We start from the raw sequence: 118,056 nt of genomic DNA on the forward strand, positions 1-118,056 counted from the left end.
ATAAGAATTATATTCAGAGAATAGAGGTTATACAAAGATGGATGTATCTTTTTTTAAATCTTAAGTAAAAAAGTAATTTCAGTGCTTGCATTATTGTTGGAAGTTCTAAAACATTTCTTGAATGAAGAGCATGTATACTTCTCATTGTTATTTTGCCTCTTTGCTTGGTATTCCTGCTTGTGTTAAAGTTGGACAGTGTACTGTGATGTAATTACAAAATTTTTATTCCAACAATTAGACTTTTCTTATCCCTATAGATAAAACTGTATTACAATAGATTGAGTGTGGCTGCCAAAAAGAATGAGTACAGAGGTGGGCATTTCGCTGCTCCATCTTGTGTAGTTAAGTGTTATAATTTAGGGGATTTATGATGTACATTAAAGTGGAAAATGCTTTTGAACTTAGACTTCAGTCTCAAATCATAAGTTTTGTTTTTAATCATTAAAGGACACTTAAAAGCAATTACAAAGAAAAATCTAAAATATCAAAATTCATTATTTTGTCAACTGTGTGTGAAGTATCTTGTGAGTTACATAGATATTTTAGCCGTCTCATGTTTCATAAGTACAAATGTCTTTATAGAAAAATTCAGTTCTCTGTGAAGACTAGGAAGTGTATTGTATATTGAACTAGTTCTTTGTGTTATTTTGATATTTAAAATAAATATAAAATTCTTTGGTCTTAATAAAGTATTAGGTTTTATTGAACACCTTTTAACTGCATGGGAATGCAGAACATGCTCAGCATGTCTCCTTAAAAATTGAATGCAAAGACCATAAGCAAATGTAAAATCTGGCTTTCCATACAGTTCCATCCATAAACCAGGCTTTTCCTTCCTTTACGAAATGGTCAAAAGGAAATACCAATTTTCCCAAGGTGTAGATTGAAAGAGAGGCTGCAAAATACAGTTGACTCTTGAATAATGTGGGTGTTGGGGAAACTGACCCCTGGTGTAGTTGAAAATCTGTGGATAACTTTTGACTCATCAATAAGTTAACTACTAATAGCTTATTATTGACCCAAAGTCTTAACTCATTTTGCATGCTATATGTGCTATGTACTATATCCCTAACAATATAGTAAGCTAGAGAAAATAAAATGTTATTAAGGAAATCATAAGAAAGAAAAACATTTACAGTACTGTAAAAAGCCATGTAGGTGGGCCAGTGCAGTTCAAAGCCATGTTTTTCTAAGGTTAACTGCATTTGCAAAGATGTGACTGGGATGTAGGGAAACAAGCAATAATGCAATACCCTGGAACTATTAACAACTATGTTATTCCCTCCCCCAGATCCAAAAGGTTGAGGGGAAAGACCCATGTGGAGAGGGCACCTGTTCAGCTGTGTGTTACTTTTAATGTTGAGATGTAGTCAGCCCAAGGTGGTAGAGGGGAGGAAGTAAGTACCTTCACCTCCCTCTTCTCCCTCAGTGACCTCCCTCTTTGAAGCAGAACAGAAGCCACAGAGTAAAACTATTAATGTAACATACACAGAATACAGATCAGAATCCCACAGCAAAGAACAGTCTGGAAAATAACAGGGAGTGGAAGTGGAGGTACAAATAAAATATATCCAGCACAGTTCATTGTGCTTTAAAAAAAAAAAATTGTGTAAATAGCATTTCTTAATGAAAAACTATGAAGGGAAAACAAGCAAAATGTGCTATCACCATGTTAAAAGAGTCGAACTAAACTATTTCAGTGACTTAAGCTTTAAGAGGGTTTATATTTGCAATGTTAATTTGATGAATAACATTAACAATATGAAATAAATTAAATGTACCTAAAAGTCATAGTAATTCATATTAACATTTTTTGCTTTAAAAAATCAGTAGTGTTCTTATTGCACATCAATCCTAAAGGCTTCCCCTGCCCCAGAAAACAAACAAAACCTAAATAAACAGTTTTGTTTAAAAATTGTTAAGAGATTCAACTTCAGGTTATGTTGGGTGTCCGTGATTATAATTTAATATCTCCCCTTTCTCATTCTTCTACTCAGACCTTGCTTTCCATATAGTTGTACCCATACACACATCCATTCATTGTATTTTTAGTTTCTTACTACCTTTAGAGGCAGTATGGTATAGTAAGAGCAAGACTACAAACTGCCTGGGTACCTACCCTGGCTTTGCAGCTTGCTGTCTGGTATGCCCTGTATTGTTCATCTGTAAAATGCAAATAATAGTAGTTATTTTACAGAGTTGAAGTGAAAGTTGAGGTCAATGTGTAAAGGACTTTAAACAATCCCTGGAATATAGGAATATGCAAGCCATAATCGTTATTATTAGACACCTACAGTTAAAAACCAAAAAGTTGTCGAGCGCCCTGGCTGTCAAAACCATTCCTTACGAATTCATGGGAATCTCGGTTTTCTCCATCTACCTTTTCTCCCAGAATCCCAAGGTAAGAACCCACATGTACAATTACTGAGCCCTTGTAGGTCAGTCACTGAAAGAAGCACGTTCACACAACTAGGAATTTAATTTTCTTCATTTTTTTCTCCCAACTCTCCACAGGAAACCGCAAAAGGAGAGCGAATTAATAGCTTTCTGGGTGGGGTATATTGTATTAGTTTTGCCTACCTAACGTTTTTCCCAGGGTTGTCTCGGGCACCCGCAGTGACTGCTACATTTACTGTGGCAATGCTGTTACTCTCTCCCCTTTAAGCCAACCTGTTTACACATAAAAAAGCTAGTTGCGAGTCTAAACCGCGGGTTTCGGGGTGTCGCCAAGATTCCCCCAAGCTTTTCGCCCCCTTCACGCAGCGAGCCGCGGCCCACGGAGTCGTTTAAATAAGGCGCTGTCGTCTCATTGGCCGGAGGCTGCTGCGCGCTGATTGGTCTTCTGAGGAAGCGGCGGCGCCCCGGCGCGCCCATTGGTGGAGGCGAGAAGTTTAAACCGAGGTTCGGGCCACACTTGTTTTGCTCCCTTTTGGAGTCTGCGAATCTGTGGCGTTTGTTTCTTTTTTCCTGGCGTGTCGGCGACTGGGAACGGAAGGGGGGCGAATTCGCTGTCCGACTTCCACAGCCGCCTCCCAGGGGCCGCGGCCGGGGTCCCCGCTCGCCGGCAACCTTGTGGGAGTTGAGCCAGAATCTCCGGGCGGCGTCTCGAAGCTGCCATGGCGACCCGGCGTGTGGGGCGAAGCTGGGAGGTGAGCCCCACCGAGCGGAGGCCGCCGGCCGGGCCCCGGGGCCCCGGGGCCGAGGATGCGGCAGCTTCCCCGCCGGTCCTGTCTCTCAGCCACTTCTGCAGGTCGCCTTTCCTCTGCTTCGGAGATGTGCGCTTGGGAGCCTCGCGGACGCTGCCTCTGGTCCTGGACAACCCTAACGAAGAGGTCGCCGAAGTGAAGATCTCCCACCTCCCGGCCGCCGAGCAGGGCTTCAGCGTCTCTCAGCGCTGGTTCCAGCTGCAGGTAGGTGGTGGGCGGGGCGTGCCCGCGCCCCCGCCCGCCTTCCGGGCTCTCCTGTGCCCCCTGTGGTGGGGGCTTGGGGGTAGGACGACTTGGAAAAGAAACCCACAAACGAAGGACCCCTTAGCTCCTTCTCACTGACTCTGGGCTAGTCCTTATGCCACATGCTCTGTAGATGGGTAGGTAGGCGCTGATTTGGGCGGTGACAGCAATCCCCGCGCGTGCACCGTGCATCTCTAGAAGAATTTCAATATATCGATCTATGTATTTATTTTTCGGATTGCTAGGAGTAACCTAGAGCAGCTTTTAAAGGATTATTGCTTTCTATCAGTCATCTTAATATGCATTTTAGTTTCCATATGTATCAGGGAAACTGACTCCACATAGAGTCAGGTAACTACTTTTGCGGGTGAAATAGTGAGCTTTGTTTTGGCTGAATATGTCTACAGCAAAAAAAACAAAAACAAACAAACAAACAAAAACAAGCATGGGCGGTGCATATGCTTTACTATCTTAATCTCCTCCCCCCTTTGCTACAGTGCAGTTTTAATGGTGAATCAAATTTAATTTTACAACTGTTGCTTCAAGAACAACCTGGCTAGCTTTTCTGCATTGCATTGGCCATAGTAATGTTCCCATCCCTCTTACCAAAAGCTAGAGGATTTCTGTTCGTATTTTGACTGCTGTGGCCTTACCATTGTGAACTCTGACAGTTTGAAAATAATCCATTCACTGAGTCTAATTGTCTGTACAACTTCTTCATAAGGTAGTGAGAAGAGGCTCTAATCTGAGGTCCGCGTAGCTTGTGTGCCAGCTGTGGTCCAGTTACACATAAGAAGCAGGGTCTCTCCTCTTCTTCATGAATGCCTGCTTTTTTTTCTATGAGAAGATAGAAATTTTTCCATCTGTGTAATACTTTTTATTTTTGTTATGTGGCTTAGAGTTGTTTTATGGTTTTTCAATTTATTTTATTAGAATTTACTGTTTTATAGAATAAAAGTTCACTTTTTAAAAAATGTTATCTTTGAAAAGCTAGCCGTTTATGATGTTTTAGGGGTTCTCCTTTAAAACAAAACTTGTCTTTTTCCCCCTGAAAAACAGTGGATACAGAGTTTGTTTTGTCATTGTCAGGGTTTTGCATTTGACAAATTCCTGCCAGGCTGTGGGGTGTAGATGCAACTAAGATTTCATTATAATTTTTATTTTCTTGTTGAACCTTATTATTAGTGGTTTTTTCCCTTATAATGAAATTAGATAGGGTAGGAAAATATATTCGACTTGTTAAATGTTAATTAGGGTGTAGAGCGTTGGTGACTAATAATTAGTAATCATCTACTGTATTCTAAACTGTATATAATGTTTTGATTATTATGCATCACTACTTTTATATTCATTGAAAATGTGTGCTTTGATTATAGCCTAAAGAAAAAATTGTTATTTCTGTTAACTGGACACCATTAAAAGAAGGCCGAGTAAGAGAGATTGTAATATTTCTTGTAAATGATGTTCTGAAACACCAAGCTATATTACTAGGAAATGCGGAAGAGCAGAAAAAGAAAAAGGTAATAAGTTTTAATCATTCTGTGATTTACTCTAAGAAAGTAAGAATGTATAAAAATTTTGAGAAGTCTTTTTTGTTTTTTTTTGTTTCAGATTTTTATTTGAGTTCTAGTTAGTTAACATATAGTGTAATATTGGTTTCAGGAGTAGAATTTAATGATTCATCATTTACATATAATACCCAGTGCTCATCACAAGTATCCTCCGTAATACCCATCACCCATTTAGCCCATCCCTTACCCACCTTCTCTCCAGCAACCTACAATTTGGTCTGTTTAGTTAAGAGCCTCTTAAGGTTTGTCTCCCTCTTTTTTCCCCCTTCCCCTATGTTCATCTGTTTTTTAAATTCCACATATGAGTGATATCATAATTTTTATCTTTTTGTCACTGACTTATTTCCCTTAGCATAATACCCTCTAGCTCCATCCACCTCATTGAAAATGGCAAGATATTCTTTTTGATGATGGAGTAATAGTCCATTGTGCACATATACCCATCTTCTTTATCCCTTCATCGGTCAAAGGACATTTGAGCTCTTCCCATAATTTGGCTATTGTTGATAACATTGCTGTAAGCTTTGAGGTGCATGTACTCCTTTCAGTCAGTATTTTTGTATCCTTTGGGTAAATACCCAGTGGTACAATTGCTGGGTCAGAGAGTAGTTAGGGTTAGGGTTAAATGTGTAGATTGCTTTGGGTAGTATAGCCATTTTAACAAACTTTGTTCTTCTAACCCATGAGCATGGACTATTTTTCCATTTTTTGGTGTCCTCTTCAATTTCTTTCCTAACTGTTCTGTAGTTTTCAGAATACAGATCTTTTACCTCTTTGATTAGGTTTATTTCTAGATATCTTATGGGTTTGGGTGCAACTGTAAATGAGATCAATTCCTTAATATCTCCTTCAGCTCCTTCTTTATCAGTATATAGAAATGTAATCGATTTCTGTACATTGACTTTATATCCTGCACCTTTACTGAATTTGTTTATGGTTCTAGCAACTTTTTGATGAAGTCTTTCAGGTTTTCTACGTAGAGTATCATATCATCTGCACATAGTGAAAGACTTCTTCCTTGCTGACTTGAATGCCTTTTATTTCTCTTTGTCAACTGACTGCTGAGGCTAGGATTTGTAGTACTATGTTAAATAACAATGATAAGAGTGGATATCCCTGTCTTGGGTCTGCAGAGGAAAAGCTCTCAGTTTTTCTCCTTTGAGGATGATATAAGCTGTGGGTCTTTCATATATGGCCTTTATGATATTTAGAGGTGTTCTATCTATACCTACTTTGTTTAGGGTTTTATCAGGAATGGATGCTGTACTTTGTCAGATGCTTTCCCTGAATCTATTGAGAGGATTATATCATTCTGATCCTTCTATTAATGTGGTATATTACATTGATTGATTTGTGAATACTGAACCACCACCCTCTCCCCTCCACAGCACTTGTGATTCTTTTCTCCCCCAAATCACATGTCCGCACCTCCTACCTTCCAATGTGTGAACTCTTTTATCCCTCCAGTTGTGCATTTTGTTTCTCAATTGTCAGATCAGTTTCTTGGGTGTTCAGAATGATTGTTTATCTAGCTGTGCTTGAGGGACAAGGCAAGCATAGGTTCCCCCTATTACTCCATCATCTTAACTCCTCTGCAAGATTCTTTTGGTAAATCTTAAGGTAACATACATAATGTTGCTAATTTAAAGGTAATATTCAGTAGCTGTCAACTTAACCTGTGTGTTTTGCTTATTTTTTGCAGAGGAGTCTTTGGGATACAATTAATAAGAAGAAAATGTCAGCCTCTTCAAGTAATAAGAAGATTTCCTGTATTCAAAATGTTAACAAAACATTTTGTGTTTCACAAAAAGCTGACAGAGTTAGAAACCCACTACAAGCTTGTGAAAATTTGGCTATGAATGAAGGCCATTCCCCAACAGAAAACAATTATTTAATCCTTGAGGAAAATAAAATACCGATATCACCTATTAGTCCCATTTTCAAAGAATGCCATGGTGAGACTTCCTTGCCTCTTTCTGTACGTCGATCTACAACATACACATCTCTTCATGCGTGTGAAAATGGGGAACTGTTGAAAGCAGAAGGTGCCAGCATTTTGGAAGATTTTAATTTTAGTGAGAAAGTTGTAAATGAAACTTCCTTGAACTCCACAAATAATATTAATGGCCAAACTGAAGAGAATAATAAACTTACTCTTACCCCAACTTGTTCCTCCACTTTGAACATTACACAAAGCCAAGGAAATTTTCTAAGTCCAGATTCCTTTGTAAATAACAGCCATGCAGCTAATAATGAACTAGAGGTAATGACATGTCTTTCATCAGATATGTTTATGAAAGATAATTCAAGGCCTGTGCATTTGGAATCAAAAACTGTACATGAAAATTACCGGACGATCTTAAGTCCTGATTCTTTCGTAAATGATAATTATGGACTAAATCAGGATCTAGAATCAGAGTCAATTAATCCAATTCTATCCCCAAATCAATTTGTAAAAGATAATATGGCATATATATGTATATCTCAGCAAACATGTAAATTATCACCATCATCAAATAAAAATTCTCAATTCTCACAGTCTCCTCAAGATCAGAGAACAAATGGAGTTTTACCTCTTATTCCTGAAGGTCAGGGTTCACAATCTCCCAAAGCTATTTTTGAAGAACCCAAAGCTTTAGAAATGAAGTCAAATCATTACAGTTCTACAAAAGATCGACCTAACAAGTCTACAAAAGATCGACCTAAGTTTTCTACAATTCAGGATGTTTCTAGTTACAGCCATGATAAGCTTATAAGACGCCCAATACTTTCTGCTACTGTTACTAAACGGAAACCCACTTATACCAGAGAGAACCAAAAGCAAACTAATAAACCGAAGGCAAAAAGATGTCTCAACAGTGTAGCGGGTGACTTTGAAAAAGTAACAGATCATCAAAAAGAGAAAGATGATTTTCAGTCTTGTCTTCCAGTTATAGATCCAGTATTCAATAAATCTAAGAGTTATAAAAATGGCATAACTCCTCCCTCAAAGACCACTTTAGTTGCCCGTAAAAGAAAGAGTGAGGGAGACAGGGATGATGCAAATGTTAGAATTACAGAACATACAGAGGTACAAGAAATCAAAAGAATTCATATTTCTCCTGTGGAATCTAAAACATCAACTATTAAAAAATCAAAAAAAGTGATAATACCCATCTCAAAACACATGAACAGAGAGAAATTAAACCTGAAGAAGAAGACGGGTGAGTCTTGTTTTTAAAATCTTTAATGAAAGTATATCTACACGGTGTGGATTTGCCATTTCTTTAGGTTTAGTAAATTTCCTATTGATAAGCTTGAATTAAGTTGCACTTTTCATTTGTCAGTTTGCTTAGGAGAATGGGGCCGAATTCTAAACTAGTTTTGATTTGTTCTTATTGCAACTTTGATATTTTGTTCATTATCTTTTTGCATTAATTTCAATTTTAAAAACTGCATTAAAATATTTACCTTGATCAGAGACTTATTTGGCACATCCTCAAGTTTTATACGTAGGGAAAGTACTTTACTTGTCTCATCTTAGTCCAGGCCCTGACTGGAATATCCAGTGATGTGCCTGGCCCCCATCATACCATCTGAGAAAATGCAGAAGAGGCTTTGCATACCCCGTGTACCTCCTGACATTATTCTCCCTCAGCCTTTACTTAGCTCTTAATTAAGACTGAAGATAGGGCCCTAGATTTCGTCATACCTCGGGGAAAAACATCATTGTTCCTGTTACTCCCAGCCTTGCTGTCAAGGCTGCATCAAAACCAGGACTAATTCCATCGTGCTCTTTTCACCCAAATTACCTCATGACAGTCAAGGTCCAGACAGGAAAACAAATCACGCTACTTATTTAGCAGATAATTTAAAAGAATCCTGTAACTCCTAGGAAGTATCACACATCTCATTTCTGTCATTTATTATCTCATTTCTCTTTGAACATCCCCTAATTTGAAACATTTTCTCTATCTCTCCAGCTCTTTAAAGTGTCTATGCCCTCTGAACTCACGGTCCTTCATTAGCATTGTCTTTTATAAACATTCCCTTTCTGCTACCTTGCTGAAACCTGGCTTTCCTCTGAAAACCTCTGTGTTCACTGCAACCCTCTCAAGTTGTATCTGTTTTTCTTTCCGATTCCTTTGACCGTGGGCCTTTTGATAAGATAGTGGTCCACCTTCCTTCTCACATCTACATCTAGACTATTTTTTCTTCTTTTTCCTTGAAAACAAATGAAAAGAATCAAACAGCAACAGAACAGCTGGAAGTTCATTTTTCACTCTCTTTCACCTATATTCCTCCTTGTTATAATGAAAGATTACTCTCAAGATTTTTACATTTGGCTCGTTTGTCTTCTCCAAAACTACCATCATCATTTTTTACCATTTTTTTTAAAGATTTATTTATTTATTTGACAGAGATTACAAGTAGGCAGAGGGGCAGGCAGAGAGAAAGAGGAAGCAGGCTCCCTGCCGAGCAGAGAGCCCGATGCGGGACTCGATCCCAGGACCCTGAGATCATGACCCGAGCCGAAGGCAGCGGCTCAACCCACTGAGCCACCCAGGCGCCCCTATTTTTTACCATTTAAAAATCCTTATAGGATCTTTCCAATATAGAATGTTTCCTTGCCTTTTAGTTCCAACATACTTAGTCCTAAAAATATCTCCATCTCTAATCACCATTTATGATTTTAGCATTTTCTCTACAAACCCAACTCCCAACATTTTTTTTCCCCTTTATGCACATATAATCCTTTAATCCTTCATGGTTTCAGCAGCCTTCACTCTGACATGTCCTTATTTTCCTACTTATATAGCTTGGATTCTGTAACTCACATGATCATTCCATTCATCTCTCTTCCCCTCATTGTATTTGTCTAGCAAATTCCAATCCTAATCCAACTCTACCTGCTCTGTGCCTGAATCTTGCTGGTTGGTTTTTAAACTAATGACCATAAATCTCTAGTACGTCCTTAACTCTTGGCTGTACTTTGGGATTTATCAACTTTTATCACTTTGTCACAGACTGTCTCTTCCCTCCCTTCTTTTCTCCTGAAACCTCTAGCACTTTTCTTTCCTCCTCTCTGATGATTAAGAATGGTAGGTAATATTTATTGAACATGTCTTCTGTCAGATCCAGTTGTAAGTGCTTTACTATTACCCCCTCTAATACTCATGACACAAAATATCACAACAGATAATTGTTATCAATACAACATTTTCAAAATGAGGAAACCAGTGCATCCAGAAATTGAATAATTTGCCCAAGATTGCAGAGGTAATAAATGATAAAGCTAGGATTCCACCCCAGGCAGTTAGGCTCCAGAGATTGTTCTCTGAACCTTGTCTAAGCTGATGATCTGCTTCCTACTTCATTGAGTCAGTAAAGTATCGAAGAAAACCTTAAACACTCAACATTTACCTCCCATACTTGTGTTTAGTCCACTACTTTCTTCCCACCTACTAAAACATGAAGTGTCTATGCACTCGATGTAGCTAGACTCTTCACTGGTATGACAGATCCTATATCCTTCTACCCAGTGTTTGTCTTCTCTCTCCCATATCTTCCTACTGAGTCATTTCTGATACAAATATGCTCTTATTCCATCTTTTAAAAGTACAGAATCGTATTAATACCATTTATACCTCCTTCAGCCCCTGCTCTATTTTTCTTTCTTTTGAGCAAGACTCCTTTGAAGAACCTAAGTCTTCACTTTGTCATTGTTCACTGAGATATATATACTTTTATGTGTAAACATGATACTTGAATTAAACGGTGCTTTTTAATGTAAGAAACTCATTTAGAAAGTTGCTTGAATTAGCTGTTCTACTCCGTCTCTTATTTTTTGAACCCACTTTAATCAGGTTTTGACTACTGAAATTTTCTTGTCAAGGTTAATAATACCTCCACACTATTAAATCTGATAAATATTTGTCAATCTTCATCTTGAACTATTAGCAAACTCTTCGATACTTTGAACCTCTGTCTTCTTGGAATACCTGATTCTGCCACCGCCACTTTCTCCGGGTTCTTTTCCTACTTTACTGGTTCCTTCTCAGTTTTCCTTGTGGAGTGCTCTTTATCACCCAACCTCTAAATCTTGGAGTAAGTGAAAGCTTAGTTACTGATCTTTTTCATACTTTTTCTTATTTGTTTTTTAAGATTTTTATTTATTTGTCAGAGCAAGCAGGAGGAGCAGCAGGCAGAGGGAAAAGCAGGTTGCCTACTGAGCAAGGAGCCCTATGCGGGATTGGGTCCCAGAACCCAGGGTTCATGACCTGAGCTGAAATCAGCCACTTAACTGACTAAGCCACCCAGGCATCCCCCTTTATCATATTCATACTCTTACTCATTCCCTTAGTGATCTCATTCCATTTCCTAGTTTGCAATGCTACCCATACATGGAGGCCTCCCAATGTTATATTTTAGGATGGACCTCTAATTTATAAACTGATTTCTTCACTGTCTAGTGAACATCTTTATTTAATTTGTCCAAAGTCAAACCTTTGCCGTCCCTTCTCCCATGAGACATCTACCTGGTATGTCATTCCCATCACAATCCTTCCTGTTGGGACCTTTCATCTCAGGTCCAAACCTTATAAATGACGTTAAGTATATTTCTCTCCAACCTTTTCTTTGTAAGTTTAGTCTGTCTGATTCCAAATTCAGTCCATCAACAAATCCTATCTTCTCTTTCTTCTAAGTACAGCATCTGATCACTTCTCACCATTTCCAGTGGCACCTGATTTAGTCTGTGTCATTGCAGAGCCTACTAATAGATCTTTCTTTCACCTTTGGCTTCTATATAGTCTATTTTCCATATAGCAACGAGGATAATACTTTAAAAATTAGTTGGATTCTGACATTCTCCAGTTTTGTACACTCTAATGGCTTCCCATTTCACTGAAAGCCAAACTTTTTTACAATGATGTACAAGGCCCTGTAAGATCTATATTACCCCCCACCTGCCCCCACCCCACCCCTAACATTTATCTCTCTGCCCCTTGGTCACTCTGCTTCTACCACCCTGGCTTCCTTGTTATCCTTGAATCCTCAAACATGCTCTGTCCTCAGGGTATTTCAAGTTTATTGTCCCATCTATTTAGAATGACTTCCTTCTCTAACTCCTTCATGTCAGATTCAAAAAGGCCAGTAATTTGCCCAAGATCACAGAAGCCACTAAAATAGAGTTGTAATTTAAACTCAGGTCTCCCCAACTACAAAGTAAATATTCTTTCTACCATATTTTATTATACTGTTATCGTTTAAGAGAAAGAACAGGTAAATATAAGGGTTTTATTTTGGGCATCGACCCATGATAGTGATTGGGATACATCTAGATTTCCCACTCTCTTGCTCAGGAACCTTCACTTGCTCTCTGCTATTATCAGATTATTTACAGTCTTGTTATTCTACCATTTAAGGTTGTCTTCTTGTGACCTCTATGTAGCCAACCTGTTAGCTTATATTCTACAACATTCTTTGCCATGCTAGTCCTGTCATTCCATCCATTTATCTTTTTTTTTTTTTTTTTTGCTGTTATTAACCTTATACATAGTTATGCAATTTTTTTTCTTGTGGTGAGGAATTTTAAGATTTACTTTCTTAGCAGCTTTCAAATAGGCAGTTCAGTAGTATTAACTAATCATCATGCTGTCTATTACATCCCCATAACTTATTTATTTAGTAACTGGAAGTTTATACTTTGACTCCTCTCACCCCCACCACTCCCCACCTTAGGCAATCACAAATCTGTGCTCTGTATGAGCTTAGTTTTTGTTTTTGTTTTAGATTTCACATATAAGTGAGATCATATGGTATTTCTCTTTCTCTGTCTGATTTATTTCACTTAGCATAATCCCCTCAAGGTGTGTGTGTATATATATATATGTATATGCATATATATATACATATATATATATATAATTTTCTTTATCCATTCACCCATTGAAGGGACTCTTAGCTTGTTTCCATATCTTTGTTATTGTAAGTAATACTGCAATGAACATGGGAGTGCATGTGTCTTTTTGAGTTTGTGTTTCTGTTTTCTTCATAAAAATATCCGCAAGTGGAATTGCTGATATGGGAGCTCTAGTTGTAATTTTTTGAGAAACCCCATACTGTTTTCCATTGGCTAAACCAATTTACATTTCTACCAACATTGCACCAGGGTTCCCTTTTCTTCTCATCCTTGCCAACACTATTTGTCTTTTTGATTATAAACATTCTAACAGGTGTGAGATGATAACTTATTGTGGTTTTGATTTACACGTGCCTAGTGATGATGAGTGATGTTGAGCATACTTTCATATGTCTGATGGCCATCTGTATGACTTCTTTGGAGACATGTTTATTCGGATCTTTTGCCCACTTTTTATTTGGATTATTTAGGGAATTTTTTTTGTTATTGAGTTGTTTGAGTACTTTTTCTATATTTTGAATACTAACCCCCATCAGAGTTTTCTCCCATTCGGTATGTTACCTTTGATTTGGTTGATGATTTTCTTTGCTGTGCAGAAGCTTGTAGTTTGATGTAGTCTCACTTGCTGTTTTTGCTTTTGTTGCCTTTCCTTTTGGTGTCAATCCCAAAACTCATCACCTAGTCAAGAAGCTTACTGCCTGTGTTTCTTTCTAGGAGTTTTATGGGTTTTGGTCTCACATTCTTTAGTCCATTTTGTGTTGATTTTTGTGCATAATATAACATAGTAGTAGAGTTTCATTATTTTGCATGTGGCTGTTCAGTTTTCCCAACATCATTTATTGAAGAGACTATATATTGTATATTCTTACCTCCTTTGAATGTAAAACAATTGACCATGTATGTGTAGATTTATTTCTGGGCTCGCTATTCTGGTCCACTGATCTGTGTGCCTGTTTTTATGTCAATACCATACTGTTTTATTTACTATAGCTTTGTAATACAGTTTGAAATCAGGAAGTATGATGCCTCTAGCATTGTTCTTCTTTCTCAAGATTGCTTTGCCTATTTGGGGGCTTTTGTGATTCCACAGAAATCTTAAGACAATTTGTTCTATTCCTTAAAAAAAAAAAAAGCCATTGAAAATTTAATAGGGATTTCATTCATGGACATTTTTAACAACTTAATTCTTTAAATCCATGAGTCTGGAATATCTTTCCAGTTATATGTGTCTTCAATTTCTTTCTTCAATGTCTTATAGTTCTGTGTATTTATTTTATGTCCTACATCTTTACTGAATTAACTTATTCTAATGGTTTTGTGATGGAGTTTTCAGGGGTTTCTATATATAATATTTCATCTATGAATATGACAGTTTTACTTCTTTCTTTCTAATATGGATTCCTTTTATTTCTTCTTCTTGCCCAGTTGCTCTAGTGAGGACTTCCAATACTGTGCTGTATAAAAGTGGCAAGAGTGGGCATCCTTGTCTTATTCCTGATCCTGTATCCTCTTGTTAACTTTCTTACCTATTGTTTTCTCACTAATTCAGATCTTCCGCTTATTTCAGGTACTATAGTCAATTTTTATTAACTCCCTGATGGCTTTCCCTCGAGGTATGTTCCCTAAGCAAATCTGAATTCACTATATATAACATCTCCTAAGTTAACACTATTTCTTTGCTTGTATTTCTTGTTTCCTATAGATATTATCTGACCAGATAACAAATTCTTTGAGTATAAGGAACATACCTATATCTGTTTTGATCTCCTACAAGGTGCACAATAAATGATGAATGATGAGTTTGTTTAAGGTGGCCACCTAGTTGGGAGTCTTTGCAAGGGTTTAGAGAAAATTGGACACATTGAGTATCTCACTGATGAGCTTATATGAGAGCTTGGTAACACTCACTAAGAATAAGTGACTCTTTCTATTCTGGCAAATCCAGGAAAGCAAAGAAAGAAGTCCATTTTCCAAGATATATTTATTCAGTATTGGTAAGGTGCCTACCATGTGTATGCATTGTTTGAGGTTCTGTGAATACAAGGAGAAAAGGTATTGTTCCTATCTTCAGGCTGCTCTCAGTCCTCTGACTGAGCTATGCACAGGGAGTCATGGAAGCACAGAAAGAGACGCACTTTACTTGGACTTTCTGAGTGATGAGGCGCTGCGAGTTGATGGTTCCAGGAAAGGATTCCCATAGAATAAAATGATTCCACACAGAGGTACTCGCTTCTCTGGTGTTTCAGAATGAGGACTTTTTCCTCTTATTTTTATTTTTAAATGTTCAAATACGAAGAAATTATAACCTCATAAATATGTCACAATATGACCGTGTTCCTTATTTTCACAATTGGTGCAGATTTGTAATTCCTCTAAATCAAAACTAAGCCAACTTTTTCTCTAAAGGTTCAGATAATAAATATTTAGGTTTTGTAAGCCAAATGATCTTTATTACAACTACTAACCTCTACCACTGTAGAAGGAAAAAGAGCCACAGACAATGTATAAATCAATAAATGTGACTGTTCCATACAATTTTATTTATGGACACTGAAATTTGAATTTTTATGTAATTTTCATGTATCATAAAATATGATCATTTGAATTCCCCCCCCCCAATTATTTACAAATATAAAAACTAGTCCTAGATTGTAGACCATATAAAAATAGTCAGTGGGCTGGATTTTGCCTGTGGATCATAGTTTGCTCTCTTCTGCCTTTTCTTAGCTCTTTGTTTATATGTAGTAAGTGTATCGTGTGGTACAAAACCTGCATTTGAGGGAGTGAACTGCTGTTCTGATATAACCTATATTAACCTATAAAGTATATCACTTTGCCACTGTCACCTTTATTGCAGTTTCCTTTGTAGTTACCCCCTACTACCTCCTTCAGTCACCTGGGTTGGATACCTGGAAATCCTCCGAAGTTCTCATTCTTTCCCACTTGCCTAGCCAGTGGTTATTAAGGCTTGTAGGTTCTACTATTAGAATAACTCTCCTTTCTAATTTATCTCCACTGCTTCTGTTTTAATTTAAATTCTCATAATAGCTAAGTTGCACCACTGTGATAGCTTCCTCTTAGCTTTCTATCTCTAGTCTTGACCCCTTTTATTCCATTGGCCTCTGTTTTCTAAAATGTAAAATGATAGTGTTATTTCCTGGATTAGATCTTTCACTGGCATACCAGAGACATCAGACTGATTAATAGTGCCGGCTCTAGGAGTATACTGCCTAGCTCTGCCACTTACTGGCTTGTGTGACATTGACCAAGTAGCTCAATTTTTCTAAGCCCCCATAGCCTAATTATATAAAATATGGATAATAATAGTACATTTCTTAGAGGTTTGCTGGGGTGATCACCTGAGGTATTCTACATTAAAAGACTGTGATAGTGCCTGCAACAAAGTATTCAAACATTAGCTGCCGCTACCTTTATTATGATTAAATTCTTTTCTACTTTTTTCAACCTCCTCTATTGTTCTTCTGATAGATATTTTTTATTCCAATCATACTGCAGTTCTGTCAAACAGAACATTCCTCATGCCTAACTTCCACTTTAATAAGAGTCAGCTCAAGTGTATTTACATTTAGGAAGGCTGTCCTATCCTTCTAGATGAAGTTAACTCTCCCTCTTGTTCTCACAGCTGCTTAAATGTACTTCTCCTTTATGCGGTGTATTATAATTTCTTTTAAACTTATGTACTAGACTAAGAACTTCCCAGGGCTGGGACCATATCTGTAATTCCGCATTCTCAGCATGTAACACAGAATCTGCAATATATACATAACAATAAATGGCGGTTTAGCTTCTGCAGACACAAGATAAAGTGTAGCTTTTAGTCCGTAACTTCCAGGTGTAGGTTTTATTGACCCCCAAGTTCATAGCATAGTACCAGGAACTTAGTAGTTATTTGCTAAATGGATGTGATATTGAAGAACTCAAATATAACTATTTATTTATTTATTTATTTATTTTTAAAGGTTTTATTTATTTATTTGACAGAGATCACAGAGAGAGAGAGAGGAGGAAGCAGGCTCCCCGCTGAGCCACCCAGGCACCCCCAAATATAACTTTAAAAGAGTTCATTCATGGAATTTATTTCATTTTTTAATGCTATCATTCTGCTTTCTAATTTATTTTAGATTCATCAGTATACAGAACTCCTAATTCTAAAACAAACAAAAGAACAAGACCCATTGTTGCTGTGGCACAGTCTACTTTGACCTTCATAAAACCGTTAAAAACAGGTAAGTGTTCATTTTTTTTTCAATATTTTATTTATTTGACACAGAGAGAGAGAGATCACAAGCAGTTAGAGGTAGGCAGAGAGAGGGGTGAAGCAGGCTCCTTGCTGAGCAGAGAGCCCAGTGTGGGGCTCAATCCCAGGACCCTGAGATCATGACCGGAGCTGAAGGCAGAAGCTTTAACCCACTGAGCCACCCAGGCACCCCAGTGTTCATTATTTTTTAAAGTCACTGAAAAACTGACATGGAGTGAAGCATTAACTACATTTCAAGTGGAAATGAATTGATACTTTTTGTTGAATTAAAGCCTTGGAGAATTGTAAATATGTGCATTCAAATAACAGGATATTTTCTCAGACTTTTGTGAAATTAACTCATGGTGACTTGGGATTTTTAAATAACCAGGAAGTACAGTGGTGCTTTTTCTCTTCAAACTTTGATTACATTTTATACCTAAAATGTTTCCAGTGGTTATCTGCAAGTAGTGGAAAAGCAAATATTGTTCAGTGTTTTAGGTGGTTTTGCTAATAAAAATGGTCTTCTCCTATATATTGCATAATAATTTAAAAGAGAATTTCTCATTTAATAAACCAACTGTATTTTTAGATGTTCCAAGACACCCAATGCCGTTTGCTGCAAAAAACATGTTTTATGATGAACGTTGGAAGGAGAAGCAGGAGCAGGGCTTCACTTGGTGGCTAAATTTTATATTAACTCCTGATGACTTCACTGTAAAAACAAGTATTTCTGAAGGTAAACATTAATGATTAAATTAAATAAGACTCTTGTTTTTATAGATCTTAACACAAATTGCCATTTTTAAATTATGCATATGTATTATAGTTAATGGCATGGTTCACTAACTCATTGACATCATTGCTAAAGATTGTATAGGTAAGAATTTTTAGGGAATTCTTTACTGAAAGTACTCAACTTTGCTTTTTCCTTTTGCTTTCCATTCTTGTTCATCAGCCAATGCAATTCCAGCCTTTCAGGGGAATGAGTTTTATTTTAATATAGATTCAGTCTGAGTTAACAGTGAAACATGGCTACTAAGAAATCCAATTCAATCTTCATTGCATAAATAAAGTATACTATACTGATGAATAAATCTAACAGTCTTGTATGGCAAACATCTCAGTGCATGTTCTGAGAAAGACTCAGGTGTAGAATAAGATGGAAGCATTCTGTCCTTCAGACATGTGAAGGCTTTTTTCCTGAGAGAGAAGGAAACTTAACTTGTGATGCTCTTGAATAGAAATTATAGGGATCAATTCAACTCAAGATAAGGAAACATCATTGTAAACATTTAAATTGCCAAGCCATTACATAAGCTGTCTTTAAAATGATAGTTTCTCCACTGTTACATGTTCAAAGAGAGGTCTTTCTGTATTTGTTAGAGAATAGTGTATAGCATATTTATATTAAAAGGTCCTTTGGTGAGACAATCTCTAGAGGGAGTTTTCCTTTTTCCCCAGAAGAAAACAAAGCCTGATTTTTAGTTTTCTTCTTGAGAGAAAATGTGTTTTATAAAAATTCAAGTTGCATTTCAAAATTTAATTGATTTTTTTAAAGTCACATTCTTTAGAGACCTTTTTTAAATTTATTAAAAAGAATGGAAGCAGAGAAACTAGTTGGGAGACTATTTCATAAGCATAGGTTAGAGATTATAGTGTATGAGCTTGGGTAATAATGGTGGAGGTTATGAGAAATGGTTAGACTTGAGATCCATTTTGTAGGTAGAGCCCCAAGTTGCAACAACAGAATGGTCTAAGGTACGGAGTGAACCAGATGATCCCCATATTTTGAGAAAAGAAAGGAAAGAACAAGCTTGGAAGGGGCAGAAAAAAAGACCCTATTTTGGCCATCTTATATTTGCACTTACTGCTAGATCTAAGGATATATGTATATATTGTTTAACCAGAAACATTCTTCCTTTTCTTTTTGCCCAGTAAATGCTGCTACTCTTCTTTTGGGATTGGAGAGTCAACATAAAATCAGTGTTCCTAGAGCTCCTACAAAAGATGAAATGTCTCTCAGAGCTTATACTGCTCGGTGCAGGCTGAATAGATTACGTCGTGCAGCATGTCGCTTATTTACTTCTGAAAAAATGGTTAAAGCTATTAAGAAGCTTGAAATTGAAATTGAAGCTAGGCGGTTAGTTGTTAGAAAAGACAGACACCTCTGGAAAGATGTTGGTAAGAAGATTATAGAAATCTTTATAGGGGCGCCTGGGTGGCTCAGTGGGTTAAAGCCTCTGCCTTCAGCTCGGCTCATGATCCCAGGGTCCTGGGATCAAGCCCCACATCGGGCTCTTTGCTCAGCAGGGAGCCTGCTTCCTCCTCTCTCTTCCTCTCTGCCTACTTGTGATCTCTCTTTCTGTGTCAAATAAATAAATAAAATCTTTAAAAAAAAAAAGTAATCTTTATAAAGATTCTTTAAAGATGTGATTATTTATATTTTTTAAAGATTTATTTATTTATTCATTTGAGAGAGAGAGAGAGAGCATGGGTATTCATGAGGGGGAGGAGGACGGGGAAGAGGGAGAGGGTGGAGGAGAGAATCCTCAAACAGACCCCCCACTGAGTGCAGAGCCTGAGACAGGGCTGATCCCAGGACCCTGAGATCATGACCTGCACCAAAATCAAGAGTCAGATGTTTAACTGACTGAGCCACCCAGGCACCACTTGAAATTAATTCCTTAAAAACACTCAACATTTTGTATTTCAGAGTCAAATATATACATGATTTGACTTTGCTGCCTAAAATCTTATGTACTTTAATATAATCATATATATAAGAATGCCATATATTTAAATTAACTGATTTCATATAAGTGATTATCCCTGTTTTTTTATGATTTTCCTCCATAAAATTTTATTTATTGTTTCTATTTGAGTAGTGGTCTGAGCTTACTTGCTTTTCACATGCATTTCAGGAGAACGGCAGAAAGTCCTGAATTGGCTGTTGTCATATAATCCTTTATGGCTACGAATTGGCTTAGAGGTAAGTATATGCTTCAGTTTTTAAAATTTTATCCCTTTCATTATATACTTTTATTGTATACTTCTTTTGTTATATATACCTTTAGTAGGCTTTTTATTATGTATTTTTAATAAAATATGATTTCACTTATAAAGTCATTTAGTTAGCTTAATTGGTTTTTCAGTATAAAATTTAAGGTCCTGGGGTGCCTGGGTGGCCCAGTGTGTTAGCCTCTGCCTTCGGCTCAGGTCATGATCCTCAGGGTCCTGGGATAGAGCCCCGCATCAGGCTCTCTGCTCAGCGGGGAGCCTGCTTCCCTTCCTGTCTCTCTGCCTGCCTCTCTGCCTTTGTGTGATCTCTGTCTGTCAAATAAATAAATAAAATCTTTTATAAATAAATAAATAATAAAATTTAAGGTCCTTTAAAAAATGCTTAGTAGGTAATTAGATCATGCCAGTATATATTATTGCCATATCATCACATAGCAAGTAATTTTCTTGTTTTCTTAAATATGTATAATTTGGTACTGGATATAATAACAAGTAGTATAATCTTCTTCTTGAGCTTTTACAAATGATATACTAGACTGTTTGAAATATATTATCTAATTTAAACCTCTTCAAATCCCAGTGAGGTGTGTCTTGTTTTTTTCACTTCATGACAATACTGAAGCTTAGATTTTAAATGACATGCTATATGCCAATTATTGGTCAGGATGAATCTATACTTGCCTGATACCAGAGCCCGAACTTGTAACCATTTTAATGCAACATTTCTTATAAAAATGTCATCAAATTTCAGTTTTTCACTTGGTGCATGGCTCAATAATGCTTAGAATTTTTTTTTTTTAAGATTTTTAAAATTTTTTTATTTGACAGAGAGAAAACAAGTAGGCAAAGAGGCAAGCAGAGTGAGAGGGAGAAGCAGGCTCCCCGCCGAACAAAGAGCCTTATGTAGGGCTCAATCTCAAGACCCTGAGCCAAGACCTGAGCTGAAGGCAGAGGCTTAACCCACTGAACCACCATGTTCCCCAATACTTAGAATTTTAAAACTAACTTAATGTGGGAGACCTGGGAGGCTCAGTCGTTAAGCGTCTTTCTTAGGCTCAGGTCATGATCCCAGGGTCCTGGGATAGAGCCCTGCATCGGGCTCCCTGCTCTATGGGAAACCTGCTTCTCCCTCTCCCTTTTCCCTGGCTTGTGTTCCCTCTGTAGCTGTCTCTCTCTCTCTCTCTCATAAATAAATAAATAATCTTTAAAAAAAAACAACTAAATGAAAAAGACAGTAATAGTTGACTACTAAAAATATGATTCTATTTTTAAAATGCTCCCTATTTCCAGTTTTCTTTTGTCTTTTACTGGTATACTTTTACATTTTCTTTAGGCTTTTTGCCATTGTCATTTGGGATATTCTATTCTTCAGTTTATTCCAGATGTTAGAGTACAATGGTCTTTGGGACTGAAAGGAATTATTAACAGTATTTGGCTTTTATTTATCAAGAAATTGAGGCCCAAAGAGAACAAATGATAAGCTTTCTGTGGTCACACAGTTTGATAGTATCTTACTGAGTTTTCTTATTTCAATTTAGTATGCTTTTGTTAATCAGAAAATTACATATCAACTAGCTCTGCTTTCACAGTCAAATAATTCTGGAACCTTAATTGAAGTAGAAACCCTCTATTTGGGCCAAGATAAAAAAACAAGAGAATTAGGCAGAAACTTGCAATGCCTTTCACAACTTCTGCTTAGGAGCACCTGGGTGGTTCAGTTGTTTAAGTGTCTGCCTTCAACTCAAGTCATGATCTCAAGACCCTGGGATTGAGTCCCGCATCAAGGTCCCTACTCAGTGGGGAGTCTGCTTCTCCCTCTGCCTCTGCTTCCCTGGCTTGTGCTGTTTCTCTCACTCACTTGCTCTCAAATAAATAAATTAAATCTTTAAAAATAAACAAAAAATAAAACATCTGTTTAGATGTAGTAGGTATCCTTCCATCTGTATTCCACTGGCCAGAGTGCATTATTTGGCCAAACACAAATGAGGTAGGAATATTATCCTCCATGGACAGAGCAAGTCCATGTCAGTTGGTGGGAATGTACACTCTTTTTTAGATAGGAGGTATGAGTACCTGTGAACACCTTAAGGTTCTAGTGGTGGGCATGACCTTCGAGGATTTTAAGAAAACATCAAAGGAAAAAAAGTAGGTAAATATAAAGTTTTTCTATTTTTTTTTATTTTTTTAAAGATTTTATTTATTTATTTGACAGACAGAGATCACAAGTAGATAGAGAGGCAGGCAGAGAGAGAAGGGGAAGCAGGCTCCCTGTGGAGCAGAGAGCCCGATGCGGGGCTCGATCCCAGGACTCTAGGATCATGACCTGAGCCAAAGGCAGAGGCTTTAACCCACTGAGCCACCCAGGCACCCCAAAGTTTTTCCATTTTGACATATATTTACCATGCTTTTATCTCTACAATTGGTCAATGTAAGCTTATAAGATATAACCTGATATGGTTTTAGTTTTTTCTAATTACTTTAAAAATCATTAATAATAAACATGTTGGTGTTAAGTTAATTTCATATTTAAATCAATTATGTTATACACAACTAATGAATCATTGAACACTACATCAAAAACTAATGTACTATACAGTGGCTAACAGGACATAATAAAAAATATTGTTAAAAATCAGTTATAAACAGGGGCGCCTGGGTGGCTCAGTGGGTTAAGCTGCTGCTTTTGGCTCAGGTCATAATCCTAGAGTCCTGGGCTGGAGCCCCACATCAGGCTCTCTGCTCAGCAGGGAGCCTGCTTCCTCCTCTCTCTGCCTGCCTCTCTGCCTGCTTGTGATCTCTCTCTCTTTCAAATAAATAAATAAAATCTTAAAAAAAAAATCAATTATAAACAGATCTGAACTTTCCAAATTATTATGTTAGATTATTTGCAGATGGGTTTCCACTTGTTAACTCTTAAAAATTTTTGAATATTTAAGTTTCTGTTGTACCTTCATGATATACTTAGTAGGATAATTAAAATTGAATTTGAGCAACATGCCTACATTTGATAGTTCTTTAAAGGAAAATTAAATGTAAATATGGTTTGTCAGATGATTTTTAAGAATTTAACTTAGTCCTGAGCTTTTGCCTTTTTTCATCGTACATCATATACACTAAGGAATGCACAAAGCATACACAGTTTTTTGTTTTTTTTAGCAAATATCCATGTTATTTCCATACTACTTAGAAAATAGAACATTGCCAAATCCTTAGACAATTATAGTCTGCTCGCCCCCTATTGTATCCTTTTGCTTCATGAAAGTCACATAGTTTTTAATTTCTTTTCAGACAATTTTTGGAGAACTCCTATCTTTGGAAGACAATAGTGATGTCATGGGGTTGGCTGTGTTCATTCTGAATCGCTTACTTTGGAATCCTGATATAGCCGCTGAGTACAGACACCCCACTGTTCCTCATCTGTATAGAGATGGTGAGTAGTTCTGCCTCCATTGCATTCTTTCCACACTATGCATAAATGGCTTCTTCTTATTATTCTTTCTGGTCTCTGTTTAAATTTTACCTTCTTAGAGATGCCAATATAAATAGTTCCTCTCTCCACTATCCACCCTTTCTTTTCACCCATCATTCCCCATCACTTTCTCCATCACTATAATTATTTTTACCTTTTTGTTCTCTCTACCCACGCTCTCCTCACAAGTAGGCTATAAGCCCTGTGGAGATCATATTTCTTTTAGCTTGTTAACTATATATGTGGCATCTAGGATGCTGCCTGCATAGAGTAGGTACTTATTAAAAATTTGTTGCATGAGATAGACTAAATCACTTTTTTAAGGATTTTATTTGTTTATTTGACAGAGAGGGAGATCACAAGTAGGCAGAGAGGCTGACAGAGAGAGGGGGAAGCAGGCTCCCTGCTTAGCAGAGAGCCCGATGTTGAACTCAAGCCCAAAACCCTGAGATCATGACCTGAGCTGAAAGCAGAGGCTTAACCCACTGAACCACCCAGGCGCCCCAGACTAAATCACTTGATATCTCTGTGCCTCTGCTTCCTCCTCCATGAGCTGGAAATATTGGAAACATAGAGTTTTATGAATATTACATGAATTCATACATTTAAAACACTAAAAAACAAATAATGCTCTATTTGTGCTTACTATTAATTTTATTAGTACATTATCATATTTTAAGGTGAAGCTTTTCTTTCACAGATTAACTTGCTATGTTTTTTGTACTTAAGGTCATGAAGAAGCTTTGTCTAAGTTTACATTGAAAAAGTTATTGCTGTTGGTTTGTTTCCTTGATTATGCTAAAATATCCAAACTTATTGATCATGACCCTTGTCTCTTCTGTAAAGATGCTGAATTCAAGGTATAGTTTTCATTTTCTCTTTTAGAGTTCACATTTAAGACTTTTACTTGTTTTTATTGTGTATTTTCTCTTTTAAAACTTCTAAGTTTCCCAAAGAAGAGTACTCTGGAGTAGAATAGGATAGGAATACTTATCTAGTCTGTCTTATTAATAGTTCTAACCCTGCCTAACTTATTGGTTGACTTTTTACCAACACAATACCCTATGAAGTTTTGTTGATTTGAGAATTCTGAGGAATTAACTGGGTAGAGGGATTGGGATTTCTTTCCTAATGTAGCATACTATCAAATGAAGACTAATTTTTGGAGTCTGTTGTTAATTATGAGCAATTTTTTAAAAGGCCTTAAATTGGAAATAGATGTACATTATAACCATATGATATGAAACTGACTTTTTTATGCCACCATTAATTTGATTTCATTTCTATATGCGCAGAATAACAATTTGTTGTTATTATAAACAAAATTATAATCTTGGGATTTAATACCTGCAACTTGTTTCTCCACAGACTAGTAAAGACATTCTTTTGGCTTTTTCACGAGACTTCCTAAGTGGTGAAGGTGATCTTTCCCGTCACCTTAGCTTATTGGGATTACCTGTTAACCATGTTCAGACACCATTTGATGAATTTGATTTTGCTGTTACAAATCTTGCTGTAGACTTGCAGTGTGGGGTGCGTCTTGTGTAAGTATGAGAAATAAGAATTATTTTACTTAATGGAATAGACTAAAATTTTCTGCTAAACACTTTTTTTTTAAATTTACATAGTCTTTCTTGCTCTTCCTTTTTTAAAAAATTTATTTATTTGAGAGAGAGAGAGAGTTGGGGGAGGAGGTAGGGGAAGAGGGAGAGAATACTCTTGCAGACTCTGCTGAGCACAGAGCCCAACATGGGGCTCAATCTCACAACCCTCAGATCATAACCTGAACCAAAATCGAGAGTCGGACACTTAACCTAACTGAGCCACTCAGGCGCCCCTCTTTCTTGCTCTTTCATATGATGCAGTAAATTTTTTTAGGGTAAAAAGGACTGGGACAAGTATGTGCAGCACCTTTGTAAAATAGTGTCAATTTTAGGTCTAGAAATCTTGTCTCCTGTGCACATTTTTTTTTTCATGCTGACAGTGACAAAGGTCTGTGAGTAGTAACCAGTGATGCCCTAGAACAGAAGCTGAGACAAGCATGGAACCATTTAAAATATCAAACATTTAAGTAACACGTTATGGTGACAGGGTTTCATAAATACTGTTATTACTTGGGACCAATTCTAGTTGCATTATTAACCTTGTTTTACACAGGAGGAAAAGCAGGCTAGAGAAGTAACAGAATGTTTTATATCATGATATTGAGACATAAACTCAGGATGTCTGGCTTCAAACCATACAACACTTCGTAACAAACCAGAATCATCAAAATTGGCTTTTGTAGGAGTCCAGTGAATTAGCAGTTCCTGCTTTGGCAGGAGTGACCATGAGCACTGTAGTACAGTTGGCCTCTTCGGGATATCTGCATTGGAGACATTTGTCTTGTTTCTACGAAAGTCTCTAATTTACATTACATTTGACATATGTGAGGAAGGGATCTCTGGAACTTTATGAATCCCTAGTTCTTCAAAAACAACATACATGTCATTTGCTTCCTTCTAAATTAAATTTCCATATTCTTTTCTGATTATATGTTCTCACGACAAAGTAATGGTCTTTTGAACTTTTCTGTAGTTATTTATCACTTGAGTAATTTCCATACAGTCTAGAGAATTTGCTGAAAATGTTTCACATGTTATTTTTATATTTGTTTAATTTATTCATTTCATGCATCCAAGCCACTACATGTGTTTCCTGGCCAATAGGAATTCACGTTTTTAGACTTTCTCCACTTTCCAGGAGGGGCACTGACTGGTTTTATGTTCACTGCTATTTTCCACAATAAAAGACATTTTTTAGGTTTTTACGAGAATTACTAAGGACTTAGCTGCGTTGGATATTGATGCTTTTTTGTTGGTCAGGGATTCTAACTAGTTAAGAGACTTGATTTTGCATACCAGATTTCTACTTTCTTCAGTGTCAGCAAAATGATCATGAATCTTCAAGGTCATTTGAGAATGCTTGAGAATGGTTAATCTACTGATGCCATAGGTAATGGGTTGGCCTACTGTTGCAGAAATACTTCATATGTTGATTGAGTGGTTAGTCTGGAATGATCTTGAGTAACTTTCTAATAACCTTTAGAAATTATTGTTATATAAATAGTTCTCCAAATTTCAGTTCTATAAGCAATTCTGCCAAATTTTAGCTAAATTTTTAGCTGCCAAATTTTTTTTTTTTAGGTCAAAAGAATACTACTTTGTGATATATAGAAATTTTACAAAATTTAAGTTTCATTGTCCATAAAGTTTTATTTGAACATAGCACATGGTTTATGGCTGCTTTTTCATCACAGAAGTGATTTGAACTGTTGAGATAGAAACAATATAGCCCACAAAGCTTAAAGTATTTACTAGATAAACCTTTACAGAAAAATTTTGCCGGGGCACCTGGGTGGCTTGGTGGGTTAAAGCCTCTGCCTTTGGCTCAGGTCATGATCCCAGGGTCCTGGGATCAAGCCCCACATCAGGCAGAGAGCCTGCTTCCTCCTCTCTCTCTCTGCCTGCCTCTCTGCCTACTTGTGATCTGTCAAATAAATTAATAAATAAATCTTAAAAAAAAAAAAAAAAAAAGAAGAAAAGAAAAATTTTGCCGACTCCTGACCCAGCTAATTACATGTGGTGCTGTCCTTTTCCTTTTTCCTGTGAGAGATCATACTTAGTTAATACTGCATAAATACAGCTTTTGCTGAATTTCAGAATCTTCCTATCTGGTTTCTCATAGAGATGAAAGCCTTCTTCTACTTTGAATCTATCATCAGAGAGACCAAATTGTTTGGATCTCTCAGTTGAATTAGGAATAATCAATAATCTGTTGGGGTTTGCTTTTTCTGTAAAAATACTGATTATTGTCTAGTAGATAAAATACTAGTAATATAGATGATATTAGAGGTTTGAATTTAAGTTGTAGTATATATGTCTTTTTAAGGTAGGCACTCAAATATTTTTATAATAATCTGGCATAGATATAATAGAATGGCTTCTGAATCTGATAAAACTGAGTTTTAGTTCATATTAATAACTAAGTGACTATAGGCAGTTTACTAAATTCCTTTGGGCTTTGGTTTCTTCATCTGAAGAAAAAAAACAACAACAATAATAGTGCCTGATTGTGGAACTTGCTATGAGGACTAAAATAAGAAAAGAAAGCACTTGCTTGATGTGTAGAATATAGTAGTCCCTCCACAAATATACTTTCTCCCTTCCTTTCCCTTTCTTTTCTCCTATAGAACTCTATTATTTTGTTCATGTGTGCATTTGTATATGTCTCATCTTTTTTTCTTACATTCTGTTCATAAACCTCAAACTTCAGGCTTAAAATGAAAAAATGACTCTTATTTGCTAATTGTGGAACAAGAGTTTTCAGTTAGTTTTGGGATCTTTCTCACCTAAAATCCTTCAGATTAGGGGAATTTATGTGGGTGGTAGCTGTAATTAAATAAAGTTCAACTTGTATTTTTTGTTTTTTAGAGGAAAGTTAAGCTTATTTCTTTACATGGTAAGAACAATCATACATTGATTTTTAGTGTCTCAGTGTGGGGGGAGGGTAAAGGCAGGATATTATGATATTTTGGGGTCTGGTTTGAGCCTCACCTTTTGATGCCAGGAGCTTTTCACATATGTTTTTATATGAGAATGTCGTCTGAAAATTTCTTTATTGTTAGGCGAATCATGGAACTTCTCACACGAGACTGGAATCTCTCAAAGAAACTCAGGATTCCTGCAATAAGTCGTCTTCAGAAGATGCACAATGTTGATATTGTTCTTCAAATTCTTAGATCACAAGGAATTCAATTAAATGATGAGCATGGTAAAAATTGAGTAAAAATAGGGAGGGGGTTTGGGAGAAGGGGGTGGGATTATGGACATTGGGGAGGGTATGTGCTTTGGTGAGTGCTGTGAAGTGTGTAAACCTGGTGATTCACAGACCTGTACCCCTGGGGATAAAAATATATGTTTATAAAACATAAAAAATTATAAAAAAAAATTGAGTAAAAATAAAACTTTTTCTTCTCACCAAAAACTGATATGTACATATATTGTGCTAATAGGCTGTCTTTTCATTTATAGGAAATACAATCCTATCTAAGGATATTGTGGATAGGCACAGAGAAAAAACTCTTACATTACTTTGGAAAATAGCATTTGCTTTTCAGGTATTGTACATTTGGTAAATGTTATACTTTTTATCAAATTTTTGTCAAATTTTTATACTTTTTATCAAATTTATCAACCAATAATATTGGTTTATAAAAGCCTTTTCATCAAATAGACTAACAATAACTGTTACTTACTGGGGTTTATTCTGTCCCAGGAACTGGAATAATTGCAATTTAATCTTCACAACACCCCTGTAAGGTAGGTGTTGTCACTGCTTCATAGATAAGGAAAGTGAAGCTAGACGTTAGAACATTGATAGGAAGAAGCAATGATATTAGAATCCAGGCTTGTGTGACCCCAGATCTTACACATGACACACTATACATTAACCACTATGCATTCCATCACTTCTGTATAAATTATGTTTGTGTTTTTAAAAAAATGAAGACAACAATGACTAACTTCTGTGGTTAAAATGGTATATGAAAAACATAGAAGTATTTATCCTTTTTTGTGTGTGTTTCAGGTGGATATTTCCATTAATTTAGATCAGTTAAAAGAAGAAATTGACTTTTTAAAACACACTCAGAGTATGAAGAAAACAATGTCTGCACGATCTTGTCATTCTGATGCTATTATCAATAAGAAAAAAGACAAAAGAAATAGTGGTTCCTTTGAACAATATAGTGAGAGCATAAAGCTGTTGATGGAGTGGGTAAATGCTGTTTGTGCTTTCTATAATAAAAAAGTAAGTTTCTTTATTTCTGTTTAAGCTCACTGACTTAAGTACATTTTGGTTAAAGTCAAACTTTATTTGTAAAATATTTTGTTGCATTTCTTAAATAATGTAGTTTATATATAAGCAAAACTTTTCCTCAAATGAGTGAGGGTGTTTTCACATACTGTATGTTATCTAATCTGTCACCAGTTGTATAATGCACAATTTTTTAATGTATTACTAAGAAAGAAAAAATGCCGTAGTCAGGAGTCTCAGTTGGAGACATTTGTCAGAACAGGGGCACCTAAGTATTACACCCGTATGTTAAAGGTAAAAGCAAATAAACTCACCATGCTTCTAGAAGCGGATGGTAGATAGACCATTGGCTACAAGGGGGAGGAAAAAAATCTAAGTTGAGTGTTTTGTAATCATTTGTTAGATTAATACTGGATTTCTGTACCCTTAATGAAGTGTACCCTTAAATGTAAATATGTGAAAATGAATAAAATATCTGGTAAAGAATATGAAGCCAGAAAAATGATAGAGTTCATGTTACTAAATATAGTAAACTGTTATACCCTGAATAGTATGGTTAGTAGAAAATTTGTCAGGTACATGGATAATCTTCTACGTTTTAACTACATACTAGAGAGCTTTGGAAGGCTCTAGGGGAGCATGTGTTCCATACCTTTGTCTTAACTTCTGGTGTTGCTGGCAATCCTTGGCATTCCTTGGCAATCCTTGGCATTCCTGGGCTTGTGGATCCCTTACTCCAGTCTCTGCCTCTGTCCTCACATAGCATCTTCCTGTATGTCTGTCTCTGTGTGACTCTCCATATAAGGATACAAGACATTGGATTTGGAATCTACCCTACTTCACTGTGAAAATTAAACCTGCGTGGCCCTGTATCCAAATAATGTGATATTTTGAGATTCTAGGAAGGACATGAATTTTTTGAGGGACCCTATTTCTCCTAGCATAATAATCAAATTCTATTTTTGAAAGAGTATTTTATAATTGAGAATTTGGCTATAAATAAAGTATTAATTATTCTAGGCACTATTAGCCACTAATGTGATTTTCCTAGCTATTAAAAGGAAATATGCACTACAAAACCATTAATATCTATATTACTGTCCAATATAGTTCATCATTTTCCTGCTATTTCCAATCAGGTGGAGAATTTTACAGTGTCTTTCTCAGATGGCCGTGTTTTATGTTACCTGATCCATCACTACCATCCTTACTATGTGCCTTTTGATGCTATATGTCAGCGGACTACTCAAACTGTAGAATGCACACAGACTGGCTCAGTGGTGTTAAATTCATCATCTGAATCTGACGGAAGCTCTCTGGATTTGTCTTTTAAAGCATTTGATCATGGTTAGTCCCTTTTGGCTGATTCGCTTTTCAAGTTTTTTCTTTGTCAGATTTTTGACTGGAACTGTCTAATCTCTTTTTCATTTGCATAGTAGAAAACACTTCAGAACTATACAAAGAACTTCTAGAAAATGAAAAGAAAAATTTTCAGTTGGTCAGGTCTGCAGTTAGAGACCTTGGTGGAATACCTGCTATGATTAATCACTCGGATATGTCCAATACAATTCCTGACGAAAAGGTAAGTGTTCTTCATCTTGTAAGAGTCTCAGCAGATGACAGTTAAGATGCGTATTCTCTGGCAAACTTCTGTTTCCATCTCTTCTGTTTTCCTTTAGGTGGTTATCACTTATTTGTCATTTCTTTGTGCAAGGCTTTTGGATCTTTGTAAAGAAGCAAGAGCTGCTAGACTTATACAGACAACTTGGAGAAAATACAAACTAAAAACAGATCTAAAACGCCATCAGGTACTCCCCCAAAATGAAAACATTGCAATGTGAATTGTACTTCACAAAATACCAGTTGATTGAGTTTCGTTATGATTTTTACATTTTACTGATATGTGAAGTTATTGACCTAATTTTAATCATTGTTTGTGTTTTGGGTTAGGGCTGGGTATTTCTCCCTAAGCCTTGGTGTTTCTTTCACTGGATGTGTCTTCCAGACACTGTTCCCTCGCTTGCTCTGGCAGAAGTAGAATAACTTAGACCCTTTGTAAATTTACAAAAATAAACTGAGGATACCTGACTCAGCTCTTTTCTCCTTTATGGAATCTAACCTATCCCTTCCTGGAATCTAAATTCTCTCTGGGAGCAGTTTTCCATGAATTTTTTCATGTGGTGTTCTGGGAGTCTTGATCTTGGTGCTGGAGAGTGCCCCTGGAGTCTGGGTCTCTGTCTGATTTTGTAGTGCAGTTAGCCAGCTCATTTTGTTTGTCTGAAAGTGTTTTCCAGTGTATCCTTTATTAGTTTAAAAGTGGAGGGACGCCTGGGTGGCGCAGTTGGTTAAGCATCTGCCTTTGGCTCAGGTCATGATCCTAGGGTCCTGGGATCAAACCCTACATCGGGCTCCCTGCTCTGTGGGGGAGCCTGCTTCTCCCTCACCCTCTGCCTGCCACTCTCCCTGCTTGTGCTCTCTCTCTCTCTCTCTCAAATAAATAAAATCTTAAAAAAGAAAATTTTTTTAAGTGGAATTTGGTTTCCTTTGTTTTATTTATTGTTTGGGATCTGGGCACAGGGATAGTGATGTTATTTGTCATTTCCTTTTTTGACCCCAACAGTACAAACTTTTATGTTAATGTAAGCTTTTTTTTTTTTATTCTGAGAAAATGTAATTTTTAACCAACTGTGAAATGGTCTCCTTAATCAAGTTAAACAAACTATTTTAATCCTTTTTTCTCCCTACCCCTTCCACTAATGATCTTATATTCACTTATTTGGAAAATCAAATAAAATAAGCAGCTATGTTTGATAAACTTATCATGTATTTCAGAAATACTTTCCACTTTATCCTCAATTTTGAGTTACTGTGCATTTATGGTAGAGTTCTTAATAACTCTATAAAACAGCTACATTTTGGCAACTCTTAAACATACCATGTATTTTGTCATAGTTTGTCAGACTCGGAAATAACATAGTAATTGAAATAATTTGCTGTTACCCCACTCAAACTCCTAGTAGTAACTTTTGGGAAACAGGCAGTGGCTTATACTCACACTGGTCTTTTCTGCTACCATATCTATTCCTTGTGCCTTCTTTTGCCCCTTATCTTCTTATCTCCCTCCTTGCCCACATATGTCTTAGAGGATAACTTTGTACTCTGGAAGCTTTTGGAGAACTGCTTTAGGGGAGTTTTCAGCAAAGACTCCTGGCTAGTCTTCAAATTATTTCACTCATTATGTTTATATGACGTTAAATGAGAGAGTAAAAATCCCATGAAACAGATATTTATCAGAATTGGGGGGACTGGTAAGTGAAATCTGCTTTATTTTCTGCTCAAGATGACCTTATACTAATAAGATATAAACTACAAAGATTTCCTAGCTGTTTGCTGGTGAGATCCCTTTTCCTGATTTAGGAAGAAGAAAGTTTCCTGTTTTTTAAAGACAACTGCTTCTATCCTTTCTCCAGGTGACCATGCTCCCTCTCTTATACAAATACATGAATATCGAATTACATGTTTTTGTTTGCTATTTGGAACATTAAGCAGTAGGTTCCCTATATATTGTCATAGAAATATTATAATCTTATAAACATAAAAATTACCATGAATAGCTAATTTTTCAGGTATTGTATTTTACTTCCATCTCATTGTTAGAATTCACATAAACTATCCATTTAGAAAAGACTGACTCAAGTTTTTGTGGTGATAAGTGAAAATTGACTAATGGCCCAATTCCTAATGAATGAGGTAGGATTATCCAAGGGTACCCTGACACATTAGTTCTTCTGTCAAAGAGTAGGCAAGAACTGTAAAGCAAAGTGGATCCCTGTATGTGGCCCATACGCAAGGTAAAATAAAACAAGCTTGTAATAATAGGTTAGCTTAGCAATAGCATAAGATTAAAAATTATAACATGCAGTCTAATTTAGCAAAGAAGCAGTGACTTAACCAGCATTGGAATTTTTACCATCAGTTTATAAATTTTTCAAACAGTTGCTGTTTTGGATTTATCTATTTTCTATCTGTAGCTTCTCTAATGTCACATAAAATTGTTCCATTTTAGTTTGCTTGAGATTGAGATGATCTACAAACTTACCTTAGTCCACTGTATCTAGGAGTGCCCCTTGCCTTGGAACTTTTGACGCAGATGCAACTTTTGACTTTTTTTTTTTTAAGCTAATAGGAAATGCTTATTTCTAACTGAGTTTTTGTTTAATTGTGGTAAAGAGCACATCATAAAATTTACTATCTTAACTCTTTTTAAAGTGTACAGTTCAGTAGTGTGAAGTATATTTACATCACTATGAAACAAATCTCCAGAAATTTTTTAACTTATAGAACTGAAATTGTGCTCCTTAAATTGTGGCTGGGTGGAGGGATGATTTTAATTTGGATATCTATAGTCTTTTTTTTTTTTAAGATTTTATTTATTCATTTGATAGAGATCACAAGTAGGCAGAGAAGCAGGCAGAGAGAGAGGAAGCAGCAAGCTCCCCGCTGAGCAGAGAGCCCAATGCAGGGCTCGATCCCAGTATCCTGGGATCATGACCTGAGCCGAAGGCAGATGCTTTAACCCACTGAGCTACCAGGTGCCCAAAAGATATCCATAGTCTTAAAGGCCATATGCTCATACAGGGGGACGGACAGAGTTAGATCACTTAATCAATTTGTTGGACGTAATTCTACCCCAATTTTAGAATTGTCCAGTCTTTTTCCACTTAGGAGTGATGTAATATATGACTCTCACCATTTCTTAGTATTTGTTTCAATCCATTAACTACATTTTTCCTTTCTTAGAGTGACTGTTTGATCCCTTCTATAGTTGAATGTGTTCCCATACTGTGCAGTTTCCACCCATAGATCTCAATGCCTGATTATAATTAATTAATAATTAGAATCTAATGTCTATATAGATCCCATCCTTGAATAGTGAGCTGTTCCAGATAGCTACATAAAGTTATAAATAACAATAAATTTATAGCTACATGCTATAAATTGTTCTTTCCACCACAGGGAATAATTTATATTCTAGTTTCCAATTCAGGTAACTGAAATGATAAATCTGGCCTTGAGGGTGTGGCATAGTGATGGCTTCGTTCGAATACTGGTTATTCGCCCAGTAGACTGACAGTCTACTTAACTTCTCTGTCTCAGTTTCCCCATAGTCATAAAAGTGGTACCTGTTCATCTGTTCTTATGGTTGTGTGAGATTTAGAGGAAGCATTCATGAACTGTTTAGAATGGTGCCTTATGCCTAGTAAGTATTTGACCTATGTTGTTTTTGCTAGTACTTCATCATTAGAAGTAACAGAAATAGAGGTATATAGGGTATCAGCCTGTGGTGCTCCCAGGGCAGGTAGCTTTTTTTCAGCCACTTAAGCTATCAAGCAGTCCTGCTACCACTTCCCATAATCTGATATTCTGTCATCTTGATTGTCTATGCCTTAAAGCCATAAAGTATTCTGTGCTAAAAGTAAATATTATGCTGCTTCTCCCTTTTTGTTAATTTCTTTGTTCGAGTTGTTACAAAGCAAGACTACCTTATATTGTAAGGCATTTTGTTTATTTCTGACCTCCTTTTTTTTTTTTTTTAATTTCCTCCTATGGTCCACTGCTTTTTTCAAAATCAGGCATGAATACTCTGGGCTATAATCTGAGAAACATACTTCATTCATTCATTCATTCATTCATTCATTTATTTTAAAAGATTTTATTTCTTTATTTGGCACAGAGAGACAGCGAGAGAGAGAACACAGCCAGGGGGAGTAAGAGAGGGAAAAGTAGGCTTCCTGTTGATCCCTGGACCCCGGGACCATGACCTGAGCCTAAGGCAGGCCCTTAATGACTGAGCCACCCAGGCACCCTGAAACATACCACATTTAAATGGCCTTTATATTGATTATTGAGATGATATTTCAAACATGCCTGTGATCTTTATTTTAGGATTATAGCCTTGGGAATTTTTGTTCCATTATATAAATATATATATGCATTTCCACCTATCAGACCTTTCGACATTCCTGGAAGTATCTATATTCCAAAGATGAGCATATCTTAAGTCGGGGGGATGTTTTATTTTCAGGATCAGTTTGATTAATATTTAATAGATTATTTTCTTACATACTTAAGTAAGCTTTTTTTTTTTTTAAATATTTTTATTTATTTATTTGACAGACAGAAATCACAAGTAGGCAGAGAGGCAGACAGAGAAAGGAGAAGCAGGCTCCCCGCTTGAGTAGAGAGCCCAGTGCAGGGCTCGATTCCGGGACCCTGAGATCATGACCTGAGCCGAAGGCAGAGGCTTTAACCCACTGAGCCACCCAGGCACCCCAGTAATTAAGCTTTTGATTCATCTTTGCTTTTTATGATTCAGCTTTGCTTTTTTTTTTTTTTTTTTTTTTTTTTTTAGGAACAAGACAAAGCTGCAAGAATTATTCAATCAGCTGTAATCAATTTCCTAAGTAAACAACGATTGAAGAAGGAGATTAATGCAGCATTGACCATTCAGAAATACTGGCGAAGACTCTTAGCACAGAGAAAATTATTAATGTTAAAAAAGGAAAAACTAGAAAAAGTTCAAAATGAATCAGCATCAGTTATTCAGGTATAGTATCCTGGTTTTTGGAATTTAAAAAGTTTTAATGACTTTTTTTTTTTAAGATTTCATTTATTTATTTGACACAGAGAGAGAGATTACAAGTAGGCAGAGAGAGAGGGGGAAGCAGGCTCCCCACTGAGCAGAGAGCCTGATGTGGAGCTCGATTCCAGGACCTTGAGACCATGATCTGAGCTGAAGGCAGAGGCTTAACCATTAAGCCACTTAGGCGCCCCTTTTAATGACATTTTTAAGGAAGAAAGTAAAATATGATAAATTTTTCAATTATATTTTAGGCTTTCAAATTTTTCTGATACTTGAACAAATATTTAATATATTCTGACTACCTCTAAAACTCTTTGCTATATTCAGCATAAGTCTTAAACAAATGGAAATACCTCCTTTTCTCTGAAGTCTAATTCTTTACCTCTTCTGTCTTCTTTGTTTTATAGCAGAGATTTACAGTCTTATGCTCCATGGGACATGCTGACATACTGTATCATTTTACTTTGTATATCTACACACTCAACCAAGCTCTTCATTTAATCTCCACTATGGGTTCTGGAACTTATTTTGGGATAAATGTGTGCATGTTTTCCTCTGTATCCCATTTAGTTGGCATATAACAAAATATCACCTATAATCTATAGAATACCCATGTTAGTTTTCTATTTAGTAAAAAAAAATTGAGCATATCTACGGAGCAGACAAATTCTTTATACGTTTTTGATATTAGGTTCCGTTTTAATAACAGCAGAGGTGTACTATTTAAATTTGCGCTATGTAAGTGTCATTGAAGCTTCACCCCATAATTTTATGTGTTTTAAAAATTTAGAAATTTTTGTGTCTGGGTACTACTATTGATAAGTGAAAGATTCTGATTTGATAAATTCTTTTTTTTTTTAACTTTTTTTAATGTGAAATATTACACATGGAAAATGGCATGGAACACAAATATAAAGCCCAATAGTTTTCACAAAGTTAATACAAAATTAACCTCTACTAGGTCAAGAAATAGAATATTATCAGCTTCTCAGAAGCCATTTCACAATCCATTAAGTCCCTTACCCCTGCCCATAATCATTATTCTCATATATGCCATTTTTCTAGACATCTTCTCTAAACACTATAATTTTGTCTTGCCTGTTATTTGAATTTTATGTAGGTGGGTTCAAACCATGTAAATTCTTTTATTCTACATTATTAAATTTGTGAGATTTATTAGCGTTGAGTGTCACTGTGATTTAACTTCCAGTCTATAATAATTCTATAATTTACTTATCTTTTCTATTGTTGATGAACATTTGGCTTTCCAGTTCTAAGTCATTATGAGTAATGAATGCTTCCATGAATGTGCCTTCTTGTGTGAAATGTATTCACTCTGTTTGATATATACATGAGTACAATTGTTTGGTTTTTGAGTGTATAGATTTCAGTTTTCGTAGATAGTGCCAAAAAGCTTATACAGCGACTGTAGCACACACCAGCTGTTTAAAAATGATCATGTAACTCCATGTTCAGGTAAATAAATACTTGGAAATTGTCTTTTTAATTTAGCCATTCTAGTGGTTGTGTAGTAGCATCCTGGAGTAGTTTTAATTTGCATTTTCTTGATAACTAATGATATTGGACACCTTTTTAAACTGGAAATCTTCTCTTGTGAAGTGCTATTTCAAGTCTCTTTTCAGTTTTTCATTTTGATTGTTTGCCTTCTTATGGATTTGTAAGACATGTTGAATATTCTGGTTATTAGAATTTTGTTGGACTTGGATGTTAAAATACCTTCTCCTTGACTGTGATTTACTGTTTTATGAAATGAAAATTCTTTATTTTCTATGATGGTTAGTGTTTTTTTTGTACCATAACCAAGGCCTTTTGAAGATATCTTCTACATTATATTCTAAAAGCTTTAGTGTATTATCTTTCATATTTAGATCTCTCCAGAACTTTTTTTTTTAATGGATATCCAGTTGTTTTAGTCGTTTACTGAAACAACCATCCTTGCCTTATTACTGTGCCACTTTTAGCATACATCAAAAATTCTTATATCTGTGCTTCTGTTTCTATCTGTGTTTTTTTCTGTTCTATTGTTTCTTTTTTTCCTTTCTTTGGGCCTTGTGTTCTGACTTTATGTGAAATCTGGATATCTAGTAGAATCAGAGAAAGCAGGCTCCCTGCTGAGCAGAGAGCCCGATGTAGGGCTTGATCCCAGGACCCTGAGATCATGACCTGAGCCGAAGGCAGAGGCTTTAACCCACTTGAGCCACCCAGTAATTTCATTTCTTTAAGGTAAATATTTTTGAGTGGGATTGCTGGGCATTTGGTAAGTGTATGTTTAACTTTATAAAATACTGGCAAACTGGTTTCTAGAGTGGCTCTACCACTTTTCATTCCAACCCTAGTGCATACGAGTTCTCATTGCTCCACATCTTCCAACACTATGATGTCAGTGTTTTTTAGCCATTGTTTTAGATGTGTAGTGGTATCTAATCTTGGTTTTATTTTTCATTTCCCTAATCACAAATGACGTATATGTTTTCAAGTGCTTGATTGTCTTCAGGATATCTTCAGGATATCTGTGAAGTGTCTGTTGAAATCTTTTGCTTATTATTGTAATTGAGTTATCTTATTGAGGTTTGAGAATTTTGAGAGTTTTGAGAGTTCTTTCCATATTCTGGAGACAAATTCTCTGTCATTGTTTTGCAACTATTTTCTCCTAATCTTTACAGGAAGTTTGCTGATCCCTACTCTTGGTGAATGTTCTGCATACTTAAAAAGAATGTGTATTCTGGGGGCGCCTGCGTGGCTCAGTGGATTAAAGCCTCTGCTTTCAGCTCATATTATGATCCCAGAGACCTGGGATCGAGCCCCGCATTGGGCTCTCTGCTCAGCAGGGAGCCTGCTTCCCCCTCTCTCTCTGCCTGCCTCTCTGCCTACTTGTGATCTCTGTTGATCTTTGTCTGTCAAATAAATAAATAAAATCTTTAAAAAAAAAAGAATGTGTATTCTGTTGGGTAAAGTGTTCTGTAAATGTTAAATCCATTTGTTTGGTGTTATTTAGTTGTTTTATATCCTGACTGATTTTCTGTTTGCTCTCTCAGTAAAAGAATAGTGTGTAAATCTCTCAACTGTAATGGAATATGTGTTTCTTCTTTCAGTTCTTTTCATTTTGTCATTTTGTCATGTATATTGACACTCTGTAGTTAGGCACATGCACATTTGAGATGGTTCTATTTTCTTGGTGAGGTGGGTCTTTTATCATTATGTAATGTTGTTTTTTTTATCTCTCATAGTTTTCTTTGCTCTGAAGTCTACCTTGCTGGCTGTAACTTAATTACTCCACCTTGGCTGTGGACTTCACTACCATCTGTAGGATATTTTTTTTTCTTTCCTTTTACTTGTTAATTACTTACATGATTATGTATGACATGAAGTCTAGACAGCATTTCATTGTTTTTTTTTTTTTCATGTATCTCTGTCTTTTGATTGGTGGTTTAGACTATATTTTAAGCATTCATTGATATTTGTGAATTTAGGTCTATCCTTTTATTGTTTATGAATGTTTCCATTCTTTCATTCTTCCCTTTTCCCTTTCCTGGCTTTTTAATTCTTTGAACGCTTGATAGTGTTACACTTTAGTCTGTTTTCTTTCTGACTGTTTCCCTTTGGACAGGTTTTTATTGTTTGTCTTTTGGTGATTGCTCTAGGGGTTACAGTATATGTAACTTTTAATATACTTAGAATTAATATTTTATTACTTTAAGTTGAATATAGAAAGCCTACCACTATCTAAGTCCCTTTGTGCCCTGTCTCCCACTTTTATGTTTAGTTATCTTGCTTACTACATCTATATGCAATTAAAATCACATCAGGGAATGTTAATTTTTGCTTAATCGTAATAAATATTTTAAACAATACATGAGAATAATATTCTATGCTGTTAATGCAGATGTTTATCATTTCTGTTGCTTTGCTTTATTTTTTTGTAGTACATTTTTTACAACTTATAAACCCATAGTGATACATTATTATTAACTAAGATCCATAGTTCAATTAGGGTTCACTTTTTGTGTGGTGTCGTTATATGTGTTTGATCAAAATCCTGCCCTGAAAATCCTGTGTACTCCACCTAATCGTCCCTACCCCTCCTCACAATTCCTGGCAAACCCTGATTTTTTTTTTTTTACTGTCTCCGTAGTTGTTTTTTGTTTTTTGTTTTTTCCCCAGAATGTCCTGTAGTTTGAATCCCATCAGTATGTAGTCTTTTCAGATTGGTTTCTCTCCCTTGGCAATATACATTTAAGTTGCTTTAATGTGTTTTTTGGGCTTGATAACTTACTTGTTTTTATCATTGAATAACATCCCAATGTAGGATTTACTTCAGGATTTTTTTTTTTTATCCATTTATCTATTGAAGGGTATCTTGGTTGCTTCTGATTTTTGGCAATTACGAATAAAGGTATTATAAACATCTGTGTACAGATGTTTTTTTCTGTGGACCTGTTTTCAGCCTCTTTGGGTAGGTACCTTGGAGTGGAATTGCCTGATCATATGATAAAACTAGGTTTGTCAGAAACTGTCAAACTGTCTTTCACAGTAGCTGTATCATTTTGCATTCCCACCAGCAATGAATGAGACTTTGTGTTGCTCTCCGTCCTGGCCAGCATTTGGTGTGCCGTGTTTTAGATTTTAGCCATTCTAATAGATGTATATTGGCATCACATTGTTCCAGTGTGCAATTCCCTAATGCTGTATGATGTTGAGATCTTTTCATATGCTTATTTACCATCTGTATATCTTCTTTTATGATGTGTTCGGATCTTTTGCCAATTTTTTAATTCTTACTGTCCATTTTTTATTTTCTTGTGGAGTTTTAAATGCTCTTTGTTTAAAGGATTTGCATACAAATCCTTTATCAGATACGTATTTTGCAAATATTTTCTCTTAGTATGTGGCTTATCTTTTTGTTCTGTTAACAGTTTTTCACAGAGCAGAATTTTTTAATTTTAATGAAATTGGAGATCAGTTTTTTTTCTTTCATGGATTATACTTTTGGCATCATATCTAAAAAGCCATTGCCACACCCAAAGTCCCTCAGATATTCTGTTGTTATCTTCTAGACGTTGTTCTATGATTTTACATTTTACATTTAGATCTATGATTTATTTTGGTTAATTTTTGTGAAAGGTAAAGAGTCAGTGTTGAGATTCATTTTTTTCTTATGTTTGTCTGCTTATTCCAGCGTCATTTTTTGAAACCAAACAAAATTATCCTTTGTGTACTCACTTGGGTTGTTCCTTTGCTAAAGATCAATTGACTGTGTTGCATAGGTATACTTCTGGACTCCCTGTTCTGTTCTAGTGACCTCTTTGTCTATTAATTTGCCAATATCACACTGTCTCAAATAGTATAGTTTTTTTTTTAAGATTTTATTTATTTATTTGACAGAGAAAGAGATCACAAGTAGGCAGAGAGGTAGGCAGAGAGAGTAGGAAGCAGGCTCTCTGCTGTGCAGAGAGCCCGTTGTGGGGCTGGACCCCAGGACCCTGAGACCATGACTTGAGCTGAAGGCAGAAACAACCCACTGAGCCACTCAGGTGCCCCTCAATACTATAGTTTTATATTAAGTTTTGAAGTTGGATAATGTTGGTCCTCCAGCTTTCTTTTCCTTTAATATTATGTTTGCCAGTCTGGGTCTTTTGCCTCTCCATTTAACTTTAGAATCAGTTTGCTGGTATCCTCAGACTAACTAGGCAGGATTTTGATTGAGATTGCTCTGAATTTATGGACTAAGTTGGGAATAACTCTCAGCATTGAGTCTTCTACCAATGAACGTGATCTCTCTCTCTCTCCATTTAATTAGATCTTCTTTGATTTCTTTCATTAGTTTTATAGTTTTCCTCAGACAAATCCTGTTGGATGTATTTTGAACTGGGTTTTTTTGTTTGTTTGTTGTTTGTTTGTTTGTTGCTACTAATACTAATACTAATACGCTACAAATTTGTTCTAATTGTTAGTTCCAGGAGTTTTTTGGTCATTTCTTTGGATTGTCTACATAAATGATCAGGTCACCTGTGGACAAAGAAAGACTTATTATTTTTGTCTTTTGTATACCTTTTATATCCTTTTCTTACTACATTAGCCAGGACTTTTAGTAGATGTTGAATAGGAGTGGTGAGAGTACCTCCTTTTGTTATTCCAGATCTTAAGGGAAAAGCATCTAGTTTCTCACCATTAAGTTTGATGTTAGCTGTAGGTTTGAATTGATGTTCTTTATCATATTGAAAAAGTTCCTCTCTATTTTTAGTTTTTTGAGATATTTCTTCCTTAAATCATTTTTCTTTTTCAACCTAGATTCTTTGTATTGATCTTAAAGTATGTTGATTGTTTTATCATCTTTTTTCTGCTATTGAGCCATTCCAGTGAATTTTTTTAATTTCGGTTATTGTGTTTTTCAGTTCTAATGTTTTCATTTGGTTCTTATTTGTATCTTTGATATTTTTACTGAGACTTTCTATTCTTCCATCAGTTTCAACTTTGGGAACATTTTTACATCTGCTGTTTTTAAGTCTTTGTCAGGTAATTCCAATGTCTAGGTCATCTCCATTGGCATCTATTGATCGTCTTTTCCCATGGAAGTTGACATTTTCAATCTGTTTTTATGCCAAGTAATTTTTAATTACATCTTGAATATTTTAAGTTATGTGAATGTTGATATTTTAGTTTAGTTTTATGAGATGATCTGCCATGCTGGGTTCAGGCCACAACTTCTTATCAGCCTTCTATGGGTACGGCTTCAACATCAGTTCCTTTTTTAAAGCGTTTACAGTGATACTTGTATCAGTCCCATGTGTATGTCATCGAATGGCCAGTTTGGGATCTAGATGGTGATGACCATTACTCAAAGGCTAGTCTGCTTAATGGTACACAGCTTAATAGTGAACCCAGGAATTCATAACATTAAGGGATTGCATTTCTGAGCTATCCCTTCTCTTCAGTCTCCCTGGGACTTTCCAGGTGTTTTTAGGGCTACCCTGTTTAGTTCTCTGGCCAGAAACCTCTGTAAACCTCTGGTTACACTGGTATGCTGTGTTCTTTCTATGACTACCCTAGCTAGGATCAAGCAGAGACTCTGTGTCTTTAGTAAGAGGACAAAGGTTGTGGAGATAGGGAGAGAGAAAGAATTGGAGCTTTGACAGCAATGTACTACAGATACCTACGGTGGAGAAGAAAGAGCACCTTCTTATGAAAATCTAGGCCTTAATATCAACTCTTGGTACTTGCTATGTGACTTTGGGAAAAGTTTTGCATTGTAAGTTTTCTTTGTTTTTGTGAGAATTAAATAAGTAAATTATACATAATGCTCTGTAGTTAAGCTACTTAGTTGTTTTGATTTGTTTTGTTTTGTTTTTAGATTTTTATTTATTTGACAGAGAGAGACACAGAGAGAGAGGGAACACAGGCAGGGAGAATGGGAGAGGGAGAAGCAGTCTTCCCTCTGAGCAGGGAGTCCAACTTGGGGCTCGATCTCAGGACCCTGGGATCATGACCTGAGCCAAAGGCAGATGCTTAATGACTGAACCACCGAGGCACCCCAGAGTGCTGCTCAATATCTACTGAGATGAGAGGGGAAGAACTTAGCTTCCATGAGCTATATCAACACTGATTACCATTTCAGTAACAGAGACTGGTAACAGTGTTCAGAAGAAATGATTATCAAAGTATAATAAGCTATCCACACACACTCTTTAATTTTTGAGTTTGAAGGTTTCACAAATGAACATCTAGAGGAAAGAAAAGAAAAAGAATGGCAACTGCAACTCTGAATAATAACTGCTTTACTTTTCTCTACTTTTTTGAGGCGGCTTAATAAAATCCTTCACATTTGCATCAAACTTAGAGTTTTCAATGCCATTTTGAATTAATATGCTTAAATATAGTTGGATAAGTTTTAATTACTTATGCATCTCTTCATAGTAATGTGATGTTTCATTATTTCTTATCAGGCTCAAGAGTAGGAACAAAATCACAATTGACACATAGTAAAGAATAAGGCAATATCTGTTGGGAAAACATAGAGTGGTCCTAACTCTCCTCTCCCATGGATGGGTGTGCTTGGAACAGGCACAGATGCATAACAATGTTAGTACTTGTAGGAGACAGAAGTACTTAGCCCCTATACTGTTTAGCTTATATGTAAGGTAAAGTAGGCTACAATAGGTAATTCTCCCCTCAGTGTTGTCCCAGTGAAGGAGTTAGGGAATGTGGGTGGTATGGGAAGAAAGCAACATTGGCTATTCAAGAAATAAATGGTTTTCACTTCTTGTATCTTTTCAGAATTCTACTTTTTGACTGTCCATAATTCCTAAATTTACGAAGAAGTAGTAATTTAATTCTTAATGAAAAAAAATGACTAAGAATGACCTAACTCACTTGTTTCTAACTGTAGGATCCCTCACATAAATAGTTTCCAATCATTACAAGATAGTTTAGCAGCCTTGAGATTAAAGGGAGAAAACAAAATCCAAAAGTATATTCATAGGAAATTACCTAGAATCAATAGATAGCAGAATATTACTATGGTTTATTTAGACTTTTTTTGTATGTTATTCTTTTAGAATATGAACTTGCTTTATATTTCTTTTGTCTTTGGAATACAAATGCAATATAAATACCATTAGGATTGAGACAAGGGTTTCTGAATTGGCTACAGCTCTATCAATATAGAAATTAAACTACAAACAAAAGAGACAAGTATTTTCCAAAAATAATATTGTTTTTTAATTTGTTTATTTTTAAGCCAAGTGTTAGAAAAATTAATACTTGCAGAGGTTCTAAGTATAGAAAGTTATGTGTTTTAATTTGTTTCCCTTCTTACCTTTTTCAGAGATACTGGAGAAGATATTCCACTAGAAAACAATTTCTGAAATTGAAATATTATTCGGTCATCCTGCAATCTAGGATAAGAATGATAATTGCTGTTACATCTTACAAACAATATCTTTGGGCTGCAGTTACAATTCAGAGACAGTGGCGTGCTTATTTAAGAAGAAAACATGATCAACAGAGATATAAGATGCTAAAGTCATCGTGTCTCATAATCCAGTGTATGTTCAGAAGATGGAAGCAACGTAAAATGCAATTACAGATAAAAGCTGCAATAACACTGCAAAGAGCTTTTAGAGAGTGGCATGTCAGGAAACGAGCTAAAGAAGAAAAATCTGCTGTTGTCATACAATCATGGTATAGAATGCACAAAGAATTACAGAAATACATTCACATTAGATCTTGTGTCGTTATCATTCAGACAAGATTCCGATGCCTTCAAGCCCAAAAGTTATATAAAAGAAAAAAAGAGGCTATACTAACCATTCAGAAGTACTACAAAGCATATTTGAAAGCAAAGACTGAGCGCACCAACTATTTGCAGAAACGGGCTGCGGCTATTCGACTGCAGGCTGCTTTTAGGAGGATGAGAGCTCGCAATCTACACAGACAAACCAGAGCTGCTTGTGTTTTTCAGTCCTACTGGAGGATGAGACAAGACAGATTTCGATTTCTAAACCTTAAGAAAATTACTACCAAGTTGCAGGCACATGTAAGAAAAAATCAACAATTACAGAAATATAGGAAGATGAAAAAAGCTGCCATTGTAATTCAGACTCATTTTCGAGCTTATGTTTTAGCAAAGCAAGTTCAAGCATCTTACGAGAAAACATGCTTTGCTGTCATCGTTCTCCAGTCGGCATATAGAGGGCTGCAAGCCAGGAGAAAGTTTATTCACATCCTCACAGCCATTATAAAAATTCAGTCATGTTACAGAGCTTATATTTCCAGAAAAAAGTTCCTGAGACTAAAAAGTGCTGCAGTAAAGTTACAGTCAATTGTCAAGATGAAGCAAAGCCGTAAACAGTATTTATGTTTGAGAGCAGCGACACTGTTTATCCAGCAGCGGTACCGCTCCATGAAAATGGCCGCACTACAGAGGCAAGAATACGTGCAGATGCGGGTGTCCTGTGTCAAACTGCAAGCTTCTGTTAGAGGTCACCTGGTTCGAAAGCAGATGCGGTTGCGAAGACAAGCTGCTGTCTCACTACAGTCTTATTTCAGGATGAGAAAGACGCGGCAGTACTACCTGGAAATTTATAAAGCAACTGTTGTCATTCAGAGTTACTATCGTGCATATAAAGCACAGGTCAATCAGAGGAAGAACTTCCTGCGAGTCAAAAGAGCAGTCACTTGTTTGCAGGCAGCTTATAGAGGTTATAAAGTACGCCAGCTAATCAAACAACAATCCATAGCTGCTCTTAAAATTCAGACTGCTTTTAGAGGCCATAGTAAAAGGAAGAAATATCAATATGTGCTTCAGTGTACTATTAAGATTCAGAGATGGTACAGAACATACAGGACTGCCCATGGTGTTAGAATGCAGTTTTTGAAGACCAAGGCAGCTGTGATTTCTCTCCAATCTGCTTATCGTGGCTGGAAAGTGAGAAAGCAGATCAAAAGGAAACATCAAGCTGCAGTGCGCATTCAGTCTGTTTTTAGAATGGTCAAAGCCAGGAAACAGTTTAGATTGTTCAAAGCAGCAGCATTAGTTATCCAGCGACATTGGAGAGCATGGACTGCAGGAAAGAAGCAACGCATGGAGTACATTGAACTCCGTAAGGCAGCACTGATTCTTCAGTCTACATGGAAGGGCAAAACAGTGAGAAGGCGGATTCAAAAGCAGTGCGAATGTGCTGTCATCATACAGTCATACTATAGAACGTATGTGCAACAAAAGAAGTGGGAAATCATGAAAAAGGCTGCTTGTCTGATTCAAATGTATTATAGGGCTTACAGTGTTGGAAGGAAACAGCGTCAGTTGTACTTGAAAACCAAAGCAGCTACAGTCATTTTACAGTCAGCTTACCGAAGTACGAGAGTAAGAAAAAAAATAAAGGAGTGCCACAAAGCAGCAGTCACTATACAGTCCACATACAGAGCTTACAAAACCAGAAAAAATTATGCAACCTGCAGAGCTTCGGCTGTTAAAATTCAGAGATGGTATCGAGATATTAAAATTGCAAGCCATCAACGTAAGGAATATCTTAATTTGAGGAAGACAGCAGTTAAAATGCAAGCAGTTTATAGAGGTATTCGAGCAAGAAGACAAATCCAACACATGCACATGGCAGCCACTCTTATTCAAGCCATGTTTAAGATGCATCAGGCAACAGTGAGATACCATAAAATGAGAACAGCAGCTGTCATAATTCAGGTAAGATACAGAGCATATTGTCAAGGTAAAATTCAGCGTGCAAAGTACTTGACAATTCTGAAAGCCATTACTGTTCTTCAGGCAAGTTTTAGAGGAATGAGAGTTAGACAGACTCTCAGAAAGATGCAAAGTGCAGCCACACTCATTCAGTCATATTATAGAAGACACAGAGAACAAACCTATTTTAGTAAGTTAAAGAAGGTAACAAAAACAGTACAGCAAAGGTACCGCTCAGTGAAGGAAGGACACATACAATTTCAAAGGTATAACAAATTAAGGCATTCGGTGATATGCATTCAGGCTGGTTTTAGGGGGATGAAAGCTAGACAGCATTTAAAAATTATGCATTTAGCTGCAACTCTCATTCAGAGGAGATTTAGAACTCTTAGGATGAGAAGAAGATTCCTGTCTCTCAGGAAAACTGTTCTTTGGGTTCAGAGAAAATACCGTGCAACTGTTTGTGCAAAGCATTGCTTCCAACAATTCCTGCAGTTAAAAAAGGCAGTCATTAAAATCCAGTCATTCTACAGAGGACAGGTGGTCAGGAAAAGGATGCAAGAGATGCACAGGGCTGCTACGGTCATCCAGGCAGCTTTCAGAATGCATAGAGCAAATGTGAGGTATCAGGCCTTGAAACATGCCTCAGTTGTAATCCAGCAGCAATACCGAGCAAACAGGGCTGCACAGCTCCAGAGACAATGGTATCTCCAACAAAGACATTCTGCTCTGATCCTTCAGGCTGCGTTTAGGGGGATGAAAGCTAGAGGATGTTTGAAAAATATGCATTCCTCTGCAACCCTTATTCAAAGCAGGTTTAGATCTTCAGTGATGAGGAAAAGATTCATTTCCCTCAAAAAAGCTGCTGTTTTTGTTCAGAGGAAATATCGGGCCACTGTTTGTGCCAAGCATCACTTGCACCAATTCTTGAAATTAAAAAAGGCGGTCGTTACAATCCAGTCATCTTACCGAAGGCTAGCGGCAAAGAAGAAGATACAGGAGATGCACGGGGCTGCAGTTCTCATCCAGGCCACTTACAGAATGCACAGAACTTACATTGCATTTCAGGCTTGGAAACATGCCACAATTCTAATTCAGCAACATTACCGAACATACAGGGCTGCGAAACTGCAAAGAGAAAATTATGTCCAACGAAGACATGCTGCTTTGGTCATTCAGGCCACATATAAAGGAATGAAAGCAAGACAGCTTTTAAGGGAAAAACACAGAGCTGCTATCATAATACAAAGCTCATATAGAATGTATAGGCAGTATCTTTTTTACCAAAAGATTCAGTGGGCTGCAAAAGTAATACAGGAAAGATATCGAGCAAATAAAAAGAAAGTCCTTCAACACGATGCCCTCAGGAAAGCAGCAACCTGTACTCAGGCAGATTTCCAGGACACGATCATAAGGAAAGAGATTCAGAAACAGCACGAGGCTGCCACTATTATTCAGAAGCATTTTAAAGCCTCCAAAATAAGGAAGCGTTTTCTCCACTTGAGAGCAAAAGTAGTTTTTGTTCAAAGACGATACAGAGCACTAACCGCAGCGCGCACCCAAGCAGGCATTTGTGTCCAGTCTTCACACAGAGGTTTTACAGTGCAAACGGATATCCCGCAGATGCACCTGGCTGCCACACTAATCCAGTCGGTCTACCGAATGCACAGGGCCAGACTTGATTATCAAGCAAAGAAAACTGCCGTTGTTGTTATACAAAATTACTATAGGTCATATGTCAGAGTAAAAACGGAAAGAAAACGATTTTTAGCAGTTCAGAAATCTCTACTAATTATCCTGGCTATTTTCAGAGGCGTAAAAGTTAGACGGAAGCTGAGAAACCTGTCGCAGGCGAACACGGCCGCTGTGGCCCAGCAGTCCGCATCCCGCCCGCACGGAACGGAAACTCAGTGTGGGGCTGGGAGCAGCTCGGCCTGTGGGATTCCGAAGTGGCGCAGAGCTTCCCTAGTGGGGTGTTCACAAGAGGCAGAGTACCCTCAAAGAGAGGCTGCAGGAACAACTCAGAAAGCTTTTTGTGAAATGGTCACAAGGGAATTGGAAACGCAGATGCGTGCGGCCCTCCGCATTCAGTCCTTCCTCCAGATGGCGGTGCAGCAGAGAAGATTCATTCAGCAGAAAACAGCCGCTCTGACCCTCCAGCGGTATTTCAGGACTTGGCAAACACGAAGGCAGTTCTTATCTTACAGGAAGGCAGCAGTGGTTTTACAGAATCACTACAGAGCCCTTTTGTCTGCACAGCGTCAAAGACAAGTGTATTTGCAAATTAGAAGCAGCGTCATCATTATTCAAGCTAGAACGAGAGGATTTATACAGAAACGCAAGTTTCAGAAAATTAAAGATAGCACCATAAAAATCCAGGTAGTTATATATTTAAATATAAAGCTTGCATTCTTTCTTTAACCAATATTTGTTAGAATTTGTAAAATTAACTTAAGCAGGTTATAAAGAATAATACTTCATTTATGTGACCTTTTCATTTATCTTCTAAAACGGAACTTTTGAGCGCAGATAAAGGGCACTAATGATAATTCAGCCAATACAACACAGAACTGGGATTCTTCTGAACATGGTCACTCTCTACATGATGCATTTCAATAGGTGTTAATTTTGAGAATATAGTTTGATAAATGGGAGTTCTCTGCTGAATAAAAAAATTTTTAAGTGAGAAATTTAAGCTAAGGTAAAATGAGATTTGGCAAAATTTAGACCAAATTATATAACTTTATTCCTCTACCAATCTGTTAATAAGACCACTTAAGCTAGATAGACATGTACTTTATTCAGAGCATTTAGCACTTTTGGTTTCCAAAACAATTTTATGTAATTTTTTCATTATATTATTATTGTTACACATAAATATGTATTCAATATAACGTATAAAATTACATCTCACACACATACATATATCCTGGGAGAGAAGTGTAGAGTATTATTTTTCTTGAAATATGATGGAACTGCAAAAGGTTAAATAACTTGCTTATGTCGCATAGGGAGAGGCAGATTCAGGAATTGAATCAGGTACTTCAGCAACGTATTTTCTACCTGTTCATACCCTGGGCTTTGCACCTTGGTGTGGTATGTTGGTATCTTGTTGGTTTGCCATTAAACTTAGATACATTGTTTTCATTCAGCAAATAGATTTCCAGTGGTGACAATGGGCTTAAAAAGCTATTGTGTTTGATTGGCATAGACAGATATAATTAGTTGCTGTCCTTAAAGCACTTAATTGAGCAAGGAAGCTTAATTATAAAACAAAATGGGAGGTATATGTTGCTGGGAACATAAAGAAGGGAAACCTAAATTAGTCCCCCTGCTCAGAAAAAGCTTCCCAGAACAAGTGGCATTTAAGTTGAGATGTTAAGCCAAAGGATAAGTTAAAAATAGCCCAATAAAATGTATCCAATGTATGCAACTGTAGGAGATAACACAGAGTTCAAAAATGAGAAAGTGTGTGTGGTGCAGTATAGAGAATGATAGGAGACCCTGGCAGTACAGGGAGTGAGGTTGTGCATAGCTTTGTAAGACACAGACACAAGTTTCGTCTTTTCTACTAGATTAAAAGAAGTTCTAGAAGAATTTAAAAAGGAGAAAAGCAGAATCATTATTTTTAAAATATTTACTCTGGCAGGAATGTGGAAGAGGGACTTGAAAGGGAGAAGGGGGACCAGCCGAGAGACTATTGGCATTAAGTCAGGTAAAAGATAGTTCAGTAAGGTGTAGTGACAATGGGGTTGTGAAGATTAGTTTGAATGGAAGTGGTACGGTTTGCATTATATAGAGCGTAAGCAAGCATCCAAGCCATGTGTGTGACTTAAGTAACTCAGATGTTACCGTTCACTGACCCAGGGAACCAGGAGAGGAGCAGATTGGAAGATTAGTGATGAGTTTAGTTTGGGGTACTTGATGAAGTTGAAGTACCTAACAGATGTCTCAGTTGAGATGTTTAGCAAGGCAGTTGGCTTGAAGTTTGAAGTTTGAAGAGTAGCATGGATTTCAGAATTATACTTCTACATTATTGGTATCCATGTAATAATTGAAGTTGTGGGAGTGATGGAATCATCCAGGAATAATGTAGAAAATGGGTAAAAGAAGAGATTCAGCCTGGGACTTCAACCTTGAAGAACATCAACATTTGAGAATACTGAAAGGAGGGGCACCTGTGTGGCTCAGTGGGTTGAAGTCTCTGCCTTCTGCTCGGGTCATGATCCCAGGGTCCTGGGATCAAGTCCCACAGCAGGCTTTCTGCTCAGCGAGGAGCCTGCTTCCTCCTCTCTCTGCCTACTTCTCTGCCTACTTGTGATCCCTGTCAAACAAAATTTTTTAAATTAATTAATTAAAAAATTTTAAAAAGAGAATACTGAAAGGAAAAGCCAAAAAACATGGTAGTAAGAGAGTACAAGGAAAACTGAAAGATTCATGGTATTAAGGAGCCAAGGATTGAGGGAGGAAAAAAAGAATGCTCAAATTCCAAGCATGAATGCTGCCAAAAAGTTAATGGTTGAAATATGTTAATTGGATGTATTACTTAGGGTTATATTCAACTGAAATGACAGAAAAGCCAAAATAACAATCTTAGGAAATTTTGGCTGTTTTTCTCATGGATAATTAAATTTAAAAATTGTATTTTGCCCATCTTGTTTTAAACATGTAATCAGTGATCTCAAACTTTAGTGCACATTGGAATCACTTGGAATTTTTAGAAATACTGATGCCTGGCTCCCAGTATAAATACCAGTATGTTGGTATTCAAGTTTGTTTACATAAAGACCTCATATAATAATATACTTCGAGTAAATTAAGGACATCACAAGAGTAATTTTGACATTCATATACTTCTTGCTTGTGAGCTAACTTTGAATCATCCCCATGCAAGGTATGGCTGCAGTATTTGTTTTAGGTGTTTTGGAGTCCAACAGACTAGGGTTCAGATCTTGACTCTGTTGTCTTTCTGGTATAACAGGTCTCTTCTTCCTCAGCATCAATTTCTGTTTTGTAAAATAGAGATCTTAATCATCTCATGAGATATTTGTAAAGAATAAATAAGACACCTTTTCCACTTATTACTGTTGTATCAACAAGTTACTCAGTTTCTCCTGATTTACTCATCTCTAAATTAGATAATGATATTATCCATGCTTATTGTAAGGACCTACAGTGCTTAGTACAGTGCTAAGGGCTTAGTAAGTCGTATTGTCACTTAAACATTTAGTCAGCCTCAAGGTCACAGAAATTGGAAATGCTGATAGTCCTCTGACAGAGAGTTGCTCTCAGAAGTTTGCTGCAGCCTGGACACCAAACCCAGGATATAAGCAAGTTGGGAGGCGTTAGGATTCCTTTCCTTCCCAGGAAGTAGAGTCATCAGTGTTCCTTCTCCTTCTGTTCTTCCAAATGGATTGAGATAGGACAACTGGCTTTTCAGACACTGTACATATATTACAATTTAGAAGGATTTGTTAGGGTTATATGAGTCTTAGCTCCCAACTGGCCACGGGTTATGTGTGATAAAGTGTATAGGAGGTGTCCATCATGGTTAGCCCCACGGGTTTCAGAGGACTCATAGCTGTCAGGAGTGAATGAGCCTAAATGAAAAGAGAGTGATTATATGACTATATATCTGCAGTTCATTTTTGGCTAACCATTCTTATACTAGCTGTTTGTAATCCTGATTTTTTTTTTGATTTATAAGAAAATAGATCTCATCGCATATTTGCTCTATTTACGTGTTTCATAGGCTGTGTGGAGGAGCTATAAAGCGAGGAATTATTTACATAAAGTGAAAGCTGCCTGCAAGATTCAAGCCTGGTATAGGTATTGGAAAGCACGTAAAGAGTATCTAGCTGTACTAAAAGCTGTGAAAATCATTCAAGGTTGCTTCCATACCAAACGGGAGAGAACACGGTAATATATGATATTTGTGTCGGGGGAGTATGTGTGTGTGGTAGCCAAGTCTGAATATAAAATAATATTGCTTACTGATTTTTCTTTTAAATATTTGCTATGCCTAACTTGTATGGTTTGTTTTGTTGGTGGTATTTCCATTAAGGAAACAAAGTATACCTCTAAGACTGTCTTATTTTTTGAGATAGAGCCTTCCTATAATTCAGTAAAAAGTACTTAAAGTTGATTTGTTTTCATGGAGATGAAAGTAAGGGGAAGTGAATGAAATAATCTAGTAAAATCTTGGTTTCCTTATTAGTGTATTCATTTTGTTTGTCAATTTAGCTACTAGCAAATTTGTTTTCTCATTCATTTTTCTTTTCTTTTAGCTCCCACACTCTTTTACCTTGATGATGAAGAATACCTAATTATCAAATTATTTATGTTCATTGTATTTTCGTATTCCTTGTTCATTTCTTTGAAATACCTTTTCTAAAGCTCTTGTCAGGTTATTGGTGCTATTTTTTATTGTTAGAAGAGTTTCTTGATAAATTCCATGGGTAGAAGCCCAGGGCTTACCACATAAAGATCTGTTGCTGCTATCAGCTGTTAAGGACCATTATCTAAGTTTCTTGATCCAAAAAGCTGAATTTTTCTCATTAACAGCTTTGTTTTCTAAGAAATGTGACAACATGATGTAAGTTAAATCCATTCTTAATTTTTATGAATTACACCATGTTGATGCCTAAAGTTTAAAATCTGACCCTCACTTTCTAAGATTTTCTCCAGTTTTATTTATAAAATATTTCTTTTTAGATCTTTGTATGATGCCTAGCTTTCCTTTCAAATAAGTGTCCATGCCTCATTTGCCTGATGTTATTCTAATCTCCCAAGTTCTCTTTGTGACCTCGTCCTATCTGCTTAATGAATCAATTGCTATATGGACTCGGACTTTATACTCTGCCATTATTTCTACCAGCACCTGCTTTATCTACGCTTTGTCTAGGTCTGGGTAATTGTACTTTCTTTTGATCCTGTTCAGAATTCTTTCTCATTCTAGAAATTCCTATTTCTTATCCCTGGAATATTGCTAATTGCAGAACTTTTTTTTCATTGTGTCAGTTCAGGGTGTGTTTATGTATATGATAGAATTCTGATTGCTACAATTTAAATATAAATTATACTTTTCCAATTTCTTTTATTGTCATTATCTTTCTTATATTTTCTTTCTCTAGTATCTGAGGGGGGATATACATAAATTCTTATTGAGTAGATTAAAGACATTTGTAATTGCTTTCCACTAACTACTTCTTAGGTTTCTGAATGTGAGAGCATCAACAATTATCATTCAGAGAAAATGGAGAGCTACGCTTGCTGGAAGAATGGCTCGTGAACACTTCTTAATGATGAAAGTAGGTGCAGAAAGAAAAAAAGAGCTCATTTGCAAAGAACTATTTTATGAAACAAAACAAAAATTATTTTTTGTTAACTATACATTTTAAACATATCACTGCAGTTAATTAAAAATTGTATTTACTCATAAAATATTTTTTATGAATAGTTGTGTTTGTATATTTATATTTATATTTACAAAATACTCTCAAATCCAAGTTTGAAGTAACTAATTTTAGAGTAAATAATTTATTTAGAGGAAGTCCTGATAGATGTAGCAAATTTTATCTATTATATTCTTTAATAATATATTCTTTAAGCTATAATTGGTGATCTGTTAAAAATATTTAACATCAAAGTCTAGAATAGCCGCAGTACCTATAGCCTTTTTATTAAAGAAATCAAAACTAAAATTCTGCTTATAAATTTTAATATTCATATAATACTCACTATTATCGTATAGCCATTATTATTATTATACCTACTAGTGTATATTTGCTGAATGGATCCTCATAATCACCCTGTGAAGTAGTTATTATTAGCATACCTATTTTACAAACAGGTCTAGAGAGGTAAAGGGACTTGCCCAAGGTCATTCAGCCAGGTGATGAGGGAATCTATGTTTTAAAGCAAACCTCGTTCCCATTTTAATTTATATACTTCTTCAGGGTCTTAGAATTTGGTTGTCAAGATGTTATTTATTGAAAAAACTAAGATATGCTGGTTCTAAGATGTACTTTATGGTTCTTGGAGGAACAAATAGCTCCCTGATAGCTGTTTACAATGCCCATTCTCTTCTTTACATTGCTAGCATCTTTATTAAGTGTATTTGTCCTGTGGTGATATTATTCCTTTTCTCCCTCACAATGAGAGGTATCAAGAAGATAAGAGGGAAACAGAACCAGATAACTATTGACCTTGGCTTGCACATTCATAAAAATTTAACGTTTAGCTGTAGACCTATATAGGATTAGAAATTATACACCAAACAAACAAAAAAAGGAAATTATACAGCATCTACACCATCACCTTACCTGTATATGAAATATGACATTCGTAAGCTAAAAATGTGAAGAAAAATCACAATTATACCATCTTATTTTACACTGAGAAATTAAAAAACCTCCAGTGGGTTGAAATTATTAAACCTTTCTATTAATGCCACTTGCACATTTTTCCTTATAGAGACATCGAGCTGCTTGTTTGATCCAAGCAAATTTTAGAAGATATAAAAGAAGGCAGGTCTTCCTTCGGCAAAAGTCTGCCGCTTTGACCATCCAGAGATATATACGAGCCAGGAAGGCTGGGGCGTATGAAAGGATAAAATACCTAGAATTAAAAAAATCTACAGTTGTTCTGCAAGCACTAGTGCGTGGTTGGTTAGTAAGAAAAAGAGTAAGTATTTTCAAGTGGAATATCTCAGTCATGTGAAATGAAAGTATTTAATGTTAAACTGTGTCCAGAAATTTTAGATTTTTGGACAATAATTTCAGAGCTAGTATAACCAATAACTTGACTTTATTCAGCTTCTGCAGAGCCATGTAACAAGATCACTGGTTGCTATCAATTTTTGTTCTATCAGCCTGTTGCTCATAGATGCTCACCAAAAAGGCACACTAACTTTTCTCTTATAACGAATCTTAGCAAAGGAACTGAAAGAGTGAGGGAAGAGCTCCACACATGAAGGAGGTTGTAATTCAGGTAGCCCTTTGCTACCACCAAGCAACTCTGAGGTGCTGTGAGCTACCATTCTGTCATAAATGCCACGTCATCAGCAAGAGAGAAAATCCCTCTGAGAGAGTTCATGACATTTTTGGCATCCAATATATGAAGCACTGGCAAAGACAAAAATAACTAAATTTGAAATGAAAAAGAAAATCTTTCATGTTGTGTTCATTAAATATAAGTTGGAACCCTAAAGGCCACTATGGAGAGGTTCTACTACAGGAGTCTTGTGCTAGATTTGTGCAAGACTGCCTAATAACTGGAGAAATCAGTTCAGATAATTTTGTCCGACTTACTGTGACCATCTCCAGAAGTTCTGCTTAGAACACTGTAATTTGAAAAAAAAAGAATAATTTGTTTTGAGTTTAGTATTCATATATTTCTCTCATTATAGTTAGTACATTCAAAGCTTTAATTAGCTGTTTTTGTGTAGTCAGGTTAAACACTGTTCTTTAGTAAAGTGCCCAAAATAGAGTTTTGCTTCTTATAGCCCAAGTTAGGAGTTACACATGTGGAAATAATGTATAGTAAAGGATTATAATCACTTTGAGTTACAATGTAAATAATATTAACAATTCAAAGTTAACTTATGGCTAATTTATACAATTTCATATTGCGGATATACAAAAATAAACATTGATCAAGTTGTCTTAAGAGTCAAATATTTGTTTTTTTATTTCCCTGTTAGATTTTAGAACAGAAAACGAAAACTAGGCTTCTTCACTTCACAGCGGCCGCATATTATCACCTGTCTGCTCTTAGAATTCAAAGAGCATATAAATTTCACGTGGCTTTGAAGAATGCTAACAAGCAGGTTAATTCAGTCATCTGTATTCAGGTTAGCTTTTCCTTTGCAATAAAACTATGTGGTATAATTTTTGTTAGAAATTTTCTCTTTTAATAATTTTCAAATACCTTATGCTAAAGTCATATAACATTAGCCTTTTACTTATAAGATGATATATTTAGGATGGCTTGATGGGTTAGAAATAGGTTGGTATTTTAAGGCACAGGAATAAAGCTATAAATTATTATCTGAAATAACTATTCATTTATACTCTTCTCAAAGACTGAGGGTACCTGTTTCTCCACACTCTTGCCAACACATAGCATTAAAGACTGATTTTTGCTATTTTGATGAATGGCAAATAGCATCTCATTTTTGCTTTGAATTTCCTTTGATTGCTAGCAGTTATAAAAAGTGTTTCTGTTGGCTATTCAAATTATTATCTGTATATTGTGTGCTTTTTCTTAATGTATGCATGTGTGGGGTTTTTTTTTTTCCCCGTATACGCTGCCCTTTTCTCTTTTGGATGTTCTTTTTTTCTTATGATTTATAGGCATTCTTTATGTATTTTGGATAAGAACTTTGCTGTATATCCATTAACATATACTTATATGTAAAATATTGAGTGAGAAAACAAATTGCAGAATGACACAGGAGACTTGGTAGAATTTGTATAAATTGTGAAACGAAGGCTATGTTGTATAGGGTTAAATTTACATACACACACACCCAGTGAGGACTAGAAGATTTGCACCAAGTGGAATAGCTGGGGAAGGTTGAAAGATATTCCATATATGTTGTCTATTTCATTTATGTATGTATGTGTATATATGTATTTATTTGTTTTTAAAACCTGAAGTAAAGAAAATCTCTATGTTTTAAACAGAGATGGTTTCGAACAAAATTACAGCAAAAGAGGTTTGCTCAGAAATATCATAGCATCATCAACAGTCAGCATCAAGTTCAAGAACGTATGAGCCAGGAAAATAGGGCTGCATCAGTAATACAGAAGGCAGTACGCCATTTTCTCCTCCATAAAAAACAGGAAAAATTTAATAATGGAATCAGTAAAATTCAGGTAACTGGAAATATTGTGAAGTTACTTCCAGATTTTGGTTTATAACTCACTTACATGCTATCTAACATTTTAAAAAGACAGTAATATACATTTTAAAATGCTGAGGTTCACCAGTTGAATAACTCATAAATACTGTATCATTATTAAGCCCTTCATTTTCAAATTTCCCTAGAGATATTTAGGATGGAGATGAAAAAGTATTTTAGCATTTTGTATAGATTTAGACATCTTTGGTCAATGAATTCAGGTTATATATAGGAATATTATATATATTTCTTTTCAGAAAAATTGCTTTAGCTATTTATTAGAACATGAATTGAGGTTTTATTTGCAAAGTGCTTATATCCTATAAATTTAGTGAAAATACTTCTTTTGTAGAACTAGATGTAGATATAAGTTCAAAACATCATGGCTTGTAAACTTAAAATTACTGTGTTGTATCTCTTTAAGGCATTATGGAGAGGATACTCTTGGAGGAAGAAAAATGATTGTACAAAGATTAAAGCTATACGATTAAGTCTTCAACTTGTTAACAGGGAGATTCGAGAAGAAAACAAACTCTACAAAAGAACTGCACTTGCACTTCATTATCTTTTGACCTACAAGCACCTTTCTGCTATTCTTGAGGCTTTAAAGCACCTAGGTTAGTTTGTCTTAATGCTATCTTATATAAGGTTAGAAATGCATGTTTACCTTTGAATGTGCAAAGAATGTTATAATACAGTATTAGCTAAAACTTCGTTTTGTTGCTGTGAATTTATCTGTCTCTTTTCCCTCTTTTCAGAGGTGGTTACTAGATTGTCTCCACTTTGTTGTGAGAACATGGCCCAGAGTGGAGCAGTTTCTAAAATATTTGTTTTGATCCGAAGTTGTAACCGCAGCGTTCCTTGTATGGAAGTCATCAGATATGCAGTACAAGTCTTGCTTAATGTGGCTAAGGTAGTTTTCCCTTTTAATAAGGAATTGTTTCTTGGTCAGGAAATCTGACCCGACATATTGAGTTCATGCTTGCTCACCACTAGAACTTACTAGATCACCCAGTTAGAATTCATTTATATGCAAGAGTCTTAGGGGGAAAAACGTTTACTCTGATAACATAATTGTACATAGAAACACTAATTGTTTATGATTTTATTTTTTCTGTCTTTGTGATATTAATAATAATTGCTAACATTGAGTATCTCCTATATGCTAGTGTTTTTCATGCATCATTTAAATTTTCTTAAAATAATAGTCTCAAGCAGTCCATGTTATTATTCCAATTTTATAGAGAAGAAATAATAATTCTTATAGAAATTAAGTCTCCTGGCCTAAACCCTTGAGTGTGTAAGTGGTAGGGCTGAATTCAGATCCTTTGTCCACCTCTAGAGGTGTTGTTCTAATCCACTGCATTGTATCAAAACAATAGAACCTCTTATAATCATGTCTAGCAAAACATGATTAAGATATTGCTATCACTTGGTTACCCTGTATTTAAGACTCTATATAAGGATTAGCATTTAAGTTTTTGGACTTTGGACTGGTAGCAGATATCTACTAAACCATAATGCATGCAGCCAAAAGTATTGAGATGACAAATTTATATTCCCCACCCAACCCCTCAGCCACAGCTCTTTACCTGATCTTTTCTTACTGAGAAGTGGTGGTTAAGAACACAGAGAGATGCCATACTGCCTGGGTTTGAATCACCGCTCTGTGGCTTATTACAGGTTACTTAGCCTCTCTGTGCTTTAACTGTAAATGGGTGTAATAGTAGTATCCACCTCACATTGTTATTGTGAGAATGAAGTGAGTGAACGTATGTATCATGTGCTTCATACATAAAAGTGCCAAATAAATGTTAACTGTTAATATTATTTTGTTATTTTTATCTTAGTATCATTAGCATTATTTGTTTCCACACAAATTTCCATATGAATCTAGTTGATACAATGAGATATACAGTTAGGTATATGAGGCAGGAAAAATGTATCCTAATCTTTAGTCTTTATCACTATTTTACCTGTGGTTAACTACCACAGATAAGTTATCTTTTTCCTGCAAGGTTCTCAGTAAAATTGCCTTGTCTTTAAGCTTTTTATTTACTCCAGGGTGTTCATGTTCAAAGATTTTAGATTTGATTCCTATTTTGTGGAACTTTCAATTAAAATGCAGATATGCATATAAAATGGATCAAAAAATGTTAGTAATATCAAGAAATCATTTCACGAAGTCCTTTGCACTTGCTATAGATAATCCAAAAAGTTGGTCCTCAGCTTTCTTTTCGCTTGGGCTATTTCTAAGGCTACATGTGTGTGTTGTAACAGTTGCTCTCCTTCTGTCCTCTTCAAGTATGAGAAAACTACTGCAGCAGTTTATGATGCAGAAAATTGCATAGATACTCTGCTGGACCTTTTGCAAATGTACCGAGAAAAGCCTGGTGACAAAGTCGCAGACAAGGGTGGAAGCATTTTTACAAAAACCTGTTGTTTGTTGGCGGTTTTATTAAAAACAACAAATCGGGCCTCTGTAAGTATTCGTTATCGTCCTTTGAGGTTCTCTGTCCAGGTTTTTAGATTTAAGACTTACACTTTTCCTTCAGTAGTTATCACAATTTAAATTTTGTGTATATTTAGACCTGCCTTTTGTGTTGATAAAGGAGGTGTTTGTGTATTATGTTGTGTGCTGGGTGTATTGTGTTGTGTGCTGGGTGTGTTGTGTTGATAGTGGTTTCCTAATGTAGTAAACTGAATTTTAAAAAGAAAGCTTAGGGGCGCCTGGGTGGCTCAGTTGGTTAGACGACTGCCTTCAGTTCAGGTCATGATCCTGGAGTCCTGGGATCAAGTCCTACATCGGGCTCCCAGCTCCATGGGGAGTCTGCTTCTCCCTCTGACCTTCTCCTCGCTCATGCTCTGTCTCACTGTCTCTCTCTCAAATAAATAAATAAAATCTTAAAAAAAAAAAAAAGAAAAGAAAAATAAATAAATAAATAAAAAGAAAGAAAGCTTGTTACAGCTTTGTAAGTAGCCATTTCCCATTTACTTGAGGAAAGTAACAAATTATTGAACAAGGTAGACTGCAACATATATGTGACTCCTCATTTTCCTGTTGTAACCATAAATACATTTCAAGCTTTTCCATGGTGAGAACTCTGTAGGTGTTACTTACAGTCGACATGGGGGGACCACAGGCTATAGTGGGATTCTGGCCCTCATCCTGAGAACAAAACCACTAAATGATTATATACAAGGGAGTGTGTTCTAGTTTAAGTTCTAACATGAATTTGGCTCCTGAATGAAGAATGGTTTTGGGAAAGCATGTGTGGATATAGTAAGACCATTCAGGAAGGAGGGAAGCATAGATGCGGTGGTGGTCTATGCAAAAGACTATACTTGACCTAGGGTTGTGAGAGATACGTAGGTAACTTTGGAAATTTCGAGAAAATTCATAGCACTTGGAAACTGGATATAATAGGCATATTGACTATAACATTTACCTGTATTCAGTATGGAGTAAGGTGTACAGTTTTTGTAATTGTCTTACAAATTAGTTTATAGCTAAAACCTATCTAACTACTCAACTTGGAAAGCATTTTAGATTTTATTTTATTTTTTTTAAGATTTTATTTATTTATTTGACAGAGAGAGATCACAAGTAGGCATAGAGACAGGCAGAGAGAGAGAGGAGGAAGCAGGCTCCCTGCTGAGCAAAGAGCCTGTTGCGGGACTCGATCCCAGGACCCTGAGATCATGGCCTGAGCCGAAGGCAGCGGCTTAACCCACTGAGCCACCCAGGTGCCCCGCATTTTAGATTTTAGATTTTGTTAAAGACTCATAAGTTTACTGTATGGTGTTATTATGGTTGATTTTACTACCATATAAGGGACACAAAATTTGTTTTAGTCTTAATAATAATTTGTACATTTTCTTTTTTAGGATGTTCGAAGTAGATCCAAAGTTGTTGACCGTATTTATAGTCTCTACAAGCTTACAGCTCGTAAACATAAAATGAATACTGAAAGACTGCTTTATAAACAAAAGATGAATTCTTCTATAAGTATTCCCTTTATTCCAGAAACACCTGTAAGAACCAGAATAGTTTCAAGGTAAGCAGTAAATATACTCTGTAGTTTTAAGTCACCGTTCATTCATTCATTTAGCAAACATTTATGGAGTACCTACTATAAGCAAGATACTGTGCTTGACAATGGAGAAACAACATATGAGTAAAAATAGGATCTTTGGCAAATCTAAAGTAGACAGTCTCAGTACAGAATAAAGTAATAACACTGTGGCTTTGGGTATTAATAGTTATTCGATAAATTCCTTGTATTAAATAGTTAAGTGCTAAGTCTAACAGTTAACTTTTTATAAGCTTTGCTGTATAAACTTTCTTTTCTCGCATGAAGAACAAGCTACCTTGTTTAAAAGCTGCCAAAAATCCCCTCCTGGCTACAGTATCAACTTCCAACTCTTCTCCTAATCATCCTGACACTTGAAATTTCTCCTTCTAAAGAAGTCCTTTATGAGATCTTGTACTACTTTCCCTAGAGCTGCTATAACAAATTACCACAAACTTGGTGGCCTTAAATAACAGTAACATTCTCTGAGAGTTCTTAAAGTTCAAAATCAGGGTGTCAGCAAGACCTCACTTTCCCTGAGAGCTCTAAAGCAGAATCCCTCCTTGACTCTTCCAGTTTCTGGTGACTGTAGTGCTCCTTTGCTTGTGGCTGTCTAACTCCATTCACTGCCTCTGTCTTCACGGGTGTCTTCTCCTCCTCCCTCTTCCTCAAAAGGACGTGTGTTGGATTTAGGGCCAGTTCAGATAATATGGGATGATCTGATCTCAAGATACTTTGGTTAAGTAGATCAATGGAGACCACTTTTTCAAAATAAGGTAATATTACAGGTTCAAAGGATTAGGATGTGAATATATCCTAATATATCCTAACATATCCCCACCATATCCTTTTGATGGGGGGTGGCAGACATTTACTCAACAGCAAACCTATAGTGATAATAGTAGTTTAACTAGTTTAAGACATGTAACTTTAGAAATTTTTTAAAAATGAGTATTCTGGTTAAGCAAGTAGACACCTTCATCAGTGTGAGAACAAGCATAGTATGCAGCTGTGCCCTATGCCTTACAGTGCTGAGCTTGTGGTTATGGCGCAGAATGGAGCCACTTAGTTTGGGAGAATGACCGTAAGTAAGCAAGTAAGTGAAGAGAGCAATAAAGATTTTGGTAATTGCTAGGATAGAGAATAACTTAGAGGACGTGCTCAAATAATGTGACTGGGAAACTGTCTCTGGGATGTAGTTACAAGAAGTAAAAGTCAGAAAGGATAGGAGATGATACAGTGGGAGGGGACATTGACATGGGTTTTGTTTTGGGAAACTTGAGGTTTCTGTGACAAATTAGAGGAAGAGTCAAACAAGCTATTAATCCGGGCTGTGTTTCTAGGCAGAAGTATCAGTCTAGAGATTTAAATTCAATAATCCTTAGATTAAGGAATCATTAGATCCCATTTACGGCTATGGTAATAGATACAGTCCCCCCAGGGCAAGAGAATACCTAGAAAAGAAATTCTCAAACCAGACCTCAAGGTAGCCCCAATTTCTCCAGAAAGAACCGGCCAACAGCTCTGAAAAGGAATTTGAATTGGTTAGAAGATATTCCACAGTGATGTCCCATCAGCTGTGTGGAATGCTGCTGGGAGGTTGTGAGAGGGGTAAGAAAAAGGCCCACTGGACTTCGCAAGACAGAGGTTAGTGGTTAAAGTAGTGACAGGGATAGATTATGGAGGATTGAAAAACAGATGGACCAGATCACATGAAAAATTCATCAGCTTTTGATGATACTAAGGGAAAAAATCATTGGTTACCCTTAAAGGATGCTAGAAAAACAACTCATGGGTAGAAAAACAACTATGGGTAGAAGGAAAAAAAATCAAGCATGTCCCATTTTTCTGATATATAGTGTATCTTAGGGTAACTCAATGGTTGATGTAGGAGTTTTCTATTAAAAAAATTGTTTAATAAATGCAGAAAGAATATGAAACTCTCATTATTTGTAGTCCCTAATAAAATAATGGGTCTATTCTAAGCCATGATCAGTGCAAGCCTGCTTCTCCCTCTCTCTCTGCCCCTCACCTTGCTCATGTTCTCCCTCTCTCTTTCTCTCTCAATTAAATAAAATAAAATCTTTAAAACTATGATTAACACGAATTAATAGCTTCCCTTTTTTTCAACTGATAAAAATATTTCTGTCACACCAAAGTTCCCTGGTGCCCCTTTGCAATTAGTTATCTTCTTTTAACCCCTGGATTCTGGCAACTACTGGTCTTATTTCAATACTTTTGCTTTGTCTTTTTTTACATTATTATACAAATGGAATCATACATTATATAGCTTTTGTGACTGGATTCTTTTTTTTAGCTTGATTTTTGAGATTTATTTGCATTGATGTATGAATTAGAAATTCATTCCCTTTTATCACAGAGTACTAGTCCATTTTATGGCTATACCACTCTTTGACAATTTACCAACCAATAGATATTTGGGTTTTTAACCAAATGGAGAGAATAAGGAGATGGAAATGCAACATAGTAGGGAGTTATATGAGAAAGATGTATGAGCTCCCCTCTGATGGATGTTATTTTCTTAATGAAGATGAGATTATAAGCATCAGCTCGGAAGCAGACCAGGGAGGGTATGGTGAGGACATTTGAAAAGAAAAAGGAATAAAATGGTCATCTTGGGGAAAGAGGAAGGGAGCATACAATGCAATTTCAAGCACCCATTTAGTTTTGTAATTATTGACACAAAATCAGTCAGTCTGGTTCTGCAGTCTTTCTTTTCTTCCTGTTCAGCTGTACAGGAATGGAGAAGGCAGATATTTGGATTCAGTTTGGAATCCAAAGAGAAATTTACATTTGAATTTAATAGGAGAGAGAAACAATAGCATTAATGAAATTGCCAAGGAGATTTTATTGATGGAGCTAAGCTGAACAAGGAGGAGAGTGAGGTCAGCATTCTGATGGATGATGGGTCGGTGTTGAGGTCAGTGAATTAGAGAGCTCAGTGCGGTGGAAGACGATGTGCAGTAGATGTATGAAATCGAAAGACATGGGTGAATCAGGACTGGGGGTGGGGAATGGCAGTCTCGAATTGAGATGTCAGTGGTGGGGTACTTTCTAATAATGATGAAGGCTATTATGTGATCAAGTAAGGAGTTGGTTGAAGTATAACAGAAGGAAGGGAGGGCAGAACTGACAGATAAGATTGTAGGATTTTTTGCTAGCTACATGGCTGTTGAAGTTACTGAGAATGGTGGCAGGAGTTGAGCGAAGACCAAGAACCAAGTTTACAAAGAACAAAATATCAGGAGTTTGAAAGATGACTGGAAGGCATTGGTGAGCTAAATAGCATAAGCCTCAAAGGAGGAAGGATGGTGAGGAAGAGCCCGACAGTAGTAAATGGCAGTCCTGTGAAACCCTCACCTGTTTGAGAGGGCTGTAAGGGAAGTGATGTGTTCAGGAGGAGCCACATTTTTGTTAAGACAAAGCAGAGAAGGTAGCTCTTTTAAGAGAAGAGCTTCATTAATCCAAGATTTTTATTCTTTTCACAGACTTAAACCAGACTGGGTTTTGAGAAGAGATAAAATGGAAGAAATCACAAATCCCCTACAAGCAATTCAGATGGTGATGGACACACTTGGCATTCCTTACTAGTAAACATTTTCAGTATGTACAGGAAAAAGGAATATTAAAGTTAATCATGAATGTGTAAAGTGGTTTTGGCTTTCTTTTGTATAACTTCTAAAATCTGATTTTGTATTAAAATTTTAAAAATGTGTTATAACAACTGAACTGTTTTCATATTCTTTATTGTTTCTTTTATTATTTTATGGGTTTATGCATGTAAGAAAATACTATGTCATAAAACGATTCTATTCTTCATGTCTTTATCTTAAAATATTAGTCTAAATAAAATCATATTCCTAAAGGAAAAGAATAGCTTATCACTCTCATTTTATAGATAAATCGAAGCATTTTTCTAAAACAAATTTGGAAATGTAAGTTCTGCCAACACACTTAGAAGTGACAAAAGGATAAAGTAATCTCACAAATGCTATAAACTCTCTGACTGGACCATTCAGATAGGCAAGTGAACTCCTCTAGGGAAATTAGATTCAGCCAGCCCATTATATTCTAAGAACCCTTAACTTTGAACTGATTAGAGTTATAATTTGACCTGAAAAGAGCATGCTGTTACTTAAAGAGAAACTTGTCACTTAGTCACATACATAGACCTGATAATGATTAGGTGTTGAAATCTTTCAACAGCTTTGGGTCACTATTACCAGTACTAAACCGGTGTGGTTTCAGGACTATAGAAGTGTGATTCCAGTGACTGTTTGAAATTGGATAGCATCCCAAAGTCTGTTCACTTATGGGAGCCATAAAAGTTTTTAACTGTTTTAAATGATTTAATAGTAGCTAAAAATGCAGAGATCATTTAACTACTTAGTTTACTAATTTGTCAGAATAAGGATTAAACCAAATTAGTCTGAAATGGGCTGAGATTTGGTTAGGATAGCTCTAAAGACCATTTTTGATGTATTAGAATATAGTGAAATTAATTAGAATTCTTAGTATTTCTTTGCCATTTTTTTCTTCCAAAAAAGTGTTTTATGAATTCTCAGCATGCAGTATTTTTCAAACATGATTTTTGTTGACTTTCCCAAGTGTTTTGCTTTTCTCTTTCATTTAAGAAAATCTTAGTGTAAGCAATCTATAATTTAACTTAATTTAATTAATTATAATTTAATTATAATATATAATTTAACTGGTAAATTATACCACTAGGATATAATGTTTACTGGTATTAATTTCCTTTAAGATGGTTCTAACCAAAAAGTATTTCTATATAGTGTACTGTATATATGATAGCACTATACTATATACTATATGGTATATGCTGTATATACTATAGTATACTATATGACTTCCAGTTGTTAAAAAAAATTTCCTATTGTTGAAACTCAGACTAAATTTTTTAAAGATTTATTTATTTGAGAGAGAAAGACATGCTCGTGCACTGCAGGAGGGGAGGGGTGGGGCAGAAGGAAGGGAAGAGAGAAAATCTCAAGTAGACTCCCCACTGAGTGTGAACCTATTTCCCAGGCCCTGAGATCGTGACCTGAGCTTAAACCAAGTCCGATACTCAGCCAACTGAGCCACCAAGGTGCCTCAGACTAAATTTTTATAAATTTTATGTAATATCCTGTATTTATATGAAGAACAGTCCTCTGAATTTATCTGATAAATCCATATCAGGATTCTAAGACCCAAAAGCTAAAAGGCTTGTCTGTGTCTGTGATTGTGATAGGGAGGACTGGTTGAGAAGTAATTAAACCTTTTTTACTTTAGAAGTAACATTTTCTGCAGAGATACTACATTATATTAAAGAAGGAAAATAAATGTATTAACTGCAGTCTAATTTTATTTTACATGATTTTATTGGTCATGAAGTTAGGTGAGTTTCAAATTAACCTTCTTGTTAACTGTTATTAACCGAAATGTCCAGTAGATGTCATTATGCCCATACAGTGTCATTTTAAATTTAGTTTTAAATGTATAAATAAATAATATTGTTATATAGCTATGATTTTTGTAACTAAAATACATATTTTTAGACCCTTGGAAATTGTTATCTGTATGACCCAAAATATAGCTTGTTATTCCTACTGTATTTTGGCTTCATGCTTGAGAGAAATAAATTCATATTCGGCATTCTATATTCAAAATTGTTGAATTTTTCTTGATATGTGATTTTTTTCCAGGTTTATTATCTTTGTAACTTACAAAATTTTTGCCTGTAGCAATGAAAACCTGGTATATTTACATTTTCTGAATAAGAACATACTATCTTTTGGATTGCTTTTTGTTAGTAGCTAAATTTGCTATAGGCTTGCTTGCTTTTTTTTTTTTTTTTTAAGTAAACCCTACCCTCAACATATGGCTTGAAATCCTAACACAAGATCAAGAGTAGTATGCCCTAGGGCACCTGGGTGGCTCAGTTGGTTAAGCCACTGCCTTCAGCTCAGTTCATGACTCTGGAGTTCCCTGATGAAGTCCCACATGGGACTCCCAACTCTGCAGGGAGTCTGCTTCTCCCTCTGACCTTCTCCCCTCTCATGCTCTCTCTCTCACTCTCTTTCTCTCAAATAAATAAAATCTTAAAAAAGAAGAAGAAGAAGAAGAAAAATAGTATGCTCTACTGACTGAGCCATCCAGTTGTCCCATCTAATAGACTTGCTTTTAACTTCTTGTTAATTTTAGCCATTCTGACTGGTGTGAGGTGATAGCTCATTGTGGTTTTGATTTGTATTTCCCTGATGCTGAGTAATGTGGAGCACTTTTTCATGTGTCTGTTGGCCATCTGGATGTCTTCTTTGCAGAAATGTCTGTTCATGTCCTCTGCCCATTTCTTGATTGGATTATTTGTTCTTTGCGTGTTGAGTTTGCTAAGTTCTTTATAGATTTTGGACACTAGCCCTTTATCTGATATGTCGTTTGCAAATATCTTCTCCCATTCTGCTGAGGACAGACTCTTAACCGACTGAGCGGGGCATCCCCATAGATTGGAAATTTTAACACACACTCAAATATAAATTGAAATATTTCTCTGCATATTTGAGAAATAAGAATTTATAACTAAAGTATTTTCACTGGAATTCTCCCTCTCTGTTGAGGGAGAATTATAGAACTAGAACTATAGAAGATTATTATCTCTTTCTTTATAATAAGAATAAACAACTGAACCATATAGAATCAGGAAATGACAGATGCTGGCGAGGATGCAGAGAAAGGGGAACCCTCCTACACTGTTGGTGGGAATGCAAGTTGGTGCAACCACTCTGGAAAACAGCATGGAGGTTCCTAAAAAGTTGAAAATAGAACTACCCCATGACCCAGCAATTGCACTATTGGGTATTTACCCTAAAGATACAAACGTAGTGATCCACAGGGGCACATGCACCCGAATGTTTATAGCAGCAATGTCCACAATAGCCAAACTATGGAAAGAACCTAGATGTCCATCAACAGATGAATGGATAAAGAAGATGTGGTATATATACACAATGGAATACTATGCAGCCATCAAAAGAAATGAAATCTTGCCATATGCAAAGACATGGATGGAACTAGAGGGTATCATGCTTAGCAAAATAAGTCAATCGGAGAAAGACAACTATCATATGGATCTCCCTGATATGAGGAAGTGGAGATGCAACATGGGGGGGATTAAGGGGGTAGGAGAAGAATAAATGAAACAAGATGGGATTGGGAGGGAGACAAACCATAAGTGACTCTTGATCTCACAAAACAAACAGGGTTGCTGGGGGGAGGGGGCTTGGGAGAGGGGGTGCGGTAATGGACATTGGGGAGGGTATGTGCTATGGTGAGTGCTGTGAAGTGTGTAAACCAGGCAATTCACAGACCTGTACCCCTGGGGATAAAAATACATAAAATGTTTATTAAAATAAATAAATAAAAATTTTTAAAAAAAAAATCAACAAAAAAAAAGTCTGTCCTCAGCTCAGGTCACCATCCTGGGTCCTGGAATCAAGCCCCGCATCAGGATCCCTGCTCAATGGGGAGTCTGCTTCTCCCTCTCCCCACTGCTCATGCTGTCTCTCGTTCAAATAAATTAAAAAAAAAATTTTTTTTAATCTCAAACCTATGTAAAGGAAGAAGGAAATATTCTAAAAACTTGCTCATTTCAAGAAATGTTTATAGAGGGCACCTAAAATAACTTCTGAAGCTTGTGTAAATTAAGGACACTTGTTTACCTAAAAAATTTACAGAAGCCTATTTCAGAATGTAGACTTTAATTCTATGAATAATACTTCATTATTACTTCAGATCACTTTTTTTATTTGTAATAGTGGTATTTTTATTTGTAATAGTATTTTTTACAATTTTACAATTGTGATCTAAATGAAAACAAACTGAATTTGATCAAAGCTTAGCCCTTGCTTTGCCAACGCATCATTAAGTTTCACACATGCCGAACATTGTTTGAATATTTGAAATAAATTCTTGCTCTCAGTCTTTGTGACTGATCTTTATCAAGGTACATCCAAAGAATAGTCCAATAGTATATTTACTTTCGTGGTGTTACTGAAGACATAGGTTTACAGTGTTGCTCAGGGTCTTCCTCCTCCTTTGAGGCCATCTGAATTCCATTGCTAATTCCAATTCCATTGCCACTGCCATTTTCCTAAAAGGCCTTTCAATTCCCTTTGTGTGCATATTTGCTCTAAAGAGAATACTGACTATGGGTTAGAAGAAGCAAGCTCCTTCCCATCATACCCAGGCAGCTTTCCCAGAGAAAACCCATCTTGATTCAGAGTCTCACTGTCAGTATGAAGATGTCTGCCCTTTAACAACCTTCATATTGTGCAATTTGGGGATACTGTTAATTCAGGTTACCTGGAAACCAATCAAGGAAATTTGGATCACAAATGAGCCAAAAAGTGTCTCCAGGCAGATACTGGTGTTCAAATCACAGACAGTGTTGCGTCACGTCTCCAGTGTGTCCAAGTGGAGACTGGGCAGACTCATCAATCAGCTTGTGTCCAATTTTCCTTTTCTGGGAAAAAGGGGTCAAGTGACTTCTAGCATTAGTCATCAGACCAGAGCTGAGAGAGACAGCCAAGAGGATTTTCAGGTAAAACCCTCTTATTTGCCAGATGTCCTGTTTCTTTTATTGCATACAGCTTTAACCTGGACCTCCCTCCCCTGGCTCAGCTTTTCTAATTACCCTTAACTTAAAGCAGACAGTAACATCAATCTTACCATGGCCTCCCATTTGTCCTTTTCCCAGGGAGATGTGTTAGACATGACAGATAAAGAATTATAGGACTGCCCTTGCTGCTTAGTAATGGGACTGCATTCACCCCTAATTTGGCCACATCAGGGAAAGGTGTGATGACTCTGATGTTCCTTTAGGAGCACGTTCTGTCAAATTTAATGGTGTGGATGTGATGTCTTGTGCATTGACAGTGTGCTCCACTAGTACACAGCAGTGCTGTGCTGATCTTGAGACAACTGAATCAGTCAACAGAAAAGAAATTGTTGTGAGGAACAAAAAAAGAGAAAGTGTTATAACTCCATCCATCACCCTCATTCTCATCTTCACCTCTGGTTCTAAATGCTTTAGTCTCCTCTTGGCTCTTTATATCATATCGAATGTGTGAACAAGTTCACGTAATTGACTTTGTCAGCTCCTCACATCTTTTCTCCTCCTGGTTTATGAGACCAGTGCTCTGAGGGTGTGAAGCAATGCAATGTGTCTACCCAATATGTTTCTTTGCATATTTATACATTAGTAACATCTTCAGGAACACTTGCTATGGTCAAACATAATTTTAAAAATTCTATATGGATGAGTAGGGTCATTGTGTTTTCATTTACATGTCTCTAATTATAATGATGTTGAACATCTTTTCATGTGTTCTTTTGCCATCCATATGTCTGATGAAGAGCCTGTTCAAGTGTTTGTCTACTTTTTTAAAAAGATTTATTATTATTTTAGAGAACACCAGTAAGTGGAGGAAAGAGTCGAAGAGGGAAGGACTCTTTCAAGAACACCCCTGCTGAGCGCAGATTCCATCCCAGGATCCATGAGACCATGATCTGAGCTGAAACCAAGTCAGTCACTTAACCAATGGAGCCACCCAGGCACCCCAAGTCTTTGTCTACTTTTAAAAACTGGGTTGTTTTCCTAAGTTTTGAGAATGCTTTTTCTGGATAGAAGTCTTTTACCAGATAAATGATTTGCAGATATTTTCTCCTTGTCTGTTACTTGTCTTTTTATTCTCATAACAGTCTTTTGAAGACTGGAACTTCTTAATTTTGGTGAAATTTAGTGAAAATTTTTTTCAATTTATTTCTTTTATTCATTATTCTTATAGTGTTGCATCTAAAAGCTCATTACTTAACTCAAGGTTACAAAGATTTTCCACTGTTTTTCTGCTAGAACTCATGTCATCTTTGTTTGTTGTATTTTTTTGAACCATTTCAAATTAATTTTTGCATGTGGTACAAAGTATGAATCAAAGCTTATTTTCTTACATCTGGATAACTAATCGTTCCTCCATCACTTATAGAAATAACTATCCTTTCTCCACTGAATTAATTGCTTTTGCGCATTTGTCAAAAATCAGTTAACCATATACACATTGGTTTCTTTATGAATTATTTTCTTTTCCACTGACCTGTTTATTCTCTTGCCAATACTATGCTATTGATTACTGTAGCTTTATAATAAAGCTTGAAATCAAGTAGTTTAAGTTCTCCAAGTTCTTTTTCAAAATAGCTTTGACTATTCTAAATCCTTTGCATCTTCATATGAAATTTAGATCAGTTATTAATTTCTCCTGTTTACTTGCAATTGCATTTGGTCTTCATTTTCTAATTCTTTTTTTTTTTTAAGATTTTATTTATTTATTTGACAGAGAGAGATCACAAGTAGGCAGAGAGGCAGGCAGAGAGAGAGAGGGAAGCAGGCTCCCTGCTGAGCAGAGAGCCCGATGCGGGACTCGATCCCAGGACCCTGAGATCATGACCTGAGCCGAAGGCAGCGGCTTAACCCACTGAGCCACCCAGGCACCCTCTAATTCTTTTTTTTAAAAAGATTTCATTTATTTATTTGAGAGAGAGACCACAAGCAGAGGGAGTATCAGAGGGAGATTCCCTGCTGAGTAAGGAGCCAGATGATGTGGGGCCTGATCCTAGGACTCGGAGATCATGACCTGGGCTGAAGGAAGACGCTTAACTAACTGAGCCAACCAGGTGCCCCATTTTCTAGTTCTTGAAGTAGAAGGTGAGTCATTGTTTTGAAATACTTATTTTCTAAGATAAGTAGTCAGTGCTTTAGATTTACCTCTCAGTATTGCTTTTTCTGTGTCTCACAAATTTTGATACGATGTTTCTCATTTTCATTTACTTTAAAATACTTCCTCTTTTGATCTCTTGTTGTTTGACCCATGGATTATTTACAGATGTGTTTATTTTTTTAAAAAGATTTTATTTACATATTTGAGAGAGTGAAAGTGAGAGAGATCACAGAGGTAGAGGGAGAAGCTGACTTGCCGCTAAGTGGAGTGTCTGATGTGGGGCTCGATCCCAACAACCTGAGATCATGACCTGAGCCAAAGGCAGGGGCTTTGAGCCACCCAGGCATCCCTACAGATGTGTTTAAAGAACAAATACTTGCAAATTTTCTGGATATCATTGTTAGAGGTTAATAACTTAATCCCACTCTAGCATCTTTTATGACGACTTCTTTTAAATTGACTGAGGCTTGCTTTATGGCCCAGAAAATGGTCTGTTTGATAAATATTTTATGTGCACATGAAAAGAATGTCTATCCTGCCATCATTTAGAGGGTGCTACAAATATCAAGTAAATCAAATTGGTTGATAGTGTTGTTCAAGACTTTGGTATACTTACTAGTTTTCTGTCTACTTGTGTCAGTTATTGAGAGATGATTAGTAAAACCTTGGACTATAAATTGTGAATTTGTCTATTTCCCCATGAGTCAAAAAACAAAAACTGATTAGACCACATATATTTTCAAGCTCTGCTATTAGTTTAGAAATCTTTAGGATGATTATGTTGTCTTGATAAATTGATCACTCTGTAATTGTGGAATTAACTTCTTTAACCTTGGTAATATTCTTTGTTCTAAAATCCATTTTATTTGACTTAATATAGCAACTCCTATTCTACCTCTCTTAAATTTTAAAAAATTTGTGTTAAAATACACATATCATAAAACTTAACATTTTGATCATTTTAAGTTTGTTGGAGTTGGCTACATTTACAATGTTCTATATTCCAGTTCTTTTTTTAAAAATCAGTTAGCATGTATATTAGTTTCATAGAGCTTCTGTAACAATTACTAAAAAATTTCTGATTTAAAACAGCAGAAATGTATTCTTTCACAGTTTTGGAGACCATTCATCTGAAACCAAGGTGCTGGCAGGGCTGCACTCTCTCTTGAGGACTCTGGGAAAGAATGTGTTCTTGATTTTTCCAGTGTCTGGGTTCCAGAGGTGCCTTAGCTTCTGGCCACATTAATCTCTGCAACTTTCGGAGTCACAGTTTCTTCTCTTCTGTATAATTTCCCTCTTCCCCGCTCTTACAGGACATTTGTCATTTGATTTAGGGCCTGCTGTGCTAATCCAGAAGAATCTCAAGATTCTCAACTTAATTATACCTGCAATGTAATTAGAAATTTTTTTGGAAAAAAGGGTCACATTCATAAGCTGCAGGGATTACACTATAGACATATCTTCTGGGGGCCACCATACAGCCCACTACGGTATGGTATATCTATCCATATTTTACTTTTAACCTATATGTATATATGTGTAAAATGGGTTTCTTTTTGAATGCATAGAGTTGGGCCTTTATATTTTAATCCAATAAGCCCATCTCTGCCTTTTAATTTGGATATCTAGACTTTTTATAGTTAATGTGAACACTGAGATGGCTGAGTTTAAATTAAATCTGTCCTCTTGCTGTTTATTTTTGATTCATCCCATCTGCTTCCCCCATAATCATCTTTTTCTTGTTTTCTGACCTGTTTTGTATTAATTAAATAGCTGCTGCTGCTACTGCTACTGCTTCTTTTCTTCTTCTTCTTTTAATGATTCCAACTTTTCCACTTTGGGGGGCTATTACCTGTAAGTCTTTGTTATGTTTGTTTGGTTACTTCCAGGTTTTTAGTAAATGTCTTCAACATATCACAATCCATCTGTAGATATCATACCAGTTCACATATAGTATAAAGAAAGACCTTATAATGTACTACAGTTCTGCCTTCCTAACTTTTGTGCTATTGTCAACATTTTACTTTTAGTATGTTATAGACCTACAATAAATTGTTATTATTTTCATCATTTTTGCATTAAACCATCAGATATCTTTTTAAAAGATTTAAATAATCTAAATATCTTTAAACTTACAGGTGCTATTTTAAGGTGCTTTTCAGTTTTTATGTAGATCCAGATTTCCATCTGGCATCATTTTCCTTGTGCCTGAAGGAATTCCTTTAATATGGTTCAACATGCAGTCCTGTTAGTGAAGAATATCACTATGTTCTTATATGTCTGAAAAAGTCTTTTTGCTTATCTATTCTTTCGTTCTCATTTTTTTAAAGTATTTTTACTGGGCATAGAGTTCTAGGTTGCAGATTTTCCTTATTCCTTTATTCTTTTTCTTTTCTTTCTTTCTTTCTTTTTTTTTTCTCTTATACTTAAAGAAGTTGCTTCAACTGCTTTCTGGCTTGTAGTGTTTCTGACAAAAAGTTTACTCTCTTCTTGTTTTTGTTTCTCTGGGGTGTTTTTCTTCTGAGTGCTTTTAAATTTTCTATCTCTAGGTTTAAGCAATTCAGTCATGTTGTGCTTAGCTGAAATTTTCTTTATGCTTCTTTTTTGTAGTGTTTGATCATCTTTGATCTATGTTCTTATAGTTTCCATCAAATTTGGAAAATGTTCAGCTATTATTTCTTCAAATATTATTTTATTTTCTCTGCATTCTCTCTGTTGGGGACATTGTGAATTTTACATCTTTGATGTATTGGATAATTTTGTACTCTTACATAACTTTTGAATTTGTTCTGGACTTCAGTTGGTTTACCTGGAAACTGATCTTATCTGGTCTTGCTTTAAGCTCTGCTGCTGCAAGCTCTTGCTTTAAACTCTGCTGCAAGACCAGTTTTTCCCCTGCTGCTGAGGTAAAAACCTCAGAGCCCTATTAATGCCATGTAAATCATGAAGAGATGCACTCTGACTTGTGAGAACAGGAATTCTCCCCAATTCCAAGTGAACTCCAGGCATTCTTCCCTTTAATCCCCTCAGATGATTCTTCCTTGGCTTCTGATATGTTTTTCATTTAGATGTTCTGGTCAGTGCTAAGCTAAAAACCTAATGCAGAAGCTCTGCAGATCTGTCTGTACAGTTCTCTTCTCTCCTGTACTTGCACTCTGAATCCTACCTGCTCTTGTTTCATAATTCTCAGCTCCATCTCCTCACCTCAGGAAGACCACCATACTATCTAGCGTGGCAGGAAACCCTCAGGCAGTAGGCTGGGATGATCAAGGGCTCATTTCATTGCCTAATCTCCAAAGTCTTAAAAACTATTGTTTTTAAAATTTTGTCTTTTTTGTCTTTTCTTTCTTTTTTTTTTTTTAATGTTGTTTCAGGTGGGGTGGGGGTATATCCAGTTCCTATTATTCCATCTGGATCATAAGCAGAAATCTGACTGACCAGTTTTTGTTCCTTCTTTTCTACTTTATTATCTTTAATTAGGATAATCAAGTGTGAGTTTTTTGTGATTACTTTTATCCCTTTAATCTGTTAGTTACACATTTTTTTAACATTACTCTGCAGTGGTTAACCTAGAAATTTTAGTACTGAAACTTGAGGTTGATAATTAAGTAGGCATTATTACTTCTACAATTTCCTTGAGAGTTCTAGAAACATAGAGCACATTGAGTCCATTTCTTCACTCCTGGCTTTTGCATTATTGATGTCATGTATTTTAATTCTATTTTTTTTTTTGTCATGTAAGCATTATTGGTTTTCTTTTGTGTAGTTAATATTCTCTTATATTTACCCACAGACCTAAGCTCCTGAACCTACCCCATATTCTTTGCTCTTATTTCCTTCCTGAATTATCATGTTTCATTTTCCTTTAGTCTATAGCACTGCATTTAGCTATTCTTTGAGTGGAGTTCTACTATTAACATACTCTTTACATTTTTATTTACTTGAAAACACTTTTATTTTTGAAAACAATTTTAGTAGTTATAGCATTCTAGATAGGCAGTAATTTTCATATAATAATTAAAGATGTTATTCCGCGTTCTCCTTGTTTTTATCACTTACATTAAGAAGATTATCAGTCCTATTATTGCTTGTGTGAAAGTAATGTAGGGTTTTCTTTCCTCGTAATATTATCAAGATTTTCCCTTTCCCTTAATTTCTATCAGTGTTACACTGGGGCTCCAATTAAATGTATGATATCCTTTTTGATGTTGCCCCACATGTCTATATGCTCCCAGTACTCCTGGTTGCACACTACAAAACCGGCCTGGGCATCTGCTGTTGCTGTCATGATCTTGAAGCTGAATCAGGAAGACCCCTCACAATGCTGGGCTCAGGACCATACCATATTTACTGTATTTGCTATCCATAGTAAATACTCATACCTTGTCCCTTGACATCCATGAAGGGAGACACAAGAGTCTCGGGCTTCTGCTGCAGCAGTTTCACTAAAGCCATGTTCTCCCAGGACTGTTCAAATTGGACAAAATGGTAGAACCAACATAAATGTGGCTTCTGCTTTATGACATTCACTTTTGACATCTGTTTTTTTCTGAGCATGCCTCAGATTATAAGACAGAGCTGAGTTACTCCAAAGTCTTCCTCTCAACCTGTAGTACATCAACAGTAAATAAGCAAGCAGCACCAGACAGGAAAAATCTAGGTTGGTACAAGAACCATGGTGTCCTAAAGTCTTGGAAGTGTACTTTGGCATGCATTAAGCAAACGTTACAGGAGATAAAAATAAGAGACGTGAGTCAAACTTTTCATTGTTTACCCCTAATATGCCAATTTTGGAAAAATGTTGGATAGAAATGGTATTTTGTCAAGTATGTATATAGTTCATAGAATATACTCAGTTATATAAATAACTTATACTATATGAAGTAGAGAGATTTTAGAGTTTTGTTATTGACAGATGAGTTTGAGAGATAATGAAGGAAAAAAGAAGGAAGATAATTAGAAAGAATGACACATCTATAAGTTTACTTTTATTATCTTTTATTTTTTCCACTAAATGTATTATTACCCCCTTTTCCGCCTGAATTGAGATATACTTCCTTGGAATATATATGAAATTTGGCTTAAGATTTTGTTCTAAAACCATTTTTTTAATAACGACCTCTTTTAGGGATCAGCAAAATGTGGAGTACTAAATTATCCTCAGCAGAATTTCCACAACATGCTTGAGGTAGCTACTATTTTTATCATTATTTTAGAAATGTAGAAATGTAGATTCAAATGAGTTCTCATTTTCCAAAGTCACAATCTGGATATTGAGATTATAAGACAGAGCTGAGTTACTCCAAAGTCTTCCTCTCAACCTGTAGTACATCAACAGTAAATAAGCAAGCAGCACCAGACAGGAAATTTCTGCAAAGGAAGACTACAGTGTAAGGACTAGATTTATTAAATGCTCGTATATGTTCTATAGCTAGGGTAGCTGAAAGTATAGTACTAAAAAACACGAGTAGATGCTGAAGCATATAAGAGGTTAGCATATAAGAAAGGTGGAAATTCAGATCAGTGGCAAAAAACATGAATTATTTGATAAGTAATTGGAACATGGCAACTCTCTGGGGAAAAATGAGGTTGTGGGGCACCTGGGTGGCTCAGTCAGTTAAACACCTGCCTTCAGCTCAGGTCAGGATCCCAAGGTCCTGGGATTGAGCCTGAATCCAGCTCCTGCTCAGTGTGGGGGTCTGCTTGTCTCTTTCTCTCTGCCCCTCCCCCACAACCGCGAGCGCGCATCTGGGCGCGCGCTCTCAAATAAAATCTTTTTTTAAAAAATGAGGTTGTGTACTTACCTGACACTGTTCACAAGGATTTATTTTATATTCATTGGTTAAAAATTAAACCAAAGGAGCATTATAAAATACCATGGCTACAGAGAGAGGAAAAAGAGAGAGAGCGAGCTTACAGGGGTGCTGGTGGGGAGGTGGGGGAGGGGAAGAGAGTATGACAGCAGACTCCTCATGAAACAATGAGCCCAGATGTGGGACTCAATTCACAACCTATGAGATTTTGGTCTATTCTGTTTCTTATTGTGAGATGTGTACACCCGGTAAGGATTCATTGTTCTGTGCTACTATGGCATTTGTACTTTTCTCTGAATATATTTTATTTTAATAAAAAGTTACAAAATGAAAATAGTAACAGCCCTCACCTCACTAGATTATTTTATAGTTTAAATTAAAACCCATTAGAATTTAAACTCCATGAGGACAGTAATTTTAAACTTTTTTTCCACTGCTGTATACCCAAGATTAGAGCATGACCCGGTATATAGTGGTCATTCAAAACATTTTCAACATGAATGATAATATAGCACAGTGCTGATTTCATCACCCACCACAGATCACAAACACTAAATATTAGACATTACTATCAATAATATAGTTTTATCATTGCTTGAGACAAGTAGGTCATTTTTCTCTTTAAGAAATGTAACCTAGACAACACTGTGTTTTAACATGAGGTATCCATTATCTCATGTTTCTAAGTTCATCTCTCCATTTGATCAATGGTGGCAAACAAATCAATGGCCACAGGTGAACTTTACTCCATGGACTTACAATAGGGAATTGAAGTTGAAAATTTACCTTGATTTAATGCAGTCTGAGTTAATGATTTGTGCTGCTGCTATTGTTGCCCTTACAAGTTATCACGTTTTTATTGGACTCTGGCATGAAAAGTATTGTCAATTAACATAGTCATGTTATTTTAGTATTATTTGAAAATATTTTAAATGAAATAAAAGTTTTGTTACAAAGACACTTTGACAGATGTTGTCAATAATTAACTTTTTCTTCAGGCAAAGTATTGTGTACTTATGAGTCCATAGTACTTTAGAATTGTTAAAATCTTTGTTGGGCACATCATTGACAATGAGGACGAAAGAGTTGGTTTTTATCATCATATTAATCATCTCAGGAGAACTCTATGCAGAAGGTAAAATTAATTTTTCATCATCTTTATTCTCTAAAAATTATAAAGGGAAATTCTAAAATTCATTTAACTTGAACTTTTATTAATAGTCTTTCATTTGCATATCAACTTTATGAAAAGCATACTTCTTATAATTGTTATAAATATTTAGGCAGATTTTTTTTCCTTTGGGCATAACTAGTAAATTATTCTTATAATGACAAACTTAGAAAAACAACACAAGACAAAAAAGAAGAAAACAGCTTTGTATCTCTAGGTTTTGTGGCATAGGAGATGAAGAATCTAAAAACTTGGAAGGGTTTTCAGTCTAACAGTACCACTGAGTAGAAGTCGTATGTTAACCTTAATTCTAATTTCATATTAGAATTTATTCCTAATGCTGCATAGCTTGTACAATTTTAATTCTTTGTTCATAAAGTGAGAGCTTAGTGTTGGAAATTTGAAAAAGAAATATCCAAGAATCATCAAGATTTTGGAATCTTTACCCTTTGATTTTTAATCCTAATTTATTCAGTGGTTGAAATTTTGTAGTGATTAGGAGGAAGACTGTATAATTGATTATGCAGATAAACTTTTGAGGATGAAATGGAACTCTATTAATAGTTATATGAGACAACAGTATAAGTTAGGACTGTGCAGACAAATTAGTACACGCGGACTTCTTAACTCTTAGAAATCTTTATAGCCAGATTGCCTGGTGTGTGAATAAGTTGAGTGAGACAGGCAATGTGCAAGTGTGGGTTATTTAGGAATAGTTAGTAGTGTTATTAGGCTGTAGAGATAAGAAACAAGAAAGGATAATTAGGTGTCAGCAAGAGTAAATATACAAATGAGGAAACCACACAGCAATAAGACTTTTCTAAAATAAACACTTTTGGAAATTTGTTGAGATAAAATATCCTATGAATTATAATTGCCTTTTATTTTTTTTAAGATTTTATTTATTTATTTGTCAGAGAGAGAGGGAACACAGGCAGGTAGAGTGGCAGCAGAGGCAGAGGGAGAAGTAGGCTCCCTGCCAAGCAAGGAGCCCGATGTGGGACTCGATACCAAGATGCCAGGATCACGACCTGAGCCAAAGGCAGCCGCTTAACCAACAGAGCCACCCCGGTGTCCCTATAATTGCCTTTTAGGTAATAGTTTACTATAAATTTCCTACCAAAAAAGTGTCTGCAGTTAAAATTATGAAAGTGAAATAAATAGAATTCATCTTATTTGATACATTCAATTCTACAATAAGATAACTTTTGCATGAATTATTTCCTTTGGTTTTATTTTTCTAAATAGGGAAAAATCAGCTGATATAGTTCTCTACATCTATCTACCACGAAGATATTACATTTTCCTCAGGATGCCTGGGTGGCTCAGCTGGTTAAGCATCTACCTCCAGCTCAGTCATGGTCCCAGGGTCCTGGGATGGAGTCCCATATCGGGCTCCTTGCTCAGCGGGGAGCCTGCTTCTCCTCTGCTTGCCATGCCTCCTACTTGTGCTCTCTCTCTCTCTGACAAATAAATAAAATATTTTAAATAGAAGACATTGCGTTTTCCAGATAATTTCCTAGTTATTATATGGTTATAATCTCCTTTTACTCAAACAAACAGACAAAAAAGCTAACCATAATCTCATATTTCCATGCTTTCCCTCACCCCATTAGGAACACTAGGGGCAAGAATTGAATTAATGGTACCTCTCATTTTATAACATTCAATCATCATTGGCCTATGAAATGTTCCACTTTTGCTTTATTTATACATTTCCTCCCTATATCCCTGACCCTGAATTCCATTTCCCCTAGCACCAAACTGGGAGTCACTGTTGTGTATTTGACATATTCATATATATGTAACTATCTTTCTGAACTATGTCTTGTTTGTGTATGTGCTTTATAGTCACATAAATGAAAGCTTGCCATCAGTTTGATCTCCTTACTGTTTTGTTTTACTTGCTACCTTTTAAATATATTCCTGTGTTGCTGAATCTATTCTCTTGCTTTTAACTGTGCATAGTGTTTCATATATTTTACTTTTCTATCTTCCTTGTGATGGACATATCATTACTTCTAATTTCCTTCTAACCACAAATAACTCTTAATGAATGTATCCTATAATCACCTTATTTCTTTGTCACAATTTGCCCTGTATGTGTTCACATGTGTGTTAACAAAACTGTATTGTCTATTTAAAAGTTGCTAAGAGAGCAGATCCTAAAAGTGTTCATCACAAGGAAAAAAAATTATAAGTGTGTGGTGACAGATGTCAGCTAGATTTATTGTGAGATGATTTTGCAATATGTGCAAATATATACGTGAAATCATTGTGCTGTATACCCAAACTAATAAAATGCTATACATCAATTATACCTCAATAAAAATGTATGTCAGTACATGTAATGTTTACTTACGTGTGACAGGCTTCTTTTACTGAATAATATGTTTGTGAGATTCACTATCGAACATTCATCACTGCTGCATGACATTCAGCATTGTATTGTTGTGTAATATTCCACTGAATGCATGTCTAAAATGTGTTTATCTTTTCTTCCATGAATGGGCATTTGGCTTGTTTCCAGTTTGGAACTACATAAATAGTGCTGATATGAACATTCTTTTACATGTTGTTGGGTGGACAGAAGAATACTTTTATTCCTTTTTTCATTTTATTGATGTGATGTATACCATTGACCAGTTTTCACATGTTGAACCATCCTTGCATTCCAGGGACAAAATCTACTTGCTCATTGGTCCTTTTAATATGCTGCTGAATTCTGTTTGCTAGTGTTTTGCTGAGAACCTTTGCATCAGTGTTCATAAGGGATGAGTGCTTTTTAAAAAATAGTATGTGTATATTCTGCTTTAATATTGCCAAAGAAAGCTGAGTACTTTTTATGAAGTCTGTGACCACATATATTTCCTGTTTTGTAAAGCTCTTGCTGAAGTCTTTTATTTATTTTTTAATTAGTTGTCTGTCTATTTCTTTTTTTTAAAAAAAGCCATTCATTTCAAAATTTTGTGGGTTTGCATATCTTAAGTGGAACTTCATCTACTCTAAACTCTGCGGTCCAATATGGTGGCCACTAGCTGCATACAGCTATTGAAATGTGGTTAGTCCAAGTTGGGAGTGCTGTAAGTATAAATATACTCAAGTTCAGACTAGTAAGAAAAAAAAATGAAAAACCTTCTTAATATTTTAATGGGTTAAATAAAATCTATTATTAAAATTAACTTCAATTGTTCCTTTTATTAATGTGACTACTAGAAATTTTAAAATTACATATGTGGCTTGCATTATATTTCTATTAGAAAGTACTGTTTTACAAAGTTAGGGAAAGCTTCCCTGAGGAAGTGGCTTGACCAGTTTTATTCTGACAATTGGTTATTGGGGTTGCTAGTAGATTAATTCTGATTGAAAAACATTGCCACAGAAGTCCCTTAAAAAGTGAGGTAATAAAAATAAGTACTGGTCCAGGTGGCTTCAAACACTTTGAACTTTAAAATTTGCTGCCATTTGATCACACATCCTATGGTTTTAGATATACCTTTCTGTTTTCAGCTTGATATTTACTCATTTCAGAGAAACCCTGTGGTCTTCCTAGTGTGGAAAATGGAAGGATTGCCTACTATTACTATTCTTTTAAAAACTATTACTTTCCAATGAAAATAAATGAAAAACTGTTGTTTTCCTGCTTGGCTGGTTATACAACTGAAACTGGGAAACAAGAGGCAGAAGTCACATGTACCCGAGAGGGCTGGTCTCCAGAACCATGTTGCTACAGTGAGTGTGTGGGTTATGTCCACAAAGTATTTATAATATTTAAGGAGATCAGTTCATAAAGGTCCAAGAAAATCTGGTGGGTGGTGAAACCTTTTGGTAGAGAAGAAGAAATTACCGACCCATTCTTTCTTTTACAAAATGAAGGCATATTCTGAAATTCTGGATATAGTATTTCTTATTAAAATGTTATTGTCTTTGTTCTTTAGAGTGCCTGTAAAGAGAATATGGATACTTACTGAAAATGGTATTATAATACTGTAAGAAACAGATGCAAATGAGTTACTTTAAGGAATGAGGAACTTATACAGATAATAGTGCATAGGAAGCCAGAAAAATGCTTGACACCGGACTTAGGAAGAATACGATTGTTCCTCTAGTGTTTTATCCTTTGAAAAACTTCTCTCTTCTTTGTGTGCCAACTCCTTTTCCCATAGATTCAGAAAAATGTGTTTTCTGAATTTTGAGTTCAAATTTAGAAAAAAGAAATCTGATTGGTTCATCTCATTATTTCATGCCAGGCTATCCTATAGGCAAACTATTAATGGGCTTCCATTAGATCAGCTGACCTCTCTTGAACAAAGAAAGGACTCTCTAAGCTCTGTTTTACAGAGTAGAGGTTTCAGTTGGGCCTGTTTTTCATTTCGAAGAGGAAATGAGTATGATGGTGCTTGGTATGTATAGTGAGCACATCCATGTAGGATAATTATCCTTCCCATGACTGGAGAACAGACCATAAATTTAAGCATTGCACTTTTAGTATTAACATAGACCACAGAAAGAAAGAGAGTAAGAAAGAAAGGAAGAGAGAAAGAAAGATTGATTAATATATAGAGTTTAAAAATAAATGAAACATTAGCAGGAGCTTTGAAATCGGAACCAGAAAGAAGAGCTCAGGTTTAGCATGTAGTCTAATCGTTAAGATAGAACCTCTGCAGTTAACCTGCCTGTATTTGAATTATGCTCCCTCACTGGGGAGAGAACATTGTGAGCCTAAGCTTCTCATCTATAAAGTGGGCATAGACCTGCTTCACTGAGGTAATCCATATATATTTCTTGGCTTCTAATAGTAGGGCTTAAAAAAATTACTGAGCTCATTCAGTGCTGAGGTATATTTATTATCTAACACAACACTGTTGCAAGCATCTGCTAAAAAAAATAACTGCAAACTCAAAGGTTTTGAGTAACAGGTCTATGATTCAGTCACGGTCTACACGGACTGACTGGGGATAGGCTACACACACTTACTGTACAGCTAGGTGATCATTTGCTGAGTTAAAAAAAATGAACATAGTTTTCATCTTAAGGTATCTGCAGACTTATTTAAGGACCCATAAGTTAGGTGTGTGCTTTTGTTACATGGTGTTGAAACTTGTCAAACACAGTAGATTTTAAATATTAGGAAGTCAACCCAAATGAAATTCCTTCTATTTGTCATTAATGACAATTAGGAGAAGAGTTCTATTATGTTTTCTAAAAGTAGATGTGATAGGGGTGGGAGTCACAATAAGAACTGAAGTTAATAAATACAAAGAATGTCATTGTCAAGTTGAATCAGTTTTTTAAGAAATTTGATTTAGAATACGCAGGATAATTCCAAAATTAAATCAAATCAAGGGATTCTGGAGTGAAATTTTTCTCTGTCCTTTAAATTCCAAGAAAAATATTAAACTTTTGCCTTAGTTTTACAAGTAAAAGACAAGTTTAATTTCACCAAATTAAGCAAAGATTTTTTTTTTCCCCATAGAAAAATGCGTTAAGCCTGAGTTGAGAAATGGTTACATCTCTGATGTAAAATTAATGTACAAAATTCAAGAGAACATGCGTTATAGTTGTAATTCAGGATATAAAACCACTGGAGGAAAGGATGAAGAAGTAGTTCAATGTCTTGCTGATGGATGGTCTTCTCAACCTACCTGTAGGAAGGAACATGGTATGTGTTTAAGAATCATTTCCTAAATCGAGTAAAATTGATTCAGATTGCCTTTTTTTTTAGACTAATTCATAGTTTTTTGCATATGTTTCTAACAATTATGAGGACATATTTTTGTCATAATGCTTATTATTAAAAAGAATCATTTCCTAAAACTAAAAATAAAGATTAAAAAACTAGTACTTTCTTATATTGATAGTCATTTTTATTTAATGTAATTGATTTTTTGTATGTCTGTAAAGGCAAGAAGTTCATATCATATTGTTTTTCTTAAATGTTAGGTGTTTCCATCCACGAGTTCCCAACTCCCACAATTCACCTACTCCACTAGTTCTTATTTAGTTTTTTTTTTAATATCAATACACTTATTTTTAGAGCAGTCTTAGATTTGCAGAAATATTGGACAGCTAGTACAGAGAATTCCCATATACCACTTCCTGTCCTTGGCCACATTTGATTTCCCCTACTATTAACATTTTGCATTTAGTGTGGTATATTTGCTGCATTAACCAAAGTTCATACCTTAGGGTTCATTCTTTGTGTTATACATGCTGTGGATTTTGTCCAATGTATAATAACATGTATCTACCACTGAGATATCATACAAAATAGTTTCAATGCCCATGAATCCTGTGTGTTCCACCTGTTCATCCATTTTTCCTTCTGCCAACCATTGGCAACCCCTGATCTTTTTTTTTTTATTGCAATAAAATATACATAACATGAAATTTTAACTATTTTTAAGTGTACAATTCAGGAGCCTTCAGTACATTCACAATGTTGTATAACCATCACCATTATTTCTTCTTCATCACCATTATTTCTTCTTCATCAACCCAAACAGAAACTTGTACCCATTAAACAATAAACCTGTCTATCCCCCACCCTACCCCAGTATCTGGTAACTTCTATTTTCTGTCTCTATCAATTTCCTTATTTTAAGTATTTTGTATAAGAAGGGTTACGCAATATTATCCTTTTGTGTCGTCTGACTTACTTCACTTAGCATAATGTAGTCAAGGTTCATCTATGTTGTAGCATGCATGAGAATTTACGTTCTTTTTATGGCTAAATAATATTTTATTGTGTGTATATAGATAGACAGATCATCTATAGACATTTTGTTTATCCATTATCCATGGGTGGACACTTGGGTTGGTGGAAGTTCCTCTAAAAATTAAACATAGATTTACCTTGGGATCCAGTAATTCCACTTCTAGGTATATATCCAGAGGGAAAGCAGGGACTCAAACAGACTTTTGTACAACAATGTTCCTAGCAACATTTTCACAATAACTAAAAGGTGGAAGTAGTTCCTACTTTATACTATAAAGAAAAGTATGGAATGGAATAGGAGTGCCTGGGTGGCTCAGTCGGGAGGGCATCTACCTCAGGCTTAAGACATGATCCTGGAGTCCTGGGATTGACCCCCGTGTCCGGCTCCCTGCTCAGCAGGGAGTCTGCTTCTCCCTCCCACTTGGGATCTCTCTCTCTCAAGTGTGTAAATGAAATCTTAAAAAAAAAAAAAAATTCTGGAATGGAATGGAATAGGATGAAAAAAAACCTCAAGCCTATTTCTCACAACATATATAAATTGCTAATTCCTTTATTAGAGAGGATTTTGAGGTAATACTCATTATCTTTATTGGTAAACCAGTATCAGATATACTTAAAATAATCCAATAATTTGAATATGTATACTTTGTTAGTGTGTTGTTAGTTGCTTAAATTGTATAAATCCTCAAATGACACAGACTCAAAAAATTGTTACTGTACAAGCCTTCAGTTGAATTGTGGCCTTCTGCCAAGTATACTAGACCAGAATTTTAAGAATAGAAGACTAGTGGCATTAAGACACAAGATGTATAAAGAAAAACAGGAACTAGAGACGCAAAGGCAAACTGGCTATTTTTCAATTTTGCTGAAGTTTGATTCGGCCAAATATGCTTCAGATTTTCTGAAAATACATTTTGAGATTTATTTTTAATATTATAGTTTTAGGGCGCCTGTGTGGCTCAGTGGGTTAAGCCGCTGCCTTCGGCTCAGGTCATGATCTCAGCGTCCTGGGATCGAGTCCCGCATCGGGTTCTCTGCTCAGCACGGAGCCTGCTTGCCTCTCTCTCTCTCTCTCTCTCTCTCTGCCTGCCTCTCTGTCTACTTGTAATCTCTCTCTGTCAAATAAATAAATAAAATCTTTAAAAAATATATTATAGCTTTAGTGATAAAAGTTCATAAAATAAATAAAGTTGATTTTTTTTTTTTTAGAAACATGTTTGGTCCCTGAATTAGATCATGGGAATTATTCCACGACGCAGAAAACGTTCAGAGTGAAGGACAAAATACAGTACGAGTGTGCTACTGGCTACTACACTACTGGGGGAAAGAAGACAGAGGAGGTAGAATGCCACACATATGGATGGTCTCTCACACCAAAATGTACCAGTAGGTTCTCATTTTAAGGACAATCTAGTCTCATTTAAAAATTTTTCTCTCATCCAGTAGTGTATATAAATTGTCACACTCATGTTTCATTTTTCATACCTTTTTTTTTTTTTTTTGCTTCGGGTTTTAATTATGCTGATCACCGGTTTTGATCATTTAAAGCTCTCAAGTAGAAAAAGAATTTCTCTTTGCTCAGATAATTAAATTAGAATAAGCCTAATGATATTTAATAAATACAGAAATTGGCAAGCTTTTGTTATATGTAAAAAAATATGGCAAATTTACTCCTTTCTATTCCAGACATGGTATATTGTTCAACAGAAAAAATAACACATTTTTTGAATTTTATTTGTGCTTTCATTTTTAGGAATAAAGTGCTCTTCTTTAAGATTAATAGAAAATGGTTATTTTCATCCTATAAAGCAAACTTACGAAGAAGGAGATGTAGTTCAGTTTTTCTGTCATAAAAATTATTATCTAAGTGGATCTGACTTAATTCAGTGCTATAACTTCGGTTGGTACCCAGCATCTCCTGTATGTGAAGGTAATTTTTAAAATTTCATACTCATACAAATAAAATATTGTGTCTGAATTAGCTTAATTTCTATGCAAAAATGTTTCTGATATTATCTAATTCTTGTCCTGAGTGCTATTTCTTTTTTTTCAGTTTCAGAGGTAGAGTTTAGTGATTCATCAGTTGCATACAACACCCAGTGCTCATGACGTCAGGTGCCCTCCTTAATGCCCATCACCCAGTGACCCCATCCCCCCACCCATCTCCCCTCCAGCAACCTTGTTTGTTTCCTAGAATTCAGCGTCTTTTATGGTTTACCTCCCTCTCTGTTTTTGTCTAATTTTATTTTTCCTTCCCTTTGCCTGGGTCCATCTGTTTTGTTTCTTAAATTCCACATATGAGTGAAATCATACAGTATTTGTCTTTCTCTGACTGACTTATGAGACCTCAGCCATCAAAAAGAATGAAATCTTGCCATTTGCAATGACGTGGAATGACATGGAGGGTATTATGTGGAATGCTATTTTTTAAAAATAAATATGGTCTTTTAAATCATTGCTAGATATTTTCAGCAATATTTAATCTTAAGAAATTGAAGAAAATTTTAAGAAATCTTAAAGGTTGTATTAGTTTGTAGAGTGGATGTAACTTTTAAACTTTTTCATTATAAGGAATACATTTTACTTATTGGGAATTACCAGATTCAGTTATCTCATGCTGGTGGTTTTGTGAGGGTTCTTAGTTGACCACATATTTCCTGATGTGAAACTACAGTCTTCAAAATGGTGGGGTAAAGAACAGAAAAATTAAAAAAAACATATTACCCAGAGTAAAAATGAAAAATATGATCCTCAAGTAAGAGTATTCCTAAAATGTAATGTCTATGGCAAGTTTCTATCACTGGACATGTTCAAGCAGACAGTATGATCACCTGTTGGGAGACAATTCACACATCATTTAAGAATACCTACAATGATAGATGAAGGAAGTCCAAGCCTAGCAGAGGAAACAAATTTAAAAAGGTAATTGACACAATGTGACAAATATAATAAATTAAGATATAAATTATTTGAACAAACACTGAAGATTTTGATTGGTATGATGTGGGATAGCATTTTTGGAGGTGATGGATACCATTTGAACCGAAAGGTAAATAGGATTTTGAGGATTGGAGGGGATGGAGAGTATATACACTCTGTCGTATAGAAAATAATATCATTATTGATCAACAAGAGAAAGACAGGAAAGTGGAACTTGGAGGAGGGAGCGAAGATTCAAAGCAAATGTTGGGAGGGGTGAAAGAAGGAGATGACCAGGGGCATGAGATGAGATTGCCCAGGATGATCCTAACTCTTTAAATGCACCAAATGATACCAAGAGACTTGGTCTAACAGTAGAGAAGAAGATAGTTAGCTAATTGTAGCATTTTATTACAGAAATAAATTGCAAACCTGCTTAATATCTACTCCACCCCACATCCAAATTAGCATGCCAACGTGCCTATTATTTTCTCTAGTAAATAGTCATTAGATGTAGTGTAGGTAGTGTAGTTGGCTCAATAAAAATAAATTATATCCTAATCCCTGGAACTAATGAATGTTACCTTACTTAAGCAGCAAAAGGGACTTTGCACATGTGATAAAGTTAAGGATCTTGAAGTAGGAATAATTTCTGATTATTCTGAGGGTCTAATTGTGGACCCTCAATATAATCACAAGCCTCTTTATAAGAGGGAGGCAGAGGGAAATCTGACTACAAAAGAGGAATAGAGATGTGACAAGAGGTTGGAGCAATAATAGGAGGAAAGGTCATGTGCCTCAGAATGCATGCAGCCCCCAGAAGCTTGAAAAGGCAAAGAAGCTGAGTCATAAACTTGCAGAAGGAATGCAGCTCTCCCGACAACTTGATTTTAGCCCAATGAATTCTGGACTTTTGGCTCCCAGAACTGTAAGAGAATAAATTTCTGCTATTTTAAGCCACTTAATTGTAATAATTCATCACAGCAGCAATAGGACATTAATACAGTCTGTGTTTTAGAATACTGAAGAACAGATTTAATTCATGTAGTCATAGGTACAAGAACAGATCCATGAGGCACCTGGGTGGCTCAGTGGGTTAAAGCCTCTGCCTTCGGCTTGGGTCATGATCCTGGGGTCCTGCATTGGGCTCTCTGCTCAGCAGGAAGCCTGCTTCATCCTCTCTCTCTGCCTGCCTCTGCACTTACTTATGATCTCTGTCTATCAAATGAATAAATAAAATCTTTAAAAAAAAAGAACAGATCCACTACTTAATAATTAATTTATTTACTTCAGAAATTTCAGTTTATTTATCTATGAGAGAAATAATTATCCTTGCTTAATAAAGTTATTTTAGGATTAGAGGAGATAACAAATGCTGTTTTAATTTGCTTGCTTTTTTAGTTTTCTATTGGTGCATAACAATGCATTACAAATTTAGCAACTTAAAACAGCACACTTGTATTATTTCACAATTTCTGTAGGAGTCTGAGCCTAGCTTATCTGGCTCCTCTGCACTCCTGTTGAACAAACTGCAATTAAAGATTCAGCTGGGGCTTCAGTCTCATCTGAGGCTGGACTGGGGAAGAATCTGCTTTCAAACTCGTGGTTATTGGTAGCATTGAGTGCTTTGCAGACAGCTGAACTGAGAGCCTCAGTTTCTTCTTGGCTGCCAGCTGGAGGCAGCCCTCTGCCCCTTGTCTTGTTGCACCACCCCCCTTTGGGAAGCTCACGATGTGGGTGCTTGCTTTTTATCAAAATCAGCAGGGAGACAATCTCTCAGCAAGAATGGCCTTACCATACTATGTTGCATATCATGCATACGTAATCACATACTCCCATCATCTTTGCTGCTCTCATTAATTAGAAGCAAGTCACAGGGGAAGGTTATCACACAAAGAGGCGAACGTTAAAAACATCAAAAGTGGAGATCAACAGGTGACCCTAGGGTCTGCCTACCATGCTTCCTATGGTACTTGGATCTAGGAATGGTTCTTATTAAATCCACACATTATTTTTTGTAATTATATGACTAACTCGACTAACTCTGGTGATATTTTATATCAGGAAAAAGAAATCGATGTCCTCCTCCACCTCTGCCTCTACACTCCAAAATTCAAACATATTCAATGACTTATCGTCATGGAGAAACAGTTCGTATAGAATGTGAACTTAATTTTGAGATCCAGGGGTCAGAAGAAATACGTTGTGAAAATGGAAAATGGACAGAACCTCCAACATGCATAGGTTAGCAACACCTTTATCAGTTTCCCCTAAATGAAGTCTGCATGTGTAGCTATACACATGTGTATACAAAATGTCTCTTTTCAGAAGAAAAGGAGAAGACAGCCTGTGGGGACCCACCCATCATTGAGAATGGTACAGCAAACCTGGACTCTACGATTTATTACAATGGGGATAAAGTGGCATATGAATGTAAAAGTGGGTATCATCTCCGAGGATCAACAGAAATAACTTGTAAACGTGGAAAATGGACACGTCCTCCTGAGTGTGTTGGTGTGTATGCTACATTTACCAGCAATAGCTAAGCCTGTTGTTTAAAATTTTTTCATTTTCCTTATTTAATCTATATATTTCTAGCAAGAGACTACTGCTTAGAAAAGTTATAAAACACCCTGATTCAGCACCTACTCTGCTGCTTTTTTTGTGTGTATATGAAGCCTTCTGTAGAATTTAACCCAATGTAAAGAAGTGGGAAACTAAAAAAAATTTTTTGAATACACATTAGTGCTAAACACTGTTATCTGATCTGTTGACTCCAGGACTTCTGAGGTTTAAGTGAAAGCACATAAGTAGTAGTCAATTGGGTGACTGGCCATAATCATGGTCTACTTCCTCTCCCTTCATGTCCTACAAAGTCATATTAGAGCACTCTGTTCCTGCCTTTGGGTCAGTCCTTCTGGTATTACTTACGGATCTGGCCAGTGTGAGCCCTATACCCTCTGAGACCTGTCCCCGGTCTTCTGTTTCACTAACATGCACAATCAGGCTACATTGCCACTCCTGGGTGCTACCCTTCCTGTTACCCTTCTTATTCCTTGATCTCTCCTAGAAAGATCTCCGCAACCGTGTTTACTTACAATATTTATTGCATAAGAGAAAAGCTATTAAGATGCTAAAGAAATGAGAAGAGTAGGAGAAAAAGTGAAGAGAGAAAAAGTAGACAATGTCATCCATGGATTGATTGAGATCTGGAATGAAAGGAATGAGAATTGAAAAATAAAAGTGGGTGATAACAAAGGGTAGTTTTAGAACTGACCATAATCTTCAGGTCATTGTTTACCTTTCTATACATTTTAAGAATATTTTTACCATGATTCCTTCATAAGCAAGAAAAGTGAGAGATACAAATATGTGTTTTTAGGCAAAACGTTTGCTGTTATTCTTACTACATAAATTTTTAAAATATTTGGTCTGAATAGCATTTTTCTCATTTCTGGAGAATTTAGAAAACAGTTGTCTTAAACTATATACTATAAATAACAAGGTACAATAGTATGAGTAATTATATGGTATCATTAGGTTGTTATAAATCATATTAATTTTAAAATAACCTCTTTTTTTTAGAAAATAATGAGAATTGTAAGCCACCACCTGATATAATAAATGGGGCTGTTGTTGGTGGATTATTAGCAAGCTACACAACAGGATCCTCAGTAGAATACAGATGCAATGAGTATTACTTACTGAGTGGAGCAAAAGTATCTCATTGTGAACAAGGAAGATGGTCATCCCCACCTATTTGCTTAGGTAAGACAGAGAACACATTTTTTTTTTAAATTTCCCAGGTTTATTGAGATACAATTGACATACGACATATGAATTTAAGTTATACCATACAGTGAGTTGATACACATATGTTTTACAATAAGGTTAATTGACGTTCCCTTCATTTCACATAGTCATAGTTGTATCACTGTTGTTCTTGTCATTACTATGAGTGCATTTAAGATCTACTCTCTTGGTAACGTTCAAGTATTCCAAACAAAATTGTAAACTATAGTCACTATTATATACGTTAGAACCCTAGAACTTATTCCTTTTTTAACAGCCCATTGAATTTCTTATACCATTATGTTTGTATTTTATGTGATTTTTATATAACATTTTATTGCATGAAAATGATGATTTTTGTATAAATCTTTTTTTTTCCAAGAGTTTTTCCTTTTCATTTTTGTAAGCAGAAAATCTAACATCAGAGGGTCTAAAACTACATTATTCTTACCTACTACTTTTTAAATTGTGGTAAAATATGAACAACAAAGCTTTACCATGTTAGCCATTTTTAAATGCACATTTCAGTGACATTAAATAGATTCACATTTTAGTGACTGATTATTTTCTCCTAACTGATAACCTCAGTGTCTCTCTCTATATTGTCCTCAGAATGCCATTTGGAGAGAATAATCAATCCAGTTCTTTCCTTGGGAGAGGATATTGTTAATAGCTTTCTTGGCTGTCAATTCCTCACTTAAATGGTCACCTTTGTTCTATTTTGTTGAGCAAATAAAAACACATTTGTGATTACTTTAAGTATATTTTAGATTGAAACATAGATATGTCATAATTAAATTAATCACTTTTTGATGGAAGTTTAGTGTGCTTTCAACATTTTTACATTCCAATCAATACATTTTGTACTAAATGTCTGCACATATAAAAAACATTTTATTTTTTAATTTTTAAAATTAAGTTTATTTATTTCACATGTTTGATTTTGTTTTGGGTATCTTTTTTCAGATTTTCTGAAGAAGAATTTCTGGATCAAAAAGATCTGGAATTTTAATTATTTTTCTGTTAATTGCTAAATTGTCCTTCAGAAAGTTAATCTGATTTACAACTCTACCATCAGAGGATTAATATAGTAGTTTTCTTAATCCTTGTCAGCTTGAATATTTTAATCATATATTGTTAACCCAACAATTAAAATTATTTTAATTTGGTTTATTTAAGTACTAATCAACTGAGTTTATTTTTATTTGATTTGGTTGATTTAAGTTATATTTGATTTGGCTTGTTTAAGTATTACTCAACTGAGCATTTTTTGATTTTCTAGTGGCCACAGGTTTTTGTTTTTCAATGACTTTGATTTTTCATACTTGTAATAAAAATTTTATTTATGTAAATTATATTATTCATTTGATGATGATGCAAGATACAACAATGTATATTGCAACCATTTTTATTTTCCTTTTATTTTATTTATATTGTATATATATATTTAAATTTGAAGTCTTTAGCTCTTTCAACATCTGCTTGGTGGTTTCTCTATTCCAAGTCATTCCTAAGCTGCTGTTCTTCTTCAAATTCAAGTATGTCTACCTATAACTTTCCTGTTACCCTCATATTTTCATAGAGGTTTTTGATGCTAAGTTTTTGATGATGTGACTGATAATGCATTGAATGGAAGTACAGTCATCTCTGAGGATAAAGACTGGAAAGTTTAAGAAAATCTATCATGCTGTTTCTGGAAAAATTGCCTCTAGACACATAGACTTGGTGCTAATAAATTAAAGCAAATACCGAATGAAGATCATTTACTGTCATCAGGCCAAGAGGCAGAGTTCAGTACATCTTATTTATCCTTAGGAACTTCAAGTATTCTCACTACAAATGGGAAAAATGGTGTAATAACAAGCAGAATCTTCCATCTGTGAATTATTGTTCCAGACATTATGAACCTTTTTAACCTCCCAGTACTGATCTTCCCTGTCTCATTCTACTCTAGCCACTCTGTCTCCTTGCCCTTCCTCACATAAGCTAAGTATGCTCTCACCTCAGGGCTGTTTCCTTTTCCTGGAACACCCTTCCCTCCGAAAATGCCATGGTTCACTCGTTTGTACAAATACTACTTTTTCCTTAGGCTTATCCTAATGACATGGCTTCAAAGTATAACTTCTCTTACCTCATCCCTTTCTATACCCCCTCCTCTCCCTCCACTACTCATTCCCCTTCTAATTTATGGCATGTGGTTTAAAGATGGCCAGAGATTATAAACCCATATATTTATTATAGCTATTGCTTGTCCTTGTGTGTTTCTCCCATTTAGAGGGTATGTTCCATGAGGGTGGGGGGTCTTTGTTTTGTTCTTTGATGTACCTCAAGTGGTAAGTCTCTCCCAAATATTGTACAATAAATACATTTTGTATTTCATGATTTTTTATTTTTTTTAAACACTCATTTATTTACTTTAGAGAGAGAGAAAAAGAGAGAGTATGCCCATGAGTGGGGCAAGGGACAGAGAGAGAGAATTTTCAAGCAGAGTCTGCACTGTGCATGGAGCCCAACCTGGGGGCTTGATCTCAAGACTCATGAGATCATGACCTGAGCCAAAATCAAAAGTCAGACGCTTAACCAACTGAGCCATCCAGGCATCCCTCATGACTTTTATTTTATAGAGAGGAGATCATGCTTAACCTAAGTGACTCTAATATACATTTATATGTATACATATATGTACATATATGTTTTTTACTGAAGTATAGTTGGTACACAGTGTTGCATTATTTTGGGGGTACAGCACACTGATTCAATGAGTCTAAATGTTATGCTATGCACACCACCAATGTAGATACCAACAGTGACCATATAATGTTATTATAATATCATTAACTAAATTCTCTCTGCTGTACCTTTTATCCTCATGACTTATTCATTGTGTAATCAGAATCCCATATCTTCTATTCCCCCTTCACCTATTTTGCCCATTCCCATCCTCCTGTCCCCTCTGGCAGCCATCAATTTGTTTTCTTATATATGACTTAATTTCTGGGGGTTTTTTGTTTATGCATTTATTTATGTTTAAGATTCCACATAAAAGAAAATCATATGGTATCTGTCTTTCCATGACTTATTTCACTTAGGATTATACCTTCTAGATATATCCATGTTGTTAAAAGTGGCAAGGTTTCATCCTTTTTAATGACTGTGTAATATTCCATTATATGGACACTAGTGTTGCTGCCATATCTTAGTTATTGTAAACAATCCTTCAATAAACATAGGGGTGCATATAGCTTTTGAATTGCTGTTTTCAGCAATTTCTTTGAGTAAGTACCCAGAAGTGGAATTATTAGATCATATAGTATTTCTATTTTTAATTTTTTGAGGAACCTCCGTAATGTTCATCACAGTAGCTGCAGCAATTTACATTCCAACCAATGCAGCATGAAGGGTCTTTTTCTCCCTCCACAACCTCACCAACATTTGTGACTTCTCTTTTTGATTCTAGCCATTCTCACAGGTGTGAGGTAATATCTCATTGTGGTTTTGATTGAATTTCCCTGATAATGAGTGATGTTGAGCATCTTTTCATGTGTCTGTTGGCCATTTATATGTTCTTCTTTGGAAAAGTGTCTATTCAGGTCCTCTGCCCATTTTTTTTTTAATTGGGTTATTTGGTTTTTTGTTGAGTTTTATAACTTCCTTATATATTTTGGATATTAACCCATTATCAGATGTATCCTTCACAAATACCTCCTCCTGTTCAGTGAGTTGTCTTTTTGTTTTGTTGATGTTTCCTTTTCTGGCAAAAGCTTGTTATTCTGGTAGTCCCAGTAGTTTATATTTGCTTTTATTTCCCTTGCCTCAGGAGACATATCTAGAAAACATGTTCTTAAGGTCAAAGCCAAGGAGATTATTGCCTATGCTTTTTTCTAGGAATTATGTGATTTCAGGTATCACATTTAGGTCTTTCATCCATTTTGAGTTAATTTTTGTGTATGGTATAAGAAAGGGGTCCAGTTTCATTCTTTTGCATGTCATCGTCCAGTTTTCCCAGCATCATTTATTGAAGAGCTCTCTTTCTCCGATTGTAATATTCTTGCCTCCTTTGTTATAGATTAACTGACCACATGCGCATGGATTTATTTCCGGGCTCTCTATTCTCTTCCATAAATCTATGTGTGCACTTTTATGCTAGTATCATACTGTTGTGATGATTTCAGCTTTGTCATATATCTTGAAGTCAGAGATTGTGATGCTTCCAGTTTTGTTCTTCTTCCTAAGGATTGCTTTTGTTATTTGGAATCTTTTGTGGTTCCATACAAATTTTAGGCTTACTTGTTCTAGTTCTATGAAAAGTGCTATTGGCATTTCAATAGAAATTGCATTTATCTGTAGATTGCTTTTAATTAGTATGGACATTTTAACAATATTAACTCTTCCAATCCATAAGCATGGAATGTCTTTCCATTTCTTTGTGTCAGCTTCAATTTCTTTCATCAATATGTTTTGTAGTTTTCAGAGTACGGGTTTTAACCTCCTTGGTTAAGTTTATCCTTAGGTGTTTTATTCCTTTGGCATATTTACAAATAGAATTGTTTACTTAATTTCTATTTTTGCTACTCTGTTAGTAGTGCATAGAAATGCAGTTGATTTCTGTGTATTAATTTTGATTCCTACAATTTTATTGAATTCATTTTTTACTTTTAATAGTTTTTTTTATGGAGTCTTTAGGGGTTTTTGTGTATAGTATCATGTCATCTGCAAATAGTGACAGTTTAACTTTTTTCCTTATCAATTTGGATGTCTTTTTTCCCCCTGATTTCTATGGCTAGATCTTTCAGTGCTTAGTTGAATAAAAATGGCAAGAATGGGCATCTTTGTCTTGATCCTGATCTTAGAGGAAAAGCTCTTCATTTTTAACCACTGAGTATGATGTTAGCTTGAGTTTATCATACGTGTTCTTTATTATGTTGAGGTAGTTTCCTCTAAACCACTTTATTAGTGTTTTTATAATGTCTAATGTTTTTTCTGCATCTACTGAGATGATTATTTGTTTTATTGATGTGGTGTATCACATTGAATGATTTATGACTATTAAAACATCCTTGCATCTCCGGAATAAATTTCACTTGATCATGGTAATTTTTAAAATGTGTTGTTGAATACAGTTTGCTACTAATTTATGGAGGATTTTTGCATCGATGTTCATCAGAAATATTGGCATTTAGTTATTTTTGGAGTGTCTGTCTGGTTCTGGTATCGTGGTGAACCTGGCCTTGTAGAATGTTATTTGGAAGCTTTCCTTCTTCTTTTATGTTTTGGAATAATTTTAGGAAAATAGGTATTAACTTTTTTTTTTTAAGATTTTATTTATTTGACAGAGAGAGAAAAATCACAAGTAGGCAGAGAGGCAGGCAGAGAGATGGGGGGGGGGGGGGAGGAAGCAGGCTCCCTGCAGAGCAGATAGCTTAAGGGGCTTGGTTCCAGGACCCTGGGATCATGACCTGAGCTGAAGGCAGAGGCTTTAACCCACTGAGCCACCCCAGGCGCCCCAATAGCTATTAACTCTTTAAATGTTTGGTAGAATTTGCCTATGAAGCCATTTGGTCCTAGACTTTTGTTTGTTGGGAATTTTGTTTTATTAACCAGTTCAATACTGTTACTAGTAATTGGTCTGTTCAGATTTTCTATTTCTTCTTGATTTAGTTTGGAAGATTATAGGTTTCTAGGAATATATATTTTTCTTCTAGGTTGTCCAATTTGCTGGCGCATAATTTTTGTAGTATTCTCTTATAAGCCTTCATATTCTGTGGTGCCAGTTTTTACTTTTCTTTTGTTTCTAATTTTATTTATTTTTGTCCTTTTTTTCCTGATGAATCTGGCTAAAGGTTTATCAATTTTGTTTTTCTTTTCAAAGGAAGAACTCCTGGTTTCACTGACCTTTCTTTCTTTCTTTTTTGTCTCTACATCATTTATTTCTACTCAGGTCTTTATTATTTCCTTCTTTCTACTAATCTTGGGCTTTGGGGGGGTCCCTTTAGGTATAAGGTTAGACTGGGGTTTTTTTTGGGTGCATATATGTTTATAATTGTTATATGCTCTTGGAATGATTTATCATTATGATTACATAATGATTCTTTATCTCTTGTTACAGTTTTTGTTTTAGATCTCTTTTATCCAATATAAGTATTGCTACCCTGGTTCTTTTTTTTTATTCCCTTCTATTTCCAAGGTATATCCTTTTGTATCACCTCACTTTAGGTCTAAAGTGCTTCTCTTATAAGCTTAAACAATATTTTTTAATGTTCAAATTAAGTGGTTTTAATTCATAATATAACAATATTAAGACATGTATAAATTAATTTGATAGCAATAAAGTGTGTATATGTGTGAGGAATTTTAATAATGTAAATGTTAAATATAAAACATTGCTTTTGATACTTGTCAAATTTTTCTTTTAAAAATACATTAAACTTCATACTTGTCAAATGAATAAATAATTTAAAATAATATTTTGTTTTACAGAGCCATGTACTATTAATGTGGATTACATGTACAGAAATAACATAGAGATGAAGTGGAAGTATGAAGGAAAGGTCTTACATGGAGATTTAATAGATTTTGTATGTAAAGAAGGATATGACTTATCTCCGTCAACCTCATTGTCTGAATTTTCTGTACAATGCAATAGAGGAGAAGTGAGATATCCTTTATGTATTAGAAAAGGTAAAACAGTGCTTTCTGACAATTTCTCAAGTGATTAATATTACCACGTGGGTTCAAAGTATAAGACAGACCCCACCCAACTTACCACCATCATCTTGTAATCTAGAAATTGGGAATGATCTGATCATGTACAGTAAGCACATACACTTAAATAGGATGACTATGCTGACATCTTTTAATTCCAGTAAGTCAGTTTTATAAAGGGAGAAATTAATAGGTCTGATAGATAACCACCAGACTATCAGAAGACTGATCACCCTAATGTGAACAATCAACACCAGTGGAAAACATTGCTTTTCTGGGGGTTTGGTGAAGAGTATTGTTTCAGAAGAGGGCTTGATGCAGATTGAAAGACTCTATGTGCTCCTTGGATATGGTACTATTGCTTTTAATAAGAAAATAATTTTTAATAAGAAAAAATATTAGAGAAAAATTTTTTTCTTTAGTAAAGAAAAAAAATACATACAGAAAGCATGGCTTCAAAGGGGTTTCATACATTTTCACTTTTGACTCAATAAAGGGAAAAATAAAATCACAATTATTATTATCATTATTTTGCCAGTTTTAAATGTTTTTCAGTTTTATAATATGAGATTCTAATTGCAATCATCAATTTTATAGTACAAAGTTATTGTAGAACTATGCTTTCAATACTTAAAATTTGACAGACATCTTAAAAATGCTTTTACGTGAAATATCTCATTTCATTCCTTTTAAAAAATATTTATTTATTTTAGAGAGAGAAAGAGAGAGAGCATGAGCAGGGGTTGGGGGGTAGGAGGGGGAGGGGAGAGAAATCCTCAAGTAGACTCCATGTTGACCATGAAACCTGAGGTGGGGCTCAATCCCACATCCCCGAGATCATGAACTGAGCCAAAATCAAAAGTCAGTGTTTAGCCATCTGAGCCACCCAGTCGTCCCTATCTTATTTTTATTTCTATAGTAATTATTAAAGTATTGGATGCTTATCATAGAAATTCATTGTATGCTTTTAAAATCATTTTTTTTCAGAATCTAAAGGAGTATGTGCGTATCCTCCACTTATTAAAAATGGAGTCATAATTAGTTCAACATTAGAAATCTATGAAAATGGTTCCTCAGTAGAATACAAGTGTTTTGATCACCATTTTCTTCAGGGGTCTAGGGAGTCCTATTGTTTAGACGGAGTGTGGACTACACCACCATCGTGTTTAGGTATGTACTGTGAACTATTCACCTACTTAATAAAATAAAACCATATTTTTTCACTTTCTCTTTTCTGTTAGTTGATATAATACTATTATAATGCTTAATTTGCAATATTTGTATATCAGTGTGCCTACCTCATCACAGGTTTCTGTTCTTTCCTGTAGATCATAAATAACTATAGTCCATCTTGCCCTAACAAATATTTATTAAATACAAATCATACACCAATACTGTTGTTTCATGGGCTAAAAGATGAATGAGTCATGGTGATGTGAGTATATATGTTAATCATTATCATTCAGTGTGATTGGTACTGTAATAGATATCATGAGTGCAATGAGGAAGCAAAGATAGAAAGTTTTCTAAGGCAAATTATGCCTTATTAGTGAAACATTTGAATAGAAGTAACAGTATCTACCAAGATTCTCAGGAGGCATTTAAAAAGCACTTCTTTAAATAAAAAGAAAATATTTTTTGTTTCTGTATCTGACTTATTTACTATCTTATTTTACCAACTTGGACTTGAGTACAATACTGAGTAGAAGTAGTGGGTATCTTGTTTCCCAATCTCATAAGTAAAACTTTCAACAATTCATCTTTAGTTACAGTGTTATAAATACTTTAAAAACAAACTTACATTGTAGAAAGCTTTAATTTCTATTTTTCTAAGAGGTTTTTTTTTTTAAATCTTCAATGAATGTTTAATTTTAGCACTATCTATTGAAATAATCATATTACTACTTTTTCCCCCTGGAATTATATTGCTGCTTCTTGAATGTTAAAGTATAATTACATTCCTAAAATAAATCACACTTGGTTGTGATGAATTGTGCTTTTTATATATTGTTGGATTTTATTTGCTTGTATTTTTCTTAGAAGTTTTCCATCTATTTTCATGAGAGAGATCAGTCTGTTATTTTCCTTTTGGGTTTGGTATGGTTTCTACTACCCTCATATGGTGAACTGGTAAGTTCCCTATTTTTCAATTCTCTGGAATTTGTGTAAGATTGGCACCATTTCTTCCTTAATAATTATAATAATCCGCCAAACATGCCATTTGAGCATCAAGTTTTCTTGAGGAAAGATCCTGACAGCTGTCAGTTTTGGTAGGGTAGTTTATAGAAATCTGTCCATAATATCTAAATTGTCAAATTTGTTGACATAATGTTATTCGCAGCAGCCTTTTACATTCTTCTTAATGCCTTTAGTGATGTGTCATTTATTTTTACTGCTACTAAGCTGTATCTCTTTCTTTCTTGACCTGTCTTGCTAAGCGTCTTTTATTTATTTATTTATTTTTAGAAGTTTGCGGGTTTTGTTTTTTAAGATTGGTTGACTGATTGGCAGCGGGGCGGGAGATCACAGGAAGAGGGAGACAGGAAGCAGACTCCCACGGAGCCCGGGGCTCAACCCAGGACTCCATTTCAGGACCCAGACATCATGCATGACCTGAGCCAAAACTAAGAATTGGCCAGTTAACTGACTGAGCCACGGAGACACCCTAGTCTATAACTTTCATTATGCCTTTCAAACAACTAATATTTGCATTTGTTATCCTTTCATCAAATGTTGCTTACTATTTTAATAATTTATATTCTTATCATTATTTCCTCTCTTCTAATTTCTTAAATTTATTTTATTACTTACAGCATTTCATGTGGATACTTAGATTACTGATGTTCAGCCTTTTTTTTTTTTAATATTTTTAAAGAAAGTTTAATTTAATTTGTTAAGGAAGCTTAAGGATATAAATTTTCCACTGAGCCCAACTCTAACTTTATCCCCACACGTTTTTATGTTCTGGAATTTTATTATTATTCAGCCATTCAGTTTAAAAAAAAAAAAAGTGATACCCATTTTGATATCCCGTATTCAGTCTGAGTTATGTTTATATAACTCAGACTGAGTTTTTAGTTTCTAAACATTGGAAAATTTTCTAGTTTTCTTTTGTTATTGATTTCTAATTTGAATCCATTGAGACACACTTTGAATTATATCAATCTTTTTAAATCCATTGATATTTACTTTATTACAAGCATGTATTTATTGTAGGTACACATTCTTTTGTACTTGAAATAAACTAATAAACTGTGTCATTTTTGGATTCACTGTTGCTTCATATATGTCAGTTGAATTTTGTTTTTCATATTAAGTTCATTCTTATCTGTGCTGATTTCTGTCTGTTTTTCTATCAGTCACCAAAAGAAGTATGTTAAAATCCCTTATACTTTGTGCATTTTAAAACATTTCTCATATTAGTTCTCTCAATTTTTGCTTTTGTATTTTTATACTATTCTACTAGGCCCACACAAATCGAAGCATATTAAATCTTGGTGTCACACAAATCAAAGCATATTAAATCTTGGTGTACCGACCCTGCATAATTTTAAAAGAGTCCTCCTTTATCTATACTAATACTTTTTGTTTGTTTTTGCCCGAAAATTCCTTACCTATACAAGCTTCAACAAGTATTTACAAGTCATACATTTTTTCATTCTTTAACTTTAAACATTTTGGCTTTTTATAAGCTGTATATAGTTATTTATTTTAAAGCATACTTATTTTGTCTGACAGTCTTTCTCTATAGTATTTGCCCATATACATGCTAATATAAGTGCTGATATATTTGGTTTATAGCTACCATCTTACTATACTAGATATATATCCTATCTGTTCTTTATGCTTCTCTCTCTCTTTCTTCCCAGTAAATCAATTTTTTTCATACCATTTCACTCTCTACTAGCTTGTCGATTATACTTTCTTCTTGGCTCCTTTCACTGTTTTCAGAGATTACATAATTCAACCAAGACTTATTACATTTAAATATAAATTAGTACTTATACCACCTCTCCAAGCTCCAGAAAACTTCAGCTTGATTTACCCTTCCTACTTTTTGTATTACTGCATCATGCATTTTCACTCTACATGTAGTTTAAGTCCCGAAGATACAATGAATATTACATTATCCAGAAATATTCTTTAAGATTTGTTGATATGATTTTCAGTGATTTGTTTCTCACCTTTTCCTGTTTGATGCTATTTCTGATTGGGATTATCTTGCACATGCCTGAAAAGTATTATTTCTTTATTATTTTCTCAGTATTTGTTTGCCTGAAAACTTTTGAAGAGTAATTTTATCAGAGATAGAATTCTAGTTTGGCCTCTTTTTTCTTCCCTGCTTTAGAAGATGTCATTTTATCCTTTTCTGCATTTCATAGTTTTTGTTAGTCAATGCCAATTTTTTAAGGATTTTATTTATTTGTCAGAGAAAGAGAGAGAGAAGGAGAGAGAGAGACAAGTAGGGGAAGTGGCAGGCAGAGGGAAAAGAAGGCTCCCCGCTGAGCAAGGGGCCCCATGCTGTGCTCAATCCCAGGACCCTGGGATCAGGACCTGAGCGAAAGGCAGATGTTTAACTGACTGAGCCCCCCAGGGACCCCTGAGCATTTCATCCTTCAAGTTGGTAGCACTTCTTGTAACTGTTGCTTGATGCTTTTCATTACCTTTAGTATTTTAAGCTTCTTTGTTCCCATTTGGCAGTTTCTACTGATACATCTTACAATTCATTAATCCTTCCTTGAGATGTGTTCAACCTGCTTTAAACTCCTCTACTGAGGTCTCAATATCGTTGTATTTCTAGAATGCCTGCTTTTTTTTTTTCTTTTTGTAGATTTCAGTTGTCGGATGAAAGACTTTTTTTTAATTTAATCTTTTTTATAAACATATAATGTATTTTTATCCCCAGGGGTACAGGTCTGTGAATCGCCAGATTTACACACTTCACAGCGCTCACCATAGCACATACCCTCCCCAGTGTCCATAACCCCACCCCCCTCTCCCAAACCTCCTCCCCCCACCAACCCTCAGTTTGTTTTGTGAGATTAAGAGTCACTTATGGTTTGTCTCCCTCCCAATCCCATCTTGTTTCATTCATTTTTCTCCTACCCCCTAAAGCCCCCGTGTTGCATCTCCACTTCCTCATATCAGGGAGATCATATGATAATTGTCTTTTTCCGATTGACTTATTTCGCTAAGCATAATACCCTCTAGTTCCATCCATGTCTATGCTACCTAAAGCAATCTACATATTTAATGCAATTCCTATCAAAATACCATCCATTTTTTTCAAAGAAATGGAACAAATAACCCTAAAATTTATATGGAACCAGAAGAGACCTTGAATAGCCAAAGGAATATTGAAAAAGAAAGGCAAAGTTGGTGGCATCACAATTCCAGAATTCAAGCTCTATTACAAAGCTGTCATCATCAAGACAGCATGGTACTGGCACAAAAACAGACACATAGATCAATGGAACAGAATAGAGAGCCCAGAAATAGACCCTCAACTTTATGGTCAACTAATCTTCGACAAAGCAGGAAAGAATGTCCAATGGAAAAAAGACAGCCTCTTCAATAAATGGTGTTGGGAAAATTGGACAGCCATATGCAGAAAAATGAAAGTGGACCATTTCCTTATACCACACACGAAAATAGACTCAAAATGGATGAAGGACCTCAATGTGAGAAAGGAATCCATCAAAATCCTTGAGAACACAGGCAGCAACCTCTTCGACCTCAGCCGCAGCAACATCTTCCTAGGAACATCGCCAAAGGCAAGGGAAGCAAGGGCACAAATGAACTACTGGGATTTCATCAAGATCAAAAGCTTTTGCACAGCAAAGGAAACAGTTAACAGAACCAAAAGACAACTGACAGAATGAGAGAAGATATTTGCAAAGGACATATCAGATAAAGGGCTAGTGTCCAAAATCTATAAAGAGCTTACAAACTCAACACCCAAAGAACAAATAATCCAATCAAGAAATGGGCTGATGAAAGACTTTATCTTAACATCTATTTCTTTACCATGTTACTCACACTTATCTTTAAGTCCTTGCCTGCAAACTCCATTATCTGGATCATCTGTAGGCCTATTTTGATTTCTAGCCTAATCTTTTGCTATTTCTGTTAACAGTTGATTGAATATCAAATATTATGTATGGAAAATTTTAAAAACCTGAAACAATGATGTCATCTGGTTCCAGAGAATACTCATCTTTTCTTTTGGCTGATAGTGTAGGGGAAGTTGGTCTCAATCTAATTAGATTTGCGGTTTTTTTCTAAGCTTATTTTCAGACCTTTGTTTGTTCCTACTAATAGAACATAACCCTGCAGGCTTCTTCATTAAGAGTTTGGTGTTTAAGACACATAGATCAATGGAACAGAATAGAGAGCCCAGAAATAGACCCTCAAATCTATGGTCAACTAATCTTCAACAAAGCAGGAAAGAATGTCCAATGGAAAAAAGACAGCCTTTTCAATAAATGGTGCTGGGAAAATTGGACAGCCACATGCAGAAAAATGAAATTGGACCATTCCCTTACACCACACACAAAAATAGACTCAAAATGGATGAAGGACCTCAATGTACGAAAGGAATCCATCAAAATCCTTGAGGAGAACACGGGCAGCAACCTCTTCGACCTCTGCTGCAGCAACATCTTCCTAGGAACAACGCCAAAGGCAAGGGAAGCAAGGGAAAAAATGAACTACTGGGATTTCATCAAGATCAAAAGCTTTTGCACAGCAAAGGAAACAGTTAACAAAATCAAAAGACAACTGACAGAATGGGAGAAGATATTTGCAAACGACATATCAGATAAAGGACTAGTGTCCAGAATCTATAAAGAACTTAGCAAACTCAACACCCAAAGAACAAATAATCCAATCAAGAAATGGGCAGAGGACATGAACAGACATTTCTGCAAAGAAGACATCCAGATGGCGAACAGACACATGAAAAAGTGCTCCATATCACTCGGCATCAGGGAAATACAAATCAAAACCACAATGAGATATCACCTCACACCAGTCAGAATGGCTAAAATCAACAAGTCAGGAAATGACAGATGCTGGCGAGGATGCGGAGAAAGGGGAACCCTCCTCCTACACTGTTGGTGGGAATGCAAGCTGGTGCAGCCACTCTGGAAAACAGCATGGAGGTTCCTCAAAATGTTGAAAATAGAACTGCCCTATGACCCAGCAATTGCACTATTGGGTATTTACCCTAAAGATACAAATGTAGTGATCCAAAGGGGCACATGCACCCGAATGTTTATAGCAGCAATGTCCACAATAGCCAAACTATGGAAAGAACCTAGATGTCCATCAACAGATGAATGGATCAAGAAGATGTGGTATATATACACAATGGAATACTATGCAGCCATCAAAAGAAATGAAATCTTGCCATTCGCGACAACGTGGATGGAACTAGAGCGTATCATGCTTAGCGAAATAAGTCAAGCAGAGAAAGACAACTATCATATGATCTCCCTGATATGAGGAAGTGGTGATACAACATGGAGGCTTAAGTGGGTAGAAGAAGAATAAATGAAACAAGATGGGATTGGGAGGGAGACAAACCATAAGTGACTCTTAATCTCACAAAACAAACTGAGGGTTGCCGGGGGGAGGGGGTTTGGGAGAAGGGGGTGGGATTATAGACATTGGGGAGGGTATGTGATTTGGTGAGTGCTGTGAAGTGTGTAAACCTGTTGATTCACAGACCTGTACCCCTGGGGATAAAAATATATGTTTATCAAAAATAAAAAATTAAAAAAAAAAAAAAGAGTTTGGTGTTTATACCAAGGTTCCTCCTTTTTGACTGGCTTTCATATTACTGGGAGACTGCCAAAAAAAAAAAAAAAAAACAATGTATCTTTTCATTCACTTTCTCCTTGGCTTTTTATCCTCTCTCTTTGCACAAGTCAAGAATAGGCAGATGTTTCAAGAGAAAAGCCAGTATCATGTTCATTCTCTGTACCTCCCATTCTTCTGGGTTCTTGACCACTCAGATCCTGGCTGTCATGGCTGACCAAAACTTCCATTTTTCTATCCCCAACAACATGAGATTTCCAAAAGCTCTGCAGCTCCATGTTTGCTGTTGACCATTCTCTACAATTTCTCAACTCATGCTGAGAATCAACAAATGCCCCAAGAGGAAGATGCCTCTTGGAGGAACTTTTTCCAGAAGCGTAGCATCTTGAGTGCCTTGGAAATGCTCTAATTCCGTGAAATACTGGCTTCATGTCTGTTTTCATATTTTCGAGTTTTAGTAGAAGTGCTAGTCTGATATAGACTATTCTGACATAGCTGAGAACAGAAGGTCCATGAATTAATTTTTCACTTTTTTAAATTAAAATTTCATGTTTTGTAGAACCATAAGATTTTAAATTGTAGTACTATTTGACCTAATTTTCAAACATATTTTGCAATGACTATATTCTCTTAGAGTCTTTCTGATTATTCTTCTTCATTTTTATTCTGTCTATAAAATTCCTAGTGCAACATCTGACACCTAAGGATTCAATAAATACTCACCAAAATATTGAATGAAGGAGTTTGTAAATGTATTACAATTGTATGATTCATATGCTGTATTAATAACTCTGGACTGTTAGCCTTTTTCGGGACCTACTCTTTGGTGTTATGGTAGCCAGGAGGCAAATAAGAACAGAAACTCCATTTTCTGAAATAACTTGTTATTTCATTTTACATTCATTATTATTATTTCATTGCTTCATTATTCATTATTTCATATTATTTCACTGTTATTTCATTTTACATTCCTGTTAGTTCTAAGATGGGTCAAGATAGTTTTCTTCTTTTTATTTTTTCAGAGCCTTGCACATTATCTCTTGTTGAAATGGAAAATAATAATTTACTCCTGAAGTGGGATTTTGACGATAGACCATATATTTTCCATGGAGAGTATATTGAGTTTCTTTGTAAGAGAAATACATATGTGGCTGACCTCTCTATTTTTGGATCTGAACTCAGAGTGCAGTGTGACAGAGGGCAGTTAAAATATCCAACATGTATTCACAGAGAAAGGTAAGAAGAAGCTTCTGCCTACAATTATCTTCTTCAGATTGTTATTCAAGACATTTTTCTGAAGAAGACATGTAGATGGTCAACAGACAGATGAACAGACAAAAAGACACTCAACATCACTAATCAGGGGAATGCAAATCAGAACCATGAGATATCACCTTCCACTTGTCAGAATGGCTAGAATCAAAAAGACAGGAAATAACAAGTGCTGGCAAGGATGTGAAGAGCAAGAAACCTTTGTGCCCTGTTGGTGGGACCATAAATTGGTACACCCACTATGGAAAACAGTATGGAAAGTCCTAAGAAAATTAAAAAATAGAAATACTATATGATACAATAATTCTATATCTGGGTATTTGCCCAGTGAAAACAAAAACAGTAATTCTAAAAGATATATGCACCCCTTTGTTTACTGAAGCCTTATTTATAATAGCCAGGATATGAAAGCAGTCCAAGTGCTATTGATAGATGAATGGATAAAGAAGATATAGGATATTATATATACAATGGAATATTATTCAACCATAAACAGGATGAGATCTTGCCATTTGTGACAACATTGGTGGACCTAAAGGGTATTATGCTAAATGAAATAAGTCGGACAGAAAAACAATAACACTGTTTTATATTTCTTGATGAATGAAATATAATCTTGTCTTTAGTAAAATATTATAATAATATGAAAAAGTGATGTAAATCACTTTATAAGATCAGGATTTTGAGACTTTTTTTAAAAAGATTTTATTTATTTATTTGACAGAGAGAGATCACAGTAGACAGAGAGGCAGGCAGAGAGAGAGAGGGAAGCAGGCTCCCCGCCGAGCAGAGAGCCCAATGCGGGACTCGATCCCAGGACCCTGAGATCACGACCTGAGCCGAAGGCAGCGGTTTAACCCACTGAGCCACCCAGGTGCCCCAGGATTTTGAGACTTTTAAAGATATAATTTTAAATGGAAATTGTACTTTATGTCTGATTAAGAATATTATAAAATTAGGGGTGCTTGTATGGCTCAGTCAGTTAAGCATCTGCTTTTGGCTCAGGCCATGATCCCAGGGTTCTGGGATCAAGCCCTGCATCAGCTTCCTGCTCAGAGGGAGTGTGCTTCTTCCCCTGCCCTTCCCCCGCTCATGCTTGCACTTGCCCTCTACCTCTGAAATACATAAAAAAAATCTTTTTTAAAAAATAATATTATAAAAATAACTCATGGTAAAGTGTATGTGTTCTAATTATGAACCATGAACTATATGAACAACATAAGGACAACTTTTTGATACTTTAAACAGTCTATAAAAACATTCATAAGACACACATGGGTGGAAAACTTTAAAAATTTCTAACTATGGTAAAATCAGGACAGAAAAATTTTATATGTATTTGAGTGTTTTGGTGTATCTTGGATTTCTCATTTCAAAAACAAAAAGAGGTAAGTGACTTGGAAAAAATTGTTTAAAAAATGGTACTACTGTATCAGATAACAGAGATTTGAAAAAGGAATTGGTGGTAAATCTACCAAGTCTGTCTACTTGCTTTTATCAATAACTAACTAAAACAATGACTAATTATATGAAATGTTGAAGAGCTAAGTTATAATAAACACTTGACCAAAAATGATGCTTATTTCAAAAAATCTCTCTTCCTTCCTTTCTCTTTGTCATCAAGGATGCTGTCTTATCAACAACACTTCAGGACATAAAAATGTATGACAGAAAGAAGAATAGTATATCAACACACCGTAAAATCCTTTATAAAACATAATTTTTAGAAGAAAAATTACAGACCACTAAGTTTTAACTTGCTTGAAGATATGAATCTAAGTTGTCTATGTTGAACATTTTTTATTTATAAATAAGCCAGAACATGTTTCCTTTCTAATTTGACTGATCTGACATGTAACCTAACCTTTATTGCATGCTTTCCCTCTGTTAAAAAGATTGATCCACATGTTAAAATATTTGTTTCCTCATATCCATTCATTGTGCTATATTGTTGCCTTCAACATATTTGCTTTTATGATATTCACTGATATTAGAGTTTTCTGGTACTTTTAATTCAATCTTTATGTCAGTATTAAAGAATTAAACACACTAGAGATAAGAAACTATACAACATAGGGGCGCTTGGGTGGCTCAGTCGTTAAACCTCTGCCTTTTGCCTCAGGTCATGATCCCAGGGTCCTGGGATCAAACCACCTCAGGCTCCCTGCTCAGCAGGAAGCCTGTTCTCCCTCTTCCACTCCCCCTGCTTGTGTTCCCTCTCTCGCTGTGTCTCTCTCTGTCAAATAAATAAATAAAATTTAAAAAAAACTATACATCATATTGGAGGATTTATTGTATTAAATATGTAAAACAGATGTGCTAACCACTACACCATGGAACCAATTGTATTAAATATGGAAAAGACTGCCCTTCACACTTTCTAAATGTAAAAAACTTTAAAAATTAACTGTAGTATTAGTTTCAAGATTAATAATAATAATAATAATGGTGAACTATCCATATGTTAAAATGTTGCCCAAGGAACGTGACAAAAGAAAGAATAACCCTTCCCATTTTTATATTTTACTCTTTCAAGTAATATTTTTAAGTTAAGGAATTATCTGAATGATGCAGATTATAACATCAAAAATCAGTCCTGCAAACAACAAAGCCTGAGAGTGTCAATATTACCGAGGTCTGTTGACTTCAAAGAGTCACACTGTCGCTTTTTAGTTTGAAGTAACAGTCATACTTCCATTTGTTATTAGGGTTCATGCATAAGCACATGTAATAGCACTACTAGGGTACTAGGGCCCTTAGTAAGACAGGTTGTTGTTACTAGAATAGCACGTTTTCTTATCTGGAAGCTAATCAGTTCACTTAACTCAAGACCTTCTCAATATGATGACAATTTTCTACAATTACAATTTTCTATTGAAAGACAACTGGACCTGGGACGCCTGGGTGGCTCAGTTGGTTAAGCAGCTGCCTTCGGCTCAGGTCATGATCCCAGCGTCCTGGGATCAAGTCCCACATCGGGCTCCTTGCTCGGCGGGGAGCCTGCTTCTCCCTCTGCCTCTGCCTGCCATTCTGTCTGCCTGTGCTCGCTCTCTCCCCCTCTGATAAATAAATAAAATCTTAAAAAAAAAAAAAAAGAAAGAAAGACAACTGGACCTAACCGTGGATTAAATATGAATTCATTCAGTGTTAAATGTGTATATTTCAGAATTGTCCTTGAGTTCATAATCATTCTTTCACTATTCTAGTAGTTATTGTCCACAGTGGATCCCATAAAATTGAAATTTGATTGAAATTAAATATCAACAGAAAAGGGTTAATCATTTTCAATTAATCAATCAACCCATTAATATACAATATTGAGCACCGGCTCTATGCCAGAAGACAGAAGATTTGCTCAAGTTGGGTAACTGTCTTGGGACTAAGTATTTAGTATTGTCATGTCTTCTGATTTTTCAATTGTGAAATCTACCGATTTTTATATGTGGATGGGGAATCTAAAAATGTTTTGTGAGCCACGTGGCTCATGAGCCGTCAATTAGCAAACTAAATGCTAAATAAATACATGTGTGAAAAATGCAATACAGGAAACATGTACAGAGTAAAGTGGTGACATGGAGGAGGAGGAAATTAAGTTTTTGAGGTCCACCAGCCTAGAGAAGACATGCCACAGAGAGGGGAGGGCACACACAAAGTCAAATATTAAGCATGTGCCCTAGGCTAGGCATCTGCTGAGCACTAGTGATAAAACAGGGAGTAAGACACATTGTTTCTGTTGTTGTGGATCATGTGCCCTGATGGGAGAGGAAGATGTTGACCAAATCCTCACAAGATGGCGTCTATCAGGAAAGACACTCTCTTTGTTAGTGAACACCAGGGGGTGCAGCCTGGTCCCAGAGGATGCTCGAGAAAGGCTTCCCTGAGAAAGTGATATATAAGCTGAGCCTTGAAAGGAGAAAAAATATTTAGGGTGAGGGAGGCTCATGAGGAAAACATATGCAGAGAACACGATGTTTCTAAGAAGCTAGTTAATAGCCCGTGTGGATTGAGTGGAAAAGAGTGAAGGAGAGAGTGGAACCCATTAAACCTGGAGACACTGGGGTCCTGTGATGAAGGCCTTTGCAGCCCAAATTAAAGATATTGGAAGTCACTGATTGAAATGAGATGTTTATAGCAATTGCTAAAAAGACAGCACTGAGTGCCTTAAGGAGAGACTGGGCTGAAGTAGGGGTAAGGAACATAGGCATAGTGAAACTACTTTCTTTTAAAATTAATTTATGGGGTGCCTGGGTGGCTCAGTGGGTTAAAGCCTCTGCCTTCAGCCCAGGTCATGTTCCCAGGGTCCTGGGATCGAGCCCCCCATCAGGCTCTCTGCTCAGTGGGGAGCCTGCTTCCTCCTCTCTCTCTCTCTCTCTCTCTGCCTGCCTCTCTGCCTAATTGTGATCTCTGTCTGTCAAATAAATAAATAAAATCTTTAAAAAAATTAATTTGTAATGTATTATTTACCCCAGGGGTACAGGTCTGTGATTCATCAGTCTTACACAATTCACAGCACCCACCATAGCACTTACCCTCCCAATGTCCCATCACCCAGCCACCCCATCTCCCCCACTACTCCACTCCAGCAACCCTCAGTTTCTTTCCTGAGATTAAGAATCTCTTATGGGGGGCGCCTGGGTGGCTCAGTGGGGTAAGCTGCTGCCTTCGGCTCGGGTCATGATCTTGGGGTCCTGGGATCGAGTCCTGCATTGGGCTCTCTGCTCAGCGGGGAGCCTGCTTCCATTTCTCTCTCTCTGCCTGCCTCTCCGACTACTTGTGATTTCTCTCTGTCAAATAAATAAATAAAATCTTTAAAAAAAAAAAAAAAAGAATCTCTTATGGGGGGCACCTGGGTGGCTCAGTTGTGAGCGTCTGCCTTTGGCTCGGGTCATGATCCCAGGGTCCTGGTATGGAGCCCCGCACTGGGCTCCCTGCTCAGTGGGAGGCAAGCTTCTCCCTCTGCCACTCGCCCTGCTTGTGTTCCCTCTCTTGCTGCATCTCTCTCTCTCTGTCAAATAAATAAATAAAATCTTTAAAAAAAAAATTCTCTTATGGTTTGTCTCCCTCTCTGGTTTCGTCTTGTAGGGAAACCACTTTCAAGAAAAGAATGCCATCATCCAAGCGAAATACGATGGCAATTTACACTGGAGGCTGTTGGGGATGGTCATGAAAAATAAATGGCCACCGGCTGACCTGTGAGCTGGACCCCAGCTCCTTACTCCCTCCCTGTCCTTAGAATGTCCGTTCCTTTGCCTTTCCCATCCCCAGAGGTTACTCCAAAGACTCAGACAGTCATGCGGTATTGAGAACACCTGCATGGTCTGCATGACTGAACCTAGTTAAGACCTCTATATAAACTTCAAGATCTGATGAGCAGGTACCGGGACCTTGTCATCTTGCTGCTGTCCAAGGCAAGCTTCATATGTAAGTTCCCTTTGCCACCTACTCACCTGAGGTGGGCTGCCTTTCCTCAGTTTCTCCCTGCTCTCTGAGTGCAGGGGTCAGTTTCAGATACTACCTGGGAAACTCCTGGGAGGGTTGCATATCAACACAGACCGCAGCAGGGAGGGTGCAGGCTAGATTGGAGCAAGAGATATTTAGGGTGTGACATCATCATGACTTCTAGACCGATCAGATATGGGTGGGGGTGAGGCAGACAAAAGGTTCAAGAAGATACTTTGGTTTCTGGCTTGATTAAGTTAATGATAACCGTCTAAGTGTGGTAGGCAGTGAGAGGGTGTGGAGTTTAGCATGAAGCATTTAGTGTCAAAAACATTATTTTTGAACTATCTGTTGGGTAGCCAAGAAAAAAATACTAAGTAAGCAGTTGATTCTTGCAGTGATGCTGTGATGACCAACCAGATTCCTTTCAGAAACAGAAGACTTACTCTCTCAGCTGCCAGAAGTTCTCAATTATCGGCTTCCTAAGGCAGTGGATTCAGCTGAAGAAAATCTTTCCTCCCAAGGTCATGGCTCCTTCCGAGGGCGGCCTGTCATTAACCAGTCACTGGCCAATAGGAATTATTAAGAAAAGACCCTTCATTCCAACTTGGGGCACTTCTACAGGGACATCCCAGCGTCAGAGGTACCCAGAGTTCACAGGCAACACTGCTCCCCTCCAATCCCTTCCACAGATGTGAATCCTAAGAGTATACCTTAAAAATGTTCTTGGCTGGGGGTGCCTGGGTGGCTCAGTGGGTTAAGCCTCTGCCTTCGGCTCAGGTCATGATCTCAGGGTCCTGGGATCAAGCCCCACATCGGTCTCTCCTTGGCGGGGAGTCTGCTTCCCCCTCTCTCTCTGCCTGCCTCTCTGCCTACTTGTGATCTCTCTATCTCTGTCAAATAAATAAATAAAGTCTTTAAAAATAATGTTCTTGGCTGCTAATCTCCATCCCACAGTCTGGGAACCCAACCTATGAGAATTATATGAGCCTGGGTATCAGAACAGAGCTCAGCAAAATTTGCAGTTATTGGTTAGCAGATGTCTATGAAACTAGGATAATAGATGAGTTTTTCAGGGTTAGCTGCAGGCCTAGTTCACAGTTTAGAGGGTATCTGAAGTGTAGCGATTGCCCTAGGAAAAGCTACGATGAAAGAAACTGGTAAGGAATGGCTGGAAGGCTCCAATGGAAACCAGAAGAGATGAAGATCGAAAATGCGGTCTCGATGTTATTGATTACCTTGAAAGGAACATCACTGTTAAGTGTGAAACTGAGAGAGGAACAGGTTGAGGGATGAACGTAAGGTACAAAAAAACAAGAGACCTGACTATAGTGAGCTTGGCAGTAAGTGTGATCGTGAAGGGAAGAGACGTAGGGTGGCCTGGGGGGCGAAACTGGGATAAAGCAGGGATTTTTTCTTTTTTTTAATGGAAAAATTGGAGCATGTTCTAATCGGGGTGGGAATGGGTGAGGAAAGAAGGACAAGTGGAAGACACTGAGAAAATTTTGCACAACAGCTTGCAGAGGATTCTTGGAAAAAGGAGAAGAGATGGGGTCCGAGACGCAGGGAGAGGGTGGCTCTTGGCTGGGAGGTGACTCTCGTCCGGTAGTTCCTGTCTCTCCTGTGGAGGAAGGGAAGTCACTGCTGGGAATGAGGCAGGAAATGTGGACAGGGGAGCTGAAGGAGTGAGGGCACCAGAGACTGAAAAAGTCAGACAATGAGGAAGTAAGTGCAGCCCAACAAGGCAGTTTGGCAAACTGTTTCCATGAGTCCTCACTTCAGTGAGAACGTGTGAAGTGTTGAGCATAATGTTACAATAACGGCCATTTTGCTTTTTCCATTTTGCTTTTTAGAGAACAATATGTTATAAGATTATCTTTAGCATGATGAACATAAAAGCAAACTGTGTTTAGGTGATTTGCCACCCCTGCAGGATAGAGCAGCTGAGTCAACAAAGTTTATTCCAAAAGTTTAAAAGTATTCCAAAGTTTAAAAGGGCGCTGCCTGGTTCTGCAGAGAGAAACTAATTTTTCAAAGGGAAGTTAAGTTCATAGGTATCTGTTCGTTACTTCATAGCGAAAGTAACAAAAAGTTACTTCATAGGGAGAGATGGAAACCCCAGAGAACATGACACATGAAAACTGAATTCGGGGAAACTCAGCTTGATTCCTTTGGAGGAAAAATGGAGAGCATGGGAAGTATTAAAAAGTCTAACCCAAGCTGAGAAATACATTACCTAATACACTTTTTCTCAAATGTAATTTAAGACTAATCATCCCACAATAGGCAAGGTTTCAACTGACAAGGATTTTAATTTGTTTTTATACACTTCATTTCCTCAGGAACTATTTTAGTCTTTAAATGAGCATTGCGTTGTATTTTATATACTCCAGTGCACATTACAAGGCCCTCAGAAGGGAACCTGCCCGAAACCCACTGCCGCTTTGCGGCTTGTGGAACCCAAAACACACAGATGTTCTCAGCAAGACAAAGAAAGTATGGTCCAAATTAAATTTTCCAAAGATTAAAAAATTCACTTTGTATAAAATGTATTTAGCATCAAGTAAATTTTTCTATGACCAGATATTTTTTTAATTACAATGTTGAAGTAATGTATTACTCTTGTCACGTACAAGAGCAACTCAGACATTGTAAAACAATTCAAACAATACAAATGTAAACAGGATAAAGAATGAAAATTCTCTTTATTCCCCTCAAAACTCCAGATTTACTTCCTCAGTCCAGAAATTCTGAATTTGCTCGTGGCTTCCAGATGCTACTATACACAGTTAAAAATGTATTTTATACATTTGTGCCTTTTTTTGGTTTTGTATGTATTGGGTGGCATATATATTGCATATCATACATTGTATACATTGTTCTAAGACTTTCATTTTCACTTGGTATATGATAGACCTATGCCCGTATCAGTACACATGGATTGATCTCATTATAAGATGTCGATAGTCAAAAGCTGGAGAATAACAGAATAAATTAATCATTCTCTGATTGATGGACTTTTCAGTTATTTTATTTTCCCCACTTCCTTTCTCCTTTCTTCTGTTTTTAATTCCTTCCTCCCTTCATTCCTTCCTTTATAGGTTATAGGTAGATATCAAATAATTTAAAGCTGAAAGGAAATCAAATTCTAAATATATGTAAAACAACAAATACAAATGCCAAGAAAGATCTGAACATTCAATAAAATTAGATGATGGAGGAGAGGGAGGGAAGAAGAAAGGAAAAAGTTGTAAT

At 36.0% G+C, this 118,056-nt stretch overlaps 2 protein-coding genes across 5 annotated transcripts; both read left to right on the forward strand.

Annotated features, from left to right (window-relative positions):
* Positions 1–2,926: 2,926 nt before the first annotated feature.
* On the forward strand, positions 2,927–66,114 carry ASPM (assembly factor for spindle microtubules). Of its 3 annotated transcripts, none has more exons than XM_045086993.1 (28): positions 2,927–3,410; positions 4,826–4,969; positions 6,723–8,223; positions 17,066–17,170; positions 17,774–17,920; positions 19,120–19,365; positions 20,106–20,173; positions 23,491–23,632; positions 24,401–24,531; positions 25,040–25,215; positions 28,338–28,483; positions 28,744–28,829; positions 29,300–29,521; positions 30,667–30,874; positions 30,964–31,109; positions 31,207–31,335; positions 35,940–36,134; positions 45,013–47,388; positions 53,138–53,304; positions 54,599–54,695; positions 55,861–56,070; positions 57,089–57,238; positions 58,074–58,265; positions 58,716–58,908; positions 59,050–59,204; positions 60,597–60,773; positions 62,180–62,349; positions 65,874–66,114. In XM_045086993.1, exons 1-28 carry the CDS (start codon positions 3,117–3,119, stop codon positions 65,974–65,976), a joined length of 8,076 nt encoding a protein of 2,691 aa, XP_044942928.1. In that variant the 5' UTR covers positions 2,927–3,116; the 3' UTR covers positions 65,977–66,114. The 3 variants fall into 3 exon arrangements, with proteins under 3 accessions (XP_044942928.1, XP_044942926.1, XP_044942927.1); XM_045086991.1 differs by having other exon boundaries at positions 2,928–3,410; positions 45,013–49,764; XM_045086992.1 differs by having other exon boundaries at positions 2,928–3,410; positions 30,967–31,109; positions 45,013–49,764.
* Positions 66,115–79,993: 13,879 nt separating this feature from the next.
* On the forward strand, positions 79,994–111,509 carry F13B (coagulation factor XIII B chain). 2 transcript variants are annotated; one of them, XM_013058104.1, is made up of 13 exons: positions 80,034–80,102; positions 83,089–83,221; positions 83,670–83,870; positions 85,615–85,800; positions 88,066–88,242; positions 88,610–88,786; positions 91,840–92,019; positions 92,104–92,289; positions 93,361–93,543; positions 100,045–100,245; positions 101,257–101,439; positions 109,113–109,326; positions 110,987–111,509. In XM_013058104.1, the coding sequence occupies exons 3-13, from the start codon at positions 83,750–83,752 to the stop codon at positions 111,018–111,020; spliced, it is 1,842 nt and encodes a 613-aa protein (XP_012913558.1). In that variant the 5' UTR covers positions 80,034–80,102; positions 83,089–83,221; positions 83,670–83,749; the 3' UTR covers positions 111,021–111,509. The 2 variants fall into 2 exon arrangements, with proteins under 2 accessions (XP_004756255.1, XP_012913558.1); XM_004756198.2 differs by lacking the exon at positions 83,089–83,221 and having other exon boundaries at positions 79,994–80,102.
* Positions 111,510–118,056: the final 6,547 nt, after the last annotated feature.

The sequence above is a fragment of the Mustela putorius genome, unplaced genomic scaffold (assembly GCF_011764305.1).
Source record: "Mustela putorius furo isolate JIRA1106 unplaced genomic scaffold, ASM1176430v1.1 tig00001012_pilon_pilon_pilon, whole genome shotgun sequence".
Classification (NCBI taxonomy): domain Eukaryota; kingdom Metazoa; phylum Chordata; class Mammalia; order Carnivora; family Mustelidae; genus Mustela; species Mustela putorius.

Excerpts from the sequence above, each read along its gene's own strand:
- ASPM (XM_045086991.1), top strand. The coding sequence starts at position 3,117 with ATGGCGACCCGGCGTGTGGGGCGAAGCTGGGAGGTGAGCCCCACCGAG. Across the intron at positions 31,336-35,939 it reads CAGATCTAAAACGCCATCAG|GAACAAGACAAAGCTGCAAG; the intron begins GTACTCCCCCAA and ends TTTTTTTTTTAG. Across the intron at positions 62,350-65,873 it reads AGAACCAGAATAGTTTCAAG|ACTTAAACCAGACTGGGTTT; the intron begins GTAAGCAGTAAA and ends TTCTTTTCACAG.
- F13B (XM_004756198.2), top strand. The coding sequence starts at position 80,039 with ATGAGGACGAAAGAGTTGGTTTTTATCATCATATTAATCATCTCAGGA. Across the intron at positions 88,787-91,839 it reads AGCATCTCCTGTATGTGAAG|GAAAAAGAAATCGATGTCCT; the intron begins GTAATTTTTAAA and ends ATTTTATATCAG. Across the intron at positions 109,327-110,986 it reads ACATGTATTCACAGAGAAAG|GATGCTGTCTTATCAACAAC; the intron begins GTAAGAAGAAGC and ends TTTGTCATCAAG.